We start from the raw sequence: 106469 nt of genomic DNA on the forward strand, positions 1-106469 counted from the left end.
AAGGCCTGGTCTGCAAAGAGCTTATAGTGCATCAAAAGGATCTCATTGTTGGAAGGTATCAGTCAGGAGAAAGGTTCAAAATGGTACAAAAAATTTCCAAGGCATTTGTTATATATCATGGAGCATGGTCAAGACAGTCATCAACAAGTGGAGAAAATACCAGGTAGTCCTTGACTTGCAACATTTCATTTAGTGACCATTCAAAATTACAATGGCATTGAAAAAAGTGACATGACCATTTTTCACACGACCTTTCTAGCATCTCCATGAGCATGTGATCAAAATCCAGATGCTTGGCAACTGGTTCATACTTAAAACTGTTGCTCTGTCCCAAGGTCATGTGATCACCTTTTGTGAGCTGACAAGCAAAGTCAAGGGGGTAGCCATTTTCACTTAATAACCGTGTTACTAACTTAACCACAGTGATTCACTTAACAATTGTGGCAAGAAAGGTGGTAAAATGGGGCAAAATTCACTTAACAAATAGCTCACTCAACAACAGAAATTTTGGGTTCAATTGTGGTCGTAAGTCGAGGACTACTTTTATGGCACTTCAATGACATTGCCAAGAATTGGATATCTCTCCAAAATTGATGAAAAAACAAGAAGAAAACTGGTCTGGGAGGCTGCCAAGAGACCCACAGCAACATTAAAGGAGCCTCCGGAATTTTTGGCAAATAGTGGTTGTGTACTACATGTGACAACAATCTTCTGTATTCTTCATATGTCTTGGCTGTGGAGAAGGGTGGCAAGACTGAAGCCTTCTTTTACAAAAAAAACCCATCCAAGCCTGACTACGTTTTGCAAAAAACTACATAATGTCTGACAAAAGTATGTGGGGAAAATGTTGAGACTAAGTTGAATTTTTTGGCCATAATTCCAGAGGGCTGTGAACAGGAGATGTCCTCGCAATCTGACAGATTTGGAGCATTTTTGTAAGGAAGACTAGGAGAAGATTCTCAAGGCAAAATGTGCCATGCTATTATCCCAAAAGACTGTATGCTATCCTAAAATCAAAAGGTGCTTTAACAAAGAATTGGTTTAAGGGTGTGTACACTTATGCAACCATGTTATTGTAAGTTTTTAGTGTTATTTTTCCCCCTAAAAGATTTCAGCTTGTTTTTAAATTGAATTGTATAGCTTACAGTATGTGTTGCATTAAAAGTGGAAAAGTGATTTGTCTTAGTCATATCTGCAAAACCTGGCATTTTAACAGGGTATGTAGACTTTTTACATCCACTGTATCCTTCCACTCAGTTTTTATTTCAAGCCCTGATCACAACTTCTGCTAATGTCATTTGCATTTTGCTGCTGTAATATAAAGTACATAATATGTTTGTTTAGAGAAGGTGACAGGACTAGTTCCTTGAATACAATTTTTTTAAAAAAAGATTTATATTTGGATTAACCATAATTGCTGCAATTGCCAATATTTTTGTAGATCATAAAGCTAAATGTTACAATTGGGTGGCAAACTGTTAATTATATATCAATATCAAATACTGAATTATATTGAAAATGTTTGAAAGTGGATGAAGATTATTGGAAATCAAAGCATTATTCTTTACTGTAATTTGTATATAAGAAATTATTTTAAACTGTAACCTTACAATCAAAAATAGTTGACTCTGTGAGGGCATACATAGCCTTAAATTCCAACAGATGGAAATTAAGGAGCTTACCACAGCTATATCATAGAAAGAATACTACCCTTAGAAGTGTCTTTGCTATTCCATTGAGTGATTGGGATGTTGGGACTATAGATTGCTTTGTATTGATAGGACAGAACAAAATACACATTCGATTCTCAGCTAGGATTTGCCTTTCAAAATTCTTTGCTCTTCACACCTTTGACTATCTCAAATCTGAAAAAATGCATGCATCGCCTTTAACAGAGATGCTTGTAGGTATGCTAATTACTGATAATTGTAGTCCATTTCTGAATTGTAGACAATATTCAAGAAGGTTGGTATAAAAAATTATCATGCCTGCAATCATTCCCAGACTGTTAAGAACAACTGCATCTTGAATGAGATGGATTATTTTCCTCCTCTAGGAACTCAAGTTGATCAACTCCCTTCACTTTTTATAGTACAAGATAAAACATTGCTCAGACTCTCTTGTGATGCATACCTGAGGGACAGGGTGAGGTTCTCAGATTCTTTTGGGATATTTATATAAATGTTTCCTAGGTGACTCATAGCTTTTGCAAATTCACCACACGTACACTTTTATACATAAATGGTTCAGTACCTGCAATTAAAATAATTCTGTCCTTGTTTTACCTCATGAAATGACAGCAAACAGCTATACATCAGCTTTTATTTAAAAAATAGAGCTATATGGAAATCAAGTCCAATCTTTTAAGGAGCCATACCTAAAACATAGAAGCACTAAACAATAGGATTTCAGTAAATGGAAAAAGTAAGGTTCGTTATCCAGGACTACTTTGCCTGTTCAGCTCAACTGTTGTTAACATGTGCACACAAGCTTCAATACCAAATGAAAAACCAAAATATGATTGCCAAAAGCCCTCTTGGAAAGGACAGTAAGCGGATACTCAGAATCATCAGTCTAGAAACCATCCCCAGTGTCTCTAACTAATTCCCAACAGCTTTTAAATTAGGTAAGAAAGTCTGATGTCACTTAATGCTCACCCCTGCCAATAAATACCACACCTGCAATATTTGCTTGCCCACACATGCACAAAAAAAGTATTGTTGCACCAGGTCACACTGCCTTGTAAACTGTGTTTCTTTATATTTGCATATAACAGAGATTGCACAGATACTAAAGTATATACTATACGGCATTCTTTGCTTCTTAGGAAGTCAGTTTCACCTTACGAAAACATACGCCTTTTAATATGGTAAAATGTATTAGTCAGGAAAGAAGCTACTGACTCCTGACTTATAATACTTACTAATGTTTTAATTAAGCATTTTAGTTTATGTTTTTACAGTGTCAGCAGAAATTTGAGAATACTAAACATACATTTGCTTATTAGTAAAAATTATGAAGCTCAGTTGGGTATCCAAAAACAGCTTTTTCTTGTTGCAGATGTTTTGAATTGCAACTCCTAGACTTACTTCAGTATATTAACTGACTGTGATTACTTTTTTAACATTTGTAAAAGTTTCTAAACCTAACTAAACTGAACCATAGAGAAGATGCTATCTAAATCAATTCTCATGCTATTTTTAAAGGGATAAATTCTTTAACTTGTATATTAAGGGTAATTCTATTTATCACATAAGAAAGCTCAATGCTTATAAAATCCTGCTTCTTGTATTTAACTCCAGATTTTTTCCTAAAAAAAATGTGTATTGAAAGTGCACAAAATGTGAAATACCATTCTTGGAATATGGACAGTTTATACATGGGGAAATATTAAAAATAGCAATTTTGAATGTGCAATTTAAATAATGTATTAAAATAACCTTAAGGTATTTTTAAATTAAATCTTTCATGTCCTCTGTTTCTACTTTCCTCCTCATGCCTTTAGCAAAGAACAGAATAGCTTGCTTGTTAAGCAAGACAAATTAGGTAATTTATGTGATTCACATGTCTTTCCAAATTTCCAGTATAAATAAAACACCTCTCTTGCAAAGATAAATGCATGAGCTTAAATGGGCACTTAGAAAACTTCCCTCTCCCATTATGAGGTCATTACTGAGACTTCAAAACATTGCGTAGTTAAAATGAAACAATACAGAAACAGGAGATGGCCTATCAATTTGCAAACTGTATTGTTAGTAAACTTTCAAAGTAGAAAAAAAAATGTATCTCATCAAGGCATGTATCAAAAGCAAACTTGACTTCCTACATTTGAAAGTAAGAAAAAAACAGACTTCTGACTGTATAGAAAAATTAGAAAATACTGTAGATATCTTTTCCAGGTTCAAACTGTGGAAATCTTTGGTTATTCCTTAGTACAGCAGTGTTTAGAGAACATGCTTTCTTCCTACAGCTTGTTCTGATTTGTACCTGAAAGTGCCATTGTATCGTATCATTATAGTTATAGGAAGGATTCACTACAAACTCTATAAACGATGAAAGAGAACTATTAAATTCAGTCATTCTTATCTACCTTCAGGAATATATGAATACATCTATAGTCTGTAGAAAGAAAACATTTGATGGTAACTGGCATAGAAAGGAGTGGAATGTGTTTTGGCAACAAGAGAACAGGGCACTGAAGAGCTCAATACTAATCCTTTAGCAAGCAGCACCCTTTTATTTTATGCCTTAATATATTTAGAGCATTATTCTTTCTTCACTGTGAAATCATTAATGTCGTCTCATCGCCGCCTCACCTTTTAAAAACAATTAGTTAAAAATATATAGGACAGCCCAACTTAATAGCTAACTGCCAAATTGGTTAGATTTACCTGAGCTGAAAATTCCAGATAAATGCTAAATGGCCACATATACCCAGGGCTTTCCATATCTCTACTGAAATCTAGTGTTCTCCAAGATTTTTGCATTGAAGATTGGCCATAAAAGCAGCAATAATTCAGTTTCAAGAATTATTCAAGGCACAAGCATTCGTAGTCTTTATGAGATTATATTGAACTACACAGAAAATAAGCCATTAATTCAGCTGATTCCATTTGTATCAATTGTACTTTTCCCTCTGTTTTATTTTCCATTCCATTTCAGACATCCTCTATCAAGCAAGCATATTTTCTAGGCTATAAAATTCTTGCTGAAGATGGAAAGGGCTGCTGAGATCCCAATGTTACCCACTGTATTCATGGATTCTTCCTATGTTTTATCCCAAAAGCTAGGCCACCATCAGCTTTGTTCAGATGGATATGAGAAATTTGTCTCTGCTATATTCATATCAGGTTTGTCTCTACTGTAGTGCTCAAAAGTTTGGGAACTCTTTTGAATTTTCTGTATTTTTCCAAAACCGATCCATTTGCCACCTGAGTCCTAAAACTAGATAAAGAGAACCCAATTAAACAAACCTGAAAAACTTTATACTTTATTGATTTATTGAGGAAAAGAACCCATCTTTATCTTTCAATAATGCAGGCTCACACAATATGGTAGATATTAGCTGTTCATCTGGTAGGTAGAGGTAGAATTGATTTTTAAGAATCCTGTTTTATTTTAAATATTTTCAGTCCCAAGAAAACTGACTAGTACTGAATGATATTTCTGGAAGAGATAAAGGATTTGTATTTTTGTTAGCACCTATGGCTGCTTGGCAAACAAAAGCATATTCCAGTCTTTCATTTTAGGAATTAAGGAATTATACTTCTGAATATCATTGATAGATTTTAATGCCATTGATAATGAATGCCTGAGTTTTTATTATTGCTTCTAAAAGTAGCTGGCTTGTAATTTAGGATGCTATGTACTTGTAGCCTGCTAGATAATTTTCTAATAAAGAGCAGTATATCAATTAAATCAATCATACCAATATTATAATTGTCATCATCTCCTGATTCAGGAAAAATTCTGTTTATATTAAGCTAGAAGTAACTAATTTGTGATCCCCCAGAGGCAAATGCAGGCCATCAGCCATGTATGATAATCCACCATAATCTAATAAGCCTCTTATTTATTTTGGCTGTGATTGGTGAATCACGCTTGTATCCAACTGATGGGCCTTGTGTTGCCCAGACCTAGATTAAAATTGTCAGTATCCTTTGATACAGTAAAGAAAGGTTGAGAAAGCCAGAGGTCATTTTCATCAAAGGCAATAAAGATTGGAGCACCAAATTAGGTGGCAATGACTGTCCCCCCCCCCCATCTTCTTGTTCTTCTAAGATACAAGCTATTAATGAAATGAATTGGGACCTTAGGTTTAATGTATTTATTTCAATACTGCTTTCTCTGGTGAAGTTCTTGGAGGTTAAAACAATATATACAAAGAAAAGTACATCTTTTGTTTCCCAAAAGGTTGCTGGCCTTTGCCTTAGGGTTTAATGATAAGCTAAAACTATAGATAAGCTTTCTCAAAGTAAAGATAACTGATCTAAGAAGACAGACTAAATTATAAATTAGCTTTTGAAATGCATTCCTGGAGCTCATGTACCTTTGAAAGAAAACAGTTGGTCAAGCACCACTGGGAAGACACTCTTAAAACTTAAAAATGTATAAAGTATTTGAGTTTAATGAAAGTGCAGAAAATACTCTTTTCTCATAAGTACAGTTGGAAGTGCACATTTAAATTATGTAGATGTTACAGTCTTATGTAGAACTTTATTTAATGCAACAGAGTGATATTTTCAGGGTGGTGTCACCTTGTGTTTCTATCATTTAAAGTAAATATAGACTGCATAGTAAAATCTCCAGCTTTCTTTAACACTCTCAGTTGTGCAAACAGTGAAGCAATTGCAGAGGCTGAACTAGCGCATGCATATTAGTTTAAAGGGGAGAAAAAGTCCTTTTTTGCAGCCTGCACTGCTTTGTAAATGCTGTGTATTCTTCCAGGTTGTGTATTCATCTCTGAGTGGAAGGTTCTTTTAGTTTTACATACCATATGGTGAAAAAAATATTCTTTGTATCTCAAGTCCTGTTATTATGATAAATTTCTGTTTGATCATTATTTCATTATACTTAAATATATCATGTATGTGAATATTATCAAAGTGCAGCCTAATATCAACAAGCTCATTAGTGGAGTGCAATGAGTACCATGCATCCTGCTGAGAAGAGATGTTTCTGATATGCTTAGGAGAAGTCCAGCACCCTTGCCACCCTTTAGTATACTGTTAATATATAATGCCTCCCCTAAAAATCCAAACAACAAAATGCACACAAATGACCAATGAAACTTTGGGAAAGATGGATTTATTGTAACAATGCAACTAAGGTTCTTCCCTTCTTTCCTGGACCCTACGTGCACTTTCCGAAGGAAGGCACAACTAGCAGTTTGGGAAACTCTTTGGGGAAAAAATGAAGGGAAAACTCAAAGGAGGCCAATGAGGAGTGATTTCATTGGCTTGATGTTTGATGCCAAAAATACCATTTAGAAAGACGGAATGGAACTGAGCACTGCAGAATATGTTAAGTTGTTTAATGCTATATTTAGGAACAGGTGTCCTTCCAAAGTTTGGCACTTGATATTTGGAAAAACTCTGGGCCCTGCAGATAATTCATTCTCCTATTTTCTAGAATCCTTCGCTTTGTCTCCCTGGTTTCAATGGGGCCTTCAAGAGAAAATATGTCCTGAAGGCTTTGCAGTTGCTGTTCCACTATATAGGAACTACTTGACTTTGTTTGCATATACTCAGGTAAACATGCACAACATGAAGGAAGGTTGTGGAGAATGGATTGAGGGTGAGATCAAGCAATATATTTTACTTCTCTTTTTCATGGAATTGGAATGACGGAAATTGGCTTCCCCAACATAGTGATTCTTTGTTCCTTGTTCTAGGAAAAGTTATTAGTTGCACCAAAAATAGATTAGCTTCAAACTACTTTTGATAGGTTCAGGAATGGAAACAGTGGAGGCAGTGGTGGGATTCAGCTGCTTCGCACCATTTTGGCAGAACCAGTAGCTAATTTTTTGTTGCCCAGGCCCAGAATGGACTTCCAGAAGCAGCATCCACACAGAGAACTGGTTGTTCACATATCTGAATCCCACCACTGAGTGGAGGTGTCTTTCATCTTCATAAGCCTTGCCCAATCTGATTTCTTCAGGTATGTTGAAACTACAATCCCGACAATTTCTGGTGAACAGATCAGGATTTCTGGTACTTACGGTGCCAACAGGAGTGGAAGATGCCAGGTTGAGATACGCTGTTTTACAAAATTAGACTGAATTGCTTGGTAGGACATTAAGTCACAGGGTTAACAGAGCTTATGCAATGCCACTTTCCTGCAATGCTTAGGCAGGGAATCATAGTGCCAGTAGGAGACAGCAAGTTTTCAGGAAAGCTTATTCAGCTTAATTTTGCTTTGCTGAGTAATTGCTGGGCTCAATGAAATATAGTTTCCTGAAAGTATTTGGATTCCTACGGTATATTGCTGCTTTTAAGTTGTTCTGGTCTTTTCCAGCCTGTTTTTCATTCTATGTACAGACTACATCTAACAGAAGACAGTATCTTGGGAATTGGGAAGATTGTTGATCTAACCTGTCAGAAGACAAAAGTTTGATTTAATTTCTTTGTTACTGATGAATAATTTGAAAGATGCAGCATGTATGATTGCATATAGAACAATTATAGTTGGGCCACTTTCCCATAATTTCTAGAATTTAATTTTTCAGTGAAAATTGGAATGAATGCAGGCATTCAGCTCCTGCTAACTGTACTTTTACAATGATTGAGGAAGAATGAAATTGTAATTCTTAGACTTTGATCTGTAAAATGTTTTATTGTATTCTGGTTTTTTACTTTAATCTCATGCTGTGCCCCACCCAGAGTTGCAAATATAAGATTGATGACTATATAAATTGATGAAATACATACATAAATTATATCAGGGCACCCTAGGTAATTTATTCAAAGTTGATATACTTAGAACTGATTTAAATTTGTAAGTATAATAATTTATGAAACAAGCTAGCGACCCCTCTACCACATTGTATCTGCATGTAAGCCTTGCTACAGAGTAAAATGAAAAATATGTTAACCTCAGTTCTTTATAAAATGTACAAAGAATTATTTATATTTGAAACAACATCACTTGGTTTTTATATTTGTGCTGAAAAAGAGTTGGCCCCATTTTTTCTGCCTGCAGCCTAACATGAAGCCCTACCCAAGAAAGCAAGGCTCTGCTTGTTTTTGCATAGCAGATGGAAGCTGTCATGGTAGAAATTCCATTCTGGGAGAATATACTGAAAATGAAACACATAATAACACATTTGCTACCATGCCAGCAAATAAATAAAATGACACACAGTATTAATATTTATCTTAATTTATAAATAAAATGAAGAATGGCATATTTAAAAGGCAAGAGCAGATGAGTTCACTCTCCTTGATCTTTAATGCATTTCTTAAAATGAATGAATCCCTATGTGACTATTCTATTCAATTCAGCAGCTTATTCCCCAGTACACATAATTTAGAACTCTCCTGTCACTCTGTGCTGGTTTAACTTCCTGTTCACTGAAAAAGGTTTTGCATCTCCAAACACTCATACATTTTGAGTTTCCTTTCTTGGGGCAGGGATGTTTGCAATATTTGCATGTTTGCAATGGTTGCACTTCTTACTTTCCCGTGCAAGGGGAAGTATCCCTAGTTTTCTGCAGCAGTTTTCCAGGTTCCTCCTGTTTATCACTCCACCTTGATGACTCTAATTAAGAAATAAAACCTTGAAAACCAATCTTGTATAACTCAATAAACCCAAGTCAAGAAAAGCCTGTTGTAGTTATTTCTGTGGAGGGAAATAAAACAGGTTCCCACAAATAGGCTATTGTTAATTCTTGGCTAATATTTCTTCATTGAAAGCTCAGGGACTCAGGTTCACTGAAACAAGAGACTTGTTTTGATTCAGGTATTTATAACGTGTCCTAAAGTTGTTTTATTACTGAGATGCATGAAAGTGTATAATGCAATTCAACTGCTATTGTTGTAGAATAATCCTCTGTTAATAAATCTGATAAATTGGAAAAATACAATCCAAAGGATAAGATTTATTCTGCATGCCAAATGTCCCATGTTCAATCTGGGTATCGATAGTAGGACTGAGACCTCCCTCCCATATGAAACTGAAAGCTCTCTACTAATTAATGAAGCCCATTCTCATTAGAAGATCTGTCATACAACAAGTTTTCTATGTACCCATTTCCAAAGGCTTTATTATGCTCTTAGCTTTATTATGCTCTTTATTATGCCCCTTGATCAAGGGGGTGGTTCACTCTGCCACTTAAGGACAAAAATTCCATGCAGCTTAGTTAAGTGTATTTACAGATTGCTTCTTAAGCTGAATAAAAACAGTTCAATGTTATTATATGGAATTATGGAAAGCACTCAAAAGAGATGTCCAACCATTTTTGATTGTTACATTTATTACCTGAAATGATTAGCTATACCTATTTGATGTTATGTACTTTCTTGATTAAAAAAAATGAATGTCCTATTCATTGCAAGAAGTGTGCAATGATAGTTAATAACGTTCTTGCCTAGAGATAAAAATAGAACAGCTCAAAATGTTTTAAAAATTGCATTTCTAACTGACAAATCTGCTCATTGCATTTGGTGCTGTCTCCATATATTGGCCAAATGTATAAAAAGAAGTTCATAGACACCTCAAAGACTCTACTGGAGATGTGAGTGGGATTTAATATGAAGTGCTGCTTAATTTTAACTTTCTCAAAATAGAAAAGATATTTTAGTTACAATTCCATACTACTCAGTTACAGGTTCAAATATTAATTCAGCTTTTAAACCCACCTTAGTTTAACTGCTATCTTTTAACCATTTATTAATCTGACATCATTTGAAGGTCATCAAGATATAATAAATGCTTAAAGAATTAATCTTTAATGAAATGATAGAAGATGTTGAAGCCACGGGAACCTTGGGATGGAATGATCATGCAATATTGGAATTCAACATTATGTAAGTACAAGCAATAGAATATAGTCAAAGTAGAGTCTTGGACTTTAAAAGAGCTAATTTCAATAAACTTAGAGAAAGCTTGGGAAGGATTCCATGGATGAGAATCCTCAAGAGGAAAACAATTCAAGAAGCTTGGGAAATTTTGAAAAGTGAGATTATAAAAGCCCAATCTTGCACAATACCAATGAAGAAGAAAAATAACAGCTCTCAAAAGAATCCAGCATGGCTGCATAAAGAACTCTCTGATAAATTGAAAGTCAAAAAGGACATATAAAAAGTGGGAAGAGGGGCACATAACTAAGGCAGAATATCAGCAAAGAGCCTGAGTCTGCAAAGATGAAGTGAAGAAAGCTAAGACTCAAAATGAACTAAGGCTTGCAACAAAAGTAAAAAATAACAAAAAAGCTTCTTTCAACATGTAAAAAACAAGAATAAAGTTAAGGAAATGAATGATCCGTTAGTGGGAGAAACTGGCAAGAAGGTGACAAGCAACAGGGAGAAAGCAGAACTACTTAACTCGTTTTTGCATCTGTCTTTACACAAAGGGATAAAACAGTCCAACCTATCAAAAACAGTACCATAAAAAATAGATTAGAAACACAAGTTAAGATAGGCAAGAAAATGGTAAGTGAGCACCTGTCCAGCCTAGACGAGTTCAAATCACCAGGACCAGATGGATTACACCCTAAGGTTCTGAAGGAACTGGCAGATGTGATCTCAGAACCACTGAACTATATTTTTCAAAGATCCTGGAGCACTGGGGAACTACCAGAGGATTGGAAAAGAGGTGATGTAGTTCTCATATTCAAAAAAGGGGGGAAATGGATCCAGGAAACTACATATCTATCAGCCTGACCTCAATACCTGGGAAGATTCTGGAAAAGATAATCAAGCAACGAATCAGCAAACACCTAGAGGCAAACAAAGTCATTACCAAAAGCCAACATGGGTTTGTCAAAAACAGATCATGCCAGAGAAATCTTATTGCATTCTTTGACCAGGTGGACCTGGTCAATTAGTGGACCAGAGGAATGCTGTGGATATAATTTACTTGGACGTCAGTAAGGCATTTGATAAAGTAGACTACAACCTACTACTTGATAAGATAGAAAAATGTGGGTTAGGCAGCATCACCACCAAATGGATTCGTAGATGGCTGACCGGCCTTACTCAGCATGTGGTCCTCAATGGAACTGCATCTACATGGAGGGAATGTGTAGTGGGTTGCCCCAGGGCTCTGTTCTGGGCCCAGTGCTCTTCAGCATCTTCACCAATGATTTGGATGAGGGGATAGATGGGGAATTCATCAAATTTGCAGACAATACCAAGCTGGCAGGAATAGCCAACACTCCAGAAGATAGACTTAAGATACAGGAGGATCTTGACAGATTTGAACATTGGGCAATATCTAACCAAATGAAATTCAATGGTGAAAAAAGTAAGGTTTTACATTTAGGCAAGAAAAACCAAATATATAGGTATAGTAGTAGTAGTAGTAGTAGTAGCAACTGTGAGAGGGATCTCGGAATCCTAGTGGACAATCACTTAAATATGAGCCAGCGGTGTGCTGCAGCTGCCAAAAAACCAACACAGAGCTAGGCTGCATTAACAGAGGGATAGAATCAAAATTATGTGAAGTGTTAATACCACTTTACAATGCTTTGATAAGGCCACACTTGGAATATTACATCCAGTTTTGGTCACCACGGTATAAAAAAGATGTTGTGACTCTAGAAAGAGTACAGAGAAGAGCAACAAAGATGATTAGGGAACTGGAGGCTAAAACATATAAGAAACGGTTGCTGGAATTGGGTATGTCTAGTTTAATGAAGGACTAGGGGTGACATGATAGTGTCCAATATCTCAGGGGCTGCCACAAAGAAGAGGGAGTCAAGCTATTCTCCAAAGCACCTGAAAGCAGGACAAGAAGCAATGGATGGAAACTAACCAAAGAGAGAAGCAACCTAGAACTAAGGAGAAATTTTCTGACAGTGGGGACAATCAAATAGTGGAACAGTTTGCCTCCAGAAGTTGTGGGAGGTCCAACACTGGAAGTTTTTAAGAAGCATCTGGACAGCCTTTTGTCTGAAGTACTATAGGGTTTCCTGCCTGAGCAGGGCTTTGGACTAGATGACCTCCAAGGTCCCTTCGAATATTATTATTATTGTTGTTGTTGTTGTTAATCTTAAGACCCATTTTAGGTAGCTCTTTGGACCACTACAAAGTCTGCCTCTTTGGTTTGTTTTTCAGTAAGAGCTCCCCTCTGATGTATTATCAATGATTTCTGATTTGAAACACTCTACTGTACCAATGTCTATATTATAGGGACAGTGCAGAGGTGAGATTTTTCTGTTTCTCAAAAGTCCATCAAGAATTTATGAACTAATATAATTGTTAGAATCCAGTCCAAAGTAGTCTATACATACAAGGAATCATCTGTACAGGTTAACACAATACACTATTTATTTTGCTCCTCATTCCTGTTTTCTTGCAAACAGAATTTTAGCTTGTTTACGTTGGAATGAGGCCAATATCTTGATCCTTTAAATATGTTGGGGCAAGCATAACTTTATTCAGGTTCTAGGATATGATTTTTTGAGGAATCTCAAAAAGTAGTCAGCAATATAATCATCTTTCATAATGGTCCACTAAATGCCCATAAAAATAGAATGCCCATTTACCTGTATTCATTCATTTGGTTTGTTGTTTTATATTCGATCTGTTTCTTTGCTCACCCAAATGCAAAACTCATAAAAAGACATGGCAGCCAAAACTTTTTTCCAATGTCATCCTCTTGCAATAGGCAATTTAGTAATCAGGGGGTCCATGGAAGGATAAGTGACTTCATAAATTGCATAATTTATGTTGCAACATCTTTACACACATGACATTCTCATGGCTTATATTAGATCTCTGAGACTGCAACTCTGATCTTGAGCAATCACAGCTGGCAGCCATCAACTAGGAGGGCTATTTATCTTTAATCAGAGTGAATTAACAGCAGTAATAATATAAAATAATTAAAATTCTCCTATGGGACCCATCAGCAGGCCTTCTCTGTCACATTACTACCTTCTGGAATGATGCACCCACAGAGATTCAGATGGTCTCTATCTGTTCACACAAGTTCTTATAATTCTTGCTGCTCCCCCAGATTTCAGGCTAGAGTGATACACACTTTGGGGGATGTTTGCTTTTATAATATTGGCATTATTTTCCCTGATGTTTGGTTTTGTATTTAAACTGGTTCAAGTTGTATACTCCCAGCTTCATGATAGAGTCAGACAGTCTATAAATAAATAAAAATTGAATACATTTTATGTAAGATTTCATAGTATTGTTCTAATCAGCTAACTTTGTTAACCACTCCCAGCCCTGCTGGATTGGAAAGGGTTTGTGTAAGTGCGTTTATATGCAATACAAATTTTATTTTGATTTGTAGAAAAATAAAAGAAAAAAGTAATATATAAAGATGTGATATAAATCTAAAAAGTAAAGCATCTAAACTGATGTGAAGACTTGCTATTCAAATTAATAGCTTTTGCTCCAATTTCTAAATTGTATCTGCCTGAAAGTTCAATGTTTACTTTAAATCATCATTTACATTTTTTCAATAACTTGAATATTTTCATTTTGATCTGGAGCCAGTTAACAATCTGAATTCTCCGTTCTACGTCCCAGAAATTGGAGCTGCTCTGTTTACAGAGTACAGTAATGATTATTCTTAGCTCAGTTGCCATGGAAGAAAGCCTGGCTAAATCCCTGCACTGAATCAAATACAATCCCTCTTTTGAAATCCTTTTGCCTCTTTCATTGCAACTTCCAAGCTAGCATTTCAACACAAGGAATTGTCATATCACTGGAGAAAAGACCTACATAACACCTAAGTTATGCATCTGTACATCAACCATTTTGAATAAGAGCCTATACTTCCCTTCCAGTCCATCTTGCTACTATTTTCTTTATTTATTTCATTGATTTGTTTCATTTTGTTTATTTATAGTTTATCCATCAAAATAAAGTTCCTGGGGTAATTCACAGGTTAAAAGTAACTTTAAAACACACCAAAAATAAAAATACAATCAACTATTGTAGGGTGAATCTGAACTTGAGCTTATTGCAAATGGGGTTCCTCCTGTTCATTGGAGGGATTCCACTGCTAGAAGGAGGTCGTTTTTGACAATTTATCATTCTTCTTGAAGCCCTTCCACTGTTCTGGCCAGGCGTTTGGGAACACAAGGGAGGGCTTGCAGAGAAGCATGGCACAACTCTGCTCAGATGTTCATAGAAGGAGAACAGTCTGAATCCAAGCCAATTGCAATGCCACAATAAAAAAGGAGATATGATCAAAACTTACCAAAGGATGCAAAAAAGAGAATTTAAAAATTCGGAACTAAACAAACAAAAACCTATGCAGCAGAACAATGGGAAACATCAAGATATTCATGGCATGGGTCCAGGTTACCTGAGGGACTGTCTCAACCCCCTCCTTGGAATTGGCCAGTCCCAGTCGTGCTTACCAAACAAGCATGCTGCAGGTCCCGTCAGCTCGATTATGCTGTTGCTCCTACCCTCTGAAAAAATCTTGCCTCCGATGTGAGGTTGCCCCCAACCCTCCTATCCTTTTGTAAGGGCCTAAGGACCTGGGTCTGCCAGTTGGCTTGGGGCTCCAATGGGGAAACAGCACATAAATAAATGGAGGTGGTTGATCAATTAACAACAGTTCCCACCTCAACCCATTCCACCCCCGCCCTCCCCATATGTAACTTAGATTTTAAACTTTGGTTTTAATATTTTAAATCTCTCTCTCTCTCTCTCTCTCTCTCTCTCTCTCTTCAATTCAGTTTGCAAGGCTCTTCTGGAAAAATAGGAGGAAATATTATGTGTTCCTCACTTTGAGTTATTTATAAAAAATAATAAAGGCAGGATTAAAGATGATATAACATGGGCAAGAAAAAAGAGAAAGGAAGAAAGAAAAAGAAAAAGAAAAAGGAAGAAGGAAGGAAGGAAGGAAGGAAGGAAGGAAGGAAGGAAGGAAGGAAGGAAGGAAGGAAGGAAGGAAGAAAGAAAGAAGAAATTTATGGCAGAAAGGGATCATCTCTATCTCCCATGATGAAATTCTATGAAAGAAAGGTATTACTATTTGTAGACGTAATACCTGAAAAAGGTTCATTTGCAGAATGAACTACTATATGAACCATTGAGTCTTGAAATAAATTGTCTTACATCCTGCTGTCAAGAGTAAGAGATACGACCTTTTCTTTGTTGATCCCAGTACTATGAAAGTCTCTGTTGGAAATACGCCTGCGTCTATTGATTGTTTTAAATTAGACTCTTAAAATTGGTTGTTTTGAATAGTTTTAATTGAATTGAGATTGGCTGTGGCTATTAAAGGAAGATTACAATCTTCTTGCCAATTTTCAGCAAGTTTTGATGTTTTTACTATGAATTTGTGTCTTATTTTTATTTTAAATGTTTAGATTTTAATATGTAAACAAGCTTAAAATAATTCTACAGCTATGAAAGAACTAGAGCAAGGGTCTAGTCAAACTTTTATGACTTGTAGATTTCAATTCCCAGAATTCCTCAGCCAGAACTAGAGCAATCTTTTATATATGGTTATCAGTATACCTTCTGAGGTACAGTACGTGTGGTTCTTGACTTACAACCATTTATGGTCATATGATCAAAATTTGGTTGCTCGGTATCCAGCATGTATTTACAATGGTTGTAGCATCCCGGGATATGGGGTCATTAACAACCTTTGAAGTCAGCTCCTGGCAAGCAAAGTTAATGGCAAAAAGTTAAAGACTACAGGATGCACTTAACAACTGCAGTGATTCACATAACAACCATGGCAAAAAGGTCACAAAATTGGGTGCAACTCACTAAACAATCATCTTGCTTAACAAAAGAAATTCTGGTCTCACTTGTGATTGTTAAGTCAAGGATTACCTGTAGTAGGCAGAGAACTTGCTTATTGTATAGCTATGAAAAATGCAGCAGACCTTTTCATTACAAAACACTGCACAAGCAGGTGCCCATGATCATATTAATCTATCCAGCAAGAATGCCAGTTGGTGCTTTTTTTTTTTAATTGAAAAGTTTTATACAATATACATCCCAAGACCCACCCACCCCTACCCCCCTACCCCACTTCCCAGAGCTGAATACAGGGTTACAAATAAACAATCAAACTCTAAAAAAAAACATTACCCAACTACACAAGTAACCAAGTCCATAATGCACTTTAACTCTCTTATAACATAAATATAAACAAATTAAAAATAAACATAATATTAACAAATCAATATTGATAAACCATACTAAAACTAATAAAAATTAAAAAAGAAACTATTAATAATACTCTAAAGTTTACTCATAGGCTAAATGAAACTTTTTAATCCCATATTTATTCTGAATATAATCTATCCATCTTCTCCAAACTGAAATATATCTTTCTTGTGAGTGATCCTTCAAGTAAGCAGAAATTTTTGCCATTTTTGCTAAATTTGACACCTTAAGCGTCCACTCTTCTATAGTAGGCAAAGAATCTTTCTTCCAATATTGCCCTACTAATAACCTTGCAGCTGTTATAAAATTCAACATAAAAATAGTTTCTTTAGCATCACAATCTACAATAACACCCAACAAAAATAGTTGTGGCATGAACTTTATCTTTCTTTTAAAAATCTTTTGAATGTTCCACCAAATCTTAATCCAAAAAGCTTTTAATTTCTACAAGTCCACCAAATATGAAAATAGGTTGCATCCAAGCTACCACATCTCCAGCATTTGGGCTGTAAATTGGGATACATATAAGACAGCTTTTTGGGATCCAAATGCCACCTATAAAACATTTTATAAAAAATTTGTCTTAAATTTTGAGTCTGGGTAAATTTTACATTTCTAATCCAAATTACCTCCCATATATCCAATGAAATCGGTTCTTGAATATTTTGAGCCCATTTTATCATACAATCTTTAACTAAATCCATTTCAGAGTCCAATTCTATTAAAACATTATAAATTCTCTTTATGTGGGCTCGATTTGAATCTTTAATCTGTTTTACCAAATTTTACTAAATTCTCATCCCCTAAAGTAATACCAACCTTTTGATCTAAGCTCCACCTAACCAATAATTGGTTATACTGAAACCAAGACAATATTTTCTTGCTTTAACTCAACTAAAGATTTTAATTGCCAATCCTTCCCTACCAATCTAAGTAATTCCTTATAAGAAATCCTATCCAAGTTCACACTCCTAGATAGCCCCTCTATCGCGTGTCCAGGAATCCCCCAAATTGGTATTTTATAATTTAACCTATAATAATGCTTCTTCCAGACACGCAATAAAGCACTTCTTAAAATATGGGATTTAAAAACCTGATCTACTTTTTTATCATAAATTAGATATGCGTGCCATCCATATAGTAAATCCCATCCCTCAAGAGAAAGTATATTTTTATTTGTTAAGTTAAGCCAATCACTAATCAATGTTAAAGCCACAGCATCATAATATAATTTCAGATTAGGCGCCTTAAGTCCGCCTCTTTCCCGTACATCTTGTATAATCTTAAGCTTAACTCTTGTTTTTTTCCCCGCCCAAATACATTTATTAATACCCTTCTGTCCTTCATCCAAACTGGCATCTTTTTTCAAAATAGGTATCATTTGAAACAAAAAAAGAAACTTTGGAAGAACATTCATTTTAACTGCTGAGAGTCTCCCCAGCAAAGATAATTGTAGTTTTTTCCAATCATTTAAATTCTTTTGCACTTTTACCCATGTCTCATAGTTATTTTTATACAATTTAACATTAGAAGCTGTAATGTATACTTCCAGGTATTTAACCTTTTTCACTATTTCAAATCCTGTCAGTTTAGCTAACATATCCTTTTCCTTCGTAGACATATTTTTCGGTAATATTTTAGTCTTGTTATTATTTACTTTAAAACCAGAGACTTTCCCATACTGGGTTATGATTTCCACCAAATCCCTTACCAAGTGTGTCGGTTGAGATAATGTCACAACCAAATCATCAGCAAAAGCTCTCAACCTACAATCATTCTTATTTATTTTTATGCCAGTTGGTGCTTTTGAATAATTTGGTATCAAGAAACATTTTGCTTTGTCCACAATGTCCTGAAATCCAGGTTTGATCAGCTGATTCATAAGGCTGAATCCGGCACAGTTGTTTATATAGATAGAAATAGCAGAAATACATGAGACTAAGACTATCTGCTTCTTCTCTTTGGCAACTTGAGTTAACTCCAATCTTTTCCTAAAGCCACATCTTTAGTCACAGTAAAAAATCAGTAGTACTGTTATACATAGGCAGTCATAGGAAGAAACAACCTTACATATGAATTATTAATGCTTTATTTCAAACAACATACAGCAGCGGTTCTCAACCTGTGGGTTGCGACCCTTTTGGGAGTCAAACGACGCTTTCACAGGGGTTGCCTAAGACCATCGGAAAACACATATTTCCGATGGTCTTAGGAACCGAGACACCGCTCCTCTATCCGGCCACCACCGCCCTCCTCCTCCTCCGCCGCCTCCAGGGCACCCTTCTCCTCTGACAGCGCCTGCTCCTGCTGCCGCAGCACCATCGCACGCGCCCCTGACGCTGCCCTGGGCTGGCTCAGCTGCGTGGGTGGCTGAGCCAGGTCTGGGCCAATGCTGGTGCTGCCGCTGGGCTGCTGCTGCTGCTGCTGCCACTGCTGGCTAAGCTGAGCTGGGCGCTGAGCCGGTCTCCATGCCTCCTGGTTGCCCTGCTGTGCTCCGCCACCAGCCACCCTCCGTGCCATGCGGGAGCCTCCCCCGCACTGCCTGGCCCACCTCCCTGTCAGAGGCCGCCTCAGCCCTCTGGCGCCTGGTGAGGCTGTGGGGCTGCCAGGCAGGAGCGGCTCCTTCCCGGCTCGCCAGGCTCCGGGCCTTGGAAGCGGCCAGGGGACAGGGAAGGCGAGGAGGCGGCGATGCTCACGTGTGTCGAAGGCCAGCTGGCCGGGCTGGCAGGGGAGAAGGGCACCTTCCGAGCGGGAGCAGGCGCTCTGGCCGCGCCTCTCTCACGTGCGATGGGCTGTGTGGCGTGGAAAGGGGCTCCCGCGACTCCGCCGCTGCGATGGCACACACGAGGCTGGAGGGGTGCGCAGGTCCCGGGGGGGGCCTGGGAGAGGGCAAGAGGTGCCGGGATGAGGATGGGAGGCTCCAGGTTGGTGGGTGTGAGGGAGGCCGGCGGCTCCGAGGTGCGCGGATCCTCCATGCAGCTTCTGAGGCCCCGGATGTGCCGCCACTTGGCTCTCCACCAGAGCCTCCCCCCTCCCTGGGCAATTGTGCAGAGCTGCTTGTGCGTCCTTGGCAGCGCCTCCCCCTTCAATCTCCTTCCTTCTCCATCTCCTTCCTGTCCCCTTCAATCTTCCTTCGTTCCATCTCCAATTCCATCCCTTCCCCTTCCATCTCCCTCTCCTTCCTTCCTTCCCCCTTCAATCTCCTTCCTTCTCCATATTTCCTTTCCTTCAATCTTCCTTCCTTCTCCAACTCCTTCCTTTCCTCTTCAATCTTCCTTCCTTCTCCCTTCCATCTTCTTCCTTCTCCATCTCCTTCCTTTCCCTTCAATCTCCTTCCTTCTCCATCTCCTTCCTTTCCCCTTCAATCTTCCTTCCTTCCTTCCTTCCATCTCCTTCCTTCCTTTCCCCTTCAATCTTCCTTCCTTCCTTCCCCTTCCCTCCCTCCCAACATTTTTGAGCAAGGAAGAGTAAGCTTCTCCAGTGAGCATTGCTATATTGTTTTTGTGATTAATCACTATGCTTTAATTATGTTCAATTCATAACAATGAAAATACACCCTGCATATCAGATATTTACATTACTATTCATAACAGTAGCAAAATTACAGTTATGAAGTAGCAATGAAAATAATTTTATGGTTGGGGGTCACCACAACCTGAGGAACTGTATTAAAGGGTTGCAGCATTAGGAAGGTTGAGAACTACTGACATACAGGCTGAAAGTAAAAGTTACATAGCTTGCTCAGTAGCTAAATATTAAAACATTCCACTTATACTCATTGTTTAGAAGCACTTAGTGTTCCATAAAATTGAAGTCAAGCTTGTTTAGAATAAAAGATCCCTGAGTGCTTTAGAAAATACTTCTACAAACAGAAGTGGTCACTGGTGAACATTCTTAAGTGTTCTGGCATTGCCTGCCTACGCATTCCTTTGCAACAAAATTTGACATTCTGATAAGTCTTTTAGATTCTGTTCATAGATAAAACTATTTAAATGCCAAATAAAGAACTGATGTTATATGAATTGTAGCACTAAAAATCTTATTTATTCAACCAGATTTATAGCAGTATGTTAAATGCTAAAAGCTTGTTACAGTTTTGCAGATTCCAGCAGAATGGTATAAAAACTATAATGCTTTGTATAAGTATAAAAAATTATAATTGTTCAGATTTTCTAAAATAATTGGTAATAAATTTTAAACTACTGCAGTATATATAAATCCCATTAATTGCTGACTGAAAATATTTATGAGCTCATGGAGAATGAATGTTGTGAAAACAAATATAGCTTCACAGTTGGTATCTTTTTCAGAAGGGTGTCTATGTAAATTAAATTTAGTTATTTTATACAAACTAACAAGCTATTAATAGTTTTTATGAAATGGTCAGGCCCTTTTTGAACTGAAAAAATCACTGCTGTAGTTTTGTAGAGATTTGGAACTTTGAAATCTTTTATATAGTTTCAGTTGGATTTTTTGAGAATCCAAAGTTATTAAGTTTGAGATTTTTCTGGTAAGAAAGTGACTCCCTCAGACAATCCTCATTTAAAATGGTATTTTTTGGAAAATCTGTATTGAAATAATTTTAACTGCATAGATCAGTTTACTATAAACTATATTTATAGGACTTTTGATACGTTACAAAAATAATATAATCTGCTTGAAGTTGTGGAACGGCAATACATTTAACAATGTATTAGTTAAGTTCCCACAGTGTATGTTTTGTTGGTAGTCACAGAAATTCCTGATTCTGTTAAAAGGTTTTTAGAAGCTAAACTAACAATTAAATTTTAACAAATGAAGGTGCTTATATATATATTAATAATGAACATGAAATTTGGAATACTTAAAGAGTATCTGATTCCCCTAAGTCAACAGTCTCAGATTTTCAAAAATGTTTTCTTAATGATCTTAAGATGAAACTAATTTGGGGTGACATTGGATTTCCCAGCAAATATTTAAAAAAGATTGGTCTATGTTGAAAAAGTTATGACTTGATCATGCTCTCTAGATTAATATTCTTAATATTGTAAATACATTTTTAGCAGGTGTGTTAAGATTCAAATATCTGAATATGTCACTGTATTCCTAAATTGTTACTACAGAGTTACTACAACATTACAGGGAAAACCTTTTGTTCTCCGGAAAGCAATCAAATAATCACAGTGCAGCCATTATCTTGTGTAGCTGGCTTGCTCTATTTTCTGTTATAGTAGTTTCACTCACTGCAATAAGTCATGATTAATTGGTTGTAATGGTAATAAGCCATAGTGAAGTTAGTTTGGGTCTGCTTATTATAGTTACCCAGCTATTGTGATTTGTAAACTATTTATAAAATAGTACAATGTGGATCCAGCCATTATATAGAAAATACTATTAACAGAATGAACGATAATTGTTATTAGAAGAGACAAAGCAAACCAGTTACATACAACAGCTAATACACTTCATGCGGTTTACAAATTAGTGGTAAAGTTCCACAATACACTAAATCAAAACCAAACCAATCACATTATTATTTAGTCAATGTATTAATTAGCATACATTTAGGTATTTTTAATTTTAAAATTTAGGTATTTTAAGTATTTTTCTATTTTATACAAATTAGGAAACAAACTTAGTTGTGATGCAAGCCAGAAATTATATATCACTGATATCTAGCAGAATAAAGATATTTGTAGCAAACATTATAAGTAAATTATCACTTTTTATATAACACGTTTATAATTTATTAATTTTATGCTATCCATCTAACTGATGTAGTGACTCTGGGCAGGGTAAAATAAGAGCCAAAGTCCTTCATAAAATAGTTCTTTTTTTTTTTAATTGAAAATTTTTAGATATTTTTACAAAAAGCAAAAAAAACAAAAAAAAAACCAACCCTCGCCCACCCACCCCAACCCTCCCTCTCCATCCCCCCCGATCTTCCCAGAGCTGAGTATAGGCTTAATTAAAATTTTTAAGAATTTTAAAAAAATTGAAAAAATATGTCATAAATATATCTAAATACCTTACATAAACAATTTATAAAGTAATTAACAATAAAATATATGTAAAAAAAGCATACGTATTAAAAGGAAAAAGTACTTGAAAGAAAAAAAGATAATAAAAAAGAAAAAAAAGAGAAAGAAGAAAAGAGATATAAAAAAAGTACAATCTATAAAATATTAAAATTTATATACAAATTATTAGAAAGCTAAATGATAGTTCTAAAAACCAGTCAATGTAGCTTTCTAAAAAACTGAGAATTGGTACAAATTATTACTTTATTCTCATTATGTAAATTCTAAATCCAATTTCTTTCATATCTTAACTCAGTGAAACATAACACAAATTTCTGAAATGGTTTATGGTTTAAAATATTTGCAAGTTTTAGGCAAAGAGCATGGGAACAAATACGATAAAGCTATGATAGCTAAGATTACTTCTGAATTCTTAAAAAATCCAATTATTGTTCAAAGCCTAGTGATGCTGTTATCTAAGTAGGTACAAGCGCAAGTCTAATATAATTTTTAGGCTTTAACCTTCTAACTGCATAGTCTTTGACTGCATCCATATACAGAATGTCATTATCTCCTATAAAAATAAAATCCTGCAATACAATAAAATCCTGGTTTTGAAGTGACAAATACAATCCATAATGAATGGAAGTTACTCACTAACACTATTTTGCAAATTATGTTTGTGAGTTCATCTTAACAATTAACTTTCTATACATTTTTCACTAGTAAAATATCTTTGGTTTTATTTTTTTTGTCTATAAAGCTGTAATGTAAAAAATAAACACAAATGCCTCCATTAGTAAAAAAAAAATGTTTGGATTTAACTCAATGTATCCAAGACCAATGTATCCAAGCACTGAAGTATAGAAAATTGTGTTGTAATGCTTTCTCATCTCAAAGTACATCAGCCCAATAATTCCAACCCCACCCCCAAGCATATTGAACAAGCCACCAGCTCTGTACAAAGCATTATAGGGCAATAGATTCAGTACTTGAATTTTATCTTGCTGTTGCATCTGACACCATTTATTCCAAAATTAGATACTTATTTAGAAAATGGAGGTCATGTGTAATATAACTGAATGTGGTATGGAATCTGAATTTGAATCAAGGAGCCCTGTGCTGGAAATATGTTGATGGAACATCAGTTACACATACAATTGAATAATTCCAAATACACAAAATTATTTTTATTGTTAAAATAGAAAACATTCCTTAAAAGCAAGACAACACATATACACTTCCAATACATCTGACATTACTTTAGTTATTTCACACATATTGTGTTTCAAATAGTGAGAAAATGTTTAACTATTTCAATAACCTAAGCAAACAATTCACTGAAATGGGAACTCAAATACACATTAAAAATTGTAACAACATACAACTGCAGGCAAACAAGATTACTTCATGCAAGGTTTAAAGCATGGGTATCAAACTCACCGCATCACATGACGTGTTGCCATGTATTATGACTTTTTTCGTATTGCCAGAGCTGGGGTGGGCGTGGCCTCAAATGATGCAACCAGCTCGCAGGCCAGCAGTTTGACACCCCTGGTTTAAAGTGATCTCATTTGGTGATGATCCTATTGTTTCAGGCTTTTTAAAATACAAAATTGGATTTGGTTGGATGAATTGCTAGAATTTCACTTTTCCATTTTTATTCTTTTGTTTTAAAAATGACATTCTGTGCAATCCAGAACAAGCTTATTAATTTGGCAGTTGTGCTGCTATTTTGGTAAAGTAATTATAATGGTTACATTGCAACATAGTTAAGCAAACACAAAACTGTTTAATTAATTAGTGGCTTAAATGCATTTAACGATGCATCAAATTGTTGCCATCAAGGTTACTATATGCTGACATAGTTTTATACACTGAAATTCAACATCAGTGACTACATTGCAATGCAATGTGTTTGGAGATTTCTGAATTTTCAAAACCAAATTCATTCAGTTTGCAGTTCATTAAGGAATTCTTTTGATGGTTCAGCATTCTCCTCTGGCACCTTACCAGCTTCTTCACTCTGCTGGTTCTGATTAGTTGGCTCAGAAGAAATATCCAACTGTTTTTTAATGACCTCTTCACTATGGCGACTTTGGCAATGGGTTAGATGTTTCTTAAACCCTCTAGGAAAATTTGACTCAAAACTGCAACGTGGACATTTAAGCAAACTCTGACTATGAGAAGCAACATGATTCTTAAGGTGAGATTCCAAAAGAAATGCCTTTCCACACACATCACATTTGTATGGGCTATGCACATTGTGTTTATTAACCAAATGGTGCAAAACAGCTCCCTTTTTCATAGCCCGGCAGCAACAGATTTTACAATAGTATTTGCCCTTGCCACGCTTCATATATTTTGCTATCTCTTCTTCTGAGATGAAAGCTTCCTTCTCTTCAGTAAACTGCAACACACACTGAGGCTGAGTAGAAGAAACATCGCTTTTAGTTTCTTTATTTTGGTCAGGAGACTCTGTATCAAATTGTTCCTGGTCACTGTTGGATTCCTGTTCCTTTACGTCTGATGTTTCTATTTCAGTGTTTCCACTTTCACTACTATTTAAGTCTGTATTAGAAATCTCTGGATTTTCTTTCTTGGCTTTCTTCTTTGGGCAGGTATATATTTCTTCTGTAGGTTCCTTGGGTTGTATGGACTCCTCTTTTGGAATTAACAAACTACTGAATGAATTTTCTCCTTCTGGATGCTCAGTGGAGAAATCTTGGTTACTGGATTCATTATGAGTCTGCAAGTCTGAAAAAACAGGTGCACTAGGCTGACTGAAATCATTGATAGTTTTGTGAACTTCCACACCTGTTAGTTCAACTGGTTTGTGGATATCTGTATTCTGTACTGGCTTCTGATCTGAAGAAATTGATTTCTGGACCTCAGGTGAAAGTGAATGTTTTGCAGGTTCAGCAAAGAAACTTTGTTTCTCGAGGGAATCCGGAGATGTCTTCTGCAGTTCAGCAAAAGTACCATGTTTCTGGATTTCCAGAGACACTGCTGGAGACTTCAGCAATTCATGTGAGAGACTAGGTGGCTTCTGAGAGTCTGAGAAGGAGGGAAAATGCTCCTGAATTTCAGGAGAAACAGCAGCATGTTTCTGAGAATCTGGGAAGAAGGAATGCTTTGCGACATCTGGGGAGACAGGAGTTGGTCTATGCGATTCTGAAAATACAACCTGCTTGGGGGTTTCAGGAAAAGGTATGTGAGCTTCATGGAAGAACGAACGTTTTTGTGTTTCTGTAGAAACAGAAGGAACAGATTTTTTAGGTTCAGGAAACAGAGCCCGTTTTCGAGATTCAGAAAACAAAGCACGTTTCTGCAACTCAGAAGAAACAAAAGTGGCTGGCTTTTGAGTTTCTGGAAAGAAAGGAGATTTTCTGGACTCAGAGGAAAATTTCCAAGGATCAGGAGATACAGGAGGAGGAGGAGGCTTACGTTGCTCAGAAAAGAAGGGCTGTTTCCAAATATCAGATGGCATAGGGGGGCCAGGTTTTCTCAGCTCTGCAGGCATTGGAGGAGGAGCAGGTGGTGCTACAGATGGTGACGGCCTCCAAGTGTCAGGAGACAAAACGGGTTTCCAACCTTCAGGATAAACAGAAGAAATGGGTTTCCATGGTTCTGAGGAAGCAAGACTAGATTTTGGAGATTCAGGCATGGAAGTAGATTTCCAAGTATCCGGCATAAACTTCTGAGATTCTGAGGACATCATATTTCCAGGCCTTCGGGGTTCTGAAGCAGGTTTCCTGGGTTCAAGTGACATTGATGTAGGTGGTTTTGAGGACCAAGGTGAAATATTAATAGATTTCTGCTGCTCGTGTGAAATACTACCAGCAGATCGCCAAGTTTCTGGAACAGGTCTCCAGGGATCTGGAGATAGCGGAGGATCAGGTTTACGTGGTTCAGGTGAAAGTGCTGAAGCCGGCCTCCTTATCTGAGAAATATGCCTACGAGATTCTGTGGACAGACCAGCAATAGGTTTCTTAAGCTCTGGAGACACAGCTGGTGAGTGCCTGCGGGGTTCTGGAGATACAGCAGGTGAATGTCTGCGGGGCTCTGGAGACAGAGTCGGAGAGTGCCTGCGGGGCTCTGGAGACAGAGTTGGAGAGTGCCTGCGGGGCTCTGGAGACAAAGATGGAACAAATTTCTGTGTTTCAGACATACCCAAAGGTGGAGATGCAGGATGAGCAGACTTTTGAGCCTCTGGAGATACAGGTTGGATGGGTTTCTGTGGTTCTGCAGGGTTTTCCGATTCTACAACAGGGAGGGATTTTTGTGTTTCAATGTATGTGGGTGCCACAGGTTTCTGTTGCTCTGAGGACAAAGCAGGGAGAGATTTTGGTATCTCTGCAGTTTCTAATGAAGCAGGCTTCAGTGGTTCTGGAGTGACAGAAAGAGGCGGTTTCAGTGTTTCTGAGGACACAAGCGGAATAGGATTTGGAAGTTCTGGTACAATAGTAGTTTTTTGTGTTTCCAAACATGCAACTGAAACAAACTTCTGATATTCTATGGATGTAGCTGAAGTAGGCTTCTGTGTCTTGGAATGTAGTCCCACATCAGACTTTAGCAATTCAGGGGGAGCAGGTTTTTGAGAATCGGGAGACACAGTACATTTTTGTGTTTCAGGAGATTGAGAAGGCTTTTGAGGTTCCACAAAGACAGGCTTTTTGAGGGATTCTGTTTCCAACATACCTTTCTGATCCTCTTTCTGTTTCTCTGGCAATGAGTGCTGTGCCGTGATATGATAATAGACGTTACAGTACATTTTGCTGGTAAAAAAGCATTTATGGCAGTGGAATAACTTTGCACTTTTTTGGTAAAATATAAGTTTCCCCAATCCTGCAGTATCCATTTCATCACAGAATTCAGGGTGAATAGTACCCATATGAATTTGTATGTTCTCATAGTCAGAGCCTCTGAAATTACAGTGATCGCATTCTAGGCTTTCTGTTGTTTTATGCAAAATCTTCAACATGTCCATTTTTCTACTGTCAGATTGCACAACACTACACATGTTCCGGACTGCAAACTGCACTATACCTGAAATAAAAGTTTTTTTAAAAAAACAATTAGTTCATAAATTGTTAAAATATAATCTGACTCTTAAATGGTTGCTCAATTTTTAAAATATAAATTGATTTCTGAATGGCAGCTCACCCAAAGACAAAAATGGATTCATAACAATTAAATTTTATACTACCACAACCAGCTAGAAAAGAAAATATTTAATATTTTCACCGCTTCATTCTTTATACAAAGGTTTAATATAAATCTCTGCACTGTTTACAGAAGAATCAATATACTTTAATGAATTTAAGCTGTTTTTACCAGTTCCACGTGGCTCATTTTGTTGTAGAAAGACTAAAAAATAAACATTGTATAAAGAACACGCAACTAGTCGCTAAAAGAAAGGAAAAGAAGCTATTATTAATAGACTGCTCTTTATCTATTTAAATACATGGGTTGTGAGTTAGGCTGAGCGTCGTTCTCAATTTGGCTGTTGATATATTTTATACTATTTTTGGAGGGGATCATATAGGCACCTGATGGAATGTTCCATAAACAAACCCCAGATGGAGGAATATGTAACAATTCATTTTATGTTTGCAACTTCTGCTCAATACCAAATATATGTAAAAGTATTATATTCTACTTAAAACAGTGAAACATATTTTGTTGATACCTTATTTCAAAATTGGTAATTATACCTAAAAGACAGATGATTTATTTATTTAATGTTTATATTGCTTTAAACTTATCCAACTCTATTAGAATGGATATCATAGTGCTTATTAACACAATATAGCAGATTCAGGAGGTGTAATGGAGAGGGAAGGGAAAAATAAGAGAGTTGGATTGCATGAAGTCTACTGATGCTATGTTAAAAATAATCCAAAATACCTAAAAAATTTTCTGCATTATATACAATTATATGCAATGCATTATTATATTATATAATATAATGTATAAATTGTACATTAATAATTAATGTATAATGTATTATATAATGCATACTTAGTTTCTTGAGAAAAGTAATATATAATTCATGTTATTTATGTACACTCAAATGGAACCTGACCCTATTTGAACACTATACACTATATAGATCAGACACTATATGTGATCTGGATAATCATCTTATCTCAGCATTTAATAAACATTTAGTGTTCACTAAATGACCTTTGACTGTAGCATTGCTTCAAATTCAAAAGAACATCAAAATGGTCAAGAATTTGAATTCTATACAGGTATGTTCTGGTTTACAGAAGAAAATACTGTTTCTTTTACACTGTTCACCCATTTAGAGATTTAGAGATTAAATCATTCAACAGTTTAGTTTATAGAGAACAACTGTAATAACCACTTTCAGGTACATTGCTATTTACAACCAGTGTCTACTTATGGTTTCCGGCAAAAAAAATAGCACTCGGTCTCTAAAAGGTTCGCCACCACTGCTATATAGGTTTGCTAATGACTGCAGAATTTGCTTAACAATCACCACAAAAAAAGGTCATAAATGTGGATTGGGGGTGGTGTCCCGTGAAGACTTAATATCATAATTGCCTAGCTCAATTATGGTCATAAATTGAGGACTATCTATAATAAAAAAAACTGCCCATCCAAACTTGTTAGATTTTTTTTAAGTCAGATATTTAAAAACAGAACACTATCTGAACATCAACACTGCAATAAATGATGGAAAGTTATATATTCTAGATTTTAATCCTATGCCATGAGATATTTTTAAAGCTTGGTTTTTTAAAAAAGACAGCCACAGAAAATACATTTATAATTTAAAATATGTCAGACTAACGTTCTGAATCATTATTATTTTCTACTTTCTGTCATATTTATTCTGAAGATTTGTCTATCCTGAGAATAGTTTTAATAGTTTTTTAATAGTTTTTTCATATTTTAATTCTTGCATTGGGGTATTTCAATGCATAGAATAATTTATTTCATTATCTTTATAAATCATTTAAAATGAAATTAGGAAAGATTTAATTTCCCCAAAGTTTTCAATTTTTTAGACACGAACAGAATTTCCATATTGATACAGAGGAATACAAGGAACCTTCATGTTCCTTGTATTCCTCTGTATCAATATGAAAATTGGTACAGAGATATATCTAATCTTAAAATTAGTATTTGATACTGCAAATAGATTTTGGAAGAATGGAAACTTTTCACATAAGCAATAAAAGGTTGAAATTTCCAAGTGGTAACATCTAGACAATCTTGATCTCAAAAAACTTAAGTACTAGGAATCATACCTACTTAGTGCTTCACCAGGAGACTGCCAGAAAATTTGCCTATAAACTAGACTAGGAAATCATGAAAACATCCTAACAGGTAGCAAAAGCAAACCTCCTGATACTGCACCAATGAAAAATATACATATCCCTGTAGTCAGTAAGAACTAAGAATAATTTAAGTAACATTTTTATCAAATCTTCAAGATTCAACCATAAAGAAACAAACTAGCAATTTTTTGTGCGTTATGTGTGCACACCTTGGAGTCAATCTTCATTCTTAGAGACTATTCAGAAAACTCCCTGCAATTTCTTTTTTTAGAAGTGGTTTGCCTTGCTTTCTTTTTAGGGCTGAGAGAAAAAGTTATCCACCTGGCTTTCTGGTTTCTAAGGAGGTGCAAAATATTCATTGTACAAATTGTTCCAAGAGCAGAACAGTCAGTTTGGAATAGTCCAGGCCCTACTTAAATTTACATATTTGAGGCTGGATCCATGCAGGGAATAAAATGGGGTTATTTTAATCTGAGCAGATGTAGAGGTGGAGATCAAGAATACTGGTGGCTAAAAGAGGAAATAGAAAGCAAGTGCTGGGAAGGTCAGGGATTGGCAACCTGGTGAGATGTGCTGTTACATTTCTTTTTAAACAATGGATAAGTGTGTTTAAAAAGATCTGATTGACACACGCTTAAAGATTTTTCCATATGTAACACCAAATCCTAGAGGACTTGTGATTTCGCATAACAGTAATTTAACAGGATTGCTGTCTATAATATAGCATCATAGTTTAACTGCTGCCTGTATCCTTGTGCCCTCCAGATATGCTAGACTAGAGCTTTCGTGTTGGTCATGAACATAGCTTGCCAAGGAGAGCTGTAATCTGGCGCAGCTGGAGAGCCCCCAAACTCGGGAAAAGGTTTCTACTCGCTGGAAGAGAACATGCTGCAACCTGACGCCATTCTCTTCCCCCTCCCCCCCCCCTCAATGTCGAAAATATATCAATCCGGTTAAAAGCTCAGGCTGAATAGAGGCAGGAATCCGATACGGTCCCGGATGGGGAGGGGCAGTGCTCCCGCGACTCCCACAAAGAAAACTGGGGGAAAAACAGCGCCTGAACCTGGGCAGTTGCGCTCAGTACGCGCTCTGGACGGAACGGCGAAAGGGACAAACCTGGAGTGGTGGCAACGCGAAAACGGAGCAGGGCGGGACGCGGGGGGGGGGAGTTAGGGAGACTCAGAGTCACTCTGAGTCCGACTCTCGCAGAGGCGCTCTTCCCAATTCCCTTTCCCTCAGAAGACTAACCGACCCTCCCTCCCGTTGCCAGGCAAGCGAAGGATAAAATACCTACCAGGAGAAAACGACAGTTTACGGGAGGGAGACAGAGAAAGAGAGAGAGAGAGAGACGCTCCGACCGAACAGCCTCTCGACAATGGCGACAGAATCGACAGACCAGTGAGACGGGAGCGGGGGGGCGGGGGGCGACCGCAGTGGATGGGACAAAGAAAAAAGAGGGCTGACGCGACCGAAGAACCGCTTCTTGATTGGCTAGCGGCGCCCACTTGATTCCCAACGGAGGCTTGGAACTAGTCCCTCCTCCACTGTTAAGCTTGGCGCAGGCGCCAGGCAAAAAGAGGATGGCGCCCTCTGAGGGTGAAGGGGCTCGCGCGCTTTTAGTTGAGTGGGAGGCCGCGGGGTCGCGTGGCGTGGGAAGCCGCAAAGCGTGCCAGTTCAGTCCGTGGGTTATGTTCACGGGTCAGTGTATTCTGGGGACCCTGAGCATTGGGTTTGTTAAAGCACTTGAAGGCAGAACAAGAAGTAATGGATGGAAACTAAACAAAAAGAGAAGCAACCTAGAACTAGGGAGAAATTTCATAACAGTTAGAACAATTAATCAGTGGAACGACTTGCCTCCTGAAGTTGTAAATGCTCCAACACTGGAAGTTTTTAAGAAAAGACTGGACAACCATTTGTCTGAAATGGTATAGTGTTTCCTGCCTGAGCAGGGGGTTGGAGTAGAAGACCTCCAAGGTCCCGTCTAACTCTACTATTATTACTACTACTATTAGTATTTAGGAATTGTACTGAGCACCTTGTCGGAGTAATGACTATCATCTTAGAAGCTTTTAAAAATTGATTAAAGAAAATGAATAAACTTTTCTCAAGGATTATTATTGATCAAACGCCTCATGAGCTAGATACATTTGAATCCAAGGATCCTAAACAAGGCTTGCACCAACACAAGACACTTAACATTTCATTGAACATGTGAATTCACTATTTAATTGGCTCTCTATTCCCAAAGTGTATATATGAATGAGGTGCTAATTAATGTTGAATGCCCATTAAAAGTTTGTACCACAATAAATTTTTTACTGTTTCAAATGTCATTATGCTTTTGTAGCTTCACACAATACAATTTTACACAATGCAGATTTGGCTTTGGCTTCCCACCAGTGCATCTAGAACCTGCTATTAACAAAAATAACATAACACAAATGGAAAATTATTGACTACAGGAAGAACAATAAATATATTTTAAAATTAAAGCTAGGGATTTTGTCTTGTCTCCCATCTATTTGGAGTGCAAGTGTGGCTCATGCTCTAGAAAAGTTACTTTGCTTAGTTTGATATATGAATCCAAAACTGACTTGTAGCAAATGAATTAGCATATTGTGCAAACAAAGGAAATGGTATACGGCAGACATCTCAAATACAAGGCCCGGGGGCTGGATGCGGCCCGCAAAGGGGTTTCATGTGGCCCGTGAAGCCACCCTGGAAACGGTGAGGGAACGGCCCCCTCTGCCTTGGCCCTAGCCCAGACCGGCCGGGAGCCAATGTATAATTTTGTGGTGGCCATCTATTCAGTCTTAGCTCCACAACAGCAAGGAACCAGCCCCTGCCACATCGGCTCCGCCCCCTGGGTGCATGCTGAGGAGGTGTCACCCTTTGTGAGGAATGAAGAAATGCACCATTGCCTGGAAGTGGCCAGCAAATGGCCCTCGCCTACTTCACCTATCTGGCTTGATGGGCTCCAGGGGAGGGGTTTCAGCAGGCAGCAGGGCGCTCTCCTCACAGTGCCGAGAGGCTGAGCTGGGCGGTGTGAATCCAAAAAAGAAGCGTGAGGTCGCCCAGCTGCCAGTCTGCCTGGTTTCGGCAGGCAGCGGGGTGGTCTCATAGTGCCAAGAGCTGAGCCAGGTGCCGCGAATCTGATGAGAAGTGCAATGCTGCCTAGCCCCCAGTCTGCCCAGTTTCAGCAGGCAGCAAGGTGCAAAGCTGCTGAGCTTCACACCACCCGGCTCAACCTCTCAGCGCTGTGAGGAGAGCACCCCACTACCTGCCAAAACTGGGCAGGCTGGGGGCTGGGCGGCATTGCGCAGGTAATGTTGACTCTCACACTTGTCATGGCATCCCCTCTCCCAGAGCCCACCAAGCCAGATATGTGAAGTAGGTGAGGGCCATGTGCTGGCTACTTCCAGGTGATGGTGCATTTCTTCATTCCTCACGAAGGGTAATACCTCCCCAGCTGCGTTTCTTGTCTGTTTTTCTCCTTCCCTCATCTCAAATATTTCCCCACCACTCTGTACTTAGGAAGGAAGGAAGGAAAGAAGGAAAGGGAGGGTCTGAGGGAACTCCTGCCTTAGTCCTGCCCTGCTGCCCTTTCACCATCCCCTTGCCCCCTCCTAGCCTATCCTGGGGGTCTCCCATCCTATTGCTAAGGAAGCTTTGGATACAAAACTGGGTGTACTCCCATGGAGAGGGAATGGGCCTCCCTCTAACTTTGCCCTCGTACCCATCATGAGCAACCTGGCTGAGGAGAGCAAGCACAGCACCAGCAGCCTTGAGGAGGAGATAAGTGCAGCTGGGCGCCCCTTTGGGGAAGTGGGGTTGGGCTTGGTGCCGCAGGTGCTCAAGAACCAGGCTGGGCGTTTGACCTCTGCTGCCTACGGCTCCGGGCAGCCCACACCACCATCCAGCCCCCCCGCATGGCCTGAGAGGAACAGTGAGACTCCTCCAGTGGACCATGCCTTAGCACTTGCCCTGGTCCCATCCTTTTCTGCCAGAGACCCTCAGATCTATCCCACTCCTGCCCAGGCCCCCACAGACATTCTTGACACGAACGATGTAGAGCTGGCCATGCCCACCCAGTAGGCCACACCCACTTCCTCCACACCCACCCAGTAGGCTGCACCCACCCTGGCCACACCCACCCGGACCCCCAAGGGCAACTGCAATGCTGATGCGGCCCTCAATGAAATTAAGTTTGACACCCCTGGTATACAGGTAGTCCCTGATTTAGACCACAATTATCACCAAGTGATGGAATGATTGAGTCTTCAGGTGACCATGCCTGATTATATTACCATTTTTGCTGCAATTATTAAGCAAATCTGGTTTCCTCTATTGACTTTGCTTGTCAGAAACCTACTGCAAAGGTTGCAAATGGTGATCACATGACTGCAGAATGCTGCAACCATTGTAAATGTGTGCAGGTTTCCAAGCACCCAAATTTTTATCAGTGTGATGATGGATGGTCATAACCATGAGAACTGGCTGTAAGTCACTTTTAGCGCTATCAAAACTTTGAATGGTCACTAAATGAATGATAATTGAGGACTACCTATATACAATTTCCTGTATTTGCATAATATACTGTATTTGCACAATATGCTAATTCATTTGCTACAAATCATAATTTTGGATTTATATATCAACTTGAGGACTACCTGTATCAAGGCTGGCTTTCCTGATGTGAGCATCAATCCAATGGCAATGAGTTCCAGGCCCAGTTATTCCGGAAGGTCATCACCTTTGGACCAGCACATTGAAGGGGGGGGCTGTGTGTCTTTAAACCTTAGTCAATGGATTAGCACAATGTATGAAGCCAATCTATGTAGGTGTCAAAGCAAGAATATACAGTATTTGCAGCATTTCTTACCCAAGTCCGACATTTTGAAGCACTAAAGGACTATTAGGGAAATCAATGCCTGGAAGTTCTTTGAAGTGTTTCATTAGCTGGAACCATAATAGTAGGACTTGTAAGAAAAAATTGTAAGAAAAAAAATTCCAGGAAAAAAGAAAAAAATTGGTTTCATGTATCACTCAAGATAATTTAAAAGACAATATCAGAATTCTGAATATGGACTAATTGCTACATGAAAACTCTATTTCAAATCTGGAATAAAGAATAATAAGAGTTCAGGTTCTGAAAGCACAAATAACTTCTCAGTGTGTTTTGAATCAAATTATATAGTATTACCTAGTGATTAAAAGGAACTGAGGCTTCAACATGTAAAAGTCCCTTTGTTAAGTTGTAAAAGTTCAACATAAAGTAAAAGCATGCACATTATTTTTTTTTAATCCAGTTGTATTTTCCAAGACATGTAAAGCTAATATGGCCACAATTATTATGGATAATTTGGTTTTACTTTTAGGTATTATCCAGATTTTTTAAAGCTAATTAACTAAAGCACAGATGTTAAACTTGCCATGTCACATGACATGTTGCGACGGATCGTGACTTTTTTTGCATTGCCGAAGCTGGGGTGGGTGTGGCCTCCACATGATGCAACCGGCTGTGGGCTGGCAGTTTGACACCCCTGAACTAAAGCATTGTCTGCTGACCTCTAGTGGTTGACAACTTTACAATCAATAGTAAACCACTGGAACTGAAGTACTGTACAGATTGTTCTGAGAAATTAGATAAGCCTATTAAGAGATTTTTCTCTCTTTTTTACTTAGATAAAGCATTAAAAGAAAAGAAAGTATGTGTCAATGTAAACAAAACACTATTCACAGTGCAAAAGTCACATATGTCTGGACCTGAGAATTATCTAAGTTCCTTTTAAAAATCTGCTATGGTTTATTTATTTATATCCCACCTTTATTATTTTTACAAATAACTCAAGGTGGCAGACAAACAACACAATTTCCTTCTCCTATTTTCCCCACAACAACCCTGTGAGGTGAATTGGGCTGAGAGAAAGTGACTGGCCCAAGGTCACCCACTGGCTTTCATGGCCAAGGCAACTTGAACTTATAGGGCAGGTGCCTTAATCACTAGACTAGACAAAACTGGTTCTCTTATCCAATATAAACAGGTTCTCTTCTACTATATAAGAGAAAGAATTAGTGTAACTGAGAGACTGTGAGTTCTGGTCCTGCCCTGAACACAAAGCCATCCAGATGACTTTATTATCAAGCAGCTATTTTGCTTTGGCTTAAAGAATGGATTACTCTGAGAAATAAGCAAATTCTCTATCTAGAGGGATATGACCTTCAGCTAGGCTGGCATGCCTTTTTATGGTACGAGAAAGCTAAAATACATAAGTACTTTCAAAATCATGCTATAAGAAAGGTTTTACTCTCTGAATGGGAGAAAGTTAGACACAAAATGTATAGGAAAATTCCTGAGTGGCTTTCAATGATGGAAGCATTTGCTTATCCGAATTTGATTAATTATGATAAACTTGTGAGTTATTGACATTTTGGACAAGGACAGAAAACTCAAAGACAGGCAAGCCCTTCAACAACAAGGTATTAACATGGTGGTCCTATTTTCAAATTCAAACAAGATATGAAAAAGACATAAAAATAATGGGATTTTACAAAGAGCTGACTCCACTTGATAAAATACTTTTAAAAACAGATGAACATTTGATTAAGAAGCTTTATAAATACTTATTAAATTGGAAGATGGAAGAAGAACAAGTAAAAGAGACAATGACAGTATGGGCGAAGAACTTTGGATATTCTATAGAATTAGAAGACTGGCAAAAACTGTGAGATAAAAATATCAAACTTACTAAAGCAGTAACATACAAAGAAAACTTATATAAAATGTTTTATAGATAGCATATGACACCAGTTCGCTTAGCGAAAATGTTTAAAAATTTATCGGATACATGTTGGAAATGTAAGCAAAAACAGGGTACTTATTATCATGCCTGGTGGACATGTTCTATTGCAAAAAAATATTGGTCTAAGATTCACAGATGGTTAGAAAAGATGATGAAAATCCAGATAGAATTTAAACCGGAATTGTTCCTGTTAGACATATTAAGACCTAACTATGGCAAAGAAAATGATTATTTAATATTACATGTATTAACAGCTGCAAGAATAGTATTTGCCCAATTTTGGAAAAATGAAAACCTACCATCAAACCAGATTATAATTTTGAAAATCCTAGATTGTGCAGAAATGGACAGATTAACGTTAGAGATGAAGGAGAAAGAAGATTCAATTTTTTATAAAACCTGGGGAACATTTTATCAGTAGGTTGAAACACGTTAGAATAAGAAGAGATTTTAGAGCTTTGTTATATTAAGTATTAAGGTTGATGATTGGAAATAGTTGTTATGCTATCAACTATGTTAATTATTTAAAGGAATATTAGTGTTTTGCCAAATGTCAGTTGTAACTATACCGATTTATTCTTATAAATGTCTAGTATTATATAAACAATAATACTCAATATGAAGACCCGGACGACAGCTTGTTCGCTGAATTACGTATTATTGTCCCCTTTATCCCGATTTTCCTGTACCCGCACTGACCCCACCTTTTCCCTATCCATATAAAATCTAATAAAATATATTTTTTTAAAAAACCATCCAGATGATCTTATGCTAGTCACTTTCTTTCAGCCCACTTCTGAAAAACCTTACCAAGAGCCTTGTCTCAGCAGTCTCCAAAAATCAGATATGATTGAATGGAAAAAAAAAAACCTATTTGTGTGTATTTGTGTCTTGCCTTTCTTTCTGGAGTTCAAGATAATGTTCAAAGCATTTCCTTGTCCATTTTTTTTCCTGAAACAACTTCCCTGTTAGGATGGTTCGGTTAAGAGTAACTAGCCCATATCCTCAATGAGTTCCCATGGCTGGGGGTGGAGCTGAAGTTGGTGTCTCCCTGGTGCTCACCCAAAACCTTACCCATTCCAGAAAATATTTCTAATCCTAACTACAACAACATAGAAGAGAACTATTGATATGATTGAGCCTAGAATAAACATTTCAAACTTCCACTGATTTCAGTGAAAGCTGCCAACTACAAGCAATTAACTATGTAACAAGTTTAATTTGAAGAAAGAGCCCATGAACTTAGTAGCAAGTTCTTCAAGTAATTTTGTTTAGCAGATCAAGTTCTAATTTGGTTTGCAAAGTTGCCATTTAAACTTTCAAGGCTTCTATTGAGTTGTATCTTATTGTAACTGGAAATTTCATGTACTAAGCTCCTTAAAGAAGTAGTTTATTTTTCCTTCCACAATTCTTGAACAAAATCTTGGCAAGGTTTTTTAAAAGTGGTTTACCATTGCCTCCTTCTGAGGGCTGATCTTAATTAGTCATTTGATTTTCTGCATCTATGTAAGAATTGGCTGCTGTGATGAAAAGTATGATTACAGGTCTATGGAGATTCTCAGTCATCCAGGTCATAGTTATCCCAAAGATGCTTTTTCATGAGGAAACTGGACTTTCTTGTTTTTCTTTGAAGATGTTTCACTTCTCATCCAAGATGGAAACTAATCAAGGAGAGAAGCAACCTAGAACTAAGGAGAAACTTCCTGACAGTTAGAACAATTAACCAGTGGAACAACCTGCCTCTAAAAGCGGTGAATGCTCCAACACTGGAAGTTTTTAAGAAGAGACTGGAGAGCCATTTCTCCGAAATGGTGTAGGGTTTCCTGCCTGAGCAGGGGGTTGGACTAGATGACCTCCAAGATCCCTTCCAACTTTTTATTATTATTATTATTATTATTATTATTATTATTATTATTATTATTGATCATTGCACAGTCAGCCAGATGTTCAAACTGGATTTGGCATTTTGTCTACCTATCGAGTCCTTACCCAGGACCTGGGATAGGCAGATGTGGATGTTTGATGGTATTACAGATATCGTCGCAGGATGGAAGCAGTTCCTAGTAAGGCCGCCTTTTGCAATTGACTAATAGCAAATTTGTCAATGCCAATGGTGTTCAAGTGTTGCTCCAGTTGTTTTGGGATTGCACCCAAGGAGCCTATCACTATTGGTACTACCCTTGCTTGCTTTTGCCACAGTCTTTCTATTTCTATTTGGAGGTCTTTGTATTTTGTTATCTTCTCCAGTTCTTTCTCGTCTATTCTGCTGTCTCCAGGCACTGCCATGTCCACTATCCAGACTTTTTTGTCTTTCTTATCGACAGTTGTTAAGTCTGGGGTGTTATGTTGCAGGTGCTTGTCTGTTTGAATTCTGAAGTCCCATAGCAGTTTAATTTTATCATTTTCTATGACTTTCTCTATTTTATGATCCCACCAGTTTTTGCTTACAGGCAAATGATATTTTTTGCAGATCTTCCAATGCACCATTGTTGCTACGTTGTCATGCCGCTGCTTGTAATCAGTCTGTGCAATCTTCTTGCAACAGCTTACCAAGTGGTCCACTGTTTCTTCAGCGTCTTTGCATAGGCGGCACTTACTGTCTGTTGCTGTCTTCTCAATTTTGACTTTATATGCATTTGTCCTTAAGGCTTGGTCTTGTGCAGCCAGAATTAGTCCCTCGGTCTCTTTCTTCAATTTTCCTGCTCTTAGCCATTGCCAGGTCTTGTTATTATCTGCTTTCTCAGTTATTATTATTATTATTATTATTAAGCTTCATCTTTGACTGGATGGTAGGGAATGGAAGGATTTATACTCCTGCAGACAGCTGTTCATTTGCATTCTTTTAGCAAGTTGTTAATGCTAACTGGAGGTTTATCTGGGTCTTCAGGGTCACCTGAGTAGTGGAAATGAGTGTGGAGCCTTCTTGGAACTGTTGAAAGGACTGTGTTGTAGACTGCTGACTCTTGTCCTGATGGATTTGTTCTCCTATGCTGTGCCATATGTTTATGAAGTTGTTGTTTTGTTTCCCCAATGTATAGATCTGCACATGGCTCACTGCATTGTACTGCATATACCATGTTGCTCAGTTTGTGTCTGGGTGTTTTATCCTAGGGGTGGACAAGCTTCTGCCTTAATATATTCTTGGATTTCAAGTGTGCCCATATGTTGTGTTGGTTGAAGATCCTCCTGAGCTTTTCTGATATTCCTGCAATGTATGGAATGACTACGTTGCTTCGTTTATTGTTTTCTTTGTCTGTTATGGAGGAGCTCCTGCTAGGTCTTTTTTGAGATTTGATGAAGGGCCACTTGAGATAGCCACACGTTCTGAGGGCTTCCTTGATGTGTTTTATTTCTTTTTCTTTTCCTTCTTTGCTGGTGGGCAGTCCTTCAACTCTGTTGTGTAAGATTCTGACAACTTCCATTTTGTGCTCCAGTGGGTGATGTGAATCAAAATGTAAATATTGATTTCTGTGTGGGGGTTTGTTGTAAATTTCAATGTTAAGGCTTCTGTCTTCCTTAATGTATACAGCACAGACTAGGAAGGCTAGACTATTTTCCTTAACATCTTCATGTGTGAATTTGATGTATCTGTCCATCAAGTTGATATGTTTGGTGAATGCTTCCAATTCCTGTGTTTTGTTCTTGACCCAAGTATCGTCCATATACCTATACCAGTGAGTGAGTGGAATTCTTGTGAAGGAGTTTAGAGCTTTGGTTTCTATCTCTTCCATGTAGAGATTGGCCACAATGGGGGACACAGGTGAGCCCATGGCGCAACTGTGTTTTTGTCTGTAGAAACCTTCACTCTATTAAAAATAGGTAGTAGTCAGACAGAGGTCCAGCATGGCATATATGTGGTCTGGGCTGAGGTTGGTTCTGTCACCTAGGGTGCTGTCTTGTAGCAAACATTTTTTCATTACTGTGACAGCTTCAGTTGTTGGAATGCAATTGAAGAGGGAAGTCACATCATAGGAAACCATGGTCTTATCCGCGTCCAGTTTTATTTTCCAAATCTTACTGGTGAAGTCATGTGAATTATTGATGTGATGAGTGGTATTACCAACTAGAGGAGCTAGTATGGTAGCTAGATATTTTGCAATGTTGTAGGTGACCAAGTTGATGCTGCTAACAATTAGTCTGAGTGATGTTCCCTCTTTGTGGATTTTGGGGAGTCCATATACGCATGGCGTGGCTTCCCCAGGGTAAAGATGGTAGTATTGTGGCTGGTTGATGGTATTGTCCTGTAGTAGTTGCTGCAAAAAATCAATGGCCTTTTTCTTGTAACTGCTGGTGGGATCTCTCTTCAGAGTCTTGTATGTGTCAGTGTCCTTCAGAAGACTGTTCATCTTGGGATATGATTACAGGTAGTCCTCAATATATGACCAGTTGCTTAAACAGACCCCCCTCCCAAAAAAACTACCTACAACCCAGATTGGAAATTCTGACATCCAGACCCCATCTGTGGTCCCATAACCACATTTATGATGGTTTGCAGTGACCCATGCTCACATGACCACAATTTACATTTTTGTTTCTGGTTTCTGGAAAATAACAAGGAGTTTGCTTAATGAATTCAGTTTACTAACAACAGTCACAAAAATCTCATAAAATTGGGTGCAATCACATGGTGATCTGCTTTATAATCATCATAACTCACAACCAGAATTGCAAGCTCAATTGTGGTCATAGTCAAAGACTACCTGTATATAATATATGAGGAAAGAACCATTACTGTTATTAGTAATTTTGTATTCGGCCTTTCCCGCCAAAAAAAGGTCCTCAAAATGGCTAATAACAGAAATGCAATTAGAAAGCAAAGTAAATATAATTTTTAAAAATGCCAAATTGAAACACGCTTCTAAACATTGCTAAAATGCACAATATGTTCTCTAGGCTTATTATGATGCCCTTTTGAAATGGCAGTCAACAGCAGCTTCTAGAAATACTAAAGTTGCTCATCTAAAGTATCTTAATAGCTTGTGACTGTTATATCCACTAAAGATACTCATTTTGTCATTGGAACATGGCCAGTGAAGAGGAAAGTGGTTTTGGGGGAGAAGGAAGGGGATTGATTTTAAACTTGCCCTGGTTTCTTTCTGCTTGCTTGCTTTATCTGTGTTCAGCATACATTTGGTTCAGCTTTGTCCAAATGTAGATGAGTTTTGAAGAACTGGCTCTTCCCCAGATATTGGGCTAGGCTAGGATATGATGGGGTTCAATTTTTTTGTTGTTACATTGTTTGCTACCTCCTGCTGGTCCTTTCATTTTTTTTATTGTTGTCTGACTTATGTTTTGAATTTGAATTTTGAGTAGTTGGCCTACAAATGTGACAAATAAATAAACTTCCATAGAACTGGGTAACCTGGAGCCAAACACTGTTTCTCAGCTGAGGAAGCAGGCAGTGGCAATCTGCATGCCAAGGAAGCTGACAAATCCAGGTTGCCAGGAGTCAAGATTGACTCAAAGGCAGAAAGAAAGAGGAAGGAAGGAAGGAAGGAAGGAAGGAAGGAAGGAAGGAAGGAAGGAAGGAAGGAAGGAAGGAAGGAAGGAAGGAAGGAAAATTATTACTGCATAGTATTACTTAAATTCCCCCCCCCTCTAAAATTCAAACATTAAACAGACTCATAGCTTTTCTTTTTTGTTTTTACTATTGCCCAATTGGTGATGAAAACACTATTCACCGGAGCCCTCCTTAGGTAAAGAAACTGGTCTCAGTAATGTAAACACAAGCCAGTCATTTATTTCTTGAGCATATAAAATAGGCTGAATTCAAGCTCTACAGAAGGTGTAGAAGCAACTTTGGGACACAGAATGTCTTCACTACTGCAGGAGAAACTTTGTGAAGTTCAAATTCAGGCTCCTGCTCCCCAGAAAGATTTTCACTACTTCACCATCACAAAAACTGAGGTAAAATGACATAGATCTTATTATTCTGAAATTAGAACCTTTATTGTATATTTGCAAAAAAAAAGTGAAGATATGAGAAAGCTGCACTTTTTAATCTTTTGTATAGTCAAATGTCTGTTAAGTCAGTTAAGAGACTAAAATCTCAGGTAAAAGAGATAGAAGTTCCAAACAGCTATTCTGATAGATATGCCAGAGTTATGTCTCTCTATATAAATTGTAGTCATGGACTCAAAAACAAATAACAGCATTCTTGTGCCATGCTTCTCTTTTCCTACACAATGTAATTCAAACACAAATGGTTGCAAATGATGTTTTCGATTTCTTGCTTTATGTTTAGATTATTGACAAAATGGAAAAGGGATAATAACTTACTACACTCTTTTTCAAATTCTCAACACTGTAGGTTATCTGGAGATCATGGCAAATTACTTACCGACCTAATCAAGAAAAGATTTTTCCAAAGGAATTGAAGAAGACACACAGAGATTTTCTATTGGATGAACACTTACATAGCAAGTATTAAGTGGGAAAATAATTGTGTATCTCTCTATACATGCATGCACATACAGTCATACTGCATACAGTCAAGGTTCCACTTTTAAAACCCAAAGCCAGCTTGGCAGAACTTTATTCCTTAAACAAAATTAGAACTCAGTTTCCTGATTTCTAGCCTGATGCCTTAGCCATTAGATCAGACTGATTCTTTGTTATTGTTTGTTAATGTTATTGTAGCACAGAGGTTTGATTTTTGTTGCACTAGGATTGACGAGACACAAATGTAAATGGCATTTATCAGCATAACTCATCTCTTCTATAGCATTTGAATTTATAGGGATCTATCTTTTGCATACTATTTCTACTTATCTCTTATTCTTGTCACTTCTTATACCACCCTCATTTCTTCTGAAGCTGTTTTATGTAATTTGCAAATCTGGGCCTTATGTTTTAGTTTAGTAGTATAAGAAACAGCAAAAAGATTACATAAGATTGGCTCCAATTCTGCTGACCTTTCAAAAATACCTTAAAGACTTGGATGTGCTCCCTGGCACGGGGTTTGGTGGGAGGCCTTATTATTTTATCAGATCTGTTTTTATCTTGGCGACCATTATAAATTTTGGGTCTTGGTTGTTTTTAGTATTTATTTAATTACTAGACAACTCAGGCCCCATTGGATCATGATTTCAGAGATATTTGCTTACCTAAACTGAGAAAGAGAATATGGGAAATTGTCAGGAAGCATCAGAAACTCTTCCTTCCTTCCTTCCTTCCTTCCTTCCTTCCTTCCTTCCTTCCTTCCTTCCTTCCTTCCTCCCTCCCTCTCTCTCTTTCTTTCTCTTTCTTTCTTTTTTCTTTCTTTCTTTTTCTTTCCTTCTCTTTCCTTCTTTCTTCTTGCTTTCTTTCTTGCTTTCTTTCCTCTCACTGTTTCTTCCTCCCTCCCTGTCATTCCATTATTTCCTTCCTTCCTTCCTTCCTTCCTTCCTTCCTTCCTTCCTTCCTTCCTTCCTTCCTTCCTTCCTCCCTCCCTCCCTCCCTCCCTCCCTCTCTCCCTCCTTCCCTCAAATTCCTGCCACCTTCCCATTACTTTCCTTGTGGGAAGCTTCCATGGAGGAAGTCAGAGAGGAAGCCAGCAATAATAACAACAACAATAATAATAACTTTATTGTCACTTTGAAAGTACACCAATTGGCATACATCAAAATGAAATTTCGTTACATACAGCTCTGAAAGGGTCACCACTTCCAATATATACTCCTTGTTTGTGGCCAGCTCAAGTTTCAGAATGTCCATTTTAATCTCTGGGGAGCGAATGATGGCAAACAGGACAGATGGAAACGGAGCTCCATGTAGCCCTCAAATAAGTATTCCTGCACGACAGCCTCGCCTCCTTTCCTTTTTATGATCCTGTTTCTTCTACCTTTTCGCTCCATAAGCCCTGGGACCTCTCCTCCTCTTGTCTCATTCGGAAACAGCCTTGATTTGCAATAGAATCCGTCGCTGGCCCAGCAGTCAGATCTTGCTGCCAGCAGAACAATTTCAAACAGTGCCAATGACTTTTAACGGTCTCACCAACAGTTCTGAAACAGCTAAAAACTCACCATACCAGCAAAGATTGTTGGTCGTATGTTAGCTTAGTCCCATTATGTTGCTCAAACACATGAAAACCTTCCCGATCATGTGGCCTATATCCCTTATATCCCTCCAAAAACTTTTCACCTTCGAGAGCCAATGCAGCCGCAGCCGATCCAGGTGCTGCCATCTTAACCAAGGACAGAAAGAAGGTAAGTGGCTACTTCTGAGTGGGGGAGTGAGTGAGGGAGTGCCTAGGGAAGTGCCATGCAGGTTGGGAGAGGTGCACAGGTGTGCACAAGATGCCACATAAATAAGGGAAGGCACATGGGTGGGTTACATGAGTTGGTAAGGGTGTATGAGGCGCATGACAGGTGCCATGTAGTTTGGGTAGAATGCATGGGGGCTGCGAAGGTGTGCAGGAGATGCCCTGTGTGTCGGGGAGGGCATGTGTGTCAGGGAGCATGTACGGAAGGAGGTAACAGATGTCTGTGAGTGCTTGGGAGTGTGCAAGAGGTGCCACAGGAGTCAGAGATGGCATCCGTGATGGTGGCATGGGGCAGTAATAATGAGTGGTAGTGTTCTTTTTTCCCTGTTTCTCCCTCTCTCCTGCCTTCCCTCCCTCCTTCCATTCCCCCTTCCTTCTCAACAGTCAGATAAGAAGCTGCTGCTGGGGGGGGGGAAGGAGTGAAAAATTGTGGGAGTGGCTGGGAAACTGTCACAGAATGTTGAAAATGATCACATGACCACAGCAGTGGCCCGACAGCATTAAAGCAGCCACAACTCTCCTAGGTTTCATCCTTTTGGGCATCACAGGTCCTGAATTTTGGAGACATTTTGTAAGTTAGCCCATTTGAGGTGCCTAGGTTCAAAAACTGTTGCTCTTGATGCACTGTTTTGCCCAATTAAAGGAGTTTTAGTAGTATATAGATAGGATGTTTTCATCTGTTATTAGCTACCCAAAGCCACTATAGCAAGATGGCCATAATATAAATCTTATTAAATAAATAAAATTAAAAAAGTAATGACAGAATATATACAGTATATTAGCAAGACTTATTTCTTCCAAAGAACTACTTGACACTAATGAAGTACAGTGGAAGCAGTTAGTAGGTTTTTTCCATAGAGTTCATTTAATTTTTTTCTATCTCTTTGTTTCTGGGGCACTTATTCATTTCTTATATAGAATCAGCTGTTTGTTCTGCGTATGTACTTAATGACTGGTGCCACACCTGCATGGGGATGGTTGCTATAGAGAAATCTTTCATCATTGCAAATATCTTAAGTACATATACTGAAGCAAAGTCCTGAATCTTTCATGATAAATATCATAATTATACTTCAGGACAAATTCATTTATATATGGAATTTAAAAAACTCTCAAGAATGCAAAGTACTGCTATATGTATATCTGTATCGCTTATGTACAAGAAATGCTTTAGTCATAATTATCTAAGGACAAGAAGAAAACTTTCATATGAATTACCCAGGGGCAATCCAGAATTAGCATTCTCCTTCATCAAGATTACTTTTTACTTAGTGCTAATATGCTTTCTTACTTATATATTAATGTATCTTGGGTGGCTTTGGTACTATCTGAATTTGGTATTTATATATCAAATAATATCTGAATAAATAAATAAGTTTTGTTCTGGCAGATTTATACGAATATAATTTCCAGTAACAATTTGTTGTTCTGCAAGCAAACAATTGTATTAAACCATCTGATGACAAAACTGCTAAATGGGTTGAAGCAGCTGACTTGTACATTGAAAATCATTGGTTATAATCCATAGAGACATCATTGGGAGCACATGCTCTTCCATAGAACGTTATTGCATAACTTTATCCCATACTATTTCAGAAGGTATATATTATTTCAAAACACATTGAAGTTTTCTCTGGACTTTAAAGCAAGTGGTTCTTAATTTGTGAGGATCTATTTTCAAATACACCTAAGCATACATAAACGTATGGCAACTTCTTTAGAACCTACTTTTTTTAGTGTGACAGGGAGATGTGAGTACAGCAGTGTCCTGAAGAGGAATAGAACATTTTAGAGCTCACCAGAAAATTATTTCTTGAAAGGATGAATTTTGTAAATCTGTACTATGAATATTCTCTCAAAATACTAGGATATACGGTTATCCAAAAGAATGGAATAGCAGGAGATTCAAGACAAATAAAAGAATTTTTTTACATGGTGGCTAATTAACCTTTGGAATTGCATCAGATTGACAAAAATACTAAACAGACATTTATCCAGGATAGGATTGCTATATTGGGCAAGCTGTTGTAGAAGACTTTCAAGTTTTTTTCTAATACAAGTAGTCCTCAATTTACAACAGTGTGTTTAGTTACTATTCAATAGCAATGGCATTTAAGCTTATATACCCCGCTAGCGTTTTACAGCACTTTCTGGGTGTTTTACAATGTAAGCATTATATATTATCCCTTATTTTACTGCTGTTGGAAGGATGGAAGGCTGAGTCAACCTTGAGCCCATCCAGAAAAGTAAAGCCAATGGGGAAGCCAGATTTACTTAACTGCATTACTAACTTAACTGCAGTGATTCATTTAACAAGAAAAGTCATAAATGGGGCAAAATTCATTTAACAAATGTCTCACTTAGCAACAGAAATTTTGAGCTCAATTGTGGTCATACATCCAGGACTACCTCTACTATGATTTTTTTATTCTAGTAAAGGCTACCAATATTGAGTGGCTTTAAAACAGTGGTTTTCAACCTGTGGGTCGGGACCCCATTTGGGGTCGAACGACCATTTCATGGGGGTCGCCAAACAACGCAGTCCGCCATTTTTTCCCCCTTTTCCTTAGCTGTGCTACTCCCTTTTATTCTATTGGCGTTTGAAAGCCAATAGAATAAACTCTCTTGAATAGAGTCTAATTCTATTGTCTTTCAAAAGCCAGTAGGAATTGTCCAGGCTGTCTCTGCCCTGCTGAGCCCGCCAAAAGTCCCATTCTGCAAACAGTGTTGCACCAGTTGAGTAGTCCTTGACTTACGACCGGTTGGGGGTCGCAGCATTAAAAAGGTTGAGAACCACTGCTTTAAAACAAGGCTTTCAGTAGCTGCTACCTATATCCAAACTGTACCTCGAGTATTATGTCTTTCAATATAATAGTGCTTGAAACACAGTAAGAGAGCTCTATTGCGTTCATGCTATAGCCTCCACTAAGTTTGAATAGCCATTCTGGCAGCAGAATATTGCATGAGTCTGATCTAGCAGATCACCTTAAGAACGTCTTAGTATAAGTCGTTGAGTACAAATGCTGTTGAAAAGCAAAGTTCACCTGCTGTATATAAATGGCTCCACCTTATAGTTTCCAGCAGGTACTTTTCTAGGTTATTAATGGCTTTTCTAATATCTGGAATAAAATTTTCTTATCAAGAGCTATGTCCTTGCTCTACCTTCCAGTCTTCTAGTTCATATCAATCTAAATCAGTGGTTCTCAACCTTTTTAATGCCGCGACCCCCAATCGGTCGTAAGTCGAGGACTACTCAACTGGTGCAGCACCGTTTGCAGAATGGGACTTTTGGCGGGCTCAGCAGGGCAGAGACAGCCTGGACAATTCCTATTGGCTTTTGAAAGCCAATAGAATTAGACTCTATTCAAGAGAGTCTATTCTATTGGCTTTCAAAAGCCAATAGAATAAAAGGGAGTAGCACAGCTAAGGAAAAGGGGAAAAAAATGGCGGACTGCGTTGTTTGGCGACCCCCGTGAAATGGTCGTTCGACCCCAAATGGGGTCCCGACCCACAGGTTGAGAACCACTGGTCTGTATACAATAAAATGTTGACACAAAAATGCCCTATTGAATAACCATATCCAACGCTAAAACTATCAATAAAAATATCAGTGATTGACTAGGTGTCAAAAACCTATTTAAAAAGATAGGTCTCCACCTCAGTATCTGCTTGAAATATGCTCATGGTATGTATATGTAACTAAATATACTTTAGATTTCTTTGCCATGATAAATCATAAATTTATTAGAGTATTTATAGTAAAAAGTGACCGTAAGTGTCATCTTTCACACCACTTTTTTTATCAAGTATTGGTAAAACACAGATTAAGACATAGAAAAGGTAGCTTCCATCTCATTTACTCAGAAGATCAATTGAATGTAAACAAGATTTTATGTAACAATAGAATTCTTCCAAACAATTGTAGTTAATGTAATTTGCCAGGTCTCCAACTTTTTCCTTTCCATTTAAAATTATAATTTTGTTTGTAAGTTTTCGTCATGCTAATCATAATGGATACAACTGAGACACAAAATAAAACTCATAAAATTCAGCTCTACTATCTAATTCTTTAAAAGCAGTCTTAAATCAAGGATTATACCATAGTTTCTCCAGAATTCTTGTTCCTTCACATTTAACTCCCTCCCCACTAATAGGATTCAATTTATATCACTAATTTCAGGTTGTCTCAAACTCAAATAATAATTCCAATCGTTGCTAGCAGAACCCCCTCCATTCAAAAAGAAGCCTCATTGTGTTCCATGAATCTTACTCTTCAGTAAATACAATCAAGTTTTATTGCTGCCTTCCATCTTCTTTTAGCACAGTAAAGGTTTTTCTTTATTCTTTATGGCATCTTTTTCCAAATTATTTCTCCTCAGATGTAGATATTTAATTGGGAAGGCTAACATATAAAAGTTGAAAAAAATGATGCAGTACAGTTGTAGTCCCATCTAGCAACTATCTTTACAATTTATGAGGTGATCAGTGTTTTGCAATGACCTTTATTATTAGAGTATGAATCTGTACTATATTGCTATAACCATAATATACAACCTTAGTAGTGTTTATTCTTGCAGCACATGTGCTAAAAGTTTTTTTCCTCTACTTACTTCATTCAGAGCAAGTTCAAAGCATTTTTGGGAAAAACATGCTGAAGTACACTCTCAACTTGTGTCAAGGACACTACGATTTCTTAGTTCGAATGCCTGAAAATTTGATTGTTCATATTATGTCATTTCTTAATATGGAAGATATTGAACAGTTGTCAAAAACCTGCAAAAGGTTTCAGCAGGTAACAACTTTCATTGGATTTGCTGTTTTAAATAATTGCCATAATATATAGTCTATAATTTATATGGTGTGATACAGAGGTTATAAGTCAACTAACATACTACTATGTATAAAGAGAAAACACTTAGCTTTGAGATATATCAAAAAATTAAGAATGCAATGAAGATGAGGTATAAAAATCTATTTTGATTAAGATGATAATTTGATTTACTCATAATTTCCTCATAATATAATAAGGATTGTAGATATTTCTCTTTCAGCTGTGTAACACCGATGAATTTTGGGAAAGAATAAAAAAATTGCAAGATAAATTTACTCTTGATCTACAGTCAGCCAAATTTCCAGCTTATGAAAAGCAAATGAATTTACATCAAAGAAAAGGCTATCTGACACAGATGCAGAGAAGGCACACCACATTCTTCTAAAATGTCGAGTTTATATTATATCTTCTTCTTAATAAAGACTACTATTCAGACTGCATAACATTACTAGGCCATAAATGTTTCATAGCATCCGTGGCTTCTGCTTCTTTCTTCTTCACTCTTCTATTGTATATGCTCCTCAAGATATATCAATTCCTCTTTTCAGATGCTTGTATTATAACTTAGAATTTTTATCCTTTGGCTGTGTTGGCTTGGAATTCTGGGAGATGCAGTTTCATACTCTAAAGAGTGTCAGATTATGATAACCTATTGTGTTTAATTCCTCGTTAAATGAGAAATGATTTTCCCAGTTAAATAAGGATGACTCTTCAAAAGCTTATAATTAATATTTAAAAACATTATGCTCAATTAATAAAGGAGAATATTTGTAGCTCAGGGTTGATATAAGGGGTTCTTTGTGCTCTCTGAGCTTGCTTGTTTTCTTGCAGACATTTCATTACCCAAACTAGGTAACATCATCAGTGCTAGTGATGATGTTATCTAGTTTGGGTAATGAAACACCTGCAAGAAAACAAGCAAGCTCAGAGAGCACCAAGGACCCCTCATTATGACCAATACTTTAAACAGAAACATTATACACTAAAGCAGGACAACTCAACATACAATGGTTGTATCATCTCCCCTGGTTAGAAAGGAGAACAATTATTCAGAAAACAAGAAAGTATATAAACTGCCAATTGATATGTTATCAGTCTATAAATTATTTTCCATATACATTTCTACACCAGAAGTTAAAAAAAAACCAAAATGAGCCAATATTTAGATGACTAGATTTCAGTTTAATCTTCCAATGGCTGAAATTAACAAAAATGTTCTTTATTTACATTGAAACAAATGCTGATAATACAGTAATAAAAAAATCAAAACACAAGGTTAAAAAGTAGTTAACAAAAGGCCTGCATTTCTTATAAACAGAAAGTATATCAACATTATTGATTTTATGACTTGCCCTCACGACATATTTTTTTTCACAAAAAATGAGACAATATATCTCATCACAATATATTCTAATAGCATAATGAACAGAGGGAACCTGTGGCAAGTACGGTACATTCTACTGTATAATCTATTTATAACCCAAAATATTTCCATCAATGACATGTAAAAATATATTTCATGAAATATTTACATACAAAAAACAGCTAATAAACCCACATATTGAAAAAAGGCAAAAGGATTTTAAAATGTCATTTCATGAAAGGCTAATGTTGCATTAAATATTCAGACTTAAGTCAGCCTTTTTTTAGGTAATAGAGTGAAAGATACTGTTCAAAAAAGTTAAAAATAGATTGACACTTACCCAACATTTTATGAAATTGAAAAGAGAAAATATGATAGGGTAGGCCCATACATCACAACTGTGTTTTCTCTGAAGTCCTATAAAAAATGGTCCGAAGCTAATGCTGAGCCTTCTTTTGCCCACATACCCCCCAATGAAAACTATTTTGCTTAAGTTGTTGCTGTTTTCTTGATGGCTATATGAGACTGGAAGGCAGGGAAGAAGGTCCTGAAAAAAATAAGTCCTAAACAGCCCTTTTAATCACATGAATGTTGTGCCATTGTGTCCTTGCAAACTACCAGAAACTTCATCAACTTCTCTGTAAATGTAGCTTTTAACCATGATCCTATAGCAGATTAAGCACTGTCCTACAATAATGATGCAAACACTGCATTTACTATAAACATGTTGATGATTCATATTAAAAGTTGCAGTTGTTGTAATTATTACATATTGGGACAAAACTATTGACAGGACAAAATCTAAGGTACTGTAATTGTCTTTCTCTCACCCACAGATATACTGTAAATATAGTTAAATTTTGTACAACACTTTTTTGTAAGTACATACAAATCTGGAAGTGTGAAAATGTCTATGGAGACATTTGAAAAGCACCTTTGGGACTGTGAGTGTATAGTTAATGTAATTTGTAGAAGACAGTAAATATGCTTCAGTGAAAACGTCTGGAAATAAATATCTGAAATATTCCTTTTTTTAAAACAGATGTAGCAATTTCTCAAAAAGTTTTATACAAAACACTGCAATTTAAAATATGTTTCGAGTTACTAGAACTTCCAAACTCTACCTTCTAAAATGTAGCATAATTTTCAGCAATATTGCCTCAAAAATCACTTCCCTATGTCTCAAATCAAAATCCCTTTGTATATTTAGGAAAACAACTTCCATTATACACATGTGAACGTGTAAGAAGTTATTGATGTATATGAAATTAATCCTAACACAAATACATACGATGACCACATATGTATCCATAGACATTTTGAAATAACATTTTTTCTTCATATGCTGACAGTATATTAGCCTCATACTTGGAAAAAGAAGAGAATTGCTTTGATTCCAAGGGTGACAAATCCTTTCCGTTTTTTTAAAAAAAGACCACATTCTTATTTACTATATGTGATGTTTTATGTGGTCCAGACTCTGTACAGACTTTAAAACTTTTAAAACTTAAAGGAATGAGGTTGCCTACTAAAATTTTCTTGGCAATGCTGGCCAAGTTCTAAGAACATTCAGTTCTCTGTAGGGCACTAAATCTTAAAGCTGAATGTTCTGTCCATTTTATTCTGCATCTTCACTCTTCTCAGAACCACCACCAGCTGAGTTGTCTGCCTCATACCTTCTGTCATAAACTTCTTGAGAAATTGTTTCAGCACAGTCATAGAACCTACTTGTAGGTCCCATATGTGTTCGAATGCGAATTCCTGGTTGGTACAGCTGCATGGCTGGGCGATCCTGTGCAGGAAAAAAAAAAAAAAGAATAAAGAAAGAACATAAAAGTTTTGACAAAACTATTTAATTGCACTGGGGATCTCAATGCAGCCTAAGTGAATGAATATATAAAGAGATCTTTCTGTTATTACTTCATATTTAGTAAGAATTAGTCTCTCTCCCTCTCTCTCTTTTCTTCTCTCCACTGAGAGGCAAGTATTCAAGCAAACTAAAAAGATGCTGGAGAAAACAGAGCCTGAGAAAAATTGATAAGACAAATAGCACCAAAGTAACCCATGGAAAATTTTAGAATCCCCACTCATGCTGATTAGAACAATTGCTAGTTAAATTCATACAAATATGGATATAATAATATTCAAACAAAAAGAAGACTTAATAGTTTCTGGCATACAGAGTTAGTATTTTCAAGATAATCTAACATTGGCCTGTCTAGATAATAAGCATGGAGATTGGGATATAAGAGTGCTACAGAAATGTATCATTTTGTAGCCTTTTGCTCCGTGCTGAACAGTTTTCATAATGGAATGGCAGAGAAAAACAACAACTCAGATGTAATCCTATAACCAATGGTGTAAGATTAATCCACAATTTAAAACACACTTACTTGTGTTGGGAATGTACTTCTTGGGAATCAGATTTGCTTTTCAAAAAACATGTTTTAAGCAAAGCTTCACATTTCTGATAAATTAACTCATTATAATCAGGTTGCAACTGATATAGGTTGCATAATCCATAATGGATAGTACTGCCGTTGCTGCTACATCATCAGGACAAGGCATTCTTTTTGCTACAGCTGCATATAGCCAAAGAATAAAGTGCCATATCAGAAAATACTGATGTTCTAAAAACAGAAGTATCAACAATAAGGCTCTTACGGAGTAAGTTTTCTTTTAAAACGTTTCAGAAAAATAAATCTCTCCCCCCCCCTTTTTTTTTTAAAGGACAGTTTGCCCTGGCACTCATGTAAATTTGCTTTGTGCTCTTTGTTATTCACCAGGACCAGTATTATTAAACTACTGTGGCTAATAGGCTTTTTAGAAATAGCGTATTAGAATATAAAGTCAGGATTTTTTGAAGTGGATTAGGTCCTGATAAATTCTCATTAAGAGAATAGACACTCGATTATGTAAAGCAGGTGAATATATTTTTTTTATTTTAAGAAGAAAAAAATTCGTAAGAAAAAGGTTTTGTAATAATTTCATTTCAAATGGGGCCCATAAATAAGCAGCAAGTTTTCTTAACTGCTTTGGTTTATAAAATGTGGATTTTTTTTTTCATGTTATTTCAACATAGTTGTTAAACGTTTCATGCTAAGATGTCAAAAGCAAATCATCTGTGCTCCTGATGTAATTTTACTAATGAAAGATTATCCTAAATGAATAAAAGAACCTTATTTCTTATGCGCTCCTTTTTGGATGCCATGTCATCACACTTGTCCTCTTTACCCAGTTTGTCTACTGTGTCCACAGTGAAGCTGTAGTTGTAGTTCACTTTCTTTCCTCGGTCTTGGCTGTACCCTTTCTCCCACTTCGGCTCATCTTCGTTCCGTCTCACATATTTGTCAAATTCATAGTGAGTTCTGTGCTTTCGGCCATCTTCCAACCGATACCTTTGTCTCTCAGGTTCTTTTTCACGAAATCTTCTCTCTGAATCTCTTTGTTCTTTATCACTATCATTTTGTGATCTGTGTTTTAAAAGTGAGTAAACGTGAACAATTAATTAAATGAACGTAAATTTGGTTATATTATTATTAGTGATGACACAAAAGGAGAAGTTATTGGCTGGAGATGGCTGGTGCAATAACAAAGAAGGCACCATCACCTTTCCGCGCCAAATCTGTGTTGTTTTCTTTTACTTTGTTGTAATCTTTTGTAATTTTAAACTCTTTTTATGTTTATAATTATTTTTATACTCATATCTTTTATTATGTGGGCTGCTCAAGCACACCTTGGATCCCAAGATGAGTGGCATATGAATTTAATAAATAATAATAAAAGGAGGCTTATCTGGGCTTAATTTTATATTTTGCATTCAGTTGAAAAAGAAAATTATAAAAAAGAAAGGTGTATAATGTAAATGCTGATTCCAGAATTTCAGCATTTGGTTAAATCTTTTCTTTGTAATACTTTTTTTATTTTTCTTTCTAATCCTCTGATATTAAAAGCTATGGAACTTACATAGAAAAAGCAAAAGAAATTGTGGTAGTCTAATAGGTAATATATAAAAATTCTGATGATCAAGCAATATTTTTGCTAGAGCCATCCTACTTTTTAGTAAACAGTGAGCACTTTTTTGAATCAATAAGCCTAATAATGATTCTGGAGAACCCAAATTTTACATTCTAACTTCATTTATTCCTAATTAAGATAATGTCCCACTATAAGTTATCAGAGAAAGGGACACTTTACTTAACCAGATAGTAAGGAGACTAAGGAATAGTATGTAAAGATAACTGGCAATTTGAAAGGGTAAACTAATTAATCTAGATTTTTTTTTAAAAAAAGCAAATCAATAAATAAAATATATGTAAATAATCATATTCTTATAATAGAATGTATAAATATATTTTAAATTGAAGGAGCTAGTTAAACAGTTTTGAGATAGAGAGATGAAAGATAACACACATTGCTACATTTATTTCTTTTTCTTAAGAAGACTGTTTTTACTTAAAAGAGGTTAAGATTTGGCATTTTCATTACAGAATTCTAACAACCAACATTAGATATTTCCTCAATAGCTGTACCTTTATATCAGTGAAAAATGAGTTCTTTCAACATTAATTAAAATATGTGCGGAAAATGACATTCTTGGTTATATAAAACTGGGTATTTCCTCCATGCTTCCTGTTAGCTTGTCACAATGCCATGTTTGATTACAAATAGGAGAAAATCTACATTCCAGATGCACCAGATAGCTGTAAAGGATTGGAAGTTTCTTCAAAGAAAGCAGCTAAGGACTAGTTTGGACAAACAAAACAGGACATAATAAGAAGCTGCAGAAATAATGAACATGCAGCCTCTAAGCTGCATAGATCCACTTATACTTCTATGTGTTAAAGAAGGAGGAAGCGATCTTTTAGCTACCAAGAGCTACATGCATCTATGAGTTGCATATTGGAGCCATATTCTAACAAAAGAGTAAATAGCAAGAGTAAACAATGGGCAAGGCTTGGTTTCTCACAAACGCACAGAGCCTTCTCCACTTTTATCATACACATACTTATTCTTCTGCCTTATCTGTACTCTTAATTTCCTGGAAAGATTGCTGAAAAACAAACAAACAAAAAACACTTTGCTGTCTCGCTTTCCCAAGATTGCCAAAATAGAATGAATGCTATATTTCTGTAATTCAGTACAGCAGAATAGTTTCTACTTCATGCCTATGCAAAAATTTGAACGAGAGGAAATGTGCTGGAAGAAAAAAAAATTCAAGAGACTTAAATGCAGATCATGAATTTTAGTGTCTACAAGTGTCTTACAGCAACCAGACCAATGACTGTGAGATCAGTTATATAAAAATAATAATAAAGTTGGAAGAGACCTTGGAGATCACCTAGTTCAACCGCTGCTCAGGCAGAAAACCCTATACCATTTCAGACAAATGGCTGTCCAATCTCTTCTTAAAAACTTCCAGTGTTGGAGCATTCCCAGCTTCTGGAGGCAGGTTGTTCCACTGATTGTTCTAACTTCAGGAAGTTTCTCCTTAGTTCTAGGTTGCTTCTCTCTTTGGTCAGTTTCCATCTTCTTGTCTTGCCTTCAGGTGCTTTGGAGAATAACTTGAGATATTGGAACTCTGCTATCATGTCACCCCTCATCCTTCTCTTTATTAAACTAGATATACCCAATTCCAGCAACCGTTCCTTGTATGTTTTAGCCTCCAGCCCCCAATCATCTCTGTTGCTCTTCTCTGGACTCTTTCTAGAGCAGCGGTTCTCAACCTATGGGTCGTGACCCCTTTGGTGGTTGAATGACCCTTTCACACATTTCCGATGGTCTTAGGAACCGAGACACCGCTCCGCATCCGTCTCCGCTCCTCCACCATTTGCAGAGAGAGAGAGACAGAGAGGCACTTTTGCTTCCCTTCTCTATCTTTCTCTCTCAGGCAGACTTACCTCCTGAAGGGCTCCTGATTGGCCTTGCGCCCGGGTGCCCCATCCCCTGGGAGAAGCACGGCCAGGGCCTCGTGGCTTGGAGCCGCCTGGGGAAGCCCTGGGATCCCTGCTGGGAGCGGCCCGCTGGAGGCTCCGCTGAGTGGGCCAGCCCTCCCGAAAGCCGCAGCCCAAGGGAGACCAGCCCCTGCGATCCCCAGCCAGCCCGATCATTGGACCTGCTGGCCGGGAAGGTGCGCTGGAATCCAGGCTGCTGGGAAGGAAGAAGGAGATTCAGCAAAGGTAGGAGAGGAGAGCCGCCTCCTGGGGCTGGCACTGGCAGCAGCTTCCTTGCCCTCCTCTTCCTCCTCCCCTTCTTCCTCTTGCTGCCCCCAAAGTGGCTCAGGTGGGCGCTGGGGCAAGAGGGGTGCCTGGGGGGAGAGCAGCCGGGCTGGCAGAGGGGCTGGCAGGGGCCACGCAGCACCAGCCCCTACTGCGGCTCCATTGGATGGGTGAAAGGCGAGGGGGACTGCTTCCTCGCCCTCCTCCTCTCCTTCCTCCTGCTACCCCCCAGGCGGCTTGGGCGGGCGCTGCCTCCACTGCGGCTCCATCGATGGGTGGAGGGTGAGGCTGGGCAGCGCAGAGTCCCAGTGGGGGTGGTGGCTGGGCCGGGGGCAGCAGGGACCCTGACGATGCTGCCCTGTCGCTGCTGCTGCCGCTAGAGCCGCTGCCTCCCATCCTGCTCCCTCTCCCCGCCCGTTTGGCTGAGGACGCGTTGGCTGGGCCGGGGGTGGTGGCGAGGAACCCCAACGATACTGCCGTGCTGCTGCCGCCGGAGCCACTGCCTCCTGTCCTGCTCCCCCTCTCCGCTGAGGACACAGCGGCTGAGCCGGGGGCACCGTGAGGAACCCCAACGATGCTGCTGTGCCGCCGGAGCCACTGCCTCCTGTCCTGCTCCCCCTCTCCGCTGAGGACACAGCGGCTGAGCCGGGGGCACCGTGAGGAACCCCAACGATGCTGCTGTGCCGCCGGAGCCGCTGCCTCCTGTCCTGCTCCTCCACCCCGCCCATTTGGCTAAGGACGTGGCGGCCAGGCCCTGGTGGAACCCCAGTGATGCTGCCGTGCTGCCGCCGCTGCCACCAGAGCCACTGCCTCCTGTCCTGCTCCCCCTCCCCTTTGGCTGAGGATGCGGTGGGGCAGCGGCCAGGCCAACGGCGAGGAACCCCAACGATGCTGCCGTGCTACCACCACCGCCACTGCCTCCCGTCCTGCTCCTCCCTGCCCATTTGGCTGAGGATGCGCAGAGGCCGGGGGCGGTGGGGACCCGAACAATACTGCTGTAAGAGAGAGAAAGAGAGAGGAAAGAGAGAGAAACAGAGGAAAAGAAAGAGGAAAGAGAAAGAGAAAGAGGGAGGAAACAGAGAAAGAGAGAGAGGAAAGAGAGAAAGAAAGAGGGAGGAAACAGAGAAAGAGAAAGAGGAAAGAAAGAAAAAGAGAGGAAAGAGACAGAAAGAGAGAGAGGAAAAAGAGAGAAAGAGGGAGAGGAATGGTGCTTCTCCAACCAGGCTGGGTGGAGTGGCCTTCCTGCCCCCACTCCCCGGCCAGCTGGATGGGGGGTTGGGGGTCACCACAACATGAGGAACTGTATTAAAGGGTCGTGGCATTAGAAAGGTTGAGAACCACTGTTCTAGAGTCTCAAAATCTTTTTTACATCATGATGACCAAAACGATGCAGTATTCCAAGTGTGGCCTAACCAAGGCATTGTAAAGCGGTATCAACACTTCACGTGATCTTGATTCTCTCCCTCTGTTAATGCAGCCTAGCACTGTGTTGGCCTTTTTGGCAGCTGCAGCACACTGCTGGCTCAGTGATTGTCCATTAGGACACCGAAATCCCTTTCACAGTTACTACTATTGAGAAAGGAACCACCTATACCAGTGATGGCAAACCTTTTAGAGACCGAGTGCCCCCAAACTGGCCACGCTGCTCTGCATGGGCCACGCTTGGGGGCGACTCTCCTCTGGGGGGGGGCTGCTGGTGAGGAGGGGGTAATGGGGGGAGGCAAGGCTGAGGCAACGGCATGTGTGCCCACAGAGAGGGCTCCGAGCGTCACCTCTGGCACCCGTGCCATAGGTTTGCCACCACTGACCTATACTATACCTGTGCATTTGGTTTTTCTTGCCTAAATGTAGAACCTTACTTTTTTCACCATTGAATTTAATTTCAGTCAACTAAGTTTATTTTAAAAAATTATACCCCATGCTTTAGCTGAAAAAGTTCCCAGTACAGTTTACAGATCAATAAAAATATTTCTGCCTTCAAATTTACAGTCTAAAATAAATGATAGAAAAAAAATAAAACACTGAAATGGGAAAAGGGAACAAATGTTCAGACACCAACTCTTAATTTTGTAAGGATTTTAGATCCTCTCATCATCCATCCACCCATCCTCCCTCTTTTTATCTCTTGAATGATTATTGGATTGTGAAAGTTTAACTGAGCTGACTCCATAAAGGAGTGACAACGGCTTTTCTTTCTTTCTTTTGCTCTCCTACAGACCTGATGGTTGAAGCATTAAATGCCAAAGAATTTAAAAAAAATAATGTTTTCTTTTGTCCATAATGTTTTTCATTGTAATCAGTCTGCAAACTCACATATAAGTTATCAAATATTCTACAATCACAAAATGAGAATTGTAGCTTTACATTTCTATGATCTAGGCCAGGAAAATAAAAGTTAGCCACTCACCACACAGCTCCAGCAAAATGATTTACTGTAGGAATTAAATTAATTTATTGCTGTGCAATATTAAAAAATTAATTCCACAGGTTTAAAAGAATTAACAAAATCTCAAAGCAATAATCAAAAGTGCCCAATAAAGAAATACTCACTTTTCCTTAAGTTCCTTTAGAGAAATTTCCAGTGGCTTGGATTTTAAACTCCCATGTCCTGGTGATTTCTCCCATTTGTTGTCTTCAATATCACATTTTTCTTTTTCTCTGTGCTTTTCTGTAATCTGTTCATCCCCCTTTTCAGGTTTCTTAAGAAGCTAAGGAATATTTTAATATACATGTAGTTATTATAATATTTATCAAGTAGGTACCAAAGCAGTGAACAATAACTGAAATGAGGGATGGGGGAGAGAATTGAGGGTACTTTTTTATTTGAGTGTTTGAGTGTTTTTATTGATCTTTTTCACATTTTTCTTATAAACACATGTAAAACTGAGTTTTATCAGTTGCTTTTGGTGAAATGAGTTCTTTGTTATGTTGTCACTATTTAGTATTTTTTGCCAAATAGTCTCCTGGACCCCATGCATACCAGGAAAAGAGCTCTAGGTCAGATGTAAGTAACTATTAATTCAACTGTTCCTCATTATTCCCTCTGATAGCCAATTCAATAGATTTCTGGAAACAATGGATTTAAATTGATTAAATTAAGATTCATCTGGATCTCACTGCCAAGCTCATCTAATTCTACAGTTTGTTCTCTAGTATTCATTTTATTTACGTTAACAATATCTTGAATGCGAGGATAAGTGACTTTTTAAAAAAGAATGAAATGTTCCAGTTGCCACTTTTCTACCACTGTCACCTGAAATGGCTCTAATGAAGCATTTGAGATGAAGGAAAAGCAAAGTTGGAAACTTTTTTCCCATGAACTCCCTTAAATTAATTTATCTTAGAATGCAGCTCTGCCTTGAATAATGGGACTCTTCTCCTATAAAACGCATTCAGAAGGAGTAGACAGGAGTAGATAAGAGAGATTGTAAGAATGCACTGAAATAAGGTCATCTTACAAGCTAAACCAGTCCTATGATGCTTGCTGTTTCAGGTCTTACTGAATTCTCAACACAGTTAGGATTTATAGAACATTAACAGTATGTTAATGACATAGATAATAACAAATAACATAAATCATGTATGCTATACAGGACCCTCAAATGAATCAGAGGTGCCAAGTTTCCTATGAATAATTTGTACATCTGGCTGTGGAATGAAGGAAATGGTTTCCCCTTCACAATTACCTTGCATTTGGAGGAAATAACTTTTAAAGATAAATGTTATTTCTGGCCCTCCATGACAAAACTTACACATCACTTTTTTCTTTGTGAGGGAAATGTTGTATAATGTAAATTCATTTATCATTTTAAAAAATGTTTCACAAAAACATGAATCTAATATACTGCAAGCTTAGTATCATTAAAAGCACTGAAAACATACTGAAAAATATATTTTTGTTTTCTGCATTACCTTGATTCTTATTTCTTTTTCAGCAATTTTCTTTTGTTTCTCAGCTTCTTTTCTTTTGCGTCTTTCTTCCTCTCTGCGTTTCCGTTTCTCATCTTCTCTTAGCCGTTTTTTTTCTGATTCTCTTCTCCTTCTTTCTTCCCTTTTCTCTTCTCGAATTCTCTGAAATATTGGAAAAGGTTACCGTTGATTTATATTACTATTACAAAAAACTGAAGTCAATATTTAAACTATAGTCCAAAATACTAACATACCTGTTTTTCTAATTTTCTATTTTTAATATATTCCAAAAGTGGGGTGGTTCTTCTAGCTAAAACACAAAAAATGTGATGTAGTGTTCCATTCCTAAAATAAGCATGTTTTATAATACTTGTTAACATTTAAGCTTTAACAAGATAATTAATAAGAGGTAATTAATAATATTTCATTTGGTCTATGGGTTATTAAAGAAACATTTTTCTGTATTGCCATTTCTCATATCAAATCAATAAAGTAAGCCTTATAGTTGCAACATCAATATAGAAATCTTAATAATAAGTTTTATTTTTCCAGCAAGTACTTTTCCTTGTATTTTCAATAATTTGAGTACAAAGAACATTTATTTCACTTTTGATCTGATGGATGACATTTTTTATAGCTTATACCTCTTTTATTTATTTTTAAATTATTGAAGTGCATATTTGTGCAAAATGTATGTTTCAAATTTCTGTAATGCCATAGCTACTGATAGCTATTATTAACATTAATAACAGTTAATTGCTGAGTACAATATACAGTAGAAAAAGTTCACTTGTGTATGCTATTTTTTTACTTCAATGGGAAAAATAAGGAAGAATTCTTTGGTAGACTTATAATAATCATATGCAGCCATGGAGAAAACTGGAAATTATTTCTATTTCAGTTCATTATAGTTTTATATATTAGTGAGGATAAAGTTTCATTTAAAGATAAGAGATTACAAAAAGATAGCTATTAACAGTATCTATGTTAATGTCTAAATGACATTAACATGACTGCCTTTTAGAGATTTCAGATTAAAACAATATTATTTTATAACTCTTTCCTAAAAACTCAATGTGCTACATGTACCTTAACATAAAAAATATTATTAACCGGGTAATTTTTAAATATTATAACCCAGGTAGATTGCGGTTACAAGCAGATTTGACAATAATTGCAAATGTTGTGGAGGGTTGGATTGCACATGCAGAACATGATCAATGCCAGAGCCTGCTTCTGCTTTGTTTGGGCAGGCACTTATCTAAAACACTAGCATAATTTGATGGGTTCCCATTTGCTTCCTGCCTCCATCAGCTAGTGTTTGTTCATCTCTGCATCTTATTCACAATCTTCCCTTTCAGTGAGTGTTAATGTAAAGTTAGAGGGACACATGGCATTGAATTTTCATATTTAGTTCACTATTTGTAAATAAGACTCTCAATAGGACTTTGCTCAAGGCCAATATATCCACAATGAGTGGTCTACATGCATCCATCAGCATTTGTTGGCTGTACCATTAGAGTGGCGATAAATATCAGATCACAGGTGTAAATAACTTCAGGGTAAGGAACAATTTTAAAAGAGCTGATGACTCAAGGATGATAAAAGGCATCATAGCCATTTTTGTTTTGGGGAATGAAAAATTAATAATCTATAGTAGGGTGAAAGTTCTAAACCTTTTGCAAAGTACTTCATATCCTCCATGCAATGTACGGAGAAAGCCAGCTTTGAAGCAAGTCATTGCTGAGATTTCAATGATAGCTTGCACATGCAATCCCACAGATTTTGCTCATCTAAAACTCTATTCTGGCTTTGCATGGAGAATCCATTTAGCTGGCACATCCATAGCTATATTACTGATTCTAGATGAGAATTTGCTCCCACTCTGCCTAACTGTCAGCTTGTTAAAGCAACATGAAGAGAAAAGAACAAAGTTTCCAGTTTTAGGTGCAGAAATTGCACAGCATATGCACCCAAAGCTGAATCTAATGAAATGACAAATTTCATGTTGGAATAATTTTTCTGTTTTTATCCTTTTAGATATATCTAACAGAATGAAAATCAATGGTGAAAAAAGTAAAGTTCTACATTTAGGCAAGAAAAATCAAATGCACAGGTATAGTATAGGTCAGGGGTGTCAAACTCGCAACGTGACGTGTCACGATGTATCATGACTTTTTTTCCATTGCTGGCAGTGGGGTTGGCGCAGTTTTGGCATGACACATCCGGCCTGTGGGCCAGCAGTTTGACACCCCTGGTATAGGTGATTCCTTGCTCAATAGTAGTAACTGTGAAAGGGATCTTGGTGTTCTAGTGGACAATCACTTAAATATGAGCCAGCAGTGTGCTGCAGCTGCTAAAAAAGCCAACACAAGCATTAACAGAGGGATAGAATCAAGATCACGTGAAGTGTTGATACACTTTACAATGCCTTGGTAAGGCCACACTTGGAATACTGCATCCAGTTTTGGTCACCACGATATAAAAAAGTTGTTGAGACTAGAAAGAATATAGAGGAGAGCAACAAAGATGATTAGGGGACTGGAGGCTAAAACATACAGTGTAAGGAACAGTTGCTGGAATTGGGTATGTCTAGTTTAAGGAAGAGAAGGATGGGGGTGACATGTTAGCAGTGTTACAATATCTCAGGGGTTGCCACATAGAAGAGGGAATCAAGCTATTCTCCAAGGCGCCTGAAGGCAGGACAAGAAACAACAGATGGAAACTGACCAAAGAGAGAAGCAACCTAGAACTAAGGAGAAACTTCCTGACAATTAGAACAATTAATCAGTGGAACAACCTGCCTCCAAAAGATGTGAATGCTCCAACACTGGAAGTTTTTAAGAAGAGATTGGACAGCCATTTGTTTGAAATGGTATAGGGTTTCCTACCTGAGCAGGGGTTGGACTAGATGACCTCCAAGGTTCCTTCCAACTTTTTTTATTTTTTTTATTGTTATTGTTGTCGTTATTATTATTATATTTCTGAATGGTATGTGGACATTATTGTCCAAAGGCAATTTTTATTTTTTTTTTCCTAACTTATTTTAATTATGGGTTGACTTCGTGTTAATATCTTTATACATTTATACAAAAAAGGAAAATTGCACTGAAATACCACAATGCAATTGTGCTAAGAACAATTCTAGTAATTTATTTTAGGAAAGCAATAAATAAAGCATGAAATAACAAAGGTCATTGGAAAAAATACTACTTAACTGGTGGCATTTATTCAAATATCAAAAACACAGTTACAGTGGCCTCTGAATCCTCAATTCATAAAAAGTGTGTATTTAAGTGTCTTGCTATTAGATTCATTCAGGATTTAAATTCTATTTAATATATTTCCTAGATTAGCCATAAAATATTTATATGGATAGTTCCCCAAATTCATCAATACATTGTCTGTACTTAGTGTAATGTCCTTTAGAAAAGCTGCCATGATCATAATTTTTCATATGACTTAAGAGATTTAATAAGCAAGGTAAAAACATGAACACCTAATCAGAAGAGCTTTTAATTACTGAATGGAAAAAAATCAGCTTAACAAACCAATGAGTTCTCTTGTTTTTGCCTCAATTTCTCCCAGAAGCGTTTCAGGGTTGGCACATATTTTTTCTTCTTCAGCACAATAACTTTCTAAAAATTTTCTATATTCTGGATCTGTGAAAAATATAGAAAACAAAGTATTGCAAAAGAAGCTTATCTTAAATTACAATAAGTAAGTTGGGAAACTGTTTCTACCATCAACAACAAAGTGTACCATCTTCTATGCTTCCAGATTTTGCATCTTTCTTCTTTAGTTTCTTTTTAGAAATCTTTTGGAATGGTGCAAATTCAACAACAGCAGGATATTCCAAACCTTTAAAAAATCACAAAGGAACAGAATTATACAGGATAATTAATTTTAAAACTGAAATTCTTTTGAGAACAAATGTCAGAATCAAAATGATTTATCCTATTTTTTCTGATCCGAGCTTATTACACATAGCATCAAACCAGAAAAGGAAATCAGTACACAAGAGCAAACTTCTATGAATCCACCAGATTTACAGTAACTGATCACATCAGGATCTCCTTCATATTGCTTGAAGGAAGTTTCCTTCAAGTCAAGCTTTGTTCCAATGATATCCAGGAAGGTCCTTTTTTTTAGCAGCTGAATGGAAATAGTTTGTCATTACCCTTTTCTGAAGTGATTTTTCTATTATGGAATTTATATTAGACTTCTGGTAGTCCAGCCAGTCTCCCCTCAAAGTACAAAGCAATTGATCCCAGTAAATACCTTTGTAGCAGTCCACCACAAAGGCACTAACTTTTATGTAAGGTATATATGTTCTACTTCACTTGAGCTCACTTTCAATCATACAGCCAAACCTTTAAGTATTGGAAAAGAATGTAACAAAAAACCAAACACATTTAAATAGAATTTTGCTTTCGAGAATTCAGTGGATGGTCATCAGTGAGATCAACTGTGGATCCACAGATCCAATCTGTGCTTCTATACTTGTACTACAGGTATTCCTTGACTTACAATTCATTTAGTGACTGTTTGAAGTTACAACAGCACTGAAAAAAAGTGACTTATGACCATTTTTCACACTTATGACTGTTGTAGCATCCCCATGGTCATTTCGATTTACATTCAGATGCTTGACAACTGGTTCATATTTATGATGGTTGCAGTGTCCTAGGGTCATGTGATCCCCTTTTGCAACCTTCTAACAAACAAAGTCAATGGGAAAGCCAGATTAGTAACAACCTGTTACTAATTTAACAACTGTACTTAACAAATGTGGTAAGAGAAGTCATAAAATGGGGCAAAATGCACAACAAATTTCTCACTTAGCAACATAAATTTTGGGCTCTATTGTAGTCATAAGTTGAGGACTACCTGTACAATCAAACATTCTATGAGGTTTGGAGGCTACATAGATAGGAATTGTCTGGAGCTCTTACTATAGCATTCAAAAACACGAAGTATTAGGTTATGATTGAAATTTTTGAGGAAGCACAAACCTCAATGTTTCTTTAGCTCCATGCAACTTTTTATAACTCCAAACATTTTTATACATCCTTGCCACAGTAATTTTTGAGTTACCTTTATTGTCAATGAAGACATAGCCATCAAAGCGATCTCTAAAAAGAAGGATGTCATCGGGATTTCTAAAATTAATATATGCTCTTGAGTAGAGGTGGGGAAAAAGACTGCAACAAGAGTGAATTTCAGTTACTTGTATGTTAACTTTTAAAAGGAAAATTATAAAAATATATGTCTCAAAGAAAGCAATCATTACAGTATATTTATATATTTAATGAAAAGACAGGCCATCAGAAATGCTATGGCTAATGAATTCTTAATACTCATTAACCTCTGTACAAGTGTGCTATTATTCAACCAACCTAGTTTTTGGGGACTTTACCTTTAAGGTTTGAAAGCCACTATTCCTACTTTGGCTGCAAGTAAATTGAACAAAAAAGCCCTGGAAAACAATGGAGGCAGGTTAGATCAACTGGCCTTCCATTAAAAGAGAAGAGATTCTGAGCAATAATCAAGTGATGAAAAGTAAAACTTCTTTTTGGTACTAGTTTCCAATGAACTCCCCAGTTTCCTAGTAACATCTTATACTAAGGAGTGATTTAACTTTTATTAATAGATTGCAACTGCTTGAGTTTGTACAACATACTAAATCATGACTCATATGCTAAAGCCATAATGGCAGATTTTGTACAATATTGTATGCCAAAATAATGAAATCATACTATGGCCTACTACGGTATATCACCCTAGTCTGTGAACACAGGTATATGATAGTGATCATATATGCTATAATAAGCAAACGACCTAAGATTTTATATCCGGACAGAATTTGTTTTTTTTTTGCATTTTTGCCTTTGCCCTTTCCTTTTGATGCCTTTTACAATCTTGCACACTTTAACACTCTTATGGTATTATTATACCATACATATTATACATTTTGCACTAACAATCATAGTCCTCATGATGACAATCAAACAACCAGAATGCTATAAGCCGAAGATTGTGCTATTTGATATTATGAAATTTTCTCTAAACTGGGAATGTTTCAATTGCTTTTTGAGGAACACAACATCACATCACAGAACAATGATCCATTAAAAATCCAGATTAAAAAAATTACATTCCAGTCTCTGAAATGGCTATAAATAGGCTGATAGTCTCAATAGAGGAGGCAGTAGTAATATATGATGTGATTTAGTTTTATTTAGTTGCAACTCTTCACATAAGAAGATGATATATATGGGAACCAGTTTGATCTAGTAGCTAAAGCAACAGCATAGAAATCAAGGGACTGTGAGTTCTAGTGCCACCTTAGCCATGAAAGCCAGCTGGGTGACCTTGGGCCAGTCACTCACCTCATAGGATTGTTGTTGCAGGGAAAATATATTGGATATGTTTGTTGCCTTGAGTTATTTGTAAAAATAATTAAGGTGGGATTAAAAACAAATACATACGTACATACATGAATAAATAAAATTCTCAGAAGATCCACTCAACCTCACTATATGGTCAAATATTGTCCATTCTTAAACTATTTTAGTTAAATACACTAGAAATACATTTTAATGTTTCAAATATGCCTGAGAGAATATTCCTAACACATCCAAATCCTACATGACTTCTGCTCCCTGCTCTGAATCTCCCCAAATCAATTTGATTGATTTGAGTTCTAGTGCTATGATAGACAGCAGCACATTCTGTATAGAATGAATGGCGTTAAATGGCATTAAATATGTTATTAGTGAACAGTAATTTTTATACATACTCTGTATTAGAAACATTTTAGATTAAAATGCATCCTATTGATATTAGTGTAACAGACAAACATGAAATAAACAATTGTCTTGCTTTATACAAATACTCACCTGGGATCAGAGGAACAAAATTCAAAATAATCATGAGCTGGAAGTGGATGGAGTTGTTCTTCTAGCTGCTCTTTAGTAAAGTTAGGAGGAAGCCGGCGTATAACTACCTGCAAAACAATACAGGTAAAACTGAGAGCATACAACAGTTTTACTCATGCCAATACACTCAAAACAAGCTTACTGTTGCTAATCTGCACTTTTGAAAAATACACCTCCCATTAGAAATATTCCTATTTTATATAATATTCTTGAGAAGCACAATGCTGTCCACATGTCATTTCGCTACAACTTTGGGCCCTGGTGCTGTCTCTCAGCGTCCCACATTCCTGACCGTTCTTTCTTGAAGTGAGTGGCACTGCATTAATCCCACTTGAATGGCCACCTCTTTTCCCATATTAGCGTCCCGATGGTACATGAGGCAAAGGACAAGGATGATGATCATGATGGCTGTACTGGTTGCTTCTGTCCTCATGAGGATTTGAAAGGAGGGTCCTATTTGCTCCAGGCAGACAAAGCAGACCATGTTTCTGGCCAGGAGGGGGCCGGACTCAGGCTAGAGAACCGGAGCCCAACTGCACCTTTCAGCATCGCTCCGTCCACTCCGCATGTCCCTGGCACGGTCTCTGCCCTCCCCCCCCCCTCTCCGCTTTGTCCCTCGCGAAGGCCCCTTTATGCTCCAGGTGCGGTAGCTCCTCCCACTCTCCCTCCCCGCCGCTCTTTCCTCGAGTACGCTGTCCTTGGTGCTGGAGGGCAGCCCTTCCCTTTGCCCGCCGGCGTCTCACTTTACTCAGCGTCGCTCTTTTCTCTTCCCGTTGTTGCTTGCCCGGCGGCAGCGCCAGGTTGGAGGGCGGCGGCGGCGGGGGCCCAGGGGAGGAGGACGGCGTCTCTGACACACGACGCGGGGATTCTCGCTGAAGTGGAGCCTCCATGACTCCGGCTGTATGACAGAAGAGCCTTGCGACTCTTAACCCGACGGTTACTCCGCCGCTTTAAAGCTTCAGCCCAGCTTCCTTTCACCCGCTTTCAACCGCCAACCTTTGCCGGGAAACATCGCGAGAGCAGCCCCCGTGCCCAAGAGGGTCTCGCGAGAGCTAGGGGATCGGGCAAGGGGTTGCTAAGGGATGGCCCACACCCAGGCTCTCGTTCAGAAAATCGGCGTCTCGGGTGTGCTGCACCGATCATCTTTCATGGCTGCGAAATTGGCCCAATGAGTTCTAAGCTCCTGATAACCCATCTGGTACTCATAGTTCATGGTACCATCAATATTTCTATTTATAGTCTCTTCTCGATTTGTACCCCGTATTAGAAAAATTGAATTGATGGTGCTTTTTGGTTGTCTCCTCCCTTCCGTCCTCATCCCTGAGTTTTCAGGATGTATGCACGTTTGATCAGTCTAAGAGAGAATCAAAAAATAATGTAATGCAAACTCACCTGTTCCATCCCATTTTTTTCTTACAACAGCCTATCTGCAGATCTTTTTTCCTTGTTTTTATGAATAATAGTGTTTAATACAGCAGACAGCAGGAAAACAGTTAAATAGTAGGCTACCCTCTTTGATTATGGCTATAGGACAGTTGAAATTAAATTTCAGAATTATTATGAAATTCTTGTGTTGCCAGAACTCAGCATTTGGATCTGGCTTAGCAGTATTTATATTACAGCTTTCAATGGTACCTTTACTTATGTGAACTGCCCTGAAACAACAAAATGCTTCAATATGTACTGCTACCCATAACTTCTCAGTTATTAAGGAATTCATATTTATGAGCCTTGCTAGGAACCTTGCTGTGTAACTGCAGGGGTAACCATGAACACCTCTTCCTCTTTTATCCCTTTGAAAATTTTAATCAATTGTGTTTGACTTCTCAGTTTTTCTATGGTTTTGCCCCTTTATTGATACTCAGTACTTACAACCCTACTGCTATCTTTGAACATAGTAATTGCTTAAATCTTTGCAAAAATACATGACTTATTTAGCCTAATCTCTCCAGGGTGAGGAAGATAATCAAGAAACCATAAAGTCGAAGAAAGTGACAAATATTAGACGGACAGCACATTTACTATCACAGTAAAAACAATTCAGTGAAAAAAATGAATTCAGTTGATATTTTTTTAACAATTATATGTAGAGATCAAACGAAAAATTTAATTCTGAATTAAAGAATAAAATATATCAAAACTACTTTTTTCAGGACATTCTGACACATAATTAAGATGGAAAAAGGCAAAGCAGCAATTTATCAGTTCATGGGTACAGAAACATATATATTGTAATCCAATTTGATTTTTTGTTTGTACATTCACTGTCTCATAGCAGTCCCACGATGCAGTGAAAGTTAAAAATACATTATTTTGAATAAAATTGATATAAACAAAATACTGTCACCATCTTGGACAGTTCTCTGATGGCCACATGGTATACATAGTTATATAAAACAACAAATTCAGAAAGGGATGAATGATAAATTACTTAATGATTCTGCACAGTGATGAATCTGCACCAATATTCTAAGGTCATGTACTGTGGTCTGACATGGATGTTTCTAACATCATGTCACTTTCATTCATTTCAATTTCAAAAGTTTCATCTAATGGAGGGGGTTCTTCTGTGGTTTTTCTTTGATGAGGCGCTTCCAATGCCATATTGCTTTCTTCTGTGGTTTGCCTTTCTGTATCAAATTCCAATGCACCCCATGCAGGGGAGATGATGTTCTTCAATGTCTTCATAGTATGCACATCAAAATCATAGCATCTGAGTTTATCCTTAATTGCAGTCCCTAAAAGAAATCGCTTAGGTTAATTTTTCATGTAATTAAGACCTGTTTGACATGTCTTTCACTGTCTGATTATTTTTCTTTATTGCATGTTGCGGGGTTTGAGAAGTTTATCAGTAATGAAGGAACCTTGATTTCAACTTGGTACATATTAAAATATATTTGTTTTTGCAAATATGTTTATTAAAACTTTAAACAAGAAGGTAGAAGATAACACTAACAGACAGCAAGAAAGGAAAAATAAAAGAGAAAGCAAGAAGAAAGCAATAAGTGCAAGAAAAGGAGAAAAGGTAAAGAAAAATAGAAAAGAAAAAAGTACCAAGAAGTGATTTATGATATTCTTCACAACAATTATAATATAATATATATTAAAATATATTTTTATCTTCATTTTATTATTATTATTAAGCCTGGTCAAAGATTCACTATGCTAAATAACTACATATCATACATGTTTCTTTGAGGTAACCACCACAGCCAATGTGGGAAGACACAAACAAATATAAAGATAAAATAACAACTTACCAATGTAGGCTTCAGAATCTCCAATATACATTTCTATGCAATGTCCAAGCATAGTAACTGAAAATGTATCATCCCTCCTAAGACCAAGGGCCTGTTTCAAAAGGACATACAAATAAACCTAGCTTTTCAAGTATCTCTAACAGATTAAAATTCTCTAAATTCTCTAAATTCTTGTCCTTTGTAGCCAAAATAGTATCAATAACATACAAGGGAAAGGTATCAGCATCTTAGGAAGAATTCTTCACATGATTTGCCACAGATCAGGGTCTTTTAGAAATATCTGATAGTGAGAATTCATTCCTCCCACCAAACAACTCAGGTGAACTAAGCAGCATGTTGAATATAAACAGAATGTTAATATAATATAAATGGGGGAAGGGAAACAAGTAAGGGAGTGGTGACAATCCTGAACATTTTGATATCCTATGCTTTGAAGTTGTGATTCTTTAATGCACATTTTTGTTTGTACAAATAAATATATACTGAATAAAATATACACATACTGTATGAAAATAATCAATTGCACTTTCAAAGTTTCCCATCAGACTGTGTATGTATCCAATTGCAGAATACGTGGAAGCATTTTGAGGAATTAAGACCAGAGCTTGACGATGGTATTCAAGAGCTTCTTCATATTTCCTTTTAAAATAAAGATAAATAATGCATTTGACAAATTACTACAATATAATATATAATTAGAAGGATCCTGTAATATTTCTGTCTCAGATATATATTCTGCATTCCTCCAAGAACTCAAGGCACAATACAAAGAATTCCAACTTCTACATTTTTTCCACCCACAATAAAAAGCTAGCTGTATGGGCTGTGAGTTTTTATGGGTGAGGGATACAGAAATATTACTCAGAGTCACTTGACAGTGAGTTAGATGGCATATAAATTTGATAGATAATGGATATCCAATCATAAGTGTGCACACCCTCTTATAGGTAGGGATGTCACTATATTCAGATCACATTCAAACTGATGTTAAATAGTCAGTACATTCTTGCAATCGATTAAAGTGATTCTGATCAAGTCCATATAAAGTTCAGCTGTTCTAGTAGGATTTTTCTGACATTTACTCAGTTGCCTCTTGTAGCAAAAGGCATGGTTTACAAACAGCTTAGAAAGCATCAAAGGGATCTCATTGTTGGAAGGTATCAGCCAGGAGAAGGATACAAAACTATTTCCAGGGCATTGGATAAACCATGAAACACAGTGAAGACAGTCATCAAGTGGAGAAAATATGGCACAAGGACATTATCAAGTACTGGATGTCCATCCAAAAATGATGAAACAAGAAGAAAACTGGTTCAAGAAGTTGCCAAGAGACCTACAGCAATATTATAAAGAAGCTGTAGGAATTTCTGACAAATACTGATTGTGTACTACATGTGACAACAATCTCCCATATTCTTCATATCTGGACTGTGAAGTAGGGTTGCAAGACGGAAGCCTTTTCTTACAAAGAAAATCATCCAAGCCCAATTACATCTTGTAAAAATCTACATCAGGTCTAACAAAAGCATGTAAGAAAATGTGTTATGGTTTGAACCTTTTGACAATAATTCCAAAAGATATTTTGGAAACATAAACAACAGTGAGCATCACGAAAAGTACACCATACCCACAGTGAAGCATGGTGATGGCAACATTATGCTTTGTGGCTGCTTTTCTTCAGATAGAACTGGGGCTTTAGTCAAGGTGGAGGGAATTATGAACAATTTTGGAACAAAACTTCAGGTCTCTGCTAAAATGCTAAAGATGAAGAGGAATTTCACTTTTCAACATGACTGGCCCAAAACATACCCCCAAATCAACAAAAAATGGCTTCACCAGAAGACCAAAATTTTGGAATGACCTAATCCTGAATCCAATTGAAAATCTATAGGGTGACCTGAAAAGGGCTGTGTACAGAAGATTCCCTTGCAATCAGACAGATTTGGAGCTCTTTTGCAAGGAAGAGTGGGCAAAGATTCCCAAGACAAGAAGTGTCATGCTGATAGGCTCCTACCCCAAAAGACTGAATGTTGTCATAAAATCAAAATGTACTTCAACAAAGTATTAGTTTAAAGGTGGGCACACTTATGCAACTATGTTATTGTAAATTTCTTTATTGTTATTCCCCTCCTCCCAAAAAAGATTTCACTTTGCTTTTCAATTGTATTGTACAACTTATGTTATACTAAAGGTGGGAAAAATTCTGAAGTGATATATCGTGGTCTGATTATTTTAAATCTCAAAAACTGGCATTTTAATAGGAGTGTGTAAACTTTTTATATCCACTGTAGGTAGGTAGGTAGGTAGGTAGGTAGGTAGGTAGGTAGGTAGGTAGGTAGGTAGGTAGATCTGTCAATCTCCCTAGTCTAAACAAATAACTAAAGGGGAAAGGGAAACAAATAACTAAAATGACAAAAAATGAATAAACTTCGCTATTATACCACACCAACTCTTATAATACAAAAATACTTTGCCTTCGCTTTCTGAGATGTTTTTTTCCAGTCTATCTATACAGTGCTACGATTTTTATAAATTATAGAACTGGGACTAACATAAAATAAACTTAAAATAACTACTGGTTAAAAAGTTTCTCCCCCTTCAATCTCCATATGCACATACTTACTTCAGTTTTCTGCACACATGGCCCAAGTTATTCAGTAAAGGTTCCCATTTATCTACAGTCACCTGTAGCAAAATAACATCACTTATAAAGAAATATCATTCTGAGGAAAGGCCCAACTTAAATAAGGTAATTTATATTATTATAGTATGTTGGAGAATTTCCATGCATGTATAAGGAGTTCTTCAAATGGATTAGATTTAATGCCATTAAACCCTTTTAAAATGACAAAGTATACAATATATTATAAATGAATAAATAATTCATTATGAATTCTTTCTCAGTAATGTATAACAGCAGCCAGAATATTTGGGGTTTCTTGATGGATATTTTCCCACTGAATACCAATAAACTCCCTATATTATAAGTTCTGGTTAGATTTATTGAGAGGTTTACTAAGCAGTATTATTTTGAGCATATAATTATCTGGAAAAAGACAATATTGGCTAATAAAAATTTAAACAGTAAATTAATAAAAGTTATACTGACCATGATTATGCCCATTTGCACAAATATTGGAATCTGCAGCTATTGTCAGCCCTGTATCCAATATGGATGAGGAAAACTGCTGTAGGAATTCATTTGTTGGTTTTGGTTAAGGTATCAGCAGTATGTTACTAATACTCAATTGTACATCACCACTCTTTGGCTAGGCCAGATATGCTGTGGAGATTCTAATCTATGTGTCTACAGGCCATGAGGACTAGATAAGTTATAACAAGTTCAGATTAATTCTGATAATGGAGTGGATATTTGTAGGTGATAAATCTGTCTTGATATGATTCTCTAGTTCAACTCTGGACAGGGTTCCATCCTTTTTAAGAAGCAGCTCACTACTTTTCAGGTCTTCCTGTATGCATAGTTGCTGCTCAAGTAGCAGACTGAGGGAGTGACCAGGGCCTTTGCCCCAGCTTTGATGGTTTAGAAAGACCATATGAATGTGATTCATGCCACTGTCAACCCATCACATATTCTACCCTTGAAGATGAATTGGAAGCTGCAATTGATCTTAAATGCAGAGAATTGGCTACTAATAGGAAAAAGTAGGTTTGGTAACATATTTGTTTTTCGGTAGTTTCATTGGCTACCTATAGGCTTTCAGGTCCAATTCAAGGTACTGGTTATCATCTGCAAAGCCCTCTATGGATTGACATGATACTTACAAGACTATGTATGTGCATTCTGAAGTCTTCATCAGCTGAATACTAGGGCCAAGAGATGTTCTACACTTATATTTTAAAACAGCACTAGCTTGTAGCCAACAGTCTTAGTAAGAAAAATATATATAACTAAATACCTCATTTCCAATAGCTTTGATCTTTTCTAGTGCATCAAGAAACCACTTTTCTGAAGTTTTCCAGCTGAAAGAAAATAAAACACTTCATAATAGATATTTAAGTCTTTTCAATTTTTTTTTACAAAATAATAAATGAAAGGATATTTTATTTTGTGGATAGAACATACGATGTCTCAATTATATTTTATCAGAATATAGGTATTAATCCATTCTATCATTGTTCATATTCCAAGGCACCGGTGAAAATGTAATAATCGCAGACTTAATTAGGCTGTTTTTATTATGAGCGTTAAAGGAGACCAAGATGCTGAAGTCAACATAAGATCTCTTCAGTCACATTTGAATAAAAAATACATTTGGGTACTGCTTTGACAGATAAATTAATACATAATTTATAAATATGGATAGGACAGAGTAAACCAAACTTTTTTAATATTGTTGCTCTTCAGCCAAAATGCTAATAGACTTTCTTATTTCTTTGTTTCTCTTACTGCCTTGGGAATTTATGAAAATATTATGGCTGATGAGGATCAGTTTCTATTTCTCAAAAAAAACACAACAAAACAAGTGTGTATCAAGCGCTGGAACATTAAACATGACTATGTCTTAAACACAAAATCCATCCACTGTGATATCTTCAATGCATATGAAATAAACATGTCTTTGATTTTCTTTTGTTTTTAATTATGTTATAAGCTTAAACACTTTGGAGGAAAAAATGAATTAAGAATGCAGCACTAAAAGTATCTTTTAAAAAGTTGACATATTTACATGCTTTTCTAAAGTCAGCAATTTCTGAAATTATGGGGGGGGGGTTAATACAGGAATATATTGACTATTTAAAGTTGAGAGAAATAATTCTCAGGTTTTAAAAATAACGTAGTCATAGAAAGAAAAAAGTCATTGCTCTGTCAGCACAGATTTTGTTTCTTATATTAAGTTTAATAACTATAATAGCAGTAATAAATGCTGCTATTGTAGCCCTGTAATTTAATCTAGTATGCAGAATAATTTGCAGTATATAGCAGTATACTTTCACGCGTACAAACTGTCATAAAAAAATACTTACTCCCCATTCTGAAATGCTACTACCCCAACTTCATGCATAACAAAAGGATCTTCAGGTGCAATACTTAAAGCTTGGCTGAAAAAGCGTTCAGCTAATTTTGAATTGTTAGTCAATCCATACTCTAATCCAATGTACAACATTGGCAAATGGCAACTGCAAAAACAAAGATATTTAAGATAAAAGGGAGAAAAAATGCATTTAATTTTCAGCTACAACATAAAACTATCAAAATACTGTAAATTTTCATGTTTTTTATGAAAGCATAATAAATCTTACAAGCAGAAAACAGATCCATGTTATAAAGTATATCCCCCCCAAAACATATATTCCATCCACCAGTTCATCAAATACAGTTACAAAGTTCAATTATACAAAGTTAATATGTATCCTAGTGTAAATGCTAACCTGTTTTAATTCCATTTTACTTTAAATATGAACATTCCCTCATTAAGACATTGCTATCAGATTGCACTGATATTACAAATGAAGGCAAATATACGTGTCCCAGGACAATGCAATAGAATATAGCTTCCAAGATCTGCAAGTGGGCATTGCACACCATCCAGGGGCTACCTTAGAAGGACAAATCATGCACTGCATAGATCGCTTGGAAGTGGGAGATACTTCTAATGTAATCTACCAGATCCTCTGCATGGATTGTCCCTGTGACTATGTAGGACAGATGGGGAGGAAGCTAACCACCAGATTGCAAGAACACAAATGAGCAGTCAGACAAGGAGATACAAACTCATTGATAGCCTCACATTGCAATGAACAAGGACATACATTCAATGTATACATTCAAGCTACTAAAATTGTTGGCTGTGCAGGTACAAAGATAGCCAGGGAAATGTTAGTCAACAGGAGTGCTCATTTACCACTAGCTTATCAGGTACTTAGGAGCCAAGGACTTGGCAACACAAGGAAACAACAGCTGATCATCAGCCATCAACACCCCAATGAACCAATAAGAGGGCACCACATAAATACGACTAATCGATAGTCCAAAGAACATATTCCAATAGAGAGAAGTTCCCTGAGGATGGGCTCCAGCATCAGCCTGAAAGCTCAGAAGAGTAAACTTCTAGTCCTGCTGATCAACCCAGATTGGAACTTGCATTCCTATTCCATGGGAGTTGGAATTGTGACGTACCCCTTCATCAACTGGGCTGCTGTGAAATACGCTGCCATGGCCTGATCATGCTCACTCTCAACTGCAAATGAATGTCCATATGCTATCCATGCTGGCCCATATGTTCTTTCTAGTGTAGTGGCTTTACTGAAACAGAAAAAAAAAACAATTTTCCAAAACAACAGTTTATTAAACTTGCAATATTATAACTATTTAATAAATAATTAAATTATTAATAGAAATGCTATACTTCAAAACATAGATTTTTTTAAAAAAAGAAATGACAAATATACTTCTTAGCTTCAAATTCTCAGGAAGTAAAACTTACCTGAGGTATCTTCTGGCATGTTCATTTTTATGGCCAACCATGAGATAATAGCATCCTACAGCAAACCAAGAGACCTAAAACCAAAAATTAAATTAAACAGAGTTTATTACAGAAATATAAATTAGAAAAACGAACACTTCATGAATCTAATAATACTACAATATATAAATGCAGAGCCACATATGTTGTGTCTTTAAAAGGCATATATGCAAATGTTTATATTGTACTCCCTTCATTGCACTTGTCATGTTTTATATTAATCTTTTAATGATTTTATTGTAATTATTTGATAGTGAGCTGTCCAAAATTGCTGAGTCAGATGGCATACAAGTTTGATACATTATTATTACTCTATGTTTTTAACTATTTTGATAGCCTTGCTCTGACAAGTACATACATAGTTGCCAGTGATTTTTTTCTGTACATTTTCTTGAAAATTTGCTCCCATTTGAGGCAATTCCTTATTTTCGCAGTGCTGAATCCACAGCATTTTGTTGCTGAGAAAATCTTTTTTTACATGGCAAGCAGAAAGCAGAATGGATTCTAATAACGTTATAAATACTGTGTGCATTTAAGACAGCATGATGGTAAGTAAAATAACCCCTTCTCTTTCCTTCTGATGCATTCTACATTAAACTTAATAATATCGATAACTTTAGTTTAAATCAGAATATCCTACCAGAATCCTAGCTATGCTACCATTCCATTCTGTGTTTCCTTAGAATTTTTCTAAGGCCTTGGAAACATAACTTTTTTATATGAATATTCTTTTTCTGATCTTCTCAACATTGCTTTATTATATTACTTGCATTCTTATTAACAATGTCCTCTAGGAAAAAATCTCCAGCATCTGATTAATTAATGAAAATCTGTCATCACCTTGCACTTCGGCAACCACAATATTTCGTACAACAATGGAGCATTTTTGCTCCAAAGTTTAGAATAAGTATCAGAGACAAATGTTTAACTCCCCAGAATCAGAAATCTAAGAGAGAGAGAAATCTAGAGAGAATCTAATGCCAAAGTCTACCTTTCCTCAGAAATTCTTTACATGGCAAGGGTCCAAGGCCTGTGTGCCTTACTACTTTACAAAAAAAAATATTATTCTAATATACACTTCCACATTTATAATACAGCTGTCACTCATCATGGCAGATTGATCAAATTCAAATATTTAGATTTACTGCAACCTTCTCACATAAATTGTGTCTGAACTGGAATGTTTATATTGGACACTTTCTTGAGTGTTGCACAGTTTGTGCACGAATCAGCTTTAATATCCTCACCTAGACATATCAAATTGTGTATTTCACTATATACAGTCTAATGTTGATCTTTTGTTTAAATTATAGCAGTGCTATTAAAAATAAAAAATATATAACTTACAGGATTATTTGGATACAAATCCACCAGTTTATGAGAAAGATAGAAAAGTTCTAGAAAAATAGAATGAATATGTTCAGCAAGATTTATGTCAGACACAATAGAGAAATTATATCATGATTTTAAAAAGTATGCAAACTGAAAAGAAATCAGACTAAAAATATTTTTAAATGATTAAAATAATAAAATGATCGAACAAGTATTAGAAAATTACACTATAAAATCTAATTTCCAAATCTCCTTTCTAACAGTTTCAAAAACATACAAAGACATCACTTTAGTCTAATTAACAGAATAACATGTGAGTTGCATATTAATTAAAAAGTAGTATAGGTATAATTTTCATTTACTGGATCGACTTCCAATTTCCATTTTTTAAGATGCTGACTTTTTTGTTAGAAACAAGTGTCTGAATGGGTCTCATCTCTACCAACTTCTAAAGTCTTGGATTTTTCCAATACAAATGAATCAATTTTACTTTGCACTGAAATCTACATGCTTACTTAGAAAACGGTGAATTAAATACTGTAAAATTAGATGCAATATTGACTCATTTTAGTTACATATTATAAATTATAAAACACAAAATCATTTTTTCTTGTAAAAGGAGTATCTTTTTTAAAGTTCTTAATGCAGACCCAAAAGTATGGTGCAATATTTGAAAAAATAATTAAATCTTACAAGCAAACTCTTGGGTTAATATTATAAAATATTGAAATCATTACATCACAAATAGAAAGGAAACAGAACCTCTCTCAGCCCATTGGCTGAAGTACAATGAAGGGATGGCTGATGAAAAATACTGCCTGCCCGTCCAGGGCCCACTCACCTTGCTGCCCAGGGGCTCCTCAGTAGAAAAAGTGGCAGGAGTGGAAGTGACTTACAAGAGGGATTTGCAATCTCCTGTTGGCTTCCCATTGAAAAGGCGGCTGCAAATAGTGATCATGAGACTGCAGGGCGCTGCATCTTTAAGTGCAAGCCAGTTGCCAAGCATCTGAATTGCAATCATATGACTACAGGGATGCTGTAACTGCTGCAACATCAAGACCAGTCATAAGTTGCCCTTATTTCGCACTAACATAATTTTGGTTGCTGAAGTAGTAGTCATAAGCTGAATGCTACTTGTAGGCTGTTGTCCCAGTGAAATAGATTTAACCTCGTTATATCTTTACAGGTTGGCTGAGCCACATAAACAAGTTTTGGAGGTTCAGCAGTTAAAAGTCTTGAAAAGTGTCATACAGTCCCTGTCTTTCTCCAAAAGTCTTTGCATTTGTGGGAATTGGGTGCTGTCTTGGTGTTTTGTAGCTATAATTACTGCTAAGTTCCCAAGCCTAGCTCCAGGCATAGGTCAAGCCAAGATGCTTACAGTCTGGCAGCTTTCAGGCCCCAAAACTATGAATGACAGGTGATGATTTTTCAAAGGTGAGTTTTTTATTGTTTCTACATCTATAGACAGAATGTTGCTAAACTAAACCTTCACGATCTGCATCTACTATATTCTCTGAGAACAATTAGGGAGGTGCTGTCTCTTTCTCTCACACAAAATATCTGGACTGAGTTGTCTCTTATTCCTCTCCAGTGCAGCCCCTTTCTTCTGGGAATCTAGCCTACTACATTCAATTACATCCCCTTCCCCTCTGAAAACCCTTTTCTCCCCCTCCATTTTACTCTCAATAATGAATTATTTGTATCCTTAGATATAAAGTGCCTGTTCATGAGTCACAATAAAAGTAACATTAGGAAAATAAAAATAAAGGAAATGCCTGGAAACTTTAAAAGTAATCTGCTCATTTTCAACATACATAAAACAATTTCTCACCATTTGCTTTATTCAGCTCCACAAGGGTCCCAATATGTACAGGTAAACAACTGGCATGGAATGGATCCTTTTCCATTACTCTACAAATAAGCCCAAATAAGATCTTATAATTTTTTAGAAAGTTACTTAAGTATAACCAAATCATTGTTACTGATCTTCAGATTGTGGAATTATAGAATGTGTTACTTTTGCATCCTCCCATCCTTCAAAGGATCCAGAGGAAACCCTAAAGAACTGCGGTTTCTTAAAACACACCAACCCAAATAATCAGTTTCATTCAAATTTCCTTAATTCCTTAGTCAGGAATAGAGTTTCTATAGCTATGAAACCTTGGAAAGCCAGACTGACATTTATCTAAAGACAAATAGCTGTGACTGGTAGGCTCATTTATAGCGTTATAAATGAGGAAAGGAAGTGCTTTACCCTTAGAACACCCACTGTTCTTGAACTGGGATTCCAGTTTAGGGATACATTCTAAAATGGTTGTACTTAAATTGTAGGTAAATTCATGAAGAGACTATAGAGAATGATCACGAAGGACAGGAGGAAGAGCCACTTCCAAGGCAATCAGCAAGAAAGCAGGGATTGAGCCCATTCCAAGAAACTAATTTCATTAAATGTCTCAAAGAGACCCCTCCTTAGTTGACATGGAGAAAAAGTGAGGGAGGGGAAAATGCAAAACTCTGTTAGTATAACTGTTACAATAAGTAGCACTGGCCTATGTGATATTGGTTTCTTAATTTGGTCTACCTTATAGGGTTGACATTTCAACATATCTTGGTAAAGGAGCAAATAGTAATTGCTTGTTTGTGAGTTGAGGCTCCAGTTTGGGACAGTTGCTGTCAAGATGCTTATGCAGAATCTGCTTTTCTTTGTGAGCGTAATGGCATTATTTAAGACTGAGAAAAAATTAAATGGGTCGAACAGCTTAAGAACAACTGTCCCAAAAGAACAAAAAGTATGAAAAGACTTATTACAGATATGACTGATTCTGTGCCCCAGTAGAACTCTTTCATCAATATTGTGACTTAGAAGAGAATATTCCTATTCCAGTTCCCGAATGCCATAGGCCAAGTGCCTGTCTTCACAGCATTTTCCTTCAAGACACTCTCCCAAGTGGCCTTATCCTCATGGAGCTCTCCATGGGTGAAGTTCTTCTCCAAGACCAGAAGCTAAGGAAAGGGTATCTCCATTTACTCTAATATTTTGCATGATAATCCCTAGTTGTACTGCATTACAAATTCTTAACTGAATTCAACATTGCAAAGAATATAAGCACATAATTAATTGCTTTATATTTGTAAACTAAAACAGATAGCTTTTAACCATTTTAATAAACAAGATAAACAATTATTTTACAAGAATGCTAAAATATGCAAGAATGATCACAAATAAATTCTACTATTACAAATGCAAATACTTACACAGAAGTAAGTTTGTAGCACATTTTAAAATCACAGTTATAATAATGCCTTTCTGCTAAAGACACTACTACATCGAGATTATCTTGAAGACCATCTACAGATTCAGGAATCAGTGTTTCACTAGGTTTATTGTACTGCAAGGCATAAGAAATTTCAGTTGAGAAACAAATAGCACCTCAGAAGAATAGTAAAATTTATCAGAGAAAACAGATTCTTTTCATATCATCACCTTAGTTCAAAAAGTCTGCTTTCTCTAGAAATATTTGCTTAGTAAGATAAAACACATTTGCAAAAAACAATGGGTATGTTTACTGAGATGGATTTACTCATCACATCTGATCCTTTTAACAGTTCAACTATTCAAGGTATCATTTAGTATCTCCTCAAATGTCACATGTAATGTTCGATCTCCTTACTCATCCCATCCAGTATTAACCATATTGCTTGCTAAAAACAGAGATTTTTGTTTCTCTAGGCCAGAGGTAGGCAACCTTGGCTCTTTTATGACTCATGGACTTCAACTCCCAGAATTACTCGGCCAGCCATGCTGACTCAGGAATTCTGGGAGTTGAAGTCCATGAGTCATAAAAGAGCCAAGGTTGCCTACCCCTGCTCTAGGCCCTTGTGCTCTAGACAATTCTAGAAAAAAAAACTATTAGAGAAAATAAAATCTGTCTTTGAACTCCCAGCTTTTTTTACTTTTTTGCACTTCCACCCATACTGACCTCTGCCTAAATAAACCCTTGCTATAGCCAAGGAAATACTTTTCCTATCCTTTTCTTTGAATTAAATCTGATGCCAAGAATGTCCCTTTTAATACAGAAAGAAAGGAAAGCTGAATGTATTCCAAGTTTCAGGTCCTTCAGAAATCTCAATGCTATAGTTGGGGGGGGGGTTTGGCTTGATGGTCAAGGACACTCTGTGATCAGGGATACTGATCTGGAATGTGAGTACCTATGTGTGAAATTGAGCCACAGGGATACACTAAAGATTAGAGGTGTATCTAACTGCCGAGCAGGATGACTCTGGGACACTTTCATGTCTCTGGGAGACTTTCATGTCTATGTCTCATTTACTGGATCTGGTAAGGCCTCTATCAGTTTCTCTCAAGTAATCTCTGCCTATCTTATGTAAGTGCCTCATTTATTCAGAGATATTATGTGATCTGCAGGTGAAAGGATTTGGATCACCTTTTACCATATCCAGATTATGTCTGAGTTTCACAGGATCCTTTAGATGTCGGCCCCAGATACCTACTGGATCTGGATAGTTTTCAGAAGGGTCCTGAGGAGTTCCCCAGTGCTCTAGTCTAGCAGGCAACTCTGCTAAAAACTTGATAATCACTGGCAACAGAAGATGAACCAAGCCCTGGATGAGACTGCTTTTATTTTTGAGGAGTTATAATTTTGAGTATTATTTACTTTTTAATCCTTACTGCATATATTTTTAATTGTGTTTCTTTATATTTTGTTAACCACTAAGAGTCACTTGCTAGATACAAATATGAATTAATAAAGATTTAAATCTCCGTTTTCCCTATCAGCTTCCATCATTTGAGCCCTCACATGCTGAATCACTATAATATGGCTTAATACTACCTTATATTTTTATTTTCCCTTTCTGATTTCTGGGACATATGTATTTGCCCTCACCCTCAGTTTTCTAATTTCAATACTCATTTTGCATTTATCTTTTGAACGCTTATGATTGATGATTTCAGAAGAGCAGGCTCTAACTGATTCAAAATATATAAAAAGCCAGTATATGAACAATGTCTCATTGAGTTTACATTTACAGGTAGTCCTCGCTTAATGGCCACAATTGGAACCAAATCTCAATCACTGAACTAAGTGGTTGTTAACTGAGATATCCTGACTGCCCATGTGACAGCTTTGCTCAATTATTGCAATTCCTGGTTGCAGTTGTTAAATGATTACACAGGTCATAAAGCAGAGTCCCAGGTAAGGAGTGCAAAGTGCCTGTGTGGTGAGGGGGAAGGGAAGGAGATCTTGAGAGGCTCTGCTCAAGAGCTAAAAATCCTCCCTACTAAAATCTAAATAGGATTTTCAGCCCTGATGGAGCCTATGACAAGTATTCCCCCATTCATCGGAGGCAGCCAGCATTTTTAATCTTACTGTGCTACTTCTATGCTTTCTGCTTGAATTTTGACTCCCTCTCTTCTTAAATGCCTCTCTGAAAGAGCTGCCTGCTGAAGAAGTTCAGTTCCCCTCTGTGTGTGGAAAGAAACACCTTTGGTGGGGTACAGCAACAGAGATGTAAAATTGGAGTTCTGTTTTCACCCCACAAAATGAGTTCAGCTCCCCTCCACACATGGAAAGGAATGTCTTCAGCAAGTGTAGGAATGAAGCTCAGATCTTTAGGATGCAAGCATCATTTCCCCATCCTGCTGAAGGAGCTCAGCTCTTTTCAGCCAGCTCCCAGGGACAAGAGGGAGCCCTCTTGGCAGGTTTGCAATTTTCCCTGCCAGCTTCCCCTTTGTCTTTCTGAGGAAGCCAGCACAAAAGATTGCAAATGGCGACCATGTGGCATGCTTGGCAACCATTTATAAATGTAAACAAATTTTCAAGCTCCCAGACAGCAATCATGTAAGGGGGGGAATGGACAGTGTAATATTTTATAATAGCCAGAAGAGCTGTATGGGTCGTAAAGCATTCTTTCCAAGATGTGGTAACTTTGAACGGTCATTAAGCAACAGGTCGTAAGTCAAGGATTGTCTGTAACATTTATTTTTAAAAAATTACCTTTTTTAATTTGTTCTCAAACAGAAAATGTAGTAATACTTGTTCTTCTTCTGTACACTGTTTTCTAAGAGGTAGAGATTCAAGTAGCTCTTTTTCTGAAAATAAAATGAAGTAGATAAAGATTTAAAAACTATATCGCATCCAAATGGTCCTACCTTTTTATATAAGGGTTTTACATTTCATTACCATCTCAGTAATTTGTTTTATGACACAGAAAAAAAAGCAATTGGCAAATCTTTCTCCAAGTGCTTGGCAATGTCCTAAAAACCTAAATCTTGTAAAAAGATCAGTGAAGGTTGTATATGCTAACTAATGGATTCTACATACGGTATGTCGTATAAAGATTTTTTTTAATTAAGTGAAGAAAAAACATTATCCAAACCTTCTTCCGCTGTTAACATATGGTGCGAAGTTAGAAGGTCAAATGCTTCAAAGCAGTAAACGTCAAGTTTCAAAGCCTCTTTGTAGCTGAACGTTGCTAGGGTTCTGTTGTCAAGAGCATCATAGATCTTCCCTCTCAAAAGGCAAATCGAGCTCTTGATCTAATAAGAAAGAACGGTTAGAATCCAGAGACTAAACCCAGGTTTTCAATTAGAATTTGAGCCCAAATTACATCTGAGTAATACACTGTTTTTTTAATAATATGTCCCTTTCAACAGATTTTTTTTTTATATAAAGCTCTATAAACTGGTTTGTTGTCTATCTAAATTAGGAAGTAAAAAAATTATACCCACTTATTTCCTTTTACTGTAAGATTACTTTCCCCCTCTTATGGTTCTCCAGTTTTGTTGGAAAAGGCTTTTTCAGAGGACATCAGACTGAAGTTGGTATGAATAAAGTATGGGTCTATCTCAGTGTTTCTCAACCTTGACAATTTTAAGGCATGTGGACTTCAACTCCCAGAATTCCACAGCCATCTGTGGAATGCTGGCTGTGGAATTCTGGGAGGTGAAGTCCACATGCCTTAAAATTGTCAAGGTTGAGAAAAACTGGTCTATGTAGACACAATGGAGATTCCTCAAATACTTTTATTTTTATTTTATTTTCATCTAGCTAAAGTTAGATCTTCTAATAATCCTCCTAAACGTATTCCCAAGTAACACTTACTGAAGTTTGTGAAATTTCCCAGTCATTAGAACAGTCTTTCACTGCACTTTCATCCTTCAAGTATTTTTCAAACAATCTTTTGTTGATTGGTTCTTCCATATCGAGTATATCGAGAGCCTGCTGATATTCTTTTGCAGCATACTACACAGAGAAACTCAGAGTATGAACATTTATGATTGAAGCAGCAGTGCATAGAAAATAAAGTATTGCTTAACCAATTCACACATTATATGTTTAAAGACAACTCTACCTTCATACATCTACCTACCCCACATTATACTAGATTTGTCTTACCTCTTCAGTCTCATAATCTATAGTATACAATGCTTCAATTTCTATTCACTTAATCCATTCGTTGTTCTAATTATCTTATCCATGCTTTTTAATTCCATTCCCCATTTCTCTTATTTTCCTCTAAAAAGTATCTTCAGAAATAAACTGAAGATAGCTATTTATTCTCATGCTTCTACACCAACTCACATAGCTACAATTGTGTTGCCTTGTCGCGAGATGGGTGGCAACCAAATTTAATAAATAACCAAAATAAATAAAATTGTTTATATAAATATTTATATTAATTCATTGTTGTTAATACTGTAGTTTTGTATCTTTGCAAAAGAAAAAGATTAAGAAAATTATAGTGCTTAAAATATCATCTGAACTGTAGCTTAATTAAAATTAGAAGATAGACAAAATCAAATTTTTAAATTTTGATTTGGGAATTTTTTTATTCTCATTGGCAATTTACTAGAAATGTGTTGTTACTAAATACTTACATGACATCTAGCTGCAAGGTACTGACATGCTTCATGTAACTAAAGAAAATAGAAACTCTGATTAGTTTTCAGTTGAAGATGAACTGTATTAAGAGGACTTGATGCTCAATATGCCCTTTGTATCTCTTATTTATCCCATTTATCCAGTTCTACATTCATTTTATTTTATATTTTTTTCTATAACTTAACTGAACTACCTGTTTGCACTTACAGGGATGTTTTCTGGCTTTAAACAAAACACCCAAAGAATCCTATATATTCTCTATTAATGAGAAACTTTTTACCAAATGCAAAATTCTAGCCCAGTGGAAGAGAGAGATGTCCATGGGAAAGAGAGAAAAAGAAATAACAGTGGTAGCATTTGTGTAAGTGGAGGTGTGTTTGAACTAATTTTTATCTCCAGCTTTTCTGTTGCTAACATCTAACTTTTAACACACTGCTCCCAGCAAATATATTCTAACCAGGAAAAAAAAGGTTCTCACACATGCTATAAAATAAATAAATTTAAGCTGAAGTACTACAGTATGTCTGTGGTTACTTACCTTATCTAATTTTCTTGACCTAAGAGCATGTGCTGCCCTGTGATACTGTGATGTAAGGTAAAGACATTGAGCCAACCAATAAATGTCTTGTGGATCTTCTAAAAATAATCATACAGGCATATAAAAAACAATATTACATATAGCTTATCAGTTGTACTTTATTTGCATGTTACTGTTAATTCACAGTACAATACACACTGGTCGTTTTATTCACAACATTTCTGCCGCATACAAATTGAGCTCATTTATAAATTCTTAGCATTGAAATTCACATGCATCTGCATGAACACTGCAACCATATGAAAGCAAACTACGTACTCTGTGTGATCTGAGTATCAAAAGCCAGGACATCAAGACAGCTGTACTGACTGTATATGATATAGTGACAAGACATCTAACTCTTAGAAGTCAAGAACATATATTATGCAAGTAGTCCTCACTTAACAACCCTATTTGTGACAAGCAATTGCACAGCTAAGGCATTCACTAAGTGGGAAATCACATGATCGCAATTGAGCTTTCCAGTTGGTTAGAGACAAGATTTAGTTTCACCTTCATTTGCCTCCTAACCACTCCCTCACCCCTTGGAATGTTCAAGACCAACTTACTGTCTTGTACATATCAAAGGCAATGCAATCATGCCTCAGCCTGGGGATGAGAACTGCAGCTGAACTATATAAATAGCTTACAGTTCTCTTTCTCCAATCTCTCCACTCTGGGGGAGGGTTTTTTTTTTAAACAAGCAAGCAATCTCTCCTTGCCTGACCTTTTCCCATTGTTGGCATGATCACATTGCTTTCAATGTGTAGAACAGGCATGTAAAAATGCCAGCCCAAAGGCCGGATGCGTCACGCCAAAACCATGCCCACCCCATTGCCGGCAATGGGGAAAAAGTCACAATACATTGCGTGACGTCATGTGACATTGCAAGTTTGACATGCCTGGTGTAGAACTAACAGTTTATTCTCTTGAAATCTCCTAGCACCCCAGGCTGCCAACACAACCATATTGCTTTTGATGTATAGAAGAGCAAACAGCTTATTTTCTTACAATATCTTTTCAATTTCTCTGCTCTGCAAAGGAAGAAAAAAAAACAAAAACAAAAAACCAGAGGCCAGGCATAGGACAACATATATGGATTGTAATGGCAATCACATGACTGAAGGATGCTATGAAGGTCATAAATAGATCATAAATGTATTTTTAGTACTGTCATAATTTCAAATTATTTGTGAGGACTACCTGTATAGCTCATCAGTTCTCAACTTTCCCACTTAAAATAGCCAACCCACAAAGATAGAGTATATAGTAAGGGAAAATTAAAAGGAAAGTTCAAAGTAATTTTTTAAAACACATATACATATAAGATAAAATATTCAACTTACCATGGGACAATGATGCTACTTTATCTGCCCAAAATAGAGCACTTTGATACTGCTGCTGTTTTTGGGAAATAAACAGTTACAATTTGTTATTAGTAAATAAATATATATTATATACATATCTTGTAATCAAGGAGCTCTATACAGAAATCCACACTCCTGCATCTTAGTTTTGCAGCAAACCTGGAAGCTAGGTTAAGCTGAGAAATTTTGATAGGGCTAAAGTTTATCAAGTAATTTTCATGAAAATACAGGTAGTCCTCAATTTACAAGCATTTTTTTAGTGACAGTTAAAAGTTAAAAATGGCACTGAAAAGTGACTTATGATCATTTTTCACATGACCACTGTAGCATCCCTTTGATCATGTGATCAAAATTCAGATGTTTGGCAACTGGCCTCCATTTATGACAGCTGCAGTGTCCTGGGGTCGTATGATTACCTTTTGTGACCTTCTGACAAGCAAAGTCAATGGGGAAGCAAGATTCACTTAACAACTTAACAACTGCAGTGATAGACTTAATAACTGTGGCAAGAAAAGTCATAAAATGGGGCAAAACTCACTTAGCAACTGTCTTGCTCAGCAACAGAAATTTTGAGCTCAATTGTGGTTACAAGTGGAGGACTACCTGCAAAGGAATTCGAATCTAAGCCTCTCAAGTATTTTGTTTATCACGTTAATCTCTATACTGTGCTATTTAGAAGACATTTTTCTAATAAACCTGTACTGGAATAATGATGCTTCAATGTATTTTAGATCCACAAAGACAGAGACAAGCACTATCTTCAGTCTTGCACCATGTTCTTTTCAATCAAGTGGAGAACAGGTGGAGAGACCAATTCAAGTCCCCCAGACTGCAGGGACTTGTTTGGCAGACACCAGGATTTAAAAACTGATCTGAAGGCATTAATTAATCAATGAATGAATCAATCAAATAAAGAATAAAAACCAAGGGCAGATAGTAACAAACAACATCCTGCATTTTTATGCAGTTCAAGGCATATTCATTCCTTCTCCTGGAGCTCTTGCCTCAACAGCCCTTTGCTGCTCTTCCTCTTTCCAATTAACTAGGGAGAAGCCGCGGCAAGTGTCAGGGAGAGGGAAGCCAGAAACTCACTCGCAGCTCCCTGGCGCGTTGCTTTGGCGATTCCCTAAGTCCCAAAGCCCCCCGCGCCCCACGCTCAGGAACGGTCCCACTCGCCCCACTTCCCAGACCACGTCCAGGCGATAAGCAGCCACAGTGTCAGGACCCGAGCCCAAAGGGATGCTGCCTCGAAAGCCTCCCGCGACCTCACCTGGTCGATGTATTGCCGCACCCGCTTCCTCAGGCGCTCCAGATTCATCCCCCTTCCGTGCCCGCCCGCGGGAGGAACCGGGTGACCAGGCTGGCCCGTTCCCTAGAGCCCCCCTCGGTGCTGGTGGACACTTTGCAACTGCCGCTATCTTCCTGACCCCGAGTGAGCAGCTTCCGAAACTTAAGACCCGCCCTCTGTGCATTCAACGCGTCCCTCTCGCCATTGCTTCACGAGTCCGTTAGCAATTACTTTCCTCCCCAGTATGGGCCTGTGTGCCGTTCTCAATTGCACGCCAGAAACGCGGCCTCTGCGCTTGGCGTTCCGAGGATATCTGACCTACAGAGGGTAAGGTACCGAGGCTTTACTTAGGAAAGTGGTAGTGTTGTTGTTGTTGTTGTTATTATTATTATTATTATTATTATTATTATTATTATTATTAGTAGTAGTAGTAGTAGTAGTAGTAGTAGTAGTAGTAGTAGTAGTGGTGGTATTTAATTATTTCTAGAAGGGAAAGAAATTGTGGGGAAGAGGTAGCAATCCTTTTATTCCGAATTTGAACGACATAGGTGGGTTCCAGAATTATTACTTTTTATATATGTTAATGATTTATACATTAATGGCATTTAATTTTTTTCCTTATAGAAAAAAATAATTGAGTAATGCAAAACAGAAATAACTCTTTTTTGTACTTCTTAATAAGTGACATCACTAGGCATGCTAAACCATCAGCAATCAATAAAGGAATTCCATAATTACAGTACAAGTTAAATATTAAATTTACAGTCCAGCTTTCATCTAGGGCCTAGGTCCATTTTCTGCCTGTAAGGTACAGTGTGATTACCCAAGGCAACTTAGTAAACTTCTGTGGCTGAAGATGGACTTGAATCTGGGTCCCACCAGACCATGTCCAAAACCTTAACTACATCTCTTATCCACAGAATTATTGAATAATTGAAACAACAGTATTACACTGGATTGGGTACTGAATTGTTATTTCTAGCTGTGGATGACCAGAAATTGAAATGCTAGTTCCCACCAACCAGTGCTTTTATACCCAATGTTCAGTAATGATGGGAAGTATTTTTCTTTCTAGTTTTCTTATAAATGTATGGAACGTATATAAGGTGATCAACCGTCCTCCTTTAGGGAGGACAGTCCTCCTTTTGTGAGTTCTGTCCTCCCTCGAAAAGTGTCCTCCTACATGTCCTCCTTTTTGATATTTGAAGACTAATCTGCAGGGCTTTTTTTTTTCTCATAGAACACTCAGAACGGCGTTCCGGCACCTTTTTTGATGTTTTTTTTCAACTTTTGCATGAGCTGTGCTACTCCCCCTATTGGCTTTCGAAAGCCAATAGGAATTGCTTCTGAGCGCGCCAAAACACCCGGCCGGCAAACTTTGCACATATAAGTTGTCTGCAGCGAAGGCGAATTGGCAGGAACTTTGCACTCCTCCCTGCTACCCAACTACACCATCTCCTAGTTAGTCCTGAAGATACCTGAGGAGACTGGAGCGGCAAAGCCATCGTAACTTTCTCTTGATCTTCGGCCCTGCTAGGACAATAATGGCTGCGGGTGGCGGGGCTGCTGCGGGCAGGAGTGTGAGGGGCAGTGGTGGCCGGCTGCCCCCCCTGCTGTGGGAGCGGTGGGGCCTGCTCTACACGGGGCTGTGTAGGGTGGGCGGTAGTGCTGGCGGGGTTGCTGCAAGCGGGGTATGTTGATGGCGGGCTGCCTCCTGGGGCTGGAGCTGGTGCAGCTGATGCTTTGGGAGCCGTGGGCCCCGCTCTACACAGCGGGGCAGCAATGCAGGTGGGGCGGCTGCAGGCGGCGCGGCATGTAAGCATAATTACAATATAAAATGTTATTGTTACAAATGTTTTTTATTATGCATTTATCATATTATAGTGTATTCTGTATTATTGTTGCAATGAATAAAATGTTTCTTTTATTTACGATATTTTTTTCTTCAATTTATTTGTCCTCCTTTTCATTGTAAAAAAATTGGTCACCTTAACGTATAGTATGTGCAAATAAAATGTTGATACAGTTTAGATATGATCAATTAGCATGGCTTAAAATAGCTAGAATTAAAGAAATCCTAAACAACCAATATGTAATAGAGGAATTATATAGTAATTCTTTCTAAAAAAATACTGATAGTATTACTTTAATAGGAGGAATAGTACTAAAATGTGAAGTCAGTCTGTTTTGATGAAGGAGCCATATAACCACATGATGGTGCTATAACATGGCAAGAAATCATAAATCATTTCTGGGTACATTTTTAGCTCAGAGAACTACATGCATCACTTGTTGGCAGCTCAGAGGCTGTAGATGAATATGCGTGTTCTCATTCCGCACTGCCCCACCCCAAGCACAGTTTAGTCTCCTAAAGCCTCATGCATTTCACTACCTACCTGGTATCTATGCCTTTTCCTCTGCTTTCTTTATTTTCCCATTCCTTCCCCTACAAGTCACTCTGTCTTTCCAAAACTGGATGAGATATCTTGAAGTGCATCTTGGTGAAGAGAGTTTACATGTTTGTAACTAAATCTATACTAACTGTAGGTGCAGCAGTATTTTTTTTCCCCTGAATATGGCTTAGGGTGAACATAGAGCATAGAACAGGACTAGTATTGGACTGTTGCCACAGACTACAAAAAAAAATTATTTAAACCATTATGTTTATGTTTAGTAATTAGCCATCACTTTAATAGCATTGAATGTAGTTTAGATTTCATTGATATTTAAATTTGTCTTCCAAATTTTTTCCACCAAAAAAGCTCAAAGTAACCTAAGGGAGATATATAAATAATCACTAGCAAGCATGTATTTTAAGAAAAAAAATAACAAAAAGAGCATTTAATTTATTTAAATTTTACTGAAGGCTAAAAATCAAGTAGTAATGGAACCATGTACTTTGGAATTACAAAGCTATATTTGAGGATGAAGGACTTTTTTACATATATAATTGCTGTCTGCATATTTTAAGAGAGTAGTTATATTGCTACCCAATAGATTTTGGTGAATTCTGATATTCTAGTATGAAGAACCTAAAATATATGAATGTAACATATTAGGTACTGAGCAATTAATAATTGATGTTATATTGGTGATGTGTCACTTTGAATTTCTTTATTTAAATAACAATTTAGGAAAAAACAGTTAGAAAGTGGAGGTGGTCACAGGATCAGACAACCAAAGTCATTCTATTCCTGATATATAAAACTTATTTCAAACTTTATTAATTCTTAATATGGTTTGGTTTAGGATTAGTGTTTTATGTGAACCAGAACTATGGTTTATGATTTCAGCCTGCTGTGTAGATTGTTCAATAAACCACGAATAGGGATCAGTTGGGATTCTTACTATTGTAGTAGCCTCCTTGTTGTGTGGCAACCTCCCTGAAGTCCTGGGGGACTTCAGTCTGACTTCCATGGAAGTGAGGTAAGAAATAGTTCAGAAATTCATGGCTACCATGACAGGCATAGGCTGTTCCAGTTCTTCCAGGGTCCAACAGGCATTAGTGATTTAATGCCAAGCCTGATTTTTCTGTCAGAGCAGCGGCAATGTGATTTGGAGCTGGGGGAGTTATCTATTGCTTCCCTATGATGGTTAGATCTCTTTGTGGAATATCATACCTCCAGAAGTTGGATTGACCCAGATTCTACCTGCCTTCTTTAAGACAGGAGTCCCCAACCTGCTGGTCGCGGCACCACTACTGGGCTGTGACCTCCTGGCCATTGGGCTGCGGGACAGGCTGGCCAGTGCACACATGTGTGTGCCTGCACTCATCCCCACTCGCACTAGCGCTGTGGCTGCGTGACCTAAACCGCTCCATGCAGCCTAAACGGGGCTCCACAGGGCAAAAATGGGGCTCTATGGGGCAAAAATGGGGCTCTGTAGGGCAAAAATGGGCTCCGCGGAGCGAAAATGGGGCTTCACAGGGCAAAAATGGGGCAGGGCTAATGAGTGTCACGTGGACACTAGCACTGACCCATTTGCATGACATGCATGCTTGCGGCCCCGTTTGTGCGCATGTGCGCATAAAATACTTCCCTTTCTCTCCAGTCTGCCAACCGAGAAAGGTTGGGGACCTCTGCTTTAAGGATTTAAAAACTTGGCTGTGCTACTGGTCGTGGGGATCTAGAAGTAAATTGCGCAGTGGTTATGCTGAATATAGATTGTTTTAAAATCCTGGATTTTGTTAATTTAATTGTATTGGTTTTATATATTTTAAAACTATGATCTGATTGTGTTTTTCGTAGTTTTAAAATTGTTGTAAGACACATTTTTGCACAGACAAAAATGAAATCTGGTGGTTTATGAAGTTTGCTTTTTATGATATTAGTACGTGTTAAATTGATTTCAGGTACACTGTTCTAATTTTTATCTAAAGATAAATCTATGACTGTAAACAAGCAACCACCTACTCCTACACAGAAAGTAGCAGTTTGGAAAGTAAAATATCCTTTTTTAAAACAAACTGTTAGCTTATTACAGAAAGTCTATTTTAATGATGACTGAAGTACTGGAGAGTTTGCTTATGTAGCTTTCTGTGTTATGTTTCAATTTTGATTTTTTTTGTGTGACATAAAATCCTTATTGGAATTTCTGCTTCTGTATATTTTGTATCTTCTCAGAACGGGAGCCTACTGTCAAGCATTACAGATCTATTCATTTTTCTTAAGTGAGGGAAAAGACTCATGATCCATCCAATGTCCTTTAATCTCATTTAAGAAGCCAAACCTGTTGATCAAGAAGGAATACAACTTGCCAACTGTCCTTTCATTTTATGATGTGTTTGTAATTTACTTGTTCTTTGTTCCTTAATATAAGGTACATCAACACTTTTATTTGTTGACCTATAAATAGGCCTCAGCCTATGGTTCCATATCCTAGGCCACAGGTCGGCAACCTGCGGCTCCGGAGCCGCATGCGGCTCTTTGAGCCTTCCCCTGTGGCTCCCAGCCTCCTCTGCCTTTGCAGAGAGAGACAGAGAGAGGCAATTGCACTTCCCTGCTTCTCTCTCTCTCTCTGTGTGTGTGTCTCTGTGTGTGTGGGTGGGTGTTTTGTGTGTGTCTGTGTGTATGTGTAAAAGAGAGTGCGCTCACAGTGTTCTCCGAGGAGCTCAAAAGCTTTCTGGGCGGAGCTCCTCCTTTTGCTGCCTCTCTGAAGGAAGCAGGAAGCAGGAAGGGCAGGAGAGAGCTAGCTAGCCCAGCTAGGCTGACTCAGGAATTCTGGGAGTTGAAGTCCATGAGTCATAAAAGAGACGACGTTGCCTACCCCGGAGGCTGTTGGACAACAGCTTGAAGCTTGCCAGGTGAGCAGCAGATAGGAGGGAGGGGGGAGAAAGAGAGAGAGAGAGAAAGAGAGAGATTGAGAAAGAGAGAGAGTGGGGGAAGAGGAGTGGCAGACCAAGGGCAGATAGAGAGGGAGGGAGAGAGAGACCCTTTTGACATCTAAAATGAAGATAACACTGCATATATCCTTTTTTTACCTGTGTGTGTATGTAATTTTATTCTCTGAAAGCATTCTCTTGGTGATCATTGTTTTAATAGTATGGATATTCCCAAGAGTCATATTTTTACTTTTATTTTTAGTGTGTGTGTGTGTGTGTGTGTGTGTGTGTGTGTATATATATATATACACACACATACACACATACACACACACACACATACACACACCTATAATAAAGGTAAAAAAGGATATATGCAGTGTTGTCTTCATTTTAGATATCAAAAGGGTTTTGCAGCTCCCAGTGTTTTGTTTTTGGTGGGAAACGGGTCCAAGTGGCTCTTTGAGTGTTTTGGGTTGCCTACCCCTGTCCTAGGCAATGATCAAATATATTTAAGTACAAAAGTAATGAGATTTCATGTTGCCTAATGTCTACAATGTGCACTGATAAAGGAACGCACACTATCACAATTGTATTAATGTAAATGCACTATGCATGTTGCACAAATCAGACAAGGAATGTTCTAAAACTCCTGAAATGTATTTAGAGGAACGGGATCAGTACATTGATGTATATTTGTTGACACATATTTGAATGTAGTAAAAGAATCCAGGTTTTAATGCTAACTGCTGATGCAGACCCTAAAAACCTAGAAGTGCTTAAGTTATCATAACATGATGGTTTTACTACTACTCTGTGGGGTAGATTCAGAATTATTTACAGAGTTGAAACTCTCTGCTTTGTAATTAAATCTGCATTCATTTTATTTAACCAGAAAAAAACAAAAAATATAAATACTGTATATACAGTATGTTTAATTGAATACAATATGTATTTAATCATCTGAACCCAGCTAGATGACGGTGACAATATTGAAAAGGTGAAGTTAATATTTAAATAAAAAACCCTCTAAAAATTCCAGGGCTATAAGTTAAAATTCTATATTGTTATCAAGAAAACTACATAGATGTACGATATCTGTGAAGTCATCATGAGTTTAGGTTTTTTTAAAATTCATATTTCACACAAGTAAAGCATTGGATTGCATTGCCAGTAGCACAGAAAATGGCACATTTCTGAATCCCATAGCTCTGACAGTATAATTCAGAATATTTTTAAAGAAAAGCCACTAGAAGATCTGAAAAAAATATTACATAGCATCAAAATTGTTTTATTAAGGAGCTATTGCTTAATTAAAATATTAGAATACCAAGTGTATAATTCACACAAGAGATTTCTATTATTAGCCTTAAATATCTGTCCATCCATGCATCCATCCATCCCATCTATTCTGTTCTAGTTTTTCATTAACACTGTGACATTTGTTTTAGAAAAGAAGGTTCTGGCTATCACATACATAATATTCAGCCTTAAGTAGTGCTCTTGTAAGTTAATTATCATGAATGTAAATGAAATTTAGTTTTCAAAGTGGCTTAGGATGGCCAGCCTAATTAGTTTGATAATAAGTTCATACTTAATACCTGGTGTGAACATTATTCACCTTTGAGACATATCTAATGTCTATAACTATACTAATTTCCCAGTAATTGTTTCCATACATCAAGAACTCAAGCATGTAATGTCCATTGTCTGAACTACAAATGTAAGAATTGAAATTAAGCCTTTTCTATTGGATTTTCTCCTTGATGATCTTCACTCAGTTCTTTATCTTGGTGGATTAGTTCTACTCCTTGTTCTTGCTTATCTGTCAGATGTTCAACTTTCAATTTGTTATCTTTCAGTCTTTTTTTATACATTTTCTTATGTTGTCCCTGTGTGATGATAAATGATTGTAGTTAAATATAGCTTCATTTTCTTAAGACAGAAAGATGGATTTTCAACTATCTTTGCAAATTTTGCAAAAGTTAAGTACTCAGTTATTTTAACTCAATTAACTTTATTATTTTAATACAAATTCTATTACTATAACAAATTCTATTACTATAACAGTTGCAAGATTTGACAATATTGGTCCTTTTCTGGTTGCTCAGACTTGTTGAGACCTTGTCCCAATGCTCTTTAATTTATTTTAATTGAACTACAATTCAGCTGAATGTATTGGTATTCACAGGTATGGGAATTACTTACATTGTTGTCTCTGCTTTCTTGCAAAAGTTTCTGTCCCTTGACTCAGGAATGTATGCTTTAGAAATGTTTTGAGATTTTGGATTAATGTGAAGCAGACATAGTATTGCAACTTCAAATTTATTCCTTCAGGCTATTTGTTGCATGAAGATAAAAGACTTAAAATCCTTTTGAAGGAAAGTGCCTTTCCATGCTTCCAACATCTAAGAATTGCTTCTGTTGATCTTTAAATCAGACCAGGATTTTAGGTATTACTTGGGTACATAAAATCTGACCTTAGAGGGATGGGAAAAGCAAGTGGATTGCATAATTTTAGTGCTAGCGGTATGTTATTTTGGACAGAAAGAAAAAAAGACAACATTTTATATAAAAATATTGATTGATTTTCTATTTGAAAACTGGAGTCCTATTCTCTTAAGCACACTAAAATGTATATATGTGCAAGTTCCTATGTGTGGACCTTCACATGACCAGTCAGTGGATTCATTCCAAACCTGGACACCATGCCTATATCAGTTTGAACTGATTTGAAATGTTTCCTTAATGAGAGGCTCAAAAGGACCTATGGATTACCAAAAATAATACCATGAAGCAACAATTATTTTCGTATGCATACTGTACAAAATATGGTCAATACTGAAAGGATTGTTTGTTCATTGGTCCTTTTTCCATTTGGTACTTTACTTCTTTTCTCCGACCTACGGTGTTCTTTCTCATGCTTTAGAAAGTGTCCACCCCATTCTCTTCTCTAGCAGGAATGTCTGCCTCATTTTCATTTCATTCCACACAAAGTTTCCACTTTGCTAGCATTTAGTGAGTTAGAAAACATAAAATTATCCTTTACAGATTGTAGAAAGGAGAAGACAGAGAAGACGTGCAGCCTAAAATCCTAAAAGACCAAGCAGCTAGAAAAACCGTTCGGCAGTTGAAGGGCCAGGGAGGGCACAGGAAGGCCTGACTCTAGCCTGAAAGGGCAGAATCAAGAAGAACATGCATGTTGCCTTGATCTTTGAAAGAAGATCCAAACTTAAAAAATAAGAAATCTACAAATGAGACAAATTTGTGCCTATGTATTATATGAATGTGTCTGTGTATATATGTGTGTGTGTGTGTGTGTGTGTGTGTGTGTGTGTGTGTGTGTGTGTGTATTTGTTTTCTGAGGTTTTCGCGGGTGTTTGTATGTAGGTCTTTGGTTGTTCGGGTTTTCTCCCGCGTAAAATTGGAAGTGTCTTGGCGACGTTTCGACGAAGTCCCATTCGTCATCTTCAGGCTGGTGTTTTCAGCTTCGTGCTTCGAGCAGCAATGTGTGGTCTTAGCTGTTTCTTCCTTTTAACTGCCAGTGGGGGTATGAACTGATTGGGTGGGAGCTTGGCTGTGTTCTGATTGGGTGGAGGTGTGTTCTGATTGGTTAGGGGCGTGGCTGTGCTCTGATTGGCTGGGGGGTTGGCTGTGCTCTGATTGGCTGGGGGGTTGGCTGTGCTCTGATTGGTTGGGGGAGTGTTCTGTTTGGTTGTGCTCAGGTTAGTCTGAGTTGCAGAGGGGTTTAAGATTTTGGGCTGCCTTGCTATTTTTTGGCTTCGCGTTTGTGGTCGTGCCTCATTTTCATGGAGGGTGTCAGTTTGCTTCATGTATGGATTGGAGGGCTTTAAAGTGGCTAATGATGCAGCTCTGGTCTGGCTTCTGGTTTGTGGTCGTGCCTCATCATCGGTGTGGCTTTGGGTTTGCTTTTTGCATGGATGTGTGGTGGTGACATCCTGTGTGGTTTTTGTGAGTGTAGGTCTGGTATCATTTTTTGTGTTAGGGAGTCGTTTGTCAATAAGGGCGGGTTTCCAAATGGCTGGTAAGCGGGAGGTATCATCTCGCTTGTTCATGCTGTGTGGGCATTTTTCTATCTCGATGGCTTCTCTGATTATTCTGTTATTAAAATGTTCACTTTTGGCAATGGTTCTGGTATTTTTAAAGTCAATTTCATGTCCTGTGGCTTTAAGGTGTTCGACCAGGGAAGATGTTGGTTCCTCTTTTTTGACTGAGTTCTTATGTTCTTCAATGCGTGCACTTATTCTTCTGTTGGTTTGTCCGATGTATGTGGTGGGACAAGTGGTGCATTGGATTTCGTATACTCCTTGATTTTCTAATTCAATTTTATCTTTGGGGTTTATAAGGATGGTGGATATTTTTCTGTTTGTGCAGAATGCTGTTTTGATGTTGTGTTTATGGAGGATCTTACTGATTCTGTCTGTGGTGCCTTTTATGTATGGGAGGAGGGCTTTGCCGTTTTCTTGTTCTTCGTCTTGGATTTTAGTGGGGGTTTCTTTTTGGATTAGGTTTGTAATCTTATTTCTTTGGAATCCATTGGATGTTAGTACATTGGTGAGAGTGTGTAGTTCGGTTTTTAGGTGTTGTTCGTCAGCTAAGCGTTTTGTTCTGGAGATGAGTGTCTTGGCTACAGAGTTGATCTGTGCTGGTGGTGGTGTGAGAGAGCGTGCAGATAGCGGTTTGTGTGTGTTTTCTTCTGGTAGATGGTGTGTCCTAGGGAGCCATTGGATTTCTTGTAGACTAAGACATCCAGGAAGGGAAGTTGGTTGTTAGCTTCTGTTTCCATGGTGAACTGTATTTTGGGGTGTAGGCTGTTGAGGTGTGTGAGGAAGTTGTCCAGTTTTTCTTTCCCATGTGGCCAGATTATGAAGGTGTCGTCTACGTATCTGAGCCAGAGTTTGGGTTTGTGATCCGATTTTTCTAGAGCTTGGGTTTCAAAGTGTTCCATGTAGAGGTTTGCAATGACAGGTGAGAGGGGTGATCCCATGGGTGCTCCTTCTGTTTGTTTGTATTTTTGTCCATTAAAAAAACTCATTCCAGTTTATAGAGATCATAAAGAAACAAAACTTACAGCCCAGTGACCTACTCGTGAGCTTCGATGTCATATCCCTCTTCACCCAAGTGCCTATCAAAGAAGCCTTGACAGCTATCCAAAACAAATATAACCCCCCCCAAACACATCTTAGATCTGACCAACCACTGCCTATCCAACACATACTTCATCTATAATGGACAAAAATACAAACAAACAGAAGGAGCACCCATGGGATCACCCCTCTCACCTGTCATTGCGGAACACTTTGAAACCCAAGCTCTAGAAAAATCGGATCACAAACCCAAACTCTGGCTCAGATACGTAGACGACACCTTCATAATCTGGCCACATGGGAAAGAAAAACTGGACAACTTCCTCACACACCTCAACAGCCTACACCCCAAAATACAGTTCACCATGGAAACAGAAGCTAACAACCAACTTCCCTTCCTGGATGTCTTAGTCTACAAGAAATCCAATGGCTCCCTAGGACACACCATCTACCAGAAGAAAACACACACAAACCGCTATCTGCACGCTCTCTCACACCACCACCCAGCACAGATCAACTCTGTAGCCAAGACACTCATCTCCAGAACAAAACGCTTAGCTGACGAACAACACCTAAAACCCGAACTACACACTCTCACCAATGTACTAACATCCAATGGATTCCAAGAAATAAGATTACAAACCTAATCCAAAAAGAAACCCCCACTAAAATCCAAGACGAAGAACAAGAAAACGGCAAAGCCCTCCTCCCATACATAAAAGGCACCACAGACAGAATCAGTAAGATCCTCCATAAACACAACATCAAAACAGCATTCTGCACAAACAGAAAAATATCCACCATCCTTAGAAACCCCAAAGATAAAATTGAATTAGAAAATCAAGGAGTATACGAAATCCCATGCACCACTTGTCCCACCACATACATCGGACAAACCAACAGAAGAATAAGTGCACGCATTGAAGAACATAAGAACTCAGTCAAAAAAGAGGAACCAACATCTTCCCTGGTCCAACACCTTAAAGCCACAGGACATGAAATTGACTTTAAAAATACCAGAACCATTGCCAAAAGTGAACATTTTAATAACAGAATAATCAGAGAAGCCATCGAGATAGAAAAACGCCCACACAGCATGAACAAGCGAGATGATACCTCCCGCCTACCAGCCATTTGGAAACCCGCCCTTATTGACAAACGACTCCCTAACACAAAAAATGATACCAGACCCACACTCACAAAAACCACACAGGATGTCACCACCACACATCCACGCAAAAAGCAAACCCAAAGCCACACCGATGATGAGGCACGACCACAAACCAGAAGCCAGACCAGAGCTGCATCATTAGCCACTTTAAAGCCCTCCAATCCATACATGAAGCAAACTGACACCCTCCATGAAAATGAGGCACGACCACAAACGCGAAGCCAAAAAATAGCAAGGCAGCCCAAAATCTTAAACCCCTCTGCAACTCAGACTAACCTGAGCACAACCAAACAGAACACTCCCCCAGCCAATCAGAGCACAGCCAACCCCCCAGCCAATCAGAGCACAGCCAACCCCCCAGCCAATCAGAGCACAGCCACGCCCCTAACCAATCAGAACACACCTCCACCCAATCAGAACACAGCCAAGCTCCCACCCAATCAGTTCATACCCCCACTGGCAGTTAAAAGGAAGAAACAGCTAAGACCACACATTGCTGCTCGAAGCACGAAGCTGAAAACACCAGCCTGAAGATGACGAATGGGACTTCGTCGAAACGTCGCCAAGACACTTCCAATTTTACGCGGGAGAAAACCCGAACAACCAAAGACCTACATATATATATATATATATATATATATATATATATATATATATATATATATATGAAACTTAGCATCTGATAGGTAACTGTCACATTTTTCTTATTATTAAAATAAAGTGAGAGGTAGTTGAAATATTCACTCTCACAATCGATCTATCAATGCTGCAGGCAGGAAAAATTAATCTGGGTATTCCTTGGAGCACAGAGATGATCCATTTCTTCCTCCAGCTCCAAACATCCCATCATTCAGAGATTAAGGGCTTCCCCATGAAATCCATTCCAATGTAATCCCTGGTTATAAGCTTTGTACATTGAATTCTCTTAGTTGAATTTGTCACTGATATTTAATAGTAATTATATAGATTAAATTCATTTCATTTAGCAGCTTTCTGTATCCCACTTATTCATACTTTAATATATGTTTCATAAAATTTTCTAAATCCATCTCTTATAAACAAAGTGAGTTGCCATTACAGTCCACTAACTACCTGAACTAAGCATGGATTTAGCAAATGTTATTCAAGTTGTTAATGTCAGATACTGAAAATAAAATAAAATAAAATAAAAATAATATACAAGACAGGATACTTCAGTTCTATTATGGTTTTGACACCTCTCAGTTTTCCACGCTTACTGGAACTACTATGAAATTTTCCAGCTTTTATTAGCACAAGTTTTTTCTGCCCTAAAAACTGCAAGAGGTACAGCTTAGCAACAGAAGGCCTAGAGATACAGACCAACAGAACGGTGTGGTATGTATATAATTCACAACAGTAATTACCTTTTGAACCTGCAACTCACACAAGCTTTGAGGATATCTTGTAATACTACTCATGTAGTTTTTATTTTTTCGCCAATCTTCACTCCATTTCTGCATACTGTAGCAAGATTTACACTTTGAAATTCTTTCCAGAATGGCACAATTTTCTTGGTTTATTCTGAAAAATTCTTGCTCTCGTTTTTCTCTGTTTAAACTAAAAGGGGAAGGAAGCTCTGTGCAATAAATTAATCATTCAAGCATTAAAAGTGAAAGGCATTCTGTCCCATCTTCAAAATGTTAAATGAAAATCATTTCTTCTTACTGCTCTGTACTAATCACCTTCAGTTAATTGTCAAGAACTTAAACTGAAATCATGGCTCTCTTCTGTTACTGTTATATTGCTGTAGCTCATGCTATTGCTTATCTTCCATTATAACTAATGGAAGTTCTAATGTAAAGCATCTAAAATACTGCAAATTGGCAAGAGCTGAAATCCCCCTGCAAATATTAAACCTTTTTCTTGGGCTATTGAACTGAACTACTCATCAGGCACCTTCCCAGGTTTTAATATAATGAGCTTTAACTGATCTAATTATGTATATAGCATATAGTATCACCTTAATTAGGCTGGTAATTATCACCTAAATAGTTCTTATTTTTAATACTTATATATACTTTTTCAAAAAATTAATGAAGTGTGCAAAGTTACAAGATTAAAATGTGTATACATGCATATAGTACATAAAGGTAAAGCTTTTCCATGTCCGGTCGTATCTGACTCTAGGAGTGGTACTCATCTCTGTTTCTTGGCCTTCTTATGGCCATATGGCCATAAGGAATGCTGTTATATTCCCACTGAAGTGATACCTACTCTCATTTGCATGCTTTTGAAATGCTAAGTGGTCAGGAGCTGGGGCAAGTAACAGGAGCTCATCCTGCCATGCAGCACTCGGGTTTCGAACCTGGGCTGTTCTAGCTGATAAGCTCAGCATCTTTAACCACCGAGCCATTGTGCTCCTATACAGTACACAGCAACCAGCTTTAACATTAGAATGTCTTTCTTGATTTTCCCTGACTTAGCTCCCTAATATTCCTAATCTATAATTATAGTACTGTTACAATTGCAGTAGTGTCTCAATAGCATAGGGGTTATAATACAGTACTCAGAAAGTTACCAGTTTAAAACTTAGTTTTTTTCCCCCCTGAACTATCCTTTTTTTTTTTTTTTGCTGGGCTTTTTTATTGGTCCACAGATGCACCAGTGGAATGCTGAAGCTTTCTCTTTTTTTCCCTGGCACGAAATAAATGGAGTAATAAGTCCTCTGCTGTAAAGCGCAAGCAACCACAGCCACTTGTAAATAGCTTAAGTCAGCAACTTGATTGACTTCTGCATATATTACAAGAATCTCCCCAGATTCTTTGCCTTCTTCAGGAACAAGCAAATAAGGTTTCATGGATCTAGGGGAGGTGGGGAGGAGAGCAGGCTTAGATGCCTCTTGTAGCTGCACAAGGACTCAAGGCTAATTCCTTACTTGACCTCTCCTACCAGCCTGGCTGGCAGTTTCCCAACATCTGCAATGCTTATTCATTTAAGTTACTTGGAAGTTGGGATGAAACCCTTCTTCAACAAAAATGACGAAATGATGCAAGCTGTAGCTCAGGCAAATAAAATATTGATTTTTTTTTTAAAGGTACTGCTGGACTTCAAACCAATGGTCCTCTACATCTCAAGTAAATGATATAACCACTAACATATTTTTACACTGTTATAACAATTGCTGCAGCAGAAATTAGAAGTCAAATCTGGAAAAATGTAACATGTTTATTTTAGAGCTGATTGCTGTGTGATCTCTTAATTTTGTAAGCCACATAACATTTTTCAGAAAGTATACATGTCCAGTAACTATGGACTATGGGGAGGACACAGCCGGAAGGCAGAAGGACCCAGGTAGAATAATATTACAGGTATTACAACTAGATAATTGTTCATAATTTTTACTCCATACATTACCTTTTACTTTTATATTCATTTTTATTATCTACTCTTCCTTCAGTCTTCATGATGTAAGATATCTTCTTTAATAACAAATGGTTATCTCGTTCTATTGTAGACAAATGGTCCTTATCAAGCTTTAGGCATTAAAAAAAGAATATTTTTAATAGATCATGTTCTTATGTCCAATTAATATTTTTCGTCCCCCATCCCCATTAATGTTACCTATAGCACATAAATACAGGGGATTGTTCTTTCTTGAAAAAAACCCACTTTATATTGTATTAAAATTGGATTTTGGTAACACAGATAATTCTCAAGAATGTGGCTAACAATAAGCTTTGGGAGAGTAACGCTTTTTACAGTAATAACTTGTTGTTCTGCTGCTATTATATTTTAAAGCTTTATAACCAGTGGCCAAATGACCATATTTTATGGAACTGAATTCCACAGATCAGTTTTAGATTGTGCCAAGAAAGCATTTCTTTTATTTTCTTTGCATCTACTACCAATAATTTTGGACAAACCCTAGTTAAATACTAGTGTTGTGTGACAAGAGAAGAAAGTTTTTCTCCATTTACTTTGCATTGTGTAAGATCCCGGAACAATTTGGATCTGTAGAGAATCAGGTCTTACTGACCTAGGGAGCACAGAAGAGAGAGAGATAGCTGGTTTACTGTTCTCATTCTTCCTCCAACATAAAATTTGGAATATCCACATAGGTGTCTGGAGTTTCTACGATTCAAATGGAATGCAAATGTCATAAAGATTTAAAAGATGTTTTGAACTGTTGAATGGTGATGGAAGTAATTAGTCATCTCTGTTTCCTAGTTATGAATAACAGAGTCAAAAAAGATGGAT

General features: G+C 37.4%; 5 protein-coding genes and 1 pseudogene across 8 annotated transcripts in view; 1 reads left to right on the top strand and 5 right to left on the bottom strand.

The window, feature by feature from the left end:
- Window positions 1–23984: 23984 nt before the first annotated feature.
- CHAMP1 (chromosome alignment maintaining phosphoprotein 1) lies at window positions 23985–31578 on the bottom strand. The gene is made up of 2 exons (XM_039349124.1): window positions 31427–31578; window positions 23985–27868 (listed from the first exon to the last, which is right to left on the bottom strand). Exon 2 carries the CDS (start codon window positions 27840–27842, stop codon window positions 24768–24770), a length of 3075 nt encoding a protein of 1024 aa, XP_039205058.1. The 5' UTR covers window positions 27843–27868; window positions 31427–31578; the 3' UTR covers window positions 23985–24767.
- On the bottom strand, window positions 29856–41844 carry LOC120310576 (annotated as a pseudogene).
- Window positions 41845–42587: 743 nt separating this feature from the next.
- Window positions 42588–50480, top strand: LOC120310580 (F-box only protein 36-like). 2 transcript variants are annotated; one of them, XM_039349125.1, is made up of 4 exons: window positions 42588–42842; window positions 43246–43354; window positions 49797–49969; window positions 50214–50480. In XM_039349125.1, exons 1-4 carry the CDS (start codon window positions 42747–42749, stop codon window positions 50391–50393), a joined length of 558 nt encoding a protein of 185 aa, XP_039205059.1. In that variant the 5' UTR covers window positions 42588–42746; the 3' UTR covers window positions 50394–50480. The 2 variants fall into 2 exon arrangements, with proteins under 2 accessions (XP_039205059.1, XP_039205060.1); XM_039349126.1 differs by having other exon boundaries at window positions 42605–42842; window positions 50229–50480.
- A 689-nt stretch (window positions 50481–51169) lies between these two features.
- Window positions 51170–70081, bottom strand: UPF3A (UPF3A regulator of nonsense mediated mRNA decay). Of its 3 annotated transcripts, none has more exons than XM_039349129.1 (10): window positions 69183–70081; window positions 68401–68507; window positions 66596–66702; window positions 65261–65359; window positions 65050–65160; window positions 61753–61808; window positions 61502–61660; window positions 60140–60297; window positions 54550–54844; window positions 51170–53163 (listed from the first exon to the last, which is right to left on the bottom strand). In XM_039349129.1, exons 1-10 carry the CDS (start codon window positions 69327–69329, stop codon window positions 52990–52992), a joined length of 1413 nt encoding a protein of 470 aa, XP_039205063.1. In that variant the 5' UTR covers window positions 69330–70081; the 3' UTR covers window positions 51170–52989. The 3 variants fall into 3 exon arrangements, with proteins under 3 accessions (XP_039205063.1, XP_039205062.1, XP_039205064.1); XM_039349128.1 differs by lacking the exon at window positions 69183–70081 and adding an exon at window positions 68732–69147; XM_039349130.1 differs by lacking the exon at window positions 69183–70081 and adding an exon at window positions 68732–69146 and having other exon boundaries at window positions 54606–54844.
- A 426-nt stretch (window positions 70082–70507) lies between these two features.
- Window positions 70508–90835, bottom strand: CDC16 (cell division cycle 16). The gene is made up of 18 exons (XM_039349131.1): window positions 90635–90835; window positions 89344–89398; window positions 87959–88056; window positions 87417–87455; window positions 86641–86781; window positions 85916–86075; window positions 85534–85628; window positions 82772–82905; window positions 81348–81427; window positions 79532–79581; window positions 78146–78219; window positions 77839–77964; window positions 76686–76838; window positions 75617–75680; window positions 74323–74384; window positions 72203–72338; window positions 71700–71790; window positions 70508–71177 (listed from the first exon to the last, which is right to left on the bottom strand). The coding sequence occupies exons 1-18, from the start codon at window positions 90680–90682 to the stop codon at window positions 70915–70917; spliced, it is 1869 nt and encodes a 622-aa protein (XP_039205065.1). The 5' UTR covers window positions 90683–90835; the 3' UTR covers window positions 70508–70914.
- A 5996-nt stretch (window positions 90836–96831) lies between these two features.
- CFAP97D2 (CFAP97 domain containing 2) overlaps window positions 96832–106469 on the bottom strand; it is a 15517-nt gene continuing 5879 nt past the window's right edge. The window contains exons 3-5 of the mRNA XM_039349132.1: window positions 105627–105745; window positions 103637–103829; window positions 96832–97864 (exon numbers count right to left, since the gene is read on the bottom strand). Coding sequence (XP_039205066.1) covers window positions 97709–97864; window positions 103637–103829; window positions 105627–105745 — 468 coding nt within the window. The 3' untranslated portion in view covers window positions 96832–97708. The remainder of the gene's footprint in view (window positions 97865–103636; window positions 103830–105626; window positions 105746–106469) is intronic.

Source organism: Crotalus tigris, unplaced genomic scaffold (genome assembly GCF_016545835.1).
Source record: "Crotalus tigris isolate CLP2741 ecotype Arizona unplaced genomic scaffold, ASM1654583v1 scf7180000018227.753833, whole genome shotgun sequence".
NCBI lineage: Eukaryota > Metazoa > Chordata > Lepidosauria > Squamata > Viperidae > Crotalus > Crotalus tigris.

What these genes read in the sequence shown, in the direction of transcription:
- UPF3A (XM_039349128.1), bottom strand. Translation starts at nt 68,923, where the DNA reads ATGGTCTGCTTTGTCTGCCTGGAGCAAATAGGACCCTCCTTTCAAATC. An exon ending in ATAGAAAATTAGAAAAACAG is followed by an intron (nt 61,661 to 61,752) that starts GTATGTTAGTAT and finishes CCAATATTTCAG; the next exon opens with AGAATTCGAGAAGAGAAAAG. An exon ending in AGGAGCGCATAAGAAATAAG is followed by an intron (nt 53,164 to 54,549) that starts GTTCTTTTATTC and finishes TTTCCTGCACAG; the next exon opens with GATCGCCCAGCCATGCAGCT.
- CDC16 (XM_039349131.1), bottom strand. Translation starts at nt 90,682, where the DNA reads ATGAATCTGGAGCGCCTGAGGAAGCGGGTGCGGCAATACATCGACCAG. An exon ending in AGTAGCATCATTGTCCCATG is followed by an intron (nt 88,057 to 89,343) that starts GTAAGTTGAATA and finishes GATTATTTTTAG; the next exon opens with AAGATCCACAAGACATTTAT. An exon ending in CAATTGATTATTTTCATACA is followed by an intron (nt 71,791 to 72,202) that starts GTATGTGTATAT and finishes CTTTTGAAACAG; the next exon opens with GCCCTTGGTCTTAGGAGGGA.
- LOC120310580 (XM_039349125.1), top strand. Translation starts at nt 42,747, where the DNA reads ATGTCTTCACTACTGCAGGAGAAACTTTGTGAAGTTCAAATTCAGGCT. An exon ending in TCACCATCACAAAAACTGAG is followed by an intron (nt 42,843 to 43,245) that starts GTAAAATGACAT and finishes TCAACACTGTAG; the next exon opens with GTTATCTGGAGATCATGGCA. An exon ending in CCTGCAAAAGGTTTCAGCAG is followed by an intron (nt 49,970 to 50,213) that starts GTAACAACTTTC and finishes TAAGGATTGTAG; the next exon opens with ATATTTCTCTTTCAGCTGTG.
- CHAMP1 (XM_039349124.1), bottom strand. Translation starts at nt 27,842, where the DNA reads ATGTGTAGTGTTGTGCAATCTGACAGTAGAAAAATGGACATGTTGAAG.